The sequence below is a fragment of the Adiantum capillus-veneris genome, chromosome 30 (genome assembly GCF_014529385.1).
Source record: "Adiantum capillus-veneris isolate H3 chromosome 30, ASM1452938v2, whole genome shotgun sequence".
Lineage (NCBI taxonomy): Eukaryota > Viridiplantae > Streptophyta > Polypodiopsida > Polypodiales > Pteridaceae > Adiantum > Adiantum capillus-veneris.
In genome coordinates this window covers 61,839,642-61,983,820 of record NC_140960.1, presented here as the reverse complement: position 1 = coordinate 61,983,820, position 144,179 = coordinate 61,839,642, and the positions used below count along the sequence as shown (strand labels likewise).

General features: G+C 43.9%; 1 protein-coding gene across 1 annotated transcript; it reads left to right on the top strand.

Moving 5' to 3' along the window:
- Window positions 1-37,716: 37,716 nt before the first annotated feature.
- Window positions 37,717-131,702, top strand: SEC6. Its single transcript, XM_086506547.1, has 25 exons — window positions 37,717-37,941; window positions 38,057-38,095; window positions 49,852-49,940; window positions 121,261-121,351; window positions 122,648-122,737; window positions 122,846-122,925; window positions 123,019-123,111; window positions 123,851-123,877; window positions 124,319-124,423; window positions 124,517-124,664; window positions 124,770-124,814; window positions 124,894-124,949; window positions 125,920-126,028; window positions 128,371-128,511; window positions 128,592-128,771; window positions 128,886-128,966; window positions 129,036-129,122; window positions 129,730-129,774; window positions 129,865-129,943; window positions 130,018-130,087; window positions 130,211-130,298; window positions 130,593-130,682; window positions 130,779-130,895; window positions 131,073-131,135; window positions 131,226-131,702. The coding sequence occupies exons 1-25, from the start codon at window positions 37,819-37,821 to the stop codon at window positions 131,343-131,345; spliced, it is 2,256 nt and encodes a 751-aa protein (XP_086362673.1). The 5' UTR covers window positions 37,717-37,818; the 3' UTR covers window positions 131,346-131,702.
- The last annotated feature ends 12,477 nt before the right edge of the window (window positions 131,703-144,179 follow it).

Below are 144,179 nucleotides of genomic sequence, written 5' to 3'. Positions count from 1 at the left end.
ACATCTTCATATGTCCTAGGCTTCTTTAGCTCCACTCTCCAACGTATATTCTCCCAAAGACCAGCCAAGAACCTGTCCTTCTTCATCATGTCCGGCGGGGGTACCTGTGGTGCTAAGGCCTTGCACATTCACTCCCATGCCAATAAAAACTTACGTATGTACGCATCTACTGGCTCACCTTCCTTCTGCACCAAACCTTGTACTTCTTGCCACACTTTGTCAGGATCTTCTATCTTCACAAACTCCACTTCCAATCCATGCCTTAGATTGTCCCAACTCAATCTTACAGGTGGATCCGCTGCACGCAACTCCTCTTCAAATGCCTTGGACCAAACTCGTGCATCACTCTTCAAACAAATTTGGAGAAGGCGTAACATTTGCGTAGGGTCATGAATCTGGTTGCTAATGCAGGCAACCTCCATCTTTTCCAAAAATTCTTCCACATCTTCATCACTTCTTCCATGAAACTCCGGATAAGAGAAAGCCATGGCTACCCAAGTTTCAATGCTTTGAGAACCCCTTTGAACACACGTGCAAGAACCCAAAACTTTTGACTACCCAATCCCCAAAAACTTCAATGGAGCTCAACTTTAGATAAGGACAAACACATGCACATCAAATGAGTTTTCATAGTTGATCATCGGAATTACAACAGGCAAAGGACATTCCAAGATCTCTTGTAATCTTCTTGGCCCAAACATAAAGACTATGCGCTGCTGGAAAAAAATCTTCCTGGACACATGAACATTTATCTGGATTCTTTGAGTTAAATGAAATGGAGTGAATTGAGGGCCATTTTGATCATCCATTAAAGCCAACCATGAAGCTCCCAAGAAGGCACACCTGACTTAACCTCTGATTTTGCCAAAATTTCAGCAGCATAACAGCATAAATGGCTCAAAAGACCAAAAAACCAGCCATCATAACTTGGAAAAATTTTGGTAGAGTTTCCCCAGAAATAGAGCAGTAGGAACCCAAAATATAGACTGTATATGTATGCATAAACTGTCAACAATAGAACCCGAGCATCAAGTAGGACTCACTAGTACATAGCCTATGGCGAGGTCACAAAAAGGGTGCTCCAGCTACCTATATCACCGAAAGGATCTCAACATTTGAGAATCCCCCAGCTCAATAAAAACCTCACGCTATCGACCCTCACACGAAGGCTAATGCAAATCGCGTATAGTCAAGTCTCAGAAATGACTATCTTCCAGAACAAGTCTCAGAAATGGCTGGGACTGCCAAATACAACCAAGTATGGCTCCACAAATGCGTACAATGGCAGTTTCCACAAGTAACGTACAATCCAGCAGACAATGCGCTCAAACATGCGCCAAGTGATGCATACCCACAATAACTGCAAGTGACATCACTGCTAGTATATCACTGTACTCCAGCTACCTGTAGCTGTGTGAATCACCTGTACGTGTACCTGTCCCTGTAACCTGTAACCTGTAATCTGTAATCTGCAATCTGCAACCTGTAATCCCGAAGCTCGAAGTAGAAGGTACTCGAAGAAGATCCTCCGTGGGGGCGCCAAAAGAATGTGAGCGGGATGGAAACACACACAACGCCTCTATAATGACCCGACACACACTCTTGGGATGATACACACACACACTATGGGGCACCACTCGGCTTACACAACACACCTGGCCGAGACAGGGAACACACCTCTGGAGTGAGAGGAGAGACTATCCACTTGCCCACTCCACACAAACACACACACACACACACACACACCCAAAAAAATAAGCTCAAAAGAGGAGAATTTATGATGTTTAGATACAAATGATCTTGGGCCAACACCAATGGGGCAAACAGCTCACACAATATGGGTAAAATATGCCAGATACAATCACAAATTGGAGAAGAAGCTTCTATCATAGGAGAAACTTACACAGCAAAAACAGCAAAAAAGGGTGAGTAATTTGGCAAAATAGATAGCGCCATCGCATCCGGAACGGCCCAAAACCTCAGTCTACAATGTCAAAGTGCTCAAATCCGACCTCGGATGAGCAGTTTACGGCCAAAACAGGCTCCAAAATGAGCAAAAACACACCTGCGGCTGTTCCCACACTTAGCTTTTTTCAGTTCCCACACTTAGCTTTATTAGTTGGGCACCCTTGGCCTTTTAGATGACCTCAAACGGACCCCGAACATGCCGAAAACTAACCTCGCAGTGCATAGTTGTCACCTTTTTTGCATCATCCGCACACCTGGCACTCATTTCTTTTCAATAATGCGTCTCACAACCACGTGAAGTGGCCCCAAAAAGTGGTCCTAATGATGACCTTTCTGCATAACTCTCACAAGAAAACACCACTTTGTGTCCGTATTCATCCACGTGCAAATATTGACCCCGTTCGGCCTCTTGATGCCACTCGATGCCATCTGACGCACCTGCTTACCTCATGTCGTCGGCCCGCGGATAGCTTCCTCAAGAAGTTTTACGCGCTACCAACTCCTCCTTATTGTAGAAAAAACACAGTGGTACTGGTAATAGTGAAAATCGATGCACTATGTACACCGTGTCCTACCTGTACACATGTGGGCCCCACGTAACCACCTGGCTCTGAAAAATGGGCAATTCTTTATTTGATGCACCATGCATGTATATGTACATATGCGCAATTCCTTGCTCGAAAAAACTCCTAACAACGTATAAGACGTCACAACGAGAGGCCAACCTTGGAGTTACACATGCATTTCACGTTGAAACAGAGGATGATTGATTGGACTCTGACACACCTCTACGATACCCTATTGAGTTAAATAGCATCTATGGGAAAGTGCTATATAATGCCTTATTGGACACGGGTGCTAGTAATCTGTTGTCATATGGAGTGTGGTGTGAGTTAGGAAAGCCATCTCTATCTCAGGGTACCATCCAAGTCAAGTGTATCAACAAGAAAAAAACTACGGTTTTTGGAACCTGGCACACTTCTATCAATTATGACAATAGGGTTGTAGCTCAAGACTTTGTCATGCCTACTGAAAGTATGGAAGGCAATATAAACCTAAGATGCACGTGGATGATAGCGACCAAATGCACTATTGATTGGGAGACTGGGAGTGTCACAAGACAAAAACCAACTCTTAGTCCTGCCACTCAAGTGATAGTCCCTAAGATATCACCTCCTAAAGAAATAAAACCCAAAACATTGCATGTCCAAGAGGTTGAACCATTTGTACCTATAGACCACCTCGGGAGCTTCAACTTCTATAGCTGAAACAAAGCTTAGACACCCAAGACTCATCATAATATAACAAAGAAAACATAAAAATGGGTCCCTAAAGCTTCTTTAGCGACCATTTTTGATGCAAAAAAAATAGGAGCCTTGTAAGAGACGCCCTACTCGCTTCAAGAAATGTAAGAAGACATTGTGTTGGATACCTAAATGACTATTGGAAGCCCAAGGCTACTATGAAGGGAATGATCAAATCTGGGTGCCAAAACGAAGTATTCTTACATGTCACCTATAGACCCATGTGAGTCAAATCTTGTAACGATAAAGCCGATTGAAGATCGTGGGAAGGGAAAGATCACAAAACACTATACACCTGACCCGGAGCTAGTTTGGGTACCTAAGCAAGAACGACTTGTTGCACTTAGCTCAATTATAGAACAAACAAATGAAGCTTCTTACTCTTACAATTCATATACAAAAATATAAGCTTCGACACAACCTCCACCTACCATTATAAATATCCATACAAGCAAGAAAGAATTTGCACCTCCCATTGTAAGTTCACCACCTACAACAACATTGCAAGTAAAATCATGGGAGAGTACCTTACCACCCTTGCAACTAGATGAAATGCCTAGGGCAATCAAAAACTAACGGTCAAAGTCTTCACTCATAACAACTTGGAACAATTGGTTTCAAAAGGTGACAACATCATTCCAAAAGGTATGATCTAACCAAGGAAGGGGGGAGTGTTTATTGACATCCATCATTCACTTGCTCCCCTCTTAACCTTCCTCCCTAACCTCTAAATCTCCCAATCTTAGGGAATGTATATATATAGCCCCATACTCAAGAAAACAAAAAATAAAAATTAAAAGATCAAGAGCCACCAAAAAAAAATCTAGAAACCTACAAATTCTAGTACAGGACCCAAAATTCATACGCTAGAGTTATCCACTCCTACCTTGGGTGAGAGGTACCCTCTTTACTTTTCACAAGTTTTTGACATAGATACCCGATGGTTGCCTATGAATGGGATTTGGTAGATACGCTAGCGTGCGAGAAGAATTTTGAGGAATTAGAATGGATGATACGTCTCTTGATCACGACTAATCCCTACTTAGTAGAGAACGTCTCTTTGATTGCACAAGCTTACCCTTTTGACCAAAATGACTATAGAAGCCTACTGACATTTATAGTGAACATATGTGCCTCTAATGATGAGAAAGATTTACATGATTACACGAATTGTACGTATGGTCTCACGAATGATGACTTTATTTTTCTCAAAAATGACGAGGATAGGGGTTTAGACCTCGGGCTACCCACCCATCTATTCAATATCCTGTTCCCTTGACTCTCTAGGGGGGTGCAAATAATTACCTTAGGGTTCCTTATGTTGTTTGATTGTGTTCAATAAAGGTTGGTGCCTCTTTCCACTAATGTGCCTCCTAGAGGGTATTCCTTGTGTTTTCTAGTATGTATAGGAATACGTTGCAGTAATTGGGATTTTGAACTTCATGGAATCTTCATCTCGTTCACTCTTTGAATCAAGCGCGATCATCAATACGAACAGGTGTTTCTTGTCCATTAGCATTGCCTCTTGTTTTTTTTTTAATAGCATACATGTTGTCTGCTTTAATTGTGATTGGTAGCATAATATTCAGCACATCTGCCTAATATTTTACATTAGATTTAATATAATTTTCTATCATAGTCCCTTGTCTAGGTTTAAGAATCAAGCAGTCTGACTAAGCTAGTTTGACCCAGATAGACATTAGAGATATTCTCTTGATACCATGGAAAATGCCTTCCTAATTGTCAATGGTTACTTTAGGTTCTTAATCCAATTTAGAAAGCATTGTGTGCAATGTACTAGTGCTTTCTAGTGGACTTAATCCCTCTTGACCTTTAGTTTAACTATTATAAAGGGAGTTTACTATTGTGATGAGGGTAACATTGTCAATATGACCCCCAAAAAATTACAAAATTGAAAGGCAATGAAAACCAAACAAACAAAAGTGACAAGAATGTAAAATCTTAATTTGGTACTTCACTCCCATGTATTGCCTATGGTACTAGAGCCCTAGAGGTTCCTAGTGTGGGCACTTTGCCTTGAAAAGCAAAAAGCCCACATAAAAATTTTAATCAATGTGAAAAAACTTTGGGAGGTCAAACAAAGGAAATAATTCAAGCGATGACTTCATAAGCAATTCATTTTATTGTAGCTTAACTAAACGATCTTTTAGGTATAGCCTCTGGTCTCAGCTCTCAAACATGAAATGCTTTGTTCTCACGATTAAACAGCTTAATTGACCAAAGAGATTTGTGAAGCTTGCCCATGGTATTAATAGTTGACCTCTTATGCCTCTTGACTGTTAAATTAGCGACCCAGACTTGTTTATTTTTTTACCTTTACTATTGCTTATGCGTTTGATTATATTACAATCTAATGTTTACTGCTAACAAATTGTTTAATATTCTGTTCAATTTGTGTGCTTACTCACTGCATATGCTTTTTTGTACATGAGAATGCAATTACTGTGCCAATTTTTGTTGATTTTGCAATGTTTGAAGAAGGCTAAGGACATTCAATCTCATTTGCTCTTCCACCACGATGAACTGGCTTCATCTCAATAGCTTTCGAGGATGGAATCTACATCAGGAATGGGGGCATGTTAACCCTCATGGACACCCTATCACCTTTGATAGACGCCTATCATCTATTTGAGTCATGGACCGGGCTTGTCGGTGTGCAATGGAGCTTCTCGCATATGTATACCTACCCTGTCTCCCTCTCATATGATGATTCTCATTGCACGCCCTCCAAAATATGGTCACCTACCTATGTCAACATCACCCTCAGGTCCCCATCCATACATACCCCCACACACATACTGCCTTCTAGAAAATTAAGATGCCACATCTCTTTCAAAATTTTTGCACTCCCCTCTCAGCAGTATCAACATGGCGCACTGCTCGACTCAAGTAGAATATGCAAACGCAATCAACATTTGACCTTAATGTGTGTGTGTGTGTGTGTGTGGTTCGTGTGTGTGTGTGTGTGTGTGCACGTGCACACGCTTGAGAGAGAGAGAGAGAGAGAGAGAGAGAGAGAGAGAGAGAGAGACATCTTCGAAAGGCCAAAGTGATCTATAAGACCAAAAAGTTACAATGCGGTGGATCTGATACAAAGTTTGAGTAACAAAAAAAAACTATAGAATCCTAAGCTACTAGATGTGAGCTAAGTAGCTAGCTGGGCTTATGTAGGATATGAGTAGGGGATAGGGGGTGAGGTGAATGGGGGGCTAAGACAACATAGTGTGGATGTATCCTCAGAAAGTGATAAATCACAAGAGATCCAGCATTTTTCGCTCGCGAATCTCATCAATCTCCTCCATGGTCAGTAGTCTGATCGATCGTCAAGCATGTCAGGCCAAAGTGATCTGACTCCTCTGATGCAACCTCCATCTATGGTGTCTAGTTGATTCAGGTCGTGGTAGATGAGCCTAGTGATTTGGGATTGTGGAATAGTCAAAGAGGATGCACTCCAATGACTACTAGAAGGGGGGAAATTTGTCCATATTGGACCCATGTGCCTGAAACCATGATGTCATCTCCCCATACCAGCATGTTGTATGTCCTTGCATGGCTAATTGTCTGGAGGACTCAAGTGCTATGCAGACATATCTGTCCCTGGGAAGGTCCCATAGGTGGCGTATAAAGGAGACTGATCTAGTGAGCACCTCAATCACTAGTGGGGGGCATCTAGCTTTGCTTCAATAATGTCACGTGGTACTGAGGACTTGGCTCTAATAAGCCATGAGATCATGGAGACCAAAGGATTCTCCATGCCCCCCCTTCTATCAATGCCACCTGACCTCCCATGATGGTCCAATGAAGGTCCTCATATCTCAGGTCCATAGAGCAATGCAAAAGCCACCAAAGTTTCAAAGAGCCAAAGCTTCATCATAGGCTCCTCAAACTAAACGTGTGAAGACCTACTCTTCAATCTACCTAATGTGTGCAGTTGTGAGTTGGCAGCGTGCCATTGGTGCTGCATAGTGTCCACCAGAGCAAAAAGTAAACCGCTTACCTCTTCACCCACATCTTGCAAGTGACCGACATCACACAGTTTTGAACTATCGTCCATGGTGCATCTAGCGCATAAGTTTATAGTTGCGCTAGTTTGATTGGAAGGCACCCAAAATTGACCCGAAAATGAAACATTAGCCTTATCCGGCCACCCTCATGAGTAGCCCGCTTGTCTGCGCGCGCGCGAACGACCAGTGAGCTCATGGAAATGAGCTCAGAATGTCTACCATGGTGCAGCTGGCGCATAAGTTTATAGTTGTGCTAGTTTGATTGGCTGAGAAAAACCCTGAACAATTTACAAATATATCAATATGTAGAATGTCTGCTCCTCGTCTGACAAGCAAGGCACCCAAAAAAGAAACATTAACATATGCCGATCGCCCGTGTGAAAACCTACTCGACCGCACACGCCTGGACAACCAGTGAGCTCCACACACTATCGACCACCGGCTTCCTTCCCAAAATGTCATCACTTAGGATGCACTGATTACAAGGTACACCAAACATGGTTGTGTCAAGGACGCCTTGAAAGGCTTATGATTTGGTCGATATGTATGTCGAATATGGTGCCCTACCAAAAGCATGAATCATTCTTGAACTTAATCTTCTCATCCTTTACACAAACAACTCTCTTATGATATTATCAAAATCGGCATTGGCACCAAGCAGCATCAACCAACATTCTCAAGAGTAGCTTGCTTGTCCATGCACACACGGACGACCATTGAGCTCCACACATTGATGACCAAACATGGTTGTGGCAAGGACCCCTTTAAAGGCTTGGGATTTGGTCGATAGGTATGTCAAATGTGGTGCTTTACCAAAATCATGAACAATTCTTGAACTACATCCTCTCACCTCGTTGATTATAGAATATGCCGAACATGTCTCTAGAAAGGAAGCTCAAGGCTATCTTGACTGGATGCAATGGGAAGGCCTTTTTCTAAATTCTAAGGGAGTGCACTCAAAGGAGCAAAGACTCACTACACATGCTCAAAAGCAGCTTGATCATCCACGCGTGTGGATGATCAGTGAGCTCCACATCAGTGGGTTTCTCATAAAAGATGCATATGTAGGGAGTGCATTGTTGAGTGTGTATATCAAATAAAAGGTTCCTTCTTGGAATGTTAGCACTTGGAATGAGTTGATTGTAGGATATGCCAAACATGGCTTTGGCACAAAAGCTCTGGGCTCTTTCAACTAGATGCAAAGATGAGCTACAAAAGATAACTTGGAATGTGTGTTCAAAAGTAGCTTGATCATCCGCGTGCACGCAGATGACCAGCGAGCTAGTTACTTCAATAAGATGCATATATGGGGAGTACATTTTGAGTCAAATGTAATACCCTCATGAAATTGTTGTACCCTCATTTAGTCAAATTGTTGGATGCAGTACCCTCATGTAGTCAAATTGTTGAGTCATCACTTGGAATGTGTTGATTGAAGGGTATACCCAACATGTCTATGGAGAGGAAGCCCTTTGCTATTTTCACGGGATGTGAAAGGAGGGCTTGCACCTTGAAGGTTGCCTTATGCGGGATATTTTCTCAGCAATGCTTTGGTCGACATATATGCCAAATGTGATGTCCTACAAGAAGCATGAATAGTTCTTGATGGGCATCCTCTCCAAGTCATCATCTCATTGATTGTATTATATGCCCAACATGCTGGCAAGGAATCTCTTGATGGGCATCCTCTCCAAAATGTCATCTCATTTATTAAAGGATATGCTCAACATGGCTTTGGGAAAGAATCTATAGGATGTTTCAACTAGATGTAAAGGGAAGCCCTTTCTTCAAATGTTTTCACTTATGCTTGCACCTTGAGGATCTATGGCCTTATGAAAGACTTGCATATGGGTGAAAGACTTCACAATGAGATTGTTGATCAGGGTCCATTGAAGAAAGATGTCATGCTAGGTTATGCTTCGATCTCTGTGTACATGCCAAATGTAGTGCCCTTTCTTGGAGCACGTTTAAGCAAGATATGCCCAGCATGGCTGTGACAAGGAAGCTCTGGGCTATCTTATCCAGATGCAAAGAAAACTCCTTTCTCCAATTTCATTCACCTATGCTTTCATCATGAAGGCCATGTCCTTTTGACCTTACACACCTTTACATGAGTGAGAAAATCACATTGAGATTGCTAGTTAGTGGCCGTTGAAGAAATATTATGTTGTTCTTGGCAGTGATTTGTTTAATAAGTATAGTAAACATAGTGCCCTTATGAAAGCAAAAAAAATCTTGATGAGCTTTTTGTCTGAAATGCTATCTCTTGGAACATGTTGATTGCAAGATATGTTAAACATGGCTACACCATGCTTATTGGATGCAAAGGGAAGTATACAATCACCTACACTTGCTTCTTAAAGGAATGTGGTCTTATCGAGGGTCTTACACAAGAGGTTGACATGGATGAGAGAATTCATGATAGATTTGCTTTAGGGGCTATTAGAGAAAGATGTCATTCTTGGCAAGGCTTTGTTTGGTATGTATGCCAAGTGTAGTTACCAGGTTGGTGTTGTCTATTGCAACCAGTACATTGGTTGAAAGAGAACGACATACACAAAGAGTTCTGGGATATGATCAACATGGCTCAGGCAAGGAAGCCATTTCATGGGTGAATAATTCACTGTGAGATTGCTAGTCAAAGGCATTCAAGAAACATTTTGTGGTTGCTAATGTTTTGAGATATGTATGTCAAAAGTGGTGCCCTTATGAAAGCAAAAAATATTCTTGATGATATTTCTATGTGACATGTTGCCTCCTCTTGGAATGCATTGAGTGCAAGATACACCTAACATAGCTATGGCAAGAAGTAGTGGTTCCTTTTTACTAGATACGAAGTGAGGGATTGTTGAAAAACGTTGAATTGTTTTTGTTCGATGCAACAATAGGGCATCTCCCCAACTGTGATCATGCTAAGGGAGTAGGGAACCTCTCCACTTGCGAATGCTCACTTTCCTTAGCGTGCTCAACGCATGTAGTTACTAAGGTCTATTGAATGTGAGGCATATGATTTTTGATAGCATGAGGGAAAAATTTGACATTATATCAGACAAAAACATTTCACTTGCATGGTTGACCTTTTTGGGTGGGCAAGGAATTTTGACAAAGCTATGAGAGTATCAAGATGATGACATCATCTGAATATACGTCAATTTGGTCCGCTCTTCTAGATGATTGTCAAAAATGGAGAAATGTTGAGCTTGGATAATTGCCCTATTGAGCTCACAAAATAGAGCTAGAGAAATGTAACATTGCAGCATGTGTGTAACATTGAAGTTAAAACTGCAACAATGACTTGGAAAGTTGTTCTATTAAATTGAATGCTTCATGTTTTTTAAAAGAAGATTCTACAAGGTAGTACTACATAGGCTATTTTGTCATTTTGTGAAAAAATTCTGTCAGTGCCCTTTTTTGCATAACAAGTCCTTACGGTCTTCTATGGTTTTTGCTATATAGCACGTGTTCTTCTTGCTTTCCTTCTCCTCTTTTTGGGCAGTTTTCATGTCATGTGCATCATTTACCATGGCCGCCAACAATACAGATGTGTTCAAGATGTTTGTTGCTAAGGACAGATTAGATGGGGACAATTACCCTATGTGGGTTTATATAATGCAACATGTTCTTGTGTCAGGTCTTGCTGCAAGGATTATTGATGTTAGAGTTGTTTTGCCTACGGTAGAACAAGCTCGTTGGGATGTAAAGCATGTGCAGGCTCATGCGTTGATTCTGTTGTCTGTGAAAGCACCATTACTCCTCACATTCATTCAGCGAGATCTGCAAAACACGCTTGGGATATTGTAGTTGGTCTTTATGCAAGCGCAATGAGGCAAAAATTGCATTGCTGTGTAAAGAGTTGGAGTCGCAGATTATGCATGAGAACGATGATATGGACACTATCCTTGATGGTATCAAGGATATATTTGAGCAACTTGTTTCTGTAGGTGAAGTCATTTCAGACAGTTCCCTTATGCAGACTATTCTTGATGCATTGCCAGACTCTTTCAAGACTTTTGCTAGTACTTGGAGACTTATGACCCAAGGAAATCTTGAAGTTGTCAAGTTTGATGCATTGTGCACATTTATGTTGCAAGAGTCACTTTCCCAAAAAGATAGGACTAGACAATGTGCAGTTGAACAAGCTTTTATTGATGCTCAAAGAAAGGGTGGTAACAACAATGCAGCCACTTCTTATGGTTCTTTTGCGGGTGGAAAATTACCTGTTCCTAATGATTCTATTAGCAACAAATTGTCAGTAAATTCTGGTGATAAGGGCAAAAAGGAGACGCGTTTCCATTATTGTAAAGCTAATGATCACTTGATCAAGCATTGTCCTAAGTTGAAGGCCAAAGAGGCTAAGAAGAAAGAGCGTGGTTCCATTGCAAATGTTGGATCCACTACAAATGTAGCTATTTTTGAGTCTTCGATGAAAGAAGACTGTGATGCTAATGTTGATGCAGAATGGGCTTTTAGTGCAGAGTGCATCTATAATCATGTTGTCCATGATGCATGCATGTCAATTGCTGCAGATTCACATGTGTGGTATTTTGACAGTGGTGCTACAAAGCACATTACCTCACATCGTGATTTGTTCACCTTTCTTGAGTCTGTCCCTCACGAGAATTTAGTTACTTTTGCCAACAATGCCTTTTATCCGGTTCAGTGAGTTGGAAAGATTGTGCTTGCTGCTGCAAATGAAAATTCTTTCACACTTTATGTACCTAGGATCAAGAAGAATCTTTTGTCTGTATCTGCATTTGCTAGACTTAGTCTTGTAGTCAGATTTGTGGATGACAAATGTACAGTACATGATCTCAACTTCGGTGATAAAATTGTTGCTTCTGGAATTTTTATGCCGTGGGCTGTATAAGCTCACTTTGTATGACAAGTGTGGGCAAAATTTTGCAAATGCAGTTGTGGATTCAAGGGTTATTTCACATGCAAAACTTTGGCATGCACGTTTTGGTTATCTGACTTTTCCAGTTTGCTGTATTTGCAAAAAATTGATACGATTGTTTCTTTGCCACCTCTTGAAGCACCTGTCAAAGATGTTTGTGAAGGTTGTATTCTGGGTAAGATGCAACGTTTGAAGTTTCCAAAGGATGGTCCAGTTTAGAGACACATGCAGGTTGCAGCTTGTGCATAGTGATGTTTGTGGGCCAATGCAAACTCGGTCCTTGGGCGATTACCTTTACTTCGTGACTTTCATTGATGATTACTCCAAGCATGCATGGGTATTTTTGCTTAAAGCAAAGTCCGAAGTATTTATGTGCTTCAAACAATTCCTAGCTATGGCTAAAAATGTCTCAAAATGTACTATGGGCACCCTCCGTTCCGGTCGAGGGGGGGAGTATATGTCTCATGAATTTCATGCATTTCTGGCTAATTGTGGGTTAAAACACCAAGTACATTGCCTTATATGCCTCAGTAAAATGGTGTTGTTGAGAGGAAAAACATGTCATTTACGTAAATGGCACAATGTATGGTCAAAAGTCAAGCTTTGCCGCATTCGTTTTGGCTTGAGACCATCATGTGTGTTGTGCCACTTATGTACTAAACATGTGTCCTACAAAACCTTTGCAGTCTATTACTCCATATGAAGCATGGCATGATAGAAAGCCTTCTATTGAGCACATGCGTGTTTTTGGATGTTTGGCATATGCTTTGGTGCCACAAACACAACGCAAAAATTGGATGATAAGGCTGTCAAATGTATTTTTGTTGGTTATAGTGCTAAAAGCAAAGGTTATAGGTTGTATCATCCACAAACAAATCATATTCTGGTTTCTTAGGATGTTGTGTTTGTGGAAGATTTTGTTCAGCCCTTGCTCTCATGTACTAGAGACAGTAATATAAGCTCACAGGACATTTATGCCTCTTTTCAGTGGTGGAAGTACGAATGTAAATCCAATACCCTTTTCTGCCAAGTATCTCTTTGCTCTTCATTTCCCAATGACAACAATTTGAGTGCAGGAATCTCCACTTTGATTCGCAATAAAGCTTCCTTGCCAGAGACCAAGTGGTAAGGAGAAAACCCTGTGCTTGTTTTGATAGCAATTCTATAGGCCCATAATGCACAAGGCAACTCTGGATCCCAAGTTTTCCCATGTGTCTGGGTCATCTTTGTCAAGATTTTCACCACCTCTCCATTGAACCTCTCATTGAGACCATCACACTGGGGATAATAAGGAGAATTGTACATGTGTTGTATATTGAGCTTTTTGCATAGGAAATCAAACAGCTCTCCTCTAAATACCGGTCCTCTATCCAAAAGTAATTCTAGTGGCACACCAAATTTGCAGCATATATGCTTGTATACAAACTTTCCCATTTCCTTACTAGTAATCTGTTTGTTGACAGAGTTGGCTTCTGCCCAACGTGACAAATAATCCATTGCTATCAAAATGTAGCATTCCTTTTGCTAGTCATGGCTAAGGGTCCAATAGCATCAAGACCCCATTTTTCAAACACATCAAAAGCTAGAATTGTCTTTTGTAATTCGGGCTTCAAAATTCTCTTTCCCATTTTCTGGCAAGGCAAACAAGACTTGCACCAATGGTTAACATCCCGCTGAATACTTGGCCACACATAGCCCTCTTGTAAAATTTTATGCAATGTAATCTTCATGGCAAAATGGCCTCCACAAGATCCCTCATGATTTTCTTCCAAAATCTTGTAGATTTCCTCATTCCAGGGCACATGATGCAATACTAAATCACTTCCTAAAGCATATCATCAAGCATTTTGTACTTTCTAGCTTTTCTTATAAAGGCATACTTTTTTGAGGATGGTAGATCTTTAGATAAAACACCTGTCAATAGAAAATCCATCTCCTTTGATAACACTTCCCTCCCATGATGTACAGGGGGATTTGGCGTCAGCACAAACACACAAGTGATCATTTCTTAAGTAGCATCATGAGCTTCTTCATTTTGAGACCTTTCAATATGCTGCAAACTCCATGCTTCAAACTTTTTGAGTAACGATTTCACTTTAAAGCATAATTTTTTTAGTTTAGGATTCTTATTCTTCCACACTCCCAATACTTGCTTCACAACCAGCAAGGCATCTCCTTTGATTTGTAGGCTTCTAATTCCCAACGGTAAATAGATGTGCAAGCCCCCTTCAAGAGCCATGTACTCTACTTCATTGTTACTTTTTGCATCAAGTTTCAGCCCTTGTTTCCTTTTGTGCATCATAGATGACAATGCCTCCCGAAGCAGCATCATGACTTCTTTGATAAGAGCCATTAAAATATAACAGTGAAGCATCAGATATGGCAAGAGTCTCGACTTCCGTCTTTCGCACCACCTCTTCCTTAACCAAAACAGGAATGTCTTTATAAGTGAGTAAATTTGTCGGCGTAGCCCGAGTACTCTCTTCTACCAAAAGGGTGAATTGAAACTCCTGAAGTTCAATAACCCATTTCATCATTGTTTTTGATATATTTGAATTAATAAACAATTGAGGAAACAATGAATAGCTGATGAGAAAAGTGAATGACTTTTGCAACAAGTGATGTCTGAATCGTCTACAAGCATAAACCATAATGGTCATCACCAATTCAATTTCTGAGTAATCTCTTTCATGAGGAGTCTTCCCTCTACTAGCATAATGAACAGGCTTTATATACTGAGATTCCTTCCCCCTTAACATGGCTGCAATGGAATCATCTCCACTAACGGGTTAACATAAAATTCCTTTTCCTAGTCAGGAGCTTGCATAATGGGTAGTGTACTCAAAACTTCTTTGACTCTGTCAAAAACATCTTCACAATCACGTGTCCACTCCAATGGTTCGTTCTTAACCGCTTGCTACAATGGATATACTAACTGTGATGCCAAAGGTATGAATAGAGACATATATTTGACCTTCTGTATGAAAGTGGCCAACTATCTGGTATCTTTTGGAGATGACATCAACAACAAAGCTTCCACTTTCTCTGAATCTGCTTCAATCCCATTTTATAAAATTACATGCTCAAGAAGCTTCACCCTTGGTTGCGCCAAATGACACTTTCTTAAAATTCAACTGACCCGCGCATTCATCATACCTTGCAAAAGTCATTCCAAGCTTTTGAACATGCTCTTTCCTTGAATTGTATACACAAAAATCATCTATGAATCCTTTGACAAACTTCCCATGGAACAGGGTAAGGACCCAATCCACTTTTCTTTCAAAAGCTCCAGGTCCATTTATCAACCCAAAAGGAAGGCAGCAAAAACAAAAACAACCCCATGGAGTGATAAAAGTAGTCTTTTTCTGGTCTTCAAAAGCAAGGATAAGCTAGAAATATCCTGAATAACCATCATAGACACTGTATCTTTCAAAGCCTGTCACTACATCCGAAAGTTGATCAATAAAAGGCAAAGGATAAGGATCTTTCTTGGTCACTACATTTAATGGCTTATAATCAATGCAAACTCTCCAACGACCATCTTTTTTTGGAGTGACCACTACAGGGCTCACCCATTCATCATTATCAATAGGCTCAATGAACCCTACATCCAAAAGTTTATCCACTTATTCCTTTAAAGCATTCATTTGCTCCTTACCCATCCTTCTTAATTTCTGTCTTATTGGCTTTGCCCTTTCAACTAGTTCAATCTTCACTGGATCTCCAACAAAACCCCTTATTTCTTGATATGATGTGATGAAAAGATTTGGAAACATGTCTAACATTGTTAAGTACTCTCTTCTTTCTCCTTGTGTCAAATCAGTACTCAACATATTTTGAATCAACTCCTTCTTCACTAGCAACTCCTGTTTAGGTTGCATCAACTCCTCAAGTTGCTCTAAACGGCTTGAAGCATTTATGTCCCCTGATATTTGCAATACTTCACCAATTTCTCTCTTCTCCTCGTCTAGTAGCAAGAATTGCTAGGCTTATGTTAGGGAGGATGGAGGCGGCTGGAAGCCATGGCAAGAGACAAAGGTAGAGAAAGAGTCAACGAGAGAGACAACAAAGAGAATTGACACGGCACTTAGAAAAATTAAGCGCTCTTCTTTGCTATTAAAAAACTCTTTACATATATATGAATTTTGAGTGATATCGACCACTCTTTGAATCATGAAATCCCCACTTGCTTTGGCATGTATTAAGACGTGTTCCTATTGGGCTTGTGACTCAACAAACCCCCCCCCCCCCCCCCCCCCCCCAAGCCCAAACCACTGACAATGGACTCGAGACAGATCATGGCAGAGTTCAATCACCTGAACCTATGAATAGAAGTCCTCGCATTGACAATAACATGTGTGTGTGTGTGTGCATTCCCTCAAACAACTATCAATGTGAGACAAACAAGAACTCAGAACCAAACATAAAAGGGCGGTCTTACCGCTGATGTGTTGCAGTGTCTATAACCCATACATTTTATTGACGAATGACTAAACATAAAAGGAAACATAAAACATAATGAAAACTACACGACATCACTATCTACAAACACATCTTCATCACTTTCAACCATGTTGATCTGTCACTTATTCGTTCTAAAACATTAATCTAAAGGATGATTGTTCTTTCCACAGTTGATGCAAGGATTTTTGCTAAAACAATCCTTGGTTTGATGATTGTTGCGGCCACATATCACACACGATCTAGTGCTGGTAGTAGCCCTGGTTGAAGTTGCAGCCCTGGTTGAATTTGCAGTTGAATTGCAACCACGAGCTACATATGCAGTTGATACGGAATAACTAATACATGGTACTCGTTTCTCTTCTTCTTGCATTAACAATACCATCCAAAGAAGGTAGCGGATCCTTCTCCTTTAAAATAGTTACAATTTGACAAAATTTTGCAGGTAGGCTATTAAGAAAAACGGCTATAAAATCTTCATCTGGGACAGGAGCTTCAACATAAATCAACTGAGTGCAGATTCTTTTTAGTTTGTTAGCTAAAGCTGCAATATTCTCCTCATCACGCATAGAAAGAAAATACATCTCCATTTTAAGGCTCATTTTGAAGTGTTTGGCTTTAGGACAAAACACTTTCTCTAGTTCCATCCAAGCAGCTGGCAAATTGCATTTCATCTAGATAATGAATAAAATCCTCTTCGAGAGATGTCAGAATAATACCTAATTCTTGCTCGTCCTTGCGTTGTTGCTCGACAAAGAGTGCTCAGGTAACTGCAGCGGATGTGCCTACTTCGTCTGTTTTGATAGAGGCTTAACGATGCTCCAAAGGTTTTTCTACATCAGATAGCCTTTCACTTTAATTTGCCAGGTGTGGAAACCGGACCCATTAAACTTGTTGATTTTGGACACCATACTTGAATCTTAAAAATTTGATGAGATGGAGATTCTTGTTGAGAAATATACCTGCATGCGAAGCATAGGTTGGGTAACACTTCACCAGTCAGCACTGTTAGATTGTACCTTGAAAGACTCTATGTATAGGAATTTATTGTTGATGTACTTGCTTAGCACATGTAGTGCAAGGAGGACGTTTTCAACCTCTATCGCTGATAATCAAATTTGTATTTCCTGGCAGTGTAATGGTGCGTAAATGCTGGCCTTAGTGGATAATCAAACTATGTGTGAACCCTAGCTTCAGTAGGATATGTTTTAATAGGTAGATTTATTTTTATTTTTTTGAAAAATAATGAGTCTGCAAACAGTCGACGATAATTGCTAACCTTGGGCTCACCATGCAATCTTGCACAAGCAGTGTGTTGAGGAGCTACAAGAACTCATGCACTAGGTCACTACCTTCTTGCCCTCACGGATCACCACCACACCGTCAAAAGCGAAGCTTTAGCCGCCTTGTGGGCTCACAGAGTTGCCAGATTGTTATTAACGCCGTCGTCCACCTCCTTGGCTTTGATACCAGTGCTAGGCTTATGTTAGGAAAGATGGAGGTGGCTAGAAGCCATGGTGAGAGAGAAAGGCAGAGAAAGAGTCGATGAGAGAGAGAGAGAGAGAGCAAAGAGAATCGACACGACACTAGAAAAATGAAGCGCTCTGCTTTGGTATTAAATAACTCTTTACATATACATGACTTTTGAGTGATATCGACCACTCTTTGAATCATGCAATCTCCACTGGCTTCTGCATGTATTAAGAGGTGTTCCTATTGGGCTTGTGATGCAACATGGATGACACTTCACCCTCATCAACACTGGAACTAGAAGTAGTGCCACTTTTGGAATCTTCAAAACTGTCTTCATTGGTAACTTCGGATTCACCATTTTCACTCACATCTTCTAATGCCAAAGGTTCCTTGGTAGTCATATCAAACACCCTCTTTTCACCCTTCGTGCCATACACACAGATTGTGCCCTTGCTCCCCCAATCTTGCACAGCACCAGCAACTCTCAACCAAGGTCGTCCCAAAATGAGAGGAAAAGCTCGACTTGTCCATGCTTCGGCTCTTTCTCTAGATTCACTAATGACTTCCACTGCCTCTTAACTTTGGGCACCGTATTCATCAATTGTCCAAAAGTACAATCTACTTTCCTCCCAATCAGGTCTTCCTTTAAACCCAAAGGTATATCTGCTACTTCAAATCGTCCCTACGAGGTCTTCTCTTCCTCTTGAATTTCGCATCTTCACCCTCTTTCTCTTTCCCTTTCTTCTTACTGGGACCTCGAGAGGCATAGCCTTCCCTCTCTCTTTTGCCTATGGGCATCATATCTGCTTCTTTCCTTTCAACCTGCACAATACCCACATGACCACCAGAGGTTGAGGCTTGATTTTCCTGTTCAGTACCTTGATCTCCCCGTATATTCAATGCATAATCATTAGCCCTGTTAGGAATCTGCTAAAGAGTGGAAACGTATCACCTCCCATCCTTATTGGCTTTGGACAATAAGTGCTGATATGACCAAGCTCACCACAATTATAATAGGTAGGGATGAACCTCCTTTGTGGCTCAAAGACACCTTGTCCACGACCCACATTAGCATTAGGCTGAGCTTCACATGGCTGGGCCATTCCTCTACCAAGACCACCTCCAAGAACACTGAGCCGTAATTCTTGCATCATGGTCATCATGTCTTGCATATTTTGCTATAATTGTTCAGTGTTCACAACCCTTTGAGCAAGTTGGGCTCTAGTCTCTGCCGGATTTCCCTCATTTTGGCCACCATTACCTTGTACATGAACTGCTTTCCCATACTCATTGAGTCTTTGAGCTTTCCATTCTTTCTCCCTGGCAATAGTGACTTCTTCCTCGAAGGTAGTAGGCCTTTTCAGCTCAATGTTAAACTTTAGACTTTCCTTTAAGTTTGCCACAAAACATGGCTGGAGGGATTTCATTTCCCAAATCTCGGGGCCATTTATCCCATAAACGGGTGAACTGCATGACAAAATCATCAACACTTTGATTGACCTTCTGAGTGTACCCAAAATTTCATGCCAAACTTCATGAGGTACTTTGATGCTTTTGTATTGTGCCACAAAAGCCTGCTTCACACGATTGTATTCCAAAAACACCCGTAGAGTTTGTGCCTACACCGGCTCTTCATGATTTTGTAACCAAATTTTTGCCTCATCCTATAAATTATATTGCAGCAATCGCAACAATATAGCTTGATATAGTATATTTTGTAGTAAGCAATTGGCTTCCAATTTCTCAATAAAAGTCTGTGCATTCTTATTATGCAATCCATGAAACTATGGAAACTCGTCCGCCATGTTCGATTGCCACAAAAACACTTACATGTGATGTCAAAAGTTCAAGGGATGTCGATGGATCGCACCAATACCTAATCCACCTCACACTGGGTAACCCCACCCCCAGTGCTTGGCTTCAAAAAAACTCACGACCCTTCAAAGGCTACAATCCAATTACACGACCACCTCAAGTGTTGTCCACAATTTGCACATACATAGGTGGTTGTCCATAAGGACCCACATCCCCTTTACATTCTCTACCTGCAGAATAGACAAAATCTCACAAGAATTGGAGCATAGGAGCACTTGTTCCTTTGTGGGGGCACCAAAACAATGTTAGCATGCAAACGACAAGGAAAACAAGTGCCTCTATAGCCTTGCACGAGTCACACCATCGGAAGAAAGAACTATTGCACTACCAAAACCACCTGTGATAAGCACCTATAAATATTTTTGAAGAGCCCTTCAAGCATGAAACACACTTGGAACTAGGAGAAACTAAGGACATCATGATGTGGATTGTCTTGTGGAGATGTCCGTAGAGTATCTTCCTCCCCATGAAGCCCATGAGCCCCCATACCCAACACTTGAGAGAGCTCCTCTCACCTTTGATACACCCTTAATGGGCACCCCATCCTCCCCTTATACCTCCCACTTTCCCCTTCCCTCTTCTCGTGTGGGATAATCCCAGTGCCACATGGCACGTTCCTCCCACTCTTCCCCAAGTCCCTTCTTTCCCCACAGAAAATTTTCAGCTTGACCCCTTCACAGGACCAACTCCCCGTGAGAGCATAGTGCATTGCTCCGGCCACCAAATGCGACACCGTAAAGCATGGCTCGGAGCGCATTACCTCGGCTATCTCTAGACATTTAAAATCTTAGTATTTCTAATTTTAGATCATCAAGTTGACCCAGTTGCCTTTGTCGCATGTATCTGCAACCACTTTATAAGTCGAGACCGCCCACTTCGGATGCACATAACTCATGATGTACAAGTCCCATTCACAAGCTATAAAGCACGACAGAAAATGCTTATTGAAAATCATGTCTTGGGGACTTGAACAACCCAAAACATCAGCACCAAATCCCGGCAAAACCAAACCTTTGTATATGAATTTTTACATGGTCACTTCTAAGACTCAAAGCACTATGTACACATATATACATGAGGCTAGTTAGCAAGCTTTTTGGCATGATCTAAATGACTTTATGCTCAAAATATGCCTAACAACATGAGTGTCCACAAGTGCTTTTTGTTTCATGCTTGGCAGTTCATGTATATCATTGTTGAGCAAGAAGCAACCTACTGTGGCCACTTCTAGTTGTGAGGCTGAGTAGAGGGCAATCTTCACAGCTACGGTTGAGTGTGTATGGCTCAAACATCTTATGGATGATTTGGGTGTTGGACAGGACACTGCCAACACTATCTACACTGACAATCAGAGTGCATTGGCAATTGCAAGAAACCCAGTTTTTCATGCTCGCACAAAGCACATTGAGGTGCATTACCACTATGTCAGGGAGAGACTCTCAGCATGAGGGATCAGCTTGGCTTATGTGCCAACACAGGACAATCTTGCAGATCTTTTCACAAAGGCATTGTCTTGTGAGAAGTTTGAAGCTTTTCGCAAAGCTTTGGGCTTACACCTCTTCTTCTTCAAACTGTGTGTGTTTTCCTACAACCCTAATTCCAACATCCAAACTGGACCAAACTTTATGGACCCACTCCTCAAGGCATATGGGACATCATCCATTCATGGTTGGAAGAAAAGTGACCTATGTCAAGTGCCAGGAGAAAAACTGCCAAACTCAAAGGACCAAGTGCAAAAAGGACTCAAGAAGAACAAAATCATTTCAAATCAGGGCTAAGGGTTACTCACTAGGCCTATAAGACAAGTGTATATCATTAAAAGTTGAAAAAGCTGAATTTTTGCAAGTCAAGATAATCATCGCGCTTTTTATGTCATGATCCCAACTTGGCCCATTTTGGCATTTTCACCTCATTCACACTGTCCTCATGATGCATCCAGGCCCTAAATCCCATCACATGTTAAAAATCACTCACATCATGCTTATTTCATAAAAAAACTCACCAGAACCTCCAAAATCCAAAATCTACCTTAAGGGAACCACTTCCAAACCTAGAAAGTGTAAAAACACATTCAAAGTAGGGAAACACCTTGGACAACCTGCCCAAGCAAAAAAAGTGCAAGAACTGAGAAAATGGCCCTAGTCTTTGCTCTACCAATTGCTAACACATAATATTCAAAGGTTTTCCTCACTTGATCGCTTTGTGGGAAACTTCCATTGGATGGCCAGTCTAAATACTTATTGCACTTAATCTTGAATGGAACATGCAGCAAGGATTTGACTAGCTTTGCATACATAGAAATCTTGGTTCCTTTTACTAAAATATCCTAGTTCTGATAATGTAAACATACACTAAGGTATTGATTCTAAAATTGTCACTTGGCATGCCACTTAAGATTGGAATGCTTTGTTCTTTTTTAGAAATGTTGAATATGATTTTGATAGTACTTGTATAACTAGATCTAGAATTTGAATACTTGAGAAAATATGAAAGTATAGTAAATGTATATTGAATTTTGATGGTTTTAGAATGGGCTCTAATTTTTTAGCTCTAACATGGTCTACCTAGCTTGTACTTACATAATTGCTCTATTAAACCTTGCTTGTTTCCCCCATGTGTTGTGGGAAGCCCCGTTTTGATTGAAGTCTTTGCTTATGAACAATACAAAGTGAGGTAGTGCAAAAGATTTAGAGCTTTTGCACTAGCTCACTTTGTATTTTTCTCCTACATATGTTCAATTACCTTCAAAAGGATTGGATCCTTGTGGGTGTTTTATCCCACGGCTAGCCAAAAATGCATTAAATTCATGAGACATATACTCCCCCCCTTGATCGGAACGGAGGATGCCCATAGTACATTTCAAGACATTTTCAACCATAGCCAAAAAAAATTTGAAGCACATAAATACCTCGGACTTCGCTTGAAGCGGATATACCCATGCATGCATGGAGTAATCATCAGTCACGAAGTAAAGGTAATTCCCCAAGGATGAAGTTTTCATGGACCCACAAACATCACTATGCACAAGCTGCAACCTGTATGTGGCCCTAACTGAACCATCCTTTGGAAACTTAGAACACTGCATCTTACCCAGAATACAGCCTTCACAGACATGTTTGACAGGTACTTCAAGAGGCGGAAAAGAAGCAACCATATCAGATTTTTGCAAACGCGGTAAAGTGGAAAAGTTTAGCTGACCAAAATGTTCATGCCAAAGTTTTGCATCTGAAATAGCCTTTGAATCCACAACTGCATTTGCAAAATTATGCCCACACTTGTCATACAAAGTGAGCTTATACAGCCCACGGCATAAAATGCCATATGCAACAATTTCATCACCAAAATTGAGATCATATATTGTACATCTGTCATCCACAAATTTGACTACAAGACCAAGTCTAGCAAGTGCAGATACAGACAAAAAATTCTTCTTGATCCCAGGTGCATAAACTGCATCAACAAGTGTGAAAGAACTGCCATTTTTAGCAGGAAGCACAATCTTTCCAACTCCCTGAACCGGATAAGAGGCATTGTGGGCACAAGTAACTGAATTCCCATGAGGGATGGACTCAAGAGAGGTGAACAAATCACAATGTGAGGTAATGTGCGTTGTAGCACCACTATCAAAATACCACACATGTGAATTTGCAGCAACTGACATGCATGCATCATGGACAACAGGATTATAAGTACACTCTGCACTAAAAGCCCATTCTACATCACCATCAGCATCACAGTCTCCTTTCATAGAAGACTCAACAATAGCTGCATTTGTAGAGGATCCAACATTTACAGTGGAACCACCCTCTTTCTTCTTAGCCTCTTTGGCCTTCAACTTAGGACACTGCTTGATCAAGTGATCATTAGCTTTAAAATAATGGCAACGTGTCTTCTTTTTGCCCTTATCACTAGAATTTCCAAACGAGTTGTTGCCAGTAGAAGCATTAGGAACATGTAATTTTCCACTCGCAGAAGAACCATAAGAAGTGGCTGCATTGCTGTTACCACCTTTTCTTTGAGCAAAAATAAAGGCATGTTCAATTGCAAGATGTCTAGTCCTATTTTTTATAGAAAGCAACTCTTGCAAGAGCAATGTGCATAATGCATCAAACTGGACAATTTCAAGATTTCCTTAGGTCATAAATCTCCAAGTACTAGCAAAAGTCGTGTAAGAGTCTGGCAAGGCATCAAGAACAATCTACACAAGGGAACTGTCTAAAATGACTTCACCTGCAGAAATAAGTTGCTCAATGATATCCTTGACACCAGCAAGGAAAGTGTCCATATCATCTTCCTCATGTGTCCATATCATCTTCCTCATGCATAATCTTTGACTCCAGCGCTTTACATAGCAATGCAATTTTTGCCTCATTGCGCTTGCATAAAGACCAACTAGAATATCCCAAGCTTGTTTTGAAGATTTTTTTGAATGAATGTGAGGAGCAATGGTGCGCTTCACAGACAACGCAATCAACGCATGAGCTTGCTCATCCTTTACATCCCAAAGAGCTTGTTCTGCGTAGGCAAAACAACTCTAACAGCAGTAATCCTTGCAGCAAGACCTGCAACATCCTCAACATCGCATGTATCCTCAGAACCACGACGTACATCAATGCCCTGCACAATGTTCCAAACGCCCTTTGACACAAGAACATGTTGCATCATATAAGCCCACATAGGGTAATTGTCCCCATCCAATCTGTCCTCGACAGCAAACATCTTGAACACATCTGTGTTGTTGTTGGCCATGGCGAATGCCTGCACCTAATGTGAAACTGCTTGAAAAGAGGAGAAACAAAGCGAGAACAGAACGTTAGAATACTGTAAGTGACCTGTTATGCAAAAACGGCATTGACAAAAAAATTGCACAAAATGACGAAATAGCCTGTGCAATACTGCATGTAGTGGAAACGGAGGCCGAAATGAGCCCGAATCAAAAATCTGAGCAGATTGAGCTCTTCGAGTACACCCAAAATATTTGTTGACCTACGAAGGCTCACCAAAACTCACAAAAATCAAAGAAAGTGAGCAAGCATGTGTTGGGGCTGTTGGCGACTAAGCTCGGGAGGATGCAACCTGCTATGATACCAATTGTTGAAATTAGGGTTGCAGAAAAACACACACAGCTTGGAGAAGACGAAGGAAGCTCAAGGCACATAATAGAGAGTGTATTACTTAGTGTGCAATGGAAAGATAAGTTAGCCCTAGAGTGATGGGTGTATATACAACGCATGAGGGGGAAAAACCTCCTAGTGAGGGAAAAAATGCCCCAGCGGTCCTAAGTGTGTTCACACTCATCACTACCACATGTATATGGTAACAATGGTTTTGGGATTTTGGCTAAAAAATGATGCTTTGTGGAAGTTTGAGCCGATTTCTCGTGTTTGGGGCCTCGACTGAGCTTTCTATTTGATTCCAACTATGTACATTGGTTATGACGCCTATGGGGAAGCCTTCTGTGAAGTCATATTCTGATTCTAACTTTGGGCCGGATCTCAACTTATTATCTATAGACCCCCCTAGCCTCGAGTCAAATGGTTATATGACTCATTGGGAATGTTCTATTAGTGTCCCCCCTTCAGGTTTGGTATGATTTGGTCCACTGATCTAGTGGTTATGGTCATTTTTCACTTTGTGGTTTCCCATGAAGGTTTTGCTAACCTAGGGCTTTTCTGAGCTACCTCGACCCCAAAAACAAGTTCAAACATACTTGTTAGTAAGTTAGGAATGTATCCCTCATGTCTCATGTGAGAGTGTGCAGTGTAGAGGTCGATAGGAGTGGGCAAATGTACACACATAACAAGCTCTGCAAGCTCTCTCCAAGAAGATCAAAGTAAAAATGAGATTAGTTTTGGCCTACCTGAGCTATACATACTTGAGCTTCCCGACTCATTTTCTCTCAAACTCCCCGGTTAGTCCTAGTAAATGGTGTAGTACACTTTCCTTTCAAAACTTTCCTCATTTGGACTTCGGTTGCTCCTTTTCCAAGAATTTCACCAAATCAGGCATTATAGGCCCAATTCAGGCTTTTTGTCATTGTTGTCTGAATTGAACAAGATTTGACATGCTTGTCTATCTTCCCTTCCTCATCACTAGAGTATCTTTTGTTTCTCCATTTGAGCATGTTTACTATCTATTTTCTATTTTTGACCCTTTTTATTAAGAAATTAAAATAAAAATACGAGACTAATCCAAAAAATAGAAGTCCAATCCAAAAATTACCTTAACACACATAAACACTAGACTTGGCCATATTTTTGTGGCTTTCTCCATTTTGATCAATATTTTGGTCGAAAAACACGTTAAAAGAGTAAAAATTGCAACATTTTTTGCTTTTTTGATGATATTTACACGTACCTAGGGGTTATCATATTACATAGTTTCCTTCTCTTTACTTATAAGGGCATCTTTCGTTTTAGTTGTAAAAACTCACATATTAACATACAAACACTTCAAAACATTGCCCTTTACCTGGTTATTTCAACTATCTGGGTCCGATTCAGAATGCCTCCCCCTCCTTATTCGAGTCCTCCATGACAACAGGGTGTAGAGGTATGTTGTGCAAGAGGTGAGTCTTGAGCAAAGAGCCCAAGAGTTGTCGATGATGAAGTATTATGTTGGTTAACTCTCTTAAAGAGTAGATCTTGGAGCAATTGCACTCGTTCTTTGATAGTTTGTGGCAAACAATCATAAGTGGTCTTGGAATCATTCTGCAATGATATCAATGGTGTTGTTGGTGGCGACTGAAGCTTTGGTACCCACTTGTACATCACTTTGCTTGGTGTTACCTTGGGTTGCCATTTGTACACCACCTTGGGTTGGGGCTTGGCTTCAAGCTACTTCTTTGGTAGATTAGGCACCCAAATTTGCTTAGGATTGTTGGAGAGCTAAGCTTTTGGTACCCAAAATTGTTTGTTTCATTGCATGTTGGTATTATGAGGATGGATTTGGTGTCGAATAGTTGACATTGGTGCTGATCTGAACCTGTTTTTGGGTAGCTTAGGAGTTCTGAGAGCGACTTACCACTCTTCGCGGCTGCAAGCAAATTGCACTCTTAACTATCCTCCGTCGATTGTTAACTCCAAAGCCTTGTTGTGCCAATCCTGAACAGCTCTGTACATCCTCATCCATGGAACTCCTAGTACGATATCTTCGTTCATATGCTCATCAGGAATGTAGATAAACGTATGGGGGTAGAGAAAGCCGTGCACAAAGATATTGAGATTAATCAACCCCAATGTTGGAGTGAATTCCTTATGGCAACCCTTAACTTTAGCTCTGTAGTACTCCAATGATTGGGTTATCGCTCTTTTGTAGATTGAATAGTTGATTGCATTGAACCGAGCACCTATTTTTACGAGTTCTTTGACTTTGAATCCATCTTTCAAGGTGATTGTTATCCGCATGTCCAATCCATCCAGCCATTCATCATTGATTTCTACTCCATCTTATGTTAAAGATTGAGTAAAGTATTGATGGTGGATCTGAAGGGTATTGATTGGCAAAACTTCAGGGATTGGTCGCATTACGGCTTTTCTCTTCAAGATTCGAATGTGTGCTTCCTCTTGAGCCTCCTCAATCACTTGGTATTGTTTAAGCTTTCGTTCTTTAGCTGCATGCATTCTTTGCAAGAGATTATTAGTCAATGGTAAATGGTACTTTCTAAGGTGACACCCACTAATCCAATTTTTCATAATTTTTCCATCTAAGGTGGCTAGTTTAACTGCACCACATAGTGAAACGTTCTCGATTATGGAACGACCATGTCCCTTTTTCTTGAATTTGGGGATGTGTTGTTTAGACCAATTCAAAATCTCCTTGCTTGAATATTTTTTGTCAACAAATGTGAATCAAATAATTTTTTTGGTTTTTGTTTCCGGGCATATATATTTGCTATGGCGGCTAGTCTCTGCTCATCTAATTGTTTCAAGTCGAGTTGTTTTGAGAAATCATGTCCTTGCCACTCGTGTGCAACTGTGAGAGTTGGCAAAAAAAACTCCATTGGAAATATAGCATCAAGTCCATAGACCAAGTCAAAACAGAATGGCGTTCAGAGCTACTTTGAATGAAACTCTATAAGCCCATAAAGATGAATGAAGATTCATCTCCCAGTTAGTTCTTCCAGAGCTTACAATCTTAGTATGCACTGAGCTCAAGATCTTGTTCGTATGTTTTGATTGGCCATTTTCTTGAGGATGATAGGGTGTTGATTTGTTATGGATCACCATAAAGCTTGTTCAAAAAATGTTCTACAATCTTGCTGAGAAAGTGCGTTCCTAAATCACTCACAAGCTCAATAGGAAATCCATATCGTGCAAGTATACACTCACACAAGAATGCAGCAGTGGTTCAAGCATCGTTCTTCCTAGTGGGTGGCTTTTGCTTCTGTCCTTTTAGTCAAATAATTTGTGGCCGCAATAATGTGTTGAGCATGAGTCTTTGTATGCAAGTGGTTGTATTGAACCAACAAAGTCTATACTCCACTTAGCGAATGCGCCACCATAGGTCGTAATGGAATTTTGTTGATTCTAATTGGCATTTTTGTTCTTTGACAAGAGTCACATATTTGAACAAATTCTTTTGCATTAAAAAACAGAGTTGGTCACCAGATGCTAGCCATCAATATAGCTCTACCCATAGTTTCATGGGAGAAATGACCTCCTGCAAGACCGACATATGCTTGTTTCAAGATAGGAAGGTATTCATCCTCAATGGCACATAGTCTAAGAGTTGGTCTTTTCCTCGTCTATAAAGTTGATGAACGATCATTGCATAGTTGGTTGTTTTAGTCTCAATTGCTCTTTGTCTTTGTTTACTCAATTTCTTTGCATTGGGAACAATTGTTCACATGGGCATAAACATCTCTTTTCATGGTAGGCCAGTAAACTCCTAACTAGGTCAATCGTCTCAGAGTTTGGTCTACGGTCAAAAGGAGTACGTACTACTATGGTGTGAGCTTGTTGATTTAGGTAGTTTTCTTGCTCCTCTAGGCTTATGCATAGAAGGAGAATCCTATCTTTGTTTTTCTGATATAATCTTCTAGCCAACAATCGATACAAAGCTAATTGCTCTATTAACTATGGTGTGATTGGAAGTGGGATCTGTGAATCTACTTGAGTTATGGTCACTAAAGAGACGAGATCTTTTGACCATCTAGGAATCATTTCCATTGAGAACAAGTAAGCATCTGACAAATCATCATCCACTCCTTTTGGAGGTTCCCCCTAAGTGATCCTTAACAAGTGACCCGCTTGTTGGTGCGTGGTGCCCTTCTTGACTACCACTGTAAAATCAAACTCTAGTAGGATGATAAATCCTATTACTATTCTACCTGTACTGCATGGCTTGTTAACCAAATAGAGTAAGGGCTGGTGGTCCACAAAGAAGACAAACTTATTAGCCACCAATAAGTAATGTCAAAACCACAAAGAAGACAAACTTATTAGCCACCAATAAGTAATGTCAAAATTTCTTAACCACATACACCATTCCAAGGACTTCCCTTTCAGTCATGGTGTAATTATTTTATGCTATGTTGAGTTGCCTACAAGCATATGAAATAGGAAAATCCATTTTTCCCACTCCTGGTTGAGCTAATATGCAATCAATGGCAAAATTTGAAGCATCCACATGCATATGAAAAACTTTGTTCCAGTGTGGGGTCTTCAATATCGGTGTTGTTGTTGACAAGGCTTGTTTAAGCTTTTGAAAGGAAGCCTCACACTCTTTAGTCCATTCAAAGTGAGTAATAAGGCCAATGGGTTTTGCAATGATGACATACATGTAGATAAATCTATGATAATAGCCACAATGCCCCATGAATGCTTGAACTTCCTTGACACTAGTTGGTCTAGGCATCTCAACAATTACTACCACTTTCTCCATATCTATAGCAATACCATTTTTTGAGACAATATGTCTCAGAATTTTACCATGTCTAACCATGAATACACATTTCTTAGGATTTAAGCAAATCCTATATAGACGACATTTCTCAAAGATACACTTTTGGTGTTCAATATGGCTTTCTCTTTTTGTTAAATGTACGCAAAGATCATCCATGTAAACCTCAAGGAAATTCCATGGATACTCCTTTATGCATGGCTCATTAGTCTCTGGAATGTTGTTGGTGCATTGGTTAGTCAAAAAGGCATGACCCTATATGCAAAAATTCCCCATTCGCTACAAAAGCCGTTTTATGTTGTGATCTTTTTGTATCCAGAAAATCCATCCAAGAAGCTGTAAGCTTCTTTTTCAGCTACTCGGTTTAAAACATGATCCGTAATAGGAAGAGGATAGTTATTTTGTATGGTAGTTGCATCCACCGTCTTGAGATTAACACGCACTTTGAGTTTTTCGTTCTTTTTTTGTACTACCACAATTGGCGATACCCAATCGGTGTGTTCAATTTCATAGATGAACTCAGTCTTCTTGAGTTTCTCGATCTTTTCCTTGATCTTCTTAGCAAATGTCTCATTGTAGGTGTAGGGTCTTGGTCCACTTGGTTTAGCATCATCTCTCATAGGGATAGTATGAGATTTCAAGATCTACTCCCTTGAGATCTTTGGTCTGCCTAAGCAAAGACATCCCTATACTCCTTCAAAGTTTTAATGAGGATTTCTTCCTCTTCCTAAGACAAATCTATAGCATGTACGTTGGCTTGGAGTCTTCTCTAGGCTATGCTAGTTCAATTTGTATGGCTTTTTTAGGACCCTCATAGGAATTTCCTGATTCCTTGGGTTGTCTCATTTGGTGCTCCACTATGATCAGTTGATCTTGCAAAGTGTACTTTTTTTTAATGTGAAGGAATACTGATTGCCCTTGGTTTATTGCTCTTAGATTCCATTTCAGTGGTCCATACCTCCTCTAAGGTCCATTTCAACTCCTTATACTTAGCTTTTTGTTCTGTTTTGGTCATTGGAGGTTCCTTTCTTTGGTTTCATCATGTCTGTGCGATTTCTGTTTGGTTTTGTTTCATTGATTCGTGTTTTTCCTTCTCTCCGAGATAGGATGTCCACCTATTATCTTGTCCTTGATGCAATCTCCATCATCAAGAATTGAGTTTTGCCTCCTATTTTCTATTCTGGCTATCTTCTTCTGAGTTTATTTTCTCATTTCTTATAATATCTCTACTGGCGTCTACGATGCTAATTTGAAAACTCAAAAAAAAAATCTCTCCCTCCCTTGAGAAGCAACTTGGCCCTAACATGTTCCTTTTCAAAGTTAGTTTCCTCAATTGTGTGTGTTTTCTCCCCTCTAACTTGCCAGTGACGTCATAACAGTGATCATAGAAAACTTGTTGTTCCTCAATCAGGTCTATGGATACCATCTGAACATGAATTATGTCATATCCCTCATCATCACAGAATTGTGTGGGTGTGTATTCGTTAATGCATACATCCATAGTGGCCAAAATCTGAGTCCACTCAAATGGTTCAAACAAATGTTCTGGAAAGGGTTTAGGTGCATACTCAACATCATTTACTTCTCGATCCAAGATACAATCTTCTCATCATAAACTACCACTCTTTGAATCTCCACACATCCAAATTGGCATGCCTTTGTGTAATTGTGACGGTAGTTTAGTATCCACTGAGGTCTTTGAATCCAATTCCTGGATTGATGGCCTCAAAACATCTTTATATGAATGGTCTTTCAACTTTACCCGTGTAATTGATCCAACTTGTTTCAAATAGAGATAATTGTTTTCCCAATCTTGGATCAAGTGTATTTGCCTCATGAAAGGTCGTCTCAAAATGATTTCATAGTTCACTTCTTTCCTGAAATTTACAATGGAAAAAGTGTGTTGGTAATCAATTCCACAAGATCTGACTGTCACCCTTTTTCAGTAATCCCATGGGTTTCTTAATATGCCCGTCTGCCAATTGTAGTTTCATTCGTGTTTGTCTAAGTGCCGGCTTTCCCCAGGCTTCCTAGATTGCTTTCGTTGCAATGGAAATAGTTGTCCCACTGTTTAGAACAACAATGATTGTCACGTCATTGTATTGTATTGGAAGGGTCACGTATCCTTTGTTTCCTTTATAGTAATCTCCTACATTGTTCATAGGCATGGATTTAACTATTTTTGCCTGCGATGCTTCCTTATGCAACTCTTTAAGGTTTTCTTTGGTCAATCCCATTATGCCCATTTTTTTGATGGTTCCTTGCAGATCCCTCCATAGATGTGGTCTTATCTTTAACAACTCACCCATTGTGATGGTACACTGGACATGACTTGACATGATTGACTACAAGTATTCCACAACCAAAGTTTTCTTTGGTCTATTTAGTTTTATGGTTTTACAGACTAGTGATTTTTCTTTGCTTTCTCCCAAGTATGAGGATAATGTTTGGAGTGTCCAAGCATTTGATAGGCTTGATTTCTCTGATCCCCAATCTCCATACTAAGATTGTTCATCTCCATGGGTGGTTGATCTAGCCAAACTTCCTTAGGTGGAGCCAACTTCAGAGTCAAGCTTCTATCATTCACTTCCGTAACTTGTTCCCACAGATGGTTTGACCAATCCTTCTCTACTAAGGGAATTTCATCTAGCCCTCCTCACTGTCTGGACCTATCATTTCAGGTTTTTCAGTTCTTGCTAAAGATTCCCTTGATTCTTTAGCGTCCTTCGTTCCAAAGTTTCTTATTTTGTTTCTTTTCTCATTGGTATCCCTATGATTTTTAGTTTTGGCTTTTGCATTTCTAGCATTAATTGCATGATTTTCACTAAGTTCTTATAAGCTTCAAGCTTTGCGGTTTCCATGTCGGGTGTTGGATAGTTTTTCCATTTTGATTTTAGTGTTTGAACTTCTTTTATTTCTGTTTGGAAAGCCTCCAAGGCTGTGTTGATTGGTTCGTATATTTTGTCTACCAACACGGATCCTCCCGATCTTGGTTTTGATTCCTTAAACTCTAATGACATTGACTGAGTCATTTCCTCAACCCTTTTTTGAACTTTCTCTTCAATTTTCCTTCGTTGTTTTTTTCTTCTAAGACCGTATCATTTGTATCCCTCTTTCGTGGAGTCTTTTGACGGCTTGCTAGGTGTGTCTGACCCGCCTGCACTATTTTGTCTGTTCTTCTTTGCTTGTGCCCTAGTAACTACCCGAATCAAAACAGTAGGTTCACCATCTGTGGAGCTACTTGGCATGACTTGAACCACATTTATTGCTGCTTTCCCTTTGTTAGCCGGATTTCTAGGATAGTCATTAGAAAAATGCCCACCTTTTCGACCACACTGCATGTAATAAGCCTCGATTGGTCTAGCGTTCTTATCTGACTTAGGAAAATCATTTTTCCAATGGTCATTTGAAATTTCATGTTCTTGGCTTAGGCATTTTCTTCACCATGGGTGGTATGGATCCTTGATTTTCCATAAAATAAATCGGTGCTGCATCTGGAGGTGCGTGATAAACTTATTATACCATGGTAGGAGGTGACTTAGTGTACCACTCGTCTTCTACTCCCATGGTTTTTGAACTTGCTTCATAATATGGCATGAGTGGTACTAGAGCCTGCTCATACACTTGCCTTCAAGAAGCATGTACTTAATGGGCACATCATTATTTCCTGATAGAGGGGGTTGCTGACCTTATACCGACTGTGGTCTCTCTATAGCCATAGGTGGTTTTTGTATTGGCCCCGTGTTAAGCGGATGCCTATACATAGGCTATCCATGTTGTCTCATCGGCATGTAATGGACATTTTCGTTATATTTAGGCTTGTAATAGCACTCATTTGTTTCATGGGCTGTCCATTTTGATTGTATGGGTGTCCCATAGGTTGCCCTTGTGGTGGACCCTATCCGAGTCCTCACATCGGCATCCTTTGCATGTTACTCATCATATCATTCATGCGTAAGCATGTCTTTGATAGCATTCATAGGAGCTGCCACAATTTGTCCTACATGTGCTGGTACAATTGACGTGCTCCACTTACTGTGTATACTTAACAACACTGTAGTAATCCCCCAAATCTATTCCATCCAAGCTGCACACTTCCCAAGTTGTATGTTTCTTGCTATACAGAATGGCATGCAACTCCTTGTTGAGTAACCCTTCTAGCAATCATGAGACAAGTCTCTCCTCCGTTGGAATTTCCTATTTGGAAATTTGTCAATGTATTGCCTCATTCGACTCATGCAATCTCTCATAGCTTCTCCTTGTTTTTGTTTAAATTTGTAGATTTGTTCTACAATGCTCTGTTTGATTCCCATTTTCAAACAAGGAGTGACAAATCTCATAGCCAACATCGGTAGATCAGTGATTGATCCAAGAGGTATGGTATGGAACCAAGTTAAGGCTTTACCTTCCAAAGTCATTCCAAACCCCTCAAATTGAGTATGGAAGTCGTTATGCGCTCAGTTCTCAGGACCTACATGAAGCTTGCTAAATGGTCATACGAATCCCCTGATCTGCTATATTTTTTGAACCATTTTTGAAAACCATATGGTTTGACTCTACAGTTGTGTTTTTCACTTGTCCTCCTGGTCAATGTTTCTGCCACTAAGCCTTCAAACCTGTTGCTTTGGTAGGTGTGACTCATGTGGACCTCTTCTTGTACTGGCGTCACCCATTCTCCTCTGATTAATGGTGGTTTTTGCATATCTACTCCAATTCCAATCATTGAGGTGGCTACTTCGGGCCATGCTTCCCCGTTGATCGGCCATACTGCCAAATGCTCTTTTGTTTGACCCCACATTCTGATCTATTTCACGTCTCATACCCATGATGATTTCTCGGATCGAGTATCTCTGGTACTTTGTCTGTTCAACCTCCTTTGGCGTCATCATAACAATGCTATTGTTATAACAATCCTTGAAGAGATGGATGGAAAGGTATGCTAAGACTTTATTCCTTATCTTGGAAATATATGTAATTTTTGAAGGTGTCAGCTGCCCTGGTTTAGCATGAGCTGTCCAAAATCAAATCTATAACATTGTTGTCCTTCCAATAGTAAACTCCAAGCCGTGGGTTGTTGGTAGGTATACAATTCAATGGTTTGGCATCTATCAGGTTGGAACCTTCTAATTCTAACACTGGAGGTCCCTCTTTAGTGGCCATGTTGGAATTAGTATATCGAATTCTAATCCCCATCGATCTACAGATGATCCCAATCTTCAAGTATTGCACTCCAATTTGGTCCATATAGAAGGTATCTTGCTTGTCAGCTCTAACCTCCTCTTCAAACTCAACAGTATGGTCATTTACCCTTACCGCATACTCCTTGTTGGGATCCAAATAGATCCGAGCTCCATGCTTGTTAGTCTTGTAGAAGGTCAAAATGTGCTTGAGCCTAAGAGAGGTTCCAATCCCCGATTGAGTCGAGAAGGCAGACATCTCAGAACTTGAGTCAGAGTAAGTGTCTGGTACTTCTTCCACTATAGTCTCTAAATGCGTCCCTTGGTTTACGCTCTCCTTTGTAGATACCTTACTCTCAAATTCTCTATTGTATCCCTGATTTGCAACAATATAGCCTGACCTTAGGTATATAAAGACTTCAGCTACTCAATAGAAACGAATACCTAGCCTTCAATACCAGTAATATCAACCCGTTTCTGATGTCGTAGATCCAATATGGAAATTTTCCAAGTTGATCTCGATCTCTCCTATGAAATCAAGAGTAAACAAGTTAATCTATTGATCAATAAGAATGTACAAGGATTCTTGGTGAAAACTTTGCTTCAATCCTGTCAAAACAACGACAAGGTCAATCTACAATTTCAATTATGGTAAACCCAATTTCAAATAGCAAACAATATCCAAATAACTCCAAACTTGCTAGGCTATTTGCTTGAGGTGTCTACCAGCTATCTAGACCAAAAAATGTCAAAATGGATCCCTCTAGCTATCAGGAGATAATAAGCGCTTATTATCTACTAAGTCAAAACTTGATAATTTTGGCGGCTTATTATCTATTGGGTCAAAATTTGACAATTTTACACTTTTGTTGGTCCACATTGGTCAAATATATCTCCAATAAATCCTAAATGAGGTTATTTCAGTTTTTGGTAAGTTTGGTCTAAATCCCCAATAGTTTCTGTTTGGCAGTTTCAATCACAAAACAAGGAAGTCAAATGATGTCCAAATTACTTGAAACTTCTTCCAAGTACTCTATTGCTACCCTAGACCGAATCCCTTTTGAAAAAACTTACAAAAGATTCATTTTTAGGGTAGGAGATATTAAGCGCGCTTATTATCTCCAGTGTCAAAATGAAGGAATTTTTCAACTTTTTTGGCTTGAACTAAATGTACTAATCAAGCCATAAATCAAGTTTCATGGAGTATAGTCTAATTTTGAAGTTTTTAGGCCAAATTATGTGTTCATAGTTCGTTTTCAAAGATTTTTGAGCCTATACAAGTCCAAATGCTACCAAACTTGAATCAGAGCCTCCTTACAATATGCTTATACCTGTGGAGTTGAGAAAAGGTCAAAATTTTACTTTTTTAACCTCCCAGTACTTCAACATTAGTGACCATGCCTTACAAACTTGATTCGCTCTCTCTCTCTCTGTGTGTGTGTGTGTGTGTGAAAAGTGCAGATGACTAGGTCATTCTTTGATCCTCATTTGTATCATTATCTTCATTCATGTGATTTTGTGCTGAAAAAAGGGAGACTTAATACTAATGTCATTCTTTTTTTTTGCAATCACTTGTGAAATTGTGAACATTTTCTTAAACCTAATGAAGGAAATAATTGAAGTCTTGATTCTAGCTACTACTTATAGAATTAGGTTGCCTGTGGGCATGTGTTATCATTGAAGTGCAATTTTTGTAAGGTTGTGTGAACAATTGATAAAGAGTTTCTTTAAATTGGATTTGAATTTAAGCTCAATCTAATCGAGGAACCAAACTTATTCCGACAAAAGTTAAGACTTTTTTGCCTTGCGAGTGGCAAAGGCCCCAACGTTAGTACGTGTTGTTTTAGGTTTGAAAATAAGGCCAAAATGAAATCTTAAATCGAGTAAAATCATCTAAAAAATGATGATGGAGAGGAGACGTCCTTCATAGTTTCCTTTTGACATAGTGAAAGGAAAAGTACTCTCTTAATTTATTGTGGTTAGCTATATTTGTATTATTCTCTTTCAAAATCAAAGAGAATTTTTTCAGCTCAACATGCTATCTTGAATTTCTAACCGTCTCAAGGCTAAATTGAGACATGCCACCCACAGTCTTTGAACTTCCTCTAGGCAATCTTAAGTTTTTTAACACTTCCTGATTGTTTGTAAGAGTACTAGCATTTTGTCACTTTGAACTCCCTAGTAGGGGGTACACAGCTGGGGAAAATCGAGAAAAAGATAGAATCTTGCATGATACCTTATTGGTAGCAAGAAAACGGGCATACTACGGATGTCTGGCGGCCAAGTAGTGCGGATGAGGTGACGCACATACAAAGTAGTGTAGAGGCAACTGCGGGCGAGGAGGTAGTGCAGAGGCAGGGCGACGAGAAGACGCTCAGGTCGAAATAGACATTACTTGTTTTTAAAAGGGGCAAGGTTAGATAACATCTTGTTCTGTTGTAGTGGTTACGGGAGCGCAATCGCAGTCAATCTTGTTGGTGTCAGGGCTCGAAACCGTTTCACTCTTTTGTAAGGATGGTGAACCACCCTTCAAAGGGAATCTTAGCGAATAATCGAATAATCTCAGCATCGTGCAGTATACTTTGTTTGTAAGAGTATTAACGTTTTGTAACTTTGAACTCCCTACTATTACCAATTTCTTCTGTCTTTTGGACTGTCGTGAAACAATGTCGTCTATAAGAGCTGAACTTGCTGAAGGCCGGCTAAAGGTGCATTGAGAGAGAGAGAGCGAGAGAGAGATGCAGGATCTAGGAGTGGAAGCGAGGGAGGCTGCAGTGCGGGAGGTAGCGAAGCTGTTGCCGCTGCCTAGCTCCTTGGCTTCCATCTCGGCCCTCAGAGCTGACTATGCGCAACGTCTCCAGGTTCGTTCTCTCTCTCTCTCTCTCTCTCTCTCTCTCTCTCTCTCTCTCTCTCTCTCTCGTGTGTGTGTGACATACGCCCCCATAGTTCTTAACGAAGCCCTTCTTCTATCTGCAGGCTAATGACGCTCAGCTCAGTACTAGCGTGATCACTCAGGTGAGCCCATTGACGCGTTCTTCAAGAATGTTTGGGTCGCTTTGTCAGACACATCAATGAGAGATTTCAGATGAATCATTCTCTTCCTCTGATGCCACATAGCTTAGAAGAAGAGCAGTTTGAATTGACGTCCATTCTCTTCATTTGGAGGCTTGTGGACTCAAAGAAGAGCATCATTAATCATTCCTGTTTCTTGTTTTGAGATTTTATGAAAGCTTTGAATTGTTGGATTTCATACCACTATATGGATCGTACTTGGGAGGGAAGGGGTGATCTAGCTATAAGTGTTCTTAGCAAATGGTCAATGCACAGCGTTTTTGAATTGCTAGAGTTGATTAGCGCACTCAATTGTTGAGCGTTCCGCCAATTTCTTATTCGTGATTGACCCAAAAATGAAAATTCAATCATAGGTATCGCACGGAGTTTCCCATTCCTTCTGCAAACCTGGACTCATAGGCTTCCCTCATTTCATTTCAAGTACCATCAATGTTGAAGGCATACCACAGCATTGAGACCAAACATTCTGGATTGATTGCTGGAAGTGGTTATCTTGTTTGCTAAACTAGAATAAAGATTTTGTTGCCATTGTCAAATAGAATACATCACAATGATCCTGTGGGGTTACCTATAGCACAGGCTTTCAAGAGGTATTTATAAAATCCCTCTACACACTCACTTCACCATGAATACAATGATCCCTTCTTCTTCATAAACCTTTAACCGTTTTTCAAAATTCCATTTTGTAACCCCTTTTGTACATGTAATTATGTAAGTCTTTGAAATTCAAAAACCCCATCCCGATGAACTGACGTGCTACACTTACATATTTTTAGGTGAATTAACACCCCCCCCCCCCCCCCCCCCCCAAGCAATGAGCCTCCCTAAGAACCTTCCAAAAGTTTCCATATATATCAGATAACCCACCTTTCTATTAGCCTTCTCTTTAGGAAAGTCTCGTACATATTCATCTACGTCTGTAAATCTCAAAACACAATGTTAATATATGGCATCCAAAGTTTCAGCTAGGCAATGGTGCAAGCAATAACTGCCAAATGCATTCCGCTTCTTTGAGACGCATGGTGGGTGAAACATTCTAGAACATACATAAAGATGACTTGGTTAACCTTATAGCTAGGGGTTGTCGCGAATTGAAACATTGTCTTCTGAAACATAGGTGTTTTATGTTGGTGATTGGGATAGAATGTTTGGTTTTATATTTTTCATAAGGAGGGATCTTCGATAGGAGACTTTTTGACGCGTCATTGTGGAATTGCTCTCAATTGAAAACTACACCAGTCATTGCCTCATGCTTTCAAGGTGCATATATAGGTCAATGAAATTGGAAAGATTCACACTTTTCGTTCCGTTTGTCTTCGATAGTTTGGAGCATCTCCATTTTTTACCTCATCCTGCAATCAAGGACTTTAATAAACATAATGCGCATATGGGAGATAATTGTGGTCACATTGTGGTCCATGTCTAGGACGTGATGACGAACAACCCTAAAGCTTGAAAGAGCAAACAACTTGTCTTGAATAACAAAAGATATAACTTGAGACCTTTCCAATAATACTTAGAGATGAGAGATAAGGGAGAGAGAGTGTAAATGGATAGGCTTGTGCGATAACAAGTCTTGGGAATGTTGGGAATAACAAGTCATTTCTTGGGAATTTTGTGTAGGTGTAGGAAGAGGACTTGTTTCTGTTTGTGCGTGGCCTTGTGAGGCTAGTGCCTTGTGCTTGGTCTTGGTCTTGGGCGATATCCTGAAGGCGTTTGATCAAATGAGTTTTTTTGCCATTATCAGAGGGCATCGTAGTTTTGAGGCAGGTGACTCTTCATATTGTTAGAATAGCTAGCAAAAGATGTTAGAGAGAGAGAGAAAGAAAGAAAGAAAGCTTTATTAACGTCTTCGAAAGGCCGAACTCGACCTATGAGACAATATGATATACATGTGTTGATGCTCTAGGCATCAGAAAATAAGAAAAGGGTACAAACTGAAATGAGCCTATACTATGCAAAAGGGTGTGGTAGGGTAGTGCATGTGGTGTACAATGTATAGTGTGGGTCCTCGTGTCGAGGTGTGCTCACGCATCATCAGGCTCAACTAGGGGCTGCAAGGTGATACCACCATGAGATGATAGGGAGGGTATCTAAAAACAAGCAACATATGTAGGGTAGAGAATGTGGTACATCGGTGGTGGCTTGCTCAGGTATCCCTGGAATGCTGGATCTCCTGGTGCTGGTACATGACTCTGCTCTAGATACCGATGGTGTAAGGTTAGTATCCTCGAGATCTCCCTCTGGTGACACCCATGTGTCGTGTATCCTGGGAGCCTCGGTCTCCGACGTGCCCTCTGAGACTCTGCCTGCAGAAGGGTAAGCCCTCTACTTTGTGTAGGTAGTGTGGGGGGGTCTGGCCCTGCTCGTTGGAAAAACTGTGTGATGGTAGTCTGTGTCCTGCTATCTTGACTCTGGCGTGGCTGTAACAACTGCTCTCGAACCTCTAAAGCCACAACCAGGAACTGGCCAAACCTCCTCTGCTCTCGACCTATCATATGCTGCTGTAATGAGTCTCCAATGCCATATCTCTCTCTCAGCTCTGTATATGCTGGGCATCTCATGACAAAATGCTCCTCACTCTCCACCTCCGTCTGGCAAATCCGGCATGTACGCTCCTCTCGTGGTATGCCTCTGGCTCTGCCACTCTCAATCTCTAGCTGATGTGATGACACTCGTAGCTGGCCAATGTTGACCCGAAGTCGGTGTGGCATGTACTCTTGCATGTATAATGGAATCTCAATGAATCCCTGCTCTGAGAACCTCAGAAAATGCTCATAGTAATATAGCATTTTAGGAGGTAGGGTGTCTGTGACTCTGTGGGCCTGCGCCATGTCCTCTGAATATATGTATGCCATATCTCCTGTCTGATGACCCTATTCCGCTCAGAGCGTGAGAGGGTATAGGTCGGGGCCTGGGTGTCATACTGGAGTGGTGGTAGTCTATCGATATCAAAACCGTGCTAAGCTAGCCAATCTCTTGTCTGGGCATACCATGAGCTAGTGTCCCTTGCCTGTGCCATCTCTCTAGATGCAATGAAGGCTCTATGAGAGATCCTATCTGGATCCATATCTTTGAATCTGCGAAGAAGGCAAACAGTCTGAAAGAGTGCCTCTACCAACATCAGTGGTGCAGCCAGCTCAGCTCTAATAATGTCGTGTGGAACTGATGGCTTGCTGCGAATCATCTTGGAGATCATAATAATCTGTGGCCTCTCTATCTTTGTCCATACTGAGTCTGCCAGTTCCGGTCCCCAAATGGCCGAGGCATACATGAGTGCAGGTGTGACCAGTGTGTCAAAGAGCCACCCCTTCGTCCGGGGCTCCTGGAAGTGGGCCTGGTGGCACTGTCTCTCCATCAGAGCTAGTGATGCGTATCCTCTGGTAAGTCTATCTCTGGCTGCCTATGTCATGGAGAAGGTCCCTGATGCTGCGGTGAATGTAACCCCCAGATATACATATGAGCCTGTCACCTCTATATCCCCTCCAACTACTGTAAATCTACTCTGTCGGCGAATCTGAGCCGATGTATGAAATATGAGAACCTTGGTCTTGCCAAGGTTCACCGTGAGTCCTCTCTGTGAGCAGAAATCATCCAGGGCCTGCAAATGTAGTTGTAGTCCCTCTGCCGTCTCTGACATCAGGACAATATCATCTGCATATAAGAGTATGTGTACAGTAGTCCTTGCAATATCCACACCCTCTCCACCCCTGTGCAAGATGAAGTCTTCAATCTCGTCAATGTATAGACCAAAGAGTGTAGGTGATAGGGGGCAACCTTGTTTCACACCAATGGTGCTCACAAGGGTGTCAGATAATCCACCCGGGCATCTCACTCTGCCAGATACATGCTCATACAATGCATAGATCTCTCCTCTCCAATCCCAAGCGCAGCCAGACATCGGAAAAGTCTCTCTCTAGGTACTGTGTCAAATGCTTTGCGGAAGTCAACGAAGCAGCAATATAATCTCCTCTTCCTCACCCGTGTCTGGTCGATCAGACAACGAAGAGAGAGAGAGAGAGAGAGAGAGAGAGAGAGAGAGAGAGAGAGAGAGAGAGAGAGAGAGAGAGAGAGAGAGAGAGAGAGAACAGACACAAATGCAAGATGTGAGAGGGGGCGATCAGCCCCCCATGACTACCATCAACCACAAGACCTGTCAGTACATTAGATGTTGGAAGTGGGTGCCCCGCTGGTGTCAAACTGCTGACGTCATAGTTACCTAGAACGGGAACGGGAGGGTTCGGAACGGGGAGGAGGAGGGGGGCCCGGAACGATCGGCTAAAGTAAGGCGTGAACTACCTCCATTCAGCTTAGTCCCAAATAAACTCCTAAACAACCCAAAAACTGCCCCCAAATCTGCCTTCAAACCTGCCCTCAAATTGCACCAAATATGTTCCCCAAACAACCCAAATCTGTCCCGCAAAAGTCAACTTTTTTGTCCCCAAATGTCTACTTTCCGCCTCATATTCTGGAACACCGTTCCGGTTACACTGCGTTCCGGAACGGCTTCCATTCCCGACTCCGTTTTGGGAATGAGACTTGTCCAGAATGTCGTTTCGAAACGTTTAGGCTGTGTTTTGCCCATTCCCAGTTACATTGGCTGACGTGTCAAAGCCCCGAAGAATGGAGCCAACTTGCAGGTCCTAGCCGAGGGGTCTAAATCCTAAGAAGAACAAGTAACAGAAGAAAGAAAACTTATGGGGACCCCGTCCGATGGGGCTCCATTGACATAAAGGAATTAAAATAAAGCAGGACCCACCCACACACACGCGCAGCTGATGATGTGGCAGCAGTACTGACGCTTTGGAAATCACGTTGGCAATGCTGACGTGGCAGACTGTACAGATTTCCTCGTTTTGCGTTGACATGCTGACGCGGCAGGCTGTACGGATTTTCGTAAATTACGTTGGCACTTTTGGGCGTTGCTTTTGGACCAGATGCTTTTGAGTTTGAAGGCTTTTCATGTAAAACCGCTTTTGGGGCCTAGGGCCTTTAAATATGAGGCCATGGGCTCATTCTCTGGCATGCTTCCTGGAGAAGGTGTAGAGTCTGTAGTACCGGCTTGTACTTTGATGATGCAATATAAAGAAATACCGAAAGGGGCGTCAAGGTTTGCGGCCAATACTCTCTGGGGTGGAATTCCGCCACTCCGTGTCACGTGTTGTCTCGCTCTCTCTCAGTGCAATTGTTATTGAAGTGCTAAAAGTTTGTTCAGTCTGTTCTTTTCTATTGGCACGTGGTGCCTGTCTTGTGACAGTGGTATCAGAGCATCAGGCGTGTGCTTTTTTGAAAGCATACCTGTCCTACCAAAGAGCAGACAGAGCAAACCGGCACTTCCAAAAGTCTGATGATGCAATATAAAGAAATACCGAAAGGGGCGTCAAGGTTTGGGGCCAATACTCTCTGGGGTGGAATTCCGCCACTCCGTGTCACGTGTCGTCTCTCTCTCTCTCTCTCTCTCTCTCTGTTCGATTGTTATTGAGGTGCTAAAAGTCTGTTCAGTCTATTCTTTTCTATTGGCACGGCTTTTCTTAAAGCATACCGGTCCTACCAAAGAGCAGACAGAGCAAACCGGCACTTTCAAAAGTCTGATGATGCAATATAAAGAAATACCGAAAGGGGCGTCAAGGTTTGGGGCCAATACTCTCTCGGGTGGAATTCCGCCACTTCGTGTCGTGTGTCGTCTCTCTCTCTCTCTCAGTTCAATTGTTATTGAAGTGCTAAAAGTCTGTTCAGTCTGTTCTTTTCTACTGGCACGTGGTGCCTGTCTTGTGACAGTGGTATCAGAGCATCAGGCGTGTGCTTTTTTGAAAGCATACCGGTCCTACCAAAGAGCAGATAGAGCAAACCGGCACTTCCAAAAGTCTACTGGAATTTTATTTGAAGTATCTTCAGGTCCCGACCCCGGACTTATTAGCCACTCCCACCCTTCATACATCGCGCATCGGGCGTGCTCCCGTCTTCACCGCTCATGTCTTACAGGGCATAAGCCAAAAAGATCACTTGCAAAGAAGGATCCAAGATTTGTTTCGAGTCATTGTTTTTCTCAAAAGCAGTGCCATGCACATGTTGATGTCTATAGCTACCAAGGCACACACTCCAAGGACTTGGCAAGCTTTCAAGAAATTTTTTTGCCCGAAGTTATATGGTTTCTGACATCTTCCTTCGGAGTGCAACTTCTGGCCGAGCGGGGTATTCTGAAATGCTTGCCATGGAAACCCTAGCAGATTATAACTTGAAGTTTCTTGACATCTCTCAGTAGGTGTCTCTTTTCGAGCTAAAAACCTTGAGGTCTAGTGTGATTGCTATGTCTTGGGACTACCATCGCCGTAGTCGTTTTCTCGATTTTATAACCAAAGATATCATTGAGGACAACAATTTAAAATAAGAGGGGGTGTTACGTCCCCAGACATCAGGATGGGCGCTTGCAATATGTCGGCCAGTGTGAGCTGACCTTGCGTGTGAACGTCCCCTTAATTTAAGGGTGGTTAAGAAGTCCTATAAATAGGAATGAGGTCTCATTTGTGAGACATCTTGTGTGATCACCACACTTGGACTCTAGACCCTTGGCAGCTCCACCTACTCACCCTGTTGGCTTGGTGGTATGGGAGACCAGTCCTTGCGGTAGGAGGCTAGCCCGTTAGCTGTAGGCTCTTAGGCTCGAGGGTGAGACCGTATTGGCTCTATGGCTGGGAGGTGAGTCTGATGTCCACTCTCTATGCTCGTCTTTGTGCGAGTATAGCTTGTGTCATGTCATGTGCAGGATGGATGTGGTGAGGTACTAACAACCACCATCTCGTACTCCTCAGGAAACTTCGTAAGTACCAACCAGTCAATGCATTGTCCATAGTTTGATTTGATCATGGATGATATCACCAAGAGGTGTATAATTTTTGTTGCCTTCTCTAAATATGTACTACATATTCTTATTTATTTTCTTTTTACTTGTTTTCCTCGGAACCCTTGAAAAGGTGCAAGTGGACATTGCATGGCGAGTGTGAAACGGCTTCGGCCGAATTGGTTTCTCACATTGGGAATCTAGGTCTGTCAGTCTAGGACTGGTCGGGCCAGTTAGCACTGAATTCTCATGAGTATGGAAGCCTGTGTGCGCCATAAGGAAATCTTGGCCACTCGGCAAGTCACTTAAAACTTTATAAGTTGGTGGGAACTAGGAAATTCAACCAAAGGGGCAAACTGGACACTTGGCATTAGCAGAGCCACTTGCAAGGCACCTCAGCAAGGGGGGTGCCCAAATTAGAGAGAAGGCTGATTTTTGATTTTTGTGACCTACAGTGTGTGTGAGTAGTGGGTGTAGGCGATCACAGCTTTAATGGAAAGCTTGCCTTCTCCTCTGTATCATGTAGCGCGATGATTTGCTCTTGTGCATCTCTCCCCCCCTTTTGCACATATGGTAATGCCCCACTAGTTGGGCTATTTATATGATTATGTACAGTTTTATGCGCGTTTGCCAAGGCAAGAGCCTTCTGAATAGGAACCGGATTAGCTAATTGTTTGGAGAGTTTTCTTGCGTGAGAACTCGTCCAAATTACAAGAGAACTGTCCCATTGCATGCAGGAGCCCTGGCGACACGCGCAAACGTGTTTGCTCCGCTAAAAACGATCCAAAACAGAGAATTACAGCCTGCTGTGTTTTTCTGCAGGTTTAGGGTTTCGCACCTAAACTGCAAGGAAACGCCAGGGAGCCTCGGGAAAACTTTGGGATGCGTGTACTCGGTTTTTGTCACAAAATGATGACGTGGCAACACTGCCTGGACACGCACACAACAGATGTGCTGACGTGATAGATTGTACAAAAGCAGTGCCACGTGGCAGCAGTACGGACCCCCGCAAAACGCGTTGGCAGGCTGACGTGGCAATGTACAGAATTCCGCTTTTTGCGCTAGCTGACGACGTGTCAGCCTGTACGGATTTTCAAAATTTACACTGATGCTTTTTTGGCAGTTTTTGAGGACCAATTGCTTTTGGGGCAGTTTGCTTTTGAGTTTAATTGCTTTTGGGGCTCTGCTTTTGGCATCCCTTGTAAGAATAAAAGAAGTCCAAGGGCCTCACTTTTCATAGCATATGGCCTCAAAGTCTGAGAGTAGAGGACCCCTTCGGGAGTTGCACTTTGCTCAAACATTAATGTAAAAGAAATACCGAAAGGGGCGCCAGTCTTTGGGGCCAATCTCTCTGGGCACGGAACTACACCGGGCGTGTGTTAACCAAATTGAATTGTGATTTTAAAGTTGTGAAGTATTTTAAGTGATTCTCTCGTGTGTCGTGTCAGATTCCCGTCTTGGAGGTGACCAAGAGTGTGACAGTTTTGGGCACCCTACAGTGGAAAAACAGAAAATTACAGCACGCTGAAATTCTGTCACAGTTCGCTAGAAAGCTTCTAAATTGTGAGGGAATCCGTCCTAGATAGGCACTTTTGGCTTACAGAGGTTTTGGCGTCGTCATGCTACCGAAATTGGGTCAGAAACCTGCAATTTCAGCTCGTGCCAGGTTTGGACAGCTTTGCGAGACTTTGATCTAAGTGATTGGATTGTTTATTTTCAATTGAATAAAAAAATACCGAAAGGGGCACCAGTCTTTGGGGCCTACAAGGCGTCGGTCTCGTGTGCATAGTGACATTCTAGCCACTGGACGCATCTGTGTGCTCTTTTCTTTCAAGTGCTCTGTGTAAAGTTAATAGGTAATTGAATTAGTACTGCCCTCTACGGTGTACAGGCAGGTTATAGATGACCTTTGTCTTCATAAAAATTGAATGCATGGAAGTCCAGGCATGGAAAGTAACTATGCAAGAAGGGTGACCGCTCGCATTGTAGAGTCGCGATCAAACATATGTCTGAGCTTTGACGACATTTCACCAGCAGTTTGCATAGCATGTACGTGGAAGAGATGTCCTTGTGAGTGCCTGAACAATGGTTGACATCGCCTTCACATTACTCGCATCTTAATCAACACATGATTGAATAAACTTGTCATCTTGAAGTCTAGACTCGAGTCCACTTGTAATGGTCCGAGCTCACGGGTCTTGTGCTGTCGACTATATCCCACAAGCTTTTGCGTAGAGACCACAGGTGTCACAAGACGGGCACCACGTGCCAGAAAAGAACAGATTGAACAAGCTTTTTAGCACTTCAATAACAACTGAATTGAGAGAGAGAGACAACACGCAACACGGAGTGGCGGAATTCCACCCTAGAGAGTATTGGCCCCAAACCTTGGCGCCCCTTTTTGGTATTTCTTTATATTGCATCAACACAGTACAAGCGGATACTCCAGACTCTGCACCTTCTCTAAGAAGCATGCCAGAGAATGAGCCCATGGCCTCATATTTAAAGGCCCTAGGCCCCAAAAGCAGTTTTACATGAAAAGCCTTCAAACTTAAAAGCATCTGATCCAAAAGCAATGCCCAAAAGCTACCAGCGTAAATCACGGAAATCCGTACAACTTCCACGTCAGTAGTCAAGGCAAAACGCGGAAATCCGTACGGTATGCCACGTCATCATGTCAGCGCAAAATCAAGGTTTTTCGTACAATTGCCACGTAATCAGATTCTACGTTGTGTGAGGGTCCAGCTTTATTTTAATTCCTTTAGGTCACTTGGGCCCCATCGGATGGGGTCCCATAAGTTGGTAGGACTTCTTCTGCTGCTGTTGCTTGTTCTTAGGGTTTAGGCCCCTCGGCCGTGATCTGCAAGTTGGCTCCATTCTTCAAGGCTTGACACGTCAGCAGTTTGTGACACAGGTGCATGATGTCACAAACTGCTGACGTGGCAAACCTTGAAGATTTGACCAACTTACTGAAGCCGGCCGAGGGGCTTAAAACCTAGAGGCAGAAGAAGAGAACCCAACTTGCAAAAGATAACCGAGGGGCCTAAAACCCCAAACTTAAATCCTAACCCTAAACAACTTCCAGATCTCGGCTGAGGGGCCTAAACCCTAAGTAAAGCAGGACTCCATCAAAATTGCATAGGGAAGATGGCGTCGTAGCTTGTATGGATCAACCGGTGAATTCGGAGACAGAGGATGACATGGCAGCGCTTTACGGACAGGCACATGAGTGTGAGCTTTTGGACCAGATGCTTTTGGATATCTTGCTTTTCATACCAGATGCTTTTGGAGAGGCCAAGGGCCTTTAAATATGTATACTAGGCTGCCTTTCTAGCATCCTGCCTTGCAGAGGAGCATAGCAGAGTCCAAGAAGAAGTAACCTTGCTAGAGCAATATAAAGAAATACCAAAAGGGGCGCCAGAGTTTGGGGCCAATGCCGTGTGGGATTGGAGCTCCATCATTCCGTGTCTCGTGTGGATTCTCTCTCTCTCTCTCTCTCTCTCTCTCTCTCTCTCTCTCTCTCTCTTTGTGTTCAATTGTTATGAGGTGCTAATAGTCTCTGTCCTTTAAAATTGGCACGTGGTGCCGTCCCGTTACACATGATCAATGTCCACTGAGCATAGTTGTCTCCAGTTCGTTTATTGTTGATGTTCGAACACGGGGAAACCATCGTGGGCTTGGGTCTAGAGAATGCCGGCAGAGCATGACTGCATGAGACATAGTTATTTCAAAAAGTATCTGGATCAACTCTACTTAGCAGTAGCATGGTGTCTTATTAAACGTTAGCCACCACTTGAAAAACTTCTGATAGTGTTAATTTTTTGCTGATGAGTCACCTGCATTATTAGAACGCTGTGTAACACAGTAGACAGCTGAATAGACCCTCTTTTCTCTTCTCCTTCATGCTCCCCCACATTTGTGGAGCATGAAACTCTGATACCATGTCAAAGTTGATGATGCGGAAAGAAAGAGGGAGAATGCACGAGAGAGTGAGAGAGAGAGAGTTTGCTCAAAGCAACCCAACCGGCAATGAATATATAATTATTACAACGGCAGCAGAGTGCTTCTTGTTTACCTTTTTGGGGGGACTTCAAGACCCCTCACATCAATTGCCTGACGAGGCTCATATCAAATAAGTAAATTAAATACATAAAATGACAACATAATCAAATAGGATCGCAGTGGGCATTCACTTGAGATGCATAATTTATTTAACAAATAATAGATTGCTAAATAAAGAGGTAGATAGAGAGATCAGAGAGGGAGCTTGAGCCTTGACCCTTGAGAGGTGCTTGAAGCGCAATGAGACAATGTGAGGTTTACTGAGTGTTAATTTGGTGTACAATCTTCCAATGGACAGAATTATGGGCTTCAGCTGCCGCCCTCTTCTAGGAATGTTCCTCAAGTCAAGTAGTTTTGTTGAGAGTTGTATTGGCGACATGGTCAGGCTGATAGTTGATTGTAATAGGATATAGAAAGGAATGTAAAGCCTCAGCTTTGAAGTTGGGAGGGAGTCCCTTTCTTAACTACGGCGATTGGCTGTATGAGTCCCCTTCTTGACTCTTCCTTCTCTTAGTGCACTATCTGGCTAGTGTGTGAGTGGGTTGAGCTAGGGTTGAGATTCTTCCCAATCGCTGTATGAGTCCCCTTTTAGGAGTTTCCTTCTCTTAATGCATTATCTGGCTAGTGTGTGAGTGGGTTGAGCTAGGGTTGAGATTCTTCCATCATTAAACATCAATCTCTATTGAGCTGATTTGTTTTAACTAATTGAACTTTTGGAATAGAAAATTCAAGTTTATTGCAAATTAATTACGGAGAGTGGGCACGCTTTAAGACGTCTTGATGTTGTAATGTTTATTAGGTTGAACAGGCCCGATCTGGTATTGATTCCCTGAATTCCTCTCAAGTAACTATCACACAATTGCGTGACAACTTTGCTCTCATTGACAAGTAAGTATGTTTGTGCATTTGTTAACTTGCTTGATTCATTTTAGAGTGTCCTAATGTTTTTAAAAAAGTGGGTTTGGATCAATAGAGTGGGATGATAGAGATAATTATCTTTCATGAAGGGCATAGTTGGGCTTTAGCAGGAAATCCTGGAATTGTGCTAGGTTTAAATGATTGCTTGTGTGATGGGGTGTGTGTGACGTGTTAGCTTGCATGCTTTTCTATTCAATTTTCCTCTCTACGCTTGCTCTGTCTTGGTTTTGTTTTCTATTTAGCTCCCATATTTGTGCGGGTTGCAGTTGTGGTTTTGTTAGGTGGTATTAGGAGAGACAGTTTGGTCACTTCGGCCATGCTGTACGGAGTGGAGATATGGGGCCCCTCAGTTGATCATCATAGCAGAGCTGGCAATACTGATGGATGGAGATGTATGGAGAGGCCCTTGGTGTCTATGATTTCTCGGATGATTAGGGCCAAGGCCTCAATACCACATGACATTGTTAGGGCGGAGCTCACTGCTCCTTCATTGGTAGTGGAGGCACGCACTCAATCAGTTTCATTTATGTATAGCTCTTGGGCTCTCTCCCTAGAGACAGATATGCTCGATTAGCACTAGAGTCTTCGTGACAATTGGCATTGCAGGGAGATAGATCATGTTGGTATGCAGAGATAGCATCTTGGTTTCAGTTACATGGCTTTAGTATGGATCGGCTACCCCCATTTCAGTACTCTTTGGATGCACCTCCATCTCCCTCACTAGGGCAAAGATTACCAGGCTCATTAGATAGGGCTTGATTCAGCTGGATATGAAGAGGACATGGATAGAGCCCACACATGAGTTGGGTACGAAGATGGCTTTCTATAGAAAGCATCTTCTCCAGCGTACGGAGGATGGTTTTGTGATCAGACCAGGATACATGGGTACTCATCTATCCCACGGGATACGCTCATCCTCACATCAGCTAGAGATCGAGACAAGCAGATATAGAGGAGTACCCGTTGAGTCTAGGATTTGTTAGGTGTGTCAGATAGAGCCAGAGACAGAGCTACATTACATATGTCACTGCCTAGTATACTATGAGATACGAGGCCACTTTCACTGTCTATTCAGAGAGGGTTTTGGACCACTTTCAAGAGTCATGAGATACCAGGATAAGAAATGTCTCGGATTATACTTACTTTAGATTCGCAGACACAGAGAGGATCTCTTGAAGAGGGGTACAATGAGAGAGAACCAACGACAACGGCAGATTACAAATTTCTTTCAGTCACAAACAGAGGAGTTCGAGCAGCCCCCACAACATAGCAGCACCAGAGGCATACTTCTTGATTGGGCGATAGAGTTGGGGCGGTACCCTAACCACCCCCCCCCCTTTTTTGTATCCCTCTTTGTATTAGCTTTCACCCCACCTGTCACGTGCACATCTAACCCTATGTGTACGTGGACAAGCTACTTCATGACATGGGTTCAATTCAGTTCAGTTAGCCTATCTTAGGAAGTGATCTGGCACTTTTGTGAGTCTGTTCGTAGACCGTGCATGTCCAGACACTTAGATTAAATGCATATCCTCTGGTTGCACACAACATGATCATCAGATTACAGTCAGAACCCATCAGGAGCATTTTTACAGTGCATGGACCTATTTTCCCTATTTTAGCCAATTTTCACTTATTATTTTTAAGTGACTTTTGTTGGGAACTAGGTAGGGCAATTTTGATAAGCAAGTACATAAGAAACCTAGCGCTAGCACTTTCTGGCAGAAGTGGCAGCAGGAACCAAGGTTCAATAGACATCTTCTCAGCAAGACTCCCCCCTCGACAGTCAACACATCGTTTTCAGCCAAAGACCAGCCTAGCGTTTTTGCCAAGGACAGCCTAGCCTTTTTGCATTGGAGTAGCCTGGCGACAGTAGAACAGCAGATCAGCCCTAGCGTTAGCAGAACAACACAGATTCAGCCCTAGCGTTAGCGTTTTTGGTTTGCAGATCAGCCTCGGCATTTTGCAGATTCATCGCGACAGAATTGGTATATGCATTAGCGTTTTGCATTTTCAGCATCAAGACACCGCAGTAGAAGTCCTGAACCTCGCAGATCTCACCTTCCCGCAGTCGATCCTCGCCGCACGGTCAGATCAGCGAGCGTTTGCAGTTTCAGCCCGGAAAACACAGATTTCAGCATCTGCGTTTCAGCGTGTCGTCATCACCTCATCGTCATCGTCGTCGTCACCGACATAGAGTCAAAATTCAGCAGATAAAGATTTGCAAATTTCAACCATTAGCGTTTTCAGATTTCAGCCCGTCTCGTCGTCATCCTCATCGTCGTCGACATCGTCGGCAAGTCCAAAGCATTGTAGAGTTTTGTGCAATCAATAGTAGACCGCTCTCGCCATAGAGAGTGGGGCCTTCGGAGGAGGGTTTGACAACATTCTAGTGTTGTATTCTTCTCTCTCTATCTCTCAATCTGAGTACCTTCATTCACAGTGTCATTCACTTTGTTTGTGATCATTTGCACTCTCTCCCTAAAGGAACAGAAGGCTCTCCCTTCGTAAGTAAAAGGAACCTTGAGCACAGTTCGGAGCACTCATCTTGAGCAAAGTTCAACATTCACTTCGGCTGCACCTAAGCATCTTACATTGGTATCAGAGCTTTGGCAGTGTTCTGTATCACTCAAGGAAAGAACCACATATTTTTTTTTTGCTTGTTGCGGTTGCACGTAACCCAAGTTCTTGGGCATGTCGATTTCTCTTCGTGTTTTTGAAGAGTGACAGGAAACCCAAGAAAGAAGGGCTTGTCCAACCTCCCCTTGTTTCTCTTTTCACTCATTGAGAGCGGACCGTGCACTTAGCGGCCGGTCAATCAACGTGAGGTGGGAAAAAGCAACCTTGGTGTGAGCGCAAGGCCGCGAAGGGGTGCGCCCGTGGGAAAGAAGAGCTCGGGTGAAGAGAAGATCCTTCTCTAACACAGATTGCAAGCGAAAGAAGAACCTCAAGCACCTCAAGAACCTCAAGACCCTCAAGAACCCAAGAACCTAGAACCACAAGAACCCAAGTTCCTCGTGAACTTAAGAACCCACGACTTCAGTGTATGGTCATTACCCGAAGCAGAATGGATATTTCGCATGGAGGTGATGAGCATGGCAATGGCGAAGAAGAATTTTCCGCACCAAGAGTTCAAACTGTTCTGAACTTACGAAGGTATATAATTTTCCCCACCAGGAAGTTTTTCTGGCCCTCCCCCTCCCCATCTACGCCAAGGATTGTACCAAATCCTATGGAGGCTTTGGTCAAATCGATGATGGACATGATGCTACAACAAGAAGCGCGACGCCAAGAAAGACAGGACTCCATGGAACGGGACCGTAGGCATCCTTTGGATCGCGAGCGTGAGCAAGCGCGCTTGGCGGCCGAGGAATGAAAAATAAAGAAAAGCAGAACGACAGGCAGCTATTGAGCGTGAGCGTGAGCAAGTGCACTTGGCGGCCGAAGCAAGAAAAGAGGTGGCCGAAGAAAGACATGTAGCTATTGAGCGTGAGTGTGAGCAAGCGCGCTTGGCGGTCGAAGCAAGAAAGGAGGCCGTTGAAGAAAGACGAGCGGCCTTGGAGGCCGAGCGTGAGATACAGAGAGACCTACATATGCAAGAGTTGGTCTGGTAGGGTCTCACCTCGACGTCCGAGCCGGCCAAAGATGTTGGTAGTTCATCAAGTGGCACAAGCCAAGATTCCGACTCCAACAACCCCATCATAGAGAAGATCACGTTCAGTAAGTATGATGGTAAGATGGATGTTACGATTATTCATTCTTGGTTGCATCAATTTAATGCTTATTTTGCGACAACTAAGAAGACAGGAAATAGCAAGGTTTTGACGGCAGCTATGTACCTTGCCCATGACGCCATTAATTGGTACCACACATGGCAAGAAGCACAGTTGACCGCGCACCTAGAGGAAGCCGAGGAAGGCTCGTCCCTTTCCTTTAATTGGGCTGAATTCCAAGACAAGCTCAAGGTGCGGTTTATGCCACCATAGTACCTAGCACGGTTGAAAAGACGATTGACGCAGTCTCAAGCAAAATGGTATGCTAGTTATGTTTTTCTCTAACTGTGTTTTGCAGCTCGGCACCCAATTACGCAAATTGGATGATGAGCGCAAGGAGGCTTTCATTTTCGAGTTGGACGACTATATGAGGTTTGATGTCGAAGTCCTCAACCCAATCGATCTCAACAAGGCGGTAGCAATTGCTCTTGCACAGGAGATGAAGCACAACAAGGGAAAGCCTAAGGAAAACAAGACTTCCACAAGTACCTCTCAGACTTCTCAGAACCCTGAGAACGGTAAGAACGGTAACTCTTCTAACCAATCTTCCAATAGTTTCTCAGAAAAGAACTCTCGAAATGAACCTAAGGGTAAAGCTAACACAATTGCTAAACCTAAGCTCACTCCAGATGAAAAGGTAGAACAAGGAATTCTAGGAGGATGCATCACGTCGGAAGAGCAAAGCATTTATTCTAAGACAGTTCGTTGTTTTCATTGTCACATCAAGGGTCACATAAAAAGAACATGTCCTGAGCTTGAATCTAGGGACTCTAAAGAACCCACATAACCCACTTCCTCTGTCAATGCAATAAATGAGAACACGAGTGTGACCCAAGTTTCTCATGATCCTCTCATTGACGAGTCTCTCATTAAGTGTTATGGTCATGTGAAGGGTCAGCGTTTTGTCATATTGTTTGACCCAGGCAGTATGCATGATTTGATTAGTGACTCTCTTGTCGAAAGAGCCCGCTTCACTGTTTAACAAGCGTCCTTCCGCAAAAAATTTGTAGTCTCTCCTCTTTCAGGATGTGATATGCTTTTGGGGATTCGATGGTTTCATGAGCATAACCCTCTCATTGATTGGGCGGAAAATACTTTCACTTTCAATGCCAAAAGTGACTCTCCAATTGTTATTCGTGGAGAGCAAGTTGTTCATTCTTCATCTCTCATTTCTAATGTGCAGGCGAAGATTGAAAAGAATCAGGAGACGGAAACTCTCTCAGTCTCTTCTTTTCCAAAGCATGACATACATGATTTGCATGATAATGATAAGCATGATCAAGATGTGATTATTCACGAGCATGATGATTTGCAGGAAGAAGCTGTGATTGTTCACAAGGATGATGGTTTAGTTGATACTTTTTCTAGTCAAACTAACCTCATTGCAGATTCGATCGATCACGAAGAACTGATCTTGGCTCTCGACTCGAGGTCCAAAGAACCCCCACAGGAAGTATTATGAATACGAATGATTAGTCAGCACGCATTGTTCGAGTGTTTCATTCATGATGCTTTCCTTTATTTTAGTCACTGGCCTTATGAGATCCCTTTTCATAGGCATGACATATTGCACGATGAACACGATTCACTCATAAATGAGCATGAATGTCTGCGGATTAGACATAAAAAGATGAAATGTTTGCATTCAAGGAATTCACATTCCATGTCTCTTCCTTGGCATGACACAGTATCCGAACGAGCACAAGAAGGGTTGAGCATCAAGCATCGGCATTTCCATTGTGATTGATTTAGATTAGAAAGACAAGTTTCAACCCCATTGTTTGCGTGTGTTTGATGAACGGTTTGGCACTCCGTCACTTTCATCTTCATTGCATGCACAATTTTTTCGAAAGAATAGTCTTTTTCCAGTCACTTTATATGGAATGGGTATGTTCATGTTTTTGTGTTGGAAGTGGTTTCAGGAATTTTCATCCTCGGAGATTCTTGAAGAAGGTAGATACATGACTATAGACGAAGTTGAAGTAGTGAAGGAGCCACAAATGACTTTGTGTCGCTTTCGGCGCAGCCCAAAGAAGCAAGCGTTGGAGACCTTTATGAAGTTCAAGTATCGCACGACCCACACATTAGAGTGGGCCGGCGAAGAGTCCTTTCCTGGATTCCAGAAGCTTTTGGCGATCTCCCCCGACGCCATACAGTTTGGTACCAGTACCTCACTTTGAAAAGGAGGGGATGTCACGTGCACATCTAACCCTATGTATACATGGACAAGCTACTTCATGACATGGGTTCAGTTCAGTTCAGTTAGCTTAGCTTAGGAAGTGATCTGGCACTTTTGTGAGTGTGTTCGTAGACCGTGCATGTTTAGATACTTAGATTAGAGGTATATCCTCTGGTTGCACACAACACAATCATCAGATTACAGCCAGAACCCATCAGGAGCATTTTTACAGTGCATAGATCTATTTTCCCTATTTTAGTCAATTTTCATGTGTTATTTTAAAGTGACTTTTGTTGGGAACTAGGTAGGGCAATTTGATAAGCAAGTACATAAGAAACCTATCGCTAGCACTTTCTAGTAGAAGAGGCAGCAGGAACCAAGGTTCAACAGGCACCTTCTCAGCAAGACCTCCCCCCCCCCCCCCCCCCCCCCCCCGTGCAGTCAACATAGCGTTTTCAGCCAAAGACCAGCCTAGCGTTTTTGCCAAGGACAGCCAACGTTTTTGCATTGCAACAGCGTGGCGACAGTAGAACAACAGATTAGCCCTAGCGTTAGCAGAACAACACAGATTCAGCCCTAGCGTTTTTGGTTTGCAGATCAGCCTCGGCATTTTGCAGATTCATCCCGATAGAACCGGCATATACATTAACGTTTTGCATTTTCAGCATCAAGACACCGTAGTAGAAGTCCCGACCGTCGTAGATTTCACCTTCCCGCAACAGATCCTTGCCACACAGTCAGATCAGCGAACGTTTGCAGTTTCAGCCCGGAGAACGCAGATTTCAGCATCTGCGTTTTCAGCGTGTCGTCGTCACCTCGTCGTCGTCACCGACATAGAGTCAGAATTCAATAGATAAAGATTTGCAGATTTCAACCATTAGCGTTTTCAGATTTCAGCCCGTCTTGTCGTCGACATCGTCGTCAAGTCCAAAGCATTGTAGAGTTTTATGCAATCAATAGTAGACCATAGAGAGTGGGGTCTTCGGAGGAGGGTTTGACAACATTCTGGTGTCGTATTCTTCTCTCTCTCTCTCTCAGTCTCAGTACCTTCATTCACAGTGTCATTCACTTTGTTTGTGATCATTTGCACTGTCTCCCTAAATGAACGGAAGGCTCTCCCTTCCGTAAGTGAAAGGAACCTTGAGCACAGTTCGGAGCACTCATCTTGAGCAAAGCTCAACATTCACTTCCGTTGCACCTCACACCACCCCTACCCACTATTTTCTTTTCAGTTCTTTGTACTTTTTGTACCCAGACATGGTATTAGATTCACCACTTGTAACCTTTTGGTCTCATAGGTCATTTTGGCCTTTTGAAGACGTTAATATTACGTTTCATTTCATTTCATCTCTCTCTCTCTCTCTCTCTCTCTCTCTCTCTTTGTGTGTGCTTTGTGTCTGCACGTAACCTTACGCCACCCCTACCCATGATTTTCTTTTCAGTTCTTTGTACTTTTTGTACCCAGACTTGGTATTAGATTCACCACTTGTAACCTTTTGGTCTCATAGGTCATTTTGGCCTTTTGAAGACGTTAATATTACATTTCATTTCACTTCATTTCATCTCTCTCTCTCTCTCTCTCTCTCTCTCTCTCTCTCTCTCTGCTTTGTGTTTGCATGTAACCTTCTGCAAACAGCAGGCCCACACATCAGATCTTGCGCGTAAAACCTTTTGTAAGTGGTAGGCCACACAGAAGAGCTTGCGACATTAGTACATCTTTTGTTCTCTCTCATCGGTTTCAACACACAGCTCTTCTCGTAAAGGTCCGAGTACGCCTGAGTTTGCCCACGCCCAACGTTTTCTAGAAGCAGAGGGCTTGCTTGAAGGATAGCCCTTGCTTGAACTTGAAGTAGATCCCCTGCTTACAACACAACCTACTCTCTCTCTCTCTCTGTGTTTTTTTTAGCAGAGAGAGGGACTTGTCTGGCGCCTACGAGCTCATAACTTGCAATCCGTTGATACAGGTTGTTGCTTTGGTTGCTCCTATGGTACTCGGTGACTATTTGAAGGTGTAAAGCAGCCCTTCAACATTGGTACATTTTGGTTGCCTGCATTTTGTCCAGCAGCAACGATACTACCCAATTTTGGCCGGCTGCCCTTAGTTGAAAAAATGTATAAGTCGGATTGTATGCATAGTGTAGCGGAAGTGCGAGAGTGAGCAGTAGAAAGAGTGTGAGCCACACGCTGTTGGAGTATAAAGCCCAATGTGGTCGCCCAGGTAAGTGGGCGGGCCGCCAGGTATGTACACATATTCTTTTGTAAAAACCTAATAAGAACTCACTATGCTCTACACATTACAGTAGAGCGAGTTCACCATATCGTCGTGCTCTTCTTCTCGCACTCTCTCTCGCGTCGCACTTCCGCTCGTACTCCTTCAACTGGTATCAGAGCTCAGATCGAGGCTCGGGGCAGCACTGCAGGAGGCTAGAGTCACCAACTCAGATTGGAGTGAAATTCGACAGGCGAAGACACGGCCCCAAATCTCGTGGGCGAGCCCGAAAGGCTCGGTGTTGTCAGAATTGTCGCAGTCTTTGCTTTATTGCCGTTGAGGCATTGTCGCAGTCTATGCTTACAGGACAGTGACAGGACAGCCAGAGACAGTACAGGTGTAGGACAGGTTTACCCACAGCTTACAGTGTCAGAGAGATAGTGTTTTTGAGCTGTTTTTTGGTCTGTTTTTTAGTACACCAGAGCCATTTTACAAAGGAGACTCTGCCGAAATTTATGCAGAATCTGAAGCTTTCTTGGTTCATTTGACAGGTTGATATTGGTTCAGAGGTCAGTTTACAGGGGAAACTCTACTGAATTTTTCCTAGGAAAGTAAACTACTGTGAAGCGTAGCTATGGCTGGATCAGAGGACACTGCTCTTTACAATATCAAGAAGCTGGATGGAACCAATTTCCCATTGTGGAAGCAGCAGATTTGGCACGTGTTGGTACAAAAGAAGCAGATAAAACCTATAAAGCTCAAGGGGATAAAACCAGAAGATATGGACGAAGATGAATGGAGCGAAATGGATGAATTGACACTTTCTACCATTATGTTGACTTTGGCAGAAAGCGTTTACTTCAATGTAGCCGACGAGATGTCGGCTTATCAAGCATGGTTAAAGCTGAGTGATCTTTATGAGAAGCAGAGTGTTGCTTCACAGGTATACTGGCTTAAGAAGCTTCTTGACTTGAAGATGAAAGAAGGGACACCTATGTCCAATCATCTGAATGAATTCAACACAATCTATAGTCAGTTGTCAGCTCAAGGTGTCAAGTTTGATGAACCTGTTAGAGCTATGTTCCTGTTGATCACATTGCCGGAAAGTTGGGACACTTTTCGCACAGCTTTGAGTAATTCTGCACCTCCAGATGGTTTGAACATAGCAGGTGTAGAAGGAAGTCTGCTTACTGAAGAAACCAATAGAAAGACAATGGACAAAGGCAAAGGAACAGCCTTAGTTGTCAGGGGAAGGACCAAAGAAAAGTACAAAGGTGGAAAGAGAAATCAGTCTCGTAGCAAGTCCCGCAGTGCGAAAGGCAAGAGTGACATAGAATGCTACCATTGTGGCAAGAAGGGTCACATGAAAAGAGACTGCAGAGAATGGAAAGCAGAAAAAGGCAAAGAGAAAGCTGAAGACCGTGGTGAGAAGAACAAGTCCTCAGTGAAGATTCAAGAAATAAATATGACAAACACTGTTGCAGAGGATGACAGTCTAGTGTCAGGAGACATCTACTTCTTGAAGAATACAATGGACTCAGCTCTTCTTACAGCATCTGATGGAAATGCACTGAGTGACTGGATTATAGACTCAGGGGCATCACTTCATGTGTCTCCAAACAAGGAGTGGTTTACTTCTTATGTGACCACTAAAGATCATGTTCGGCTAGGCAATGGGCAGACATGTGAGATCTTAGGTGTTGGAGATGTTCAATTGAAGTTTCAGAATGGCTCTTCTTTCACGCTGAAGAATGTGAGACATGTTCCCGCAATTACAAAGAGCTTGATCAACACAGTTTTACTTGATGATGCTGGCTACGTCACCACTTTTGGACAGAACATGTGGAAGATATCCAAGGGTTCTATGACAGTAGCACATGGAGTAAAGTCTGGAGGACTTTACATGATTTATGTATCAAATGTCTCTAAAAATGTAATCAATGTAACCGAGCAGCCGAACGTTTCTTTGTGGCATTGCCGGTTAGGACATATGTCCAAGAAGGGAATGGAAATCTTGTCTCGTTCTGGTTATTTGCCTGGCTTTTCATTTAATGATTTTGAATTCTGTGAACATTGTCTGTATGGTAAGCAAACACAGCAGCCACATAAGCATAGAAGCAGTAGAAGAGATACACAATTGGCACTTGTTCATAGTGATTTGTGTGGACCTATGCCTAACCTATCTCTAGGGGGAGCTTCTTACTTTATGACATTTATAGATGATTACTCGAGGAAAGTATGGGTTTACTTTCTCAAGCACAAGGATGAAGCGTTTAGTGTTTTCAAAACGTTTGTGACACTTGTGGAGAATCAGAGTGGCAAGAAGCTTAAATGCTTACGCACTGACAATGGTGGAGAGTATGTTTCAAAGGCCTTTCAGGACTTTTGTGAGTCAAAAGGTATAAAACGTGAACTTACTGCTCCTTACAATCGTCCTCAAAATGGTGTTGCTGAGAGGATGAATAGGACCATACAAGAGAAGGTCAGAAGTATGTTGTCTAATGCACAGCTGCCAAATGGGTTTTGGGCTGAAGCTGTATCAACAGCTGTTCATCTTGTAAATAGATCTCCTAGCAAGGTTTTGCAGAAGGATTCAGTGCCAGAGATGGTATGGTCAGGCAAAATGCCCTCATACAAGCATCTCAGAGTCTTTGGCTGTGAGGCATATACTCACGTTCCAAAGGAATTTAGGAACAAACTTGAGCCAAAGAGTAGAAAGTGCATCTTTCTAGGCTATGGTAATTCTGGTGAGATGGGGTACAGACTTTGGGATCCCGAATCCAGAAAGGTTGTCCGCAGCAATGATGTTCACTTTAATGAATCCAAATATCATTCTAAACCAGAGAGGGTTGAGGAGATTAGAAGAGTTGTCTTCCAAGAAGATGGACCTGCACGTGCAAGACAAAATGTCAGGGCTCAAGAGAAGCAAGGACAGGATAGAGTGGAACCACAGGTTGTGGCTGAGCCTGAGCCACCTATTGTGCGTAGATCTGGACGTGTCACGCGACCTCCTGATAGGTTTGTTCCATCTATGAACTATGTCATGTTGACTGATTGCAAGGAGCCTTCATGTTATAAGGAAGCAGTGCAAATGAAGGACTCCGGGAATTGGCAATCGGCCATGCAGTCAGAGATGACAGCTCTGCATAAAAACAAGACATGGAAGCTAGTTAAATTACCACAGGGCAAAAAGGCTCTACCTTGTAAATGGGTTTACAGGTATAAGATCACCGCTCATGATAGTCAGCCAAAGTACAAAGCAAGGCTTGTTGCCAAGGGCTTTAAGCAAGAACAAGGCATTGACTTTGATGAAGTCTTCTCTCCGGTGGTCAAGATGACTACATTGAGATGCTTTCTTGCATTGGTTGCCATATTAGATTTGGTGTTGCACCAAATGGATGTCAAGACAACGTTCTTGCATGGTGATTTAGATGTGGAAATTTACATGCAGCAGCCAGAAGGGTTTGTTGAGAAAGGCAAGGAAGATTGGGTATGCCAGTTGTTAAAGAGTCTTTATGGCTTAAAACAATCACCGAGGGCATGGTACCATAAATTCCACAAGTTTATGCTTTCTCAAGGCTACAAACGTAGTGAGTTCGATCACTGTCTATATACAAAGAAGGCTAAGGATGGTAGTTGGCTGATCCTTATTTTGTATGTGGATGACATGTTGATTGCTGGCAAGCACTTGGAAGAAATTTCAGCTTTGAAGTCAAAGATGGCAAAATCGTTAGACATGAAAGACATGGGTGAGGCAAGTCATATACTTGGTATGCGCATTGAGAGAGACAGATCAAAGAAGTTGATTTGGTTATCTCAAACAGAGTATATTGACAAGGTTTTGCAACGTTTCAATATGGAGAAGGGAAAGGCACTGAGTGTTCCATTGCCACCATATGTGAAACTTAGCAAACAAGATTGTCCTGTGTCTGAGGAAGAAAAGGCTGAAATGGATAAGATTTCATATGTGTCTGCAGTGGGTAGTTTGATGTATGCAATGATTGCTACTCGCCCAGACATTGCATTTGTAGTGGGAGTAGTAAGTCGATACATGTCAAACCCAGGCAAGAAACATTGGGAGGCAGTGAAAGGAATATTGAGATACCTGAAAGCTACAAAGAGTATGCGTATATGCTATGGGAGTCAGGAGCTAAGTGTAAAGGGTTTTACAGACTCAGATTATGCAGGTGACTTAGACAACCGAAGGTCTACGTCAGGGTATGTCTTTACATTGGCTGGTGGAGCAGTATCATGGCGTTCTAGATTACAAGATTGTGTTACTCAGTCTACTACAGAGGCTGAATATGTTGCAGCATCAGAGGTATGCAAAGAATCAATTTGGCTTAATCGACTAGTAACAGATTTGGGAATCAAAGAAGAGATGCCTGTGTTATATTGTGATAGTCAAAGTGCTATACAATTGGCTCGCAATCCAGTTTATCACTCAAAGACAAAGCATGTGGATGTGAAGTATCATTTCATCAGGGAAATGCTCGAGGATAAGCAACTTCAGCTTGTCAAAGTTCACACCACAGAATATCCTGCTGATCTACTTACAAAAGGACTTCCCTTAGAGAGCTTTGCGCATTTTCGCAAGCAGTTAGGTGTAGGGTAGTACATCACTTCTCTACATCTCTTGTATATTAGCTTGTATAGTAGCTTCTCTGACACTTAAAGTACCACATTGGACTTTAAGTGGGAGGTTGTTGGAGTATAAAGCCCAATGTGGTTGCCCAGGTAAGTGGGGCTGCCAGGTATGTACACATATTCTTTTGTAAAAACCTAATAAGAACTCACTATGCTCTACACATTACAGTAGAGCGAGTTCACCATATCGTCGTGCTCTTCTTCTCGCACTCTCTCTCGCGTCGCACTTCCGCTCGTACTCCTTCACGCGCGTCGAAAGCGTTGGAGGGAGAGAGAAAACACAAGTGCTCTGCAAATGATGCTCTCAATACACAATCTAAATGACTACAAGACCCTAAGCATTCTATTTATAGAATCTTAGGTTGAGGTAGGGCAAAAATGTGTAGCTTGTGCAAAAAACATAAAAGCCCAAAAATGGCTAAAAATGTGTGCACTCAGCCAGGCTCAAAAAATGACCGTTCGGACACGTGCTAAAAGTGTCCGTCCATGCAATCTACATGATGTGCGATGGGTGGCCAACCCGAGACAATCACTAGCCGTACAAAATGGCGAAGCAATGGTGGTGTAACTCTAACTTCCCCTCTCAGCACTAGATGCTGAGACAACAAAGAGGAGTTGAAGGTGAGAAGCCAAAGTCCGTTGAGGTACAGCCTTCGTGAAGATGTCTGTTGCATTGTCCGTTGTAGGAACATACTCCAAATGAAGATCTCCAGCCAAAACCCGCTCCCGAACATAGTGGTACTGGACCTCAATGTGCTTTGTTCGAGCGTGGAAGATAGGGTTCTTGGCAATAGCAATGCAACTCTGATTGTCGCACAAAAGACAAGTCGTAGCAGTCTGGGGAAAACACAACTCTCCTAGTAATCTCCGTAGCCATATGGCCTCACAAGCAGCATAGCAAGCTGCTTTGTACTCCGCCTCTGTAGAAGATAGCGCAACAGTGGGTTGCCGCTTACTGATGAGCGCGGAGCGGTGTGTGCAAGTGATAGAGCACGAGGCGAAGTGCAAGGCTTGTGCAGAGAGAGGTGGCGATAGCCTGCAGGAGAGAGGACGCTACAGGTCGAAGAAGAAGAGGGAGAGAGAGCGCTACACGATATTGGAAGGGGAAGAATTAGTGAGTTAAAATGACTCACCTTCCCTTTATTAAAATGTATAATTTAAAGTTAGTAGCCAAGTTCAATGTGAACTTGGCCAAAGGTTAATAACCTTTAAAACTATTTGGGCCTTTAACCCAACAACCTCCCACTTAAAGGCATAAATGGCGCCTTTAAGCTACGTGACTCCCACCATCTGTATGCATAGCTGATGTTGTGCTTTTGATAAGCACTTAGTGAGAGCATCTGCTGGATTTTGTGATGTATGGACCTTAACCAATGTAATAAGGCCATCCTCAAGCACTTCTCGTATGAAGTGATACCGCACATCAATATGCTTTGTGCGTGCATGAAACATGGCATTCTTTGCCAGACATATGGCACTCTGGCTATCACAACCAAGCATAGGTGCCTTGGCAGGCAAACCAAACTCACTGCATAGACGTGACAACCAAATGGCTTCTTTGGATGCCTCAGTGGCTGAAATATATTCAGCCTTTGTTGTAGACAATGCAACAATCTTTTGCAATGTAGAACACCATGAAACAACACCTCCTGCAAGAGTAAACACGTAGCCACTTGTGGATTTCCGTGTATCCACATCACCAGCCATGTCAGAGTCACAAAATCCCTTCAACTCCGATGGTCCTTTACCATAGCAGAGGCATTTGTTTTTAGTCCCTTTCAAGTACCTCATAATGGACTTCACTGCATCCCAATGCAACCTGCCTGGATTAGCCATAAACTGGCTCACAACTCCCACTGCATGGGGTATGTCGGGCCTAGTAGCAATGCTTTTGCTTTCAAGTTTTGACTCTCTGTGAGAGAGAGAGAGCAATTGCTTTTGATTTGAAGCTTTTATGGCTCTACTTTTGGGCATCCCTTGTAACCTTTAAATTAGTGGTGAGGGCCTCACTTCTCAGAGCATCTGGACGTAGAGTCTGAGAGTGAAACCCTAGCCACTCTCTTGTACTTTGATTTGATTAATATAAAAAGAAATACCGAAAGGGGCGCCAGTCTTTGGGGCCAATATCTCTAGGCACGGAACTCCACCGGGCCAGTGTATGTCTATTGTGATCTGTGACTTGTTTTGAAGTGGTTATTTGGTGCTGTCGCGGTTGATTCTTGACTTGGAGTGTCCAAGTCTATTACAGTGGTATTAAAGCACGGTCAGTTTCTCTTCTACGGGAAATCCGATCCCCGAATTTTTTTTCCACGGCACCTATGGCTTCAGGCCATGATCAGTCGACTCCCTCTGCATCTGGAGATGCGGGCTGGGATCACAACGAAGATTCAGATAGAGAGTATGGCCCGCCTCGGCCTACTCAGGCGGAGCAAAGAGAGATGGAGCGTCGTCAATTGATTGGCGATGCAACAAAGATGATGCTCAATTTTGCCAAGGACCCGAAGATGGCAAAATATATGAACCAGACCTCTTTTGAAGAGGTACAGATGGAGTGGCAAAGAACCACAACACCACTCCTGAAACCCGCTCTCAAGAAACCTTCTGCCTCCAAGAAATATACGGAGAAGGAATTGGAGAACATGGTTGATGCACGGATTGCTCAGCTTTTTGACGTGCAAAAGAAAGCCAAAAAGCACGGCAAAAAGCAGAGGAAAAGCACTGACTTTCCAGGTTATTTGGATTGTCAGTCAACTTTTAACAAAGCAAAGAAACTGAAGAAGCGCGTCAAGTTTGAAGGCCTACCCAATTCTTCTTCTTCTTCTTCTAACAGTTCTTCCAGCTCTTCAGACTTGAGCGAGAAGACAGGAAAAGCAAAAAGCGAAGCAAGAAACAAAGCTTCGGAAAGGGCAAGAAAAAGGCAAAGAAGGCTACATCTCGCCGAGAGACTGACAGTTCTACTGAGGACTCGTCTACAGACAGCTCAGATTCCGATGACGGAAAGTTTTATGCGAACAAGAAGAATTTTTACAAAGCTAACCAGTATGACTTTCTCGAAGATAAAAGCAAGAAAGTCCAAGAGTTTAAGGAAGGTGGCCACTCGATCAAGTTTGATACTTTTTCAGGATACTCAGATGCTTCGAAGGCTTTGTCTTTTATACAGCAGTTTGACATCGCTTTCGCGGGAGGACGCTATTCAGAGCACTCCAAGATTCGGAGAGCTGCCTCTTACTTTAAGAGGAATGCTCGTACTTGGTGGTCCATGCTTCTTTTAAACAAGACTGCAGCTGAAATTTAAGAAGCTTTTTATTTCTTCTTGGTTGACGCAAGAATATGAATGAGATATACGAGCTGCTTGGAACTATCTTCGGATGACCAAGAAAGATACAATCGATGCTTACTGTGAAAGATTCTGGAGCTCTTTTCTACCCACCTCTTCATTCAAGAAGATCTTGTTCAGAGAACAGATTGAGCGGTTTACCTTGGGTCTACCTACAGAGATCCGAGATCACTGCTTGGAATAGAAGTCAGCTTCTATTTAGGAGTTGATGAGTCATGCGAAGCGGGGCTTTGCCATTCACTCTGGCAGTTTGACCTACCCCATAGATAAGGCCATGACACAACGAGCCGAACAGACTTCTGGGAATGAAAGTAGAAAGAAAAAGAGCAACCCAGAGAAAAAGGATGCACGACCCAAGCTACTCCTGAGGAGAGAGCTCGCTTCATCAGAGAGGGGAAGTGCTTTGGATGCGGGGTACATGGACATATCTCCACGAAGTGCCCTAAAAAGGCATAGAAAGAACAGAATGATAAGATGACGACAGGCCTAAGAGTTCGAGAGCAGCTGAGGAATGTGGCAGAAAAGGCAGATAGAAAAGCAGAACTGGTACCACATGGCGTGGGACGTGCACCGAATCTAATGAATGAAACTACAAACTTTGCGGCTTTTGGGGCAAAGTGAAGGATCAGGAAGCTCGTTTGAAGGAGCCAAGGCCAACTTCTTTTCACTTGGAATTGGCGGCTCGATTTGGAGTTACGCCTGACAGACTGACGCCACAGGCAGAGGTAGTTCGACTGGCATCCGAATGGGATGTTGCCATTACACCGAGCATTGGCAAACTTCGTTTGCAATGACAGGGGTGTTCAGGGCACGCGAGTGACGTTCTACTCAGGATCCCTTGGTACCACAAGAACTACGCCGTGGTTGACTATCGGGCTGAGAAAGCGACTTTGATAAATGAAGGGCTTAGAGATTGTACTTGATGAACTTCAGTTTCTTACTCATTCTTTGGGAGAGACCTGAACGCTGGATAAAGGTTGAATATGTTTTGACCTGATCAAAAGAACGCCAAGATTTTTCTCCACACTCATGCCGATTGCTTTTCAGAGGGCCTGAAGATCAAACCATTGATCTGATACCTGGAAGCACGCCATCGGCCACCTTACCGTGTGAGCCGAGTACAGAATGAAAAGATTATGAACCCAGTGAAAGACCTCTTGGAAAAGGGTCTTGTCCAGCCTAGTACTTCACCGTATTGCTCTCTAGTGTTGTTGGTTTTGAAGAAAGACGGATCTTGGAGAATGTGCATCGATTATAGCACTCTCAACGAAATCACCATCAAGAACAGATTTCCAATTCCTAGGATCGATGATATGCTCGACAGGTTACAGGGATCCTCGTGCTTTAGCGGGATTGACTTGAAGAGTGGATATCATCAGATCAGGATAGCGCCAAGAGATGTCTACAAGACAGCTTTTCGGACGACTTTTGGGTTATTTGAGTTTTTGGTGATGCCTTTTGGCTTAACCAATGCGCCTGCGACATTTAACCGGATGATGAACATGATTTTTTCGAGAGTACAGGCTATTTGTTGGCACTTTCTTTTTTTTTTTTTTCCAAGAAAAAGATCCTTCTATTAGTTAATGAAAACTGCCCATAGGGCTACATCCACCTCTGCAAGAGAGGGCTACAACAAGCATGATGGGGAGACACTCCCAATGAAAAAACAGCATATATACAATGGGGCTAAATCAAGAAATGGGAGGAGGGAAGAGCCACACAGGTGGACAGTAGTGCCATCTGAGCACCCCCTGGACCATGGTGTAGAAAGGCCCAGGGCGCCAGAGTCGAAGGAAAGCCTTGCGGCGCTCCCGCATGCGGTCGAAGCTGCCTTGTAGTCCCTCAAGCTGTCCTCTGAGAGTATGGATCAGCTCTAGCCAAAAGTCACGAATAGTCTCTGCTGGTGGCACAGGGCGAGCCTCAAAGATGCGGAAACAACGGGCCCGCCAGATGAATAAAAGAGCTAGGCCGCCGATGAGCTCCCAGCACTCCTCTCTCTCACTGCACCACTCCTGTGGAGTAAGGTCTGTAGCAAGCTGGAGTGCAGGTCGCCCCCCCTGTATCACTATCATCCTGCTGGTGGAAGACAGCTCAAACTGTAGTGCCGGGCCCGTGAGGGTGGACCAAGCCGCTGCCCCCCAAGTGTACTGTTGAGCCGTGGAGAGGGCAGGCATGAGCCGAAGAACTCGTAGCCACACCTGCTGGGCCGAAGGACAGTCCCAAAGACAGTGTCGCTGACTCTCCACCAACTGGTCACAGGCTGTATATGCGGCCGAGAGACCACTATGCACAAGCCAGCTCCCTACTGCTGTGGCTCTGTGTGCAACCAACCATTGGAACAAAGTGACGCGCCTCGGTTGTCTGGAGTCCCACAGCCTCTGCCAGAAAGCTGCCAAGAACTCAACTGTGAGACCCTCCTCCTGCCAATGACGTGCTGCAGCGGGGCGGGCCTCTCTCTACGCTGCAAGTATATGACGTCCAAGCCGAACAGTGTACTGAAAGAAAGGGACTCCTGGGCGGTCTGCAGAAGAGAAGGGGTCCCTCCATAGCCACTCACCAGGATCCCACTGTACTCGTGCCAGTGGACAACACTCCCAAGCCCATAGCCTCCAGTGTCCTGCCTCGAGAGCTGCTGGGTCAGGGTCTATGACGCAAGTCCTCCCACAGATGCCCACAACTCGGATCCTCTGGAAACAACACTCTGCTACCTGCGGGGCCTCTACTGTAACTTGCTGTAATCGTCCCCCACCCTGAAGCTCAAAGAACAGGGCTGGGACAGTCTCTGAACAAGCCCTGACTGAGATGAGAACCTCCAGTCGTGTGAAGGCTCCCATCCATCGGGGTGCTACACGCTCAAGAGGCGTGAGCCACTCAGCTGGAACTGACTCTTAGATGTCCTGATACATGCTCTGAACCCCTCTCATGCCCTATAGCTGGACACCCTGCACCTCCTCTGACAAACCTGTGAACTCTAGCCAGTCACCTAGAGAGCGCGCTGGACCTGCTGCCATGGGACCCCATGAAACATGAGGCCTACTCCCAACCAGGTGGCCTCTCTGAGTGCTAACCATGGGGTTCCAGACGAGGGGCTGTCGTAGGCGCTCCTCCGTGCATGTCGGTTGTCTCTGCTCTAGGCCACGCCGTAAGAGCTCCCAAGAGCGAAGCAAACTCACAGCGAATCGGTCGTCCAGTCTCCTGCTCAAACCGACTCGGCGCAACTCTGTAAAGATCCATCTGGTCGAAGGTTGCCAAGGGCCTCCTGACTGAGGCACCCTAGCACGAAGCCTCTGCAGCAAGAACTCTTTCCAGGGCTCCTCGCCTGGAAGAAGTCCTCTGACGACGAACTTCCCAAGAAGGGCTCTGCTGTGCTGTGCTGGATCAATGATCCCAAGCCCTCCCTGAGAACAAGGAAGTGTGATGACCGACCAAGCCACCTTGGCTCGGGCAACCTGAGTGTCGCGACCTGACCAAAGGAAGTTCCTGATCAGCCTCTCTACCTGGCTGATACAAGAACTCGAGAAGATCCAGCAAGAAGTGATGTACCACATAGTTGCCAACAACACCTGGTTGGCAACTACTACTCTACCAGCCAGCAAAAGTCGTGCTGAGCTCCAGTGGAACAGCTTTCTCCTGATGGACAGGAGAAGAGGAGCAATCTGCTGCTCGGGGGACAAATCCAAACCAACCTGACAACCCAAGTATCGAACTGCAGTCCCTAGGGGAATCCACTTGAAACCCTCTCCTGGCATCCACTCTGGCACAGGAGCACTGCCAACCGAGAAAGCCACTGTCTTTCTCCAGTTGATCAATGCGCCCGATGCACATCAGAAGGTCTCAAGAGCCTGCCCACACCTGTGTAAATTGGCCTCCTGGCCCTCTAAGTACAAGGCTGAGTCGTCGGCAAACTCAGCGTCCAGAAGCTCATCTCCCCGTATCGGGAGTGCTAAGCCCCTCAAACCAACCTGCTGTGACACCAAAAATCTGCACATCGCCTCCGCATAGAACAGAAACAGAAAGGGGGCAAGAGGACAACCCTGTCTAACCGATCGTGTGAGCATGAAGCGCTCACCTCTACCTCCTGCCAAAAGCACCTGACTGTGAGCCTGTGTCTGTACAAAGCCGACACCCCTCTGATCCAAGCATCTGAAAAGCCCATCCTGCGAAGCGTGCCCTCTAGAAAGTCCCAGTCAACTCTGTCGTATGCCTTCTCAAAATCGAGAAGAAGAATCACAAGGTTCTCCCCACGGAGACGTGCTAGGGCAGAAGCCTCCCAGAAAGTGAAGATGTTGTCAAGGATACTGCGTTCCTTGACAAAACCTGTCTGAGTCCCATGTATAAGGCTCTCCAAAAGTGGCTGAATCCTCAAACTCAGAGCCTTGGCAAGAATTTTGTAGGCTGAGTTGAGGATGGTGATGGGGCGCCATTGTCGAATCTCATCCAAGGAGCCACCCTCCTTTGGAATGAGGTAAATCAGACCCTCACTCATGCTATCCGGCATCACTCCTGTGTGCAGAATGTATTGAAAGGCACTACAAAGATCTGGGCCAAGCAAGTCCTAGTACTCCAAGAAGAAGCTGGGAGTCAGCCCATCCTCACCTGGACAACTACCACGAGGAAGGGCCCTAAGAGCCGTGTGCAGCTCCTCAAGCTAAAGAGGTATCTCCAGCCTCTGGCGCATCTCCTCAGTCACAAGACAAGGCATCTGCGCCCAAACCTGCTCCCTGCATGCATCCTGTCTCTCTGACTGGGGCTCAGCCGTCAGTAGCTCACGGTAAAAGTCAGTAGCAACTGCACGCATATCCTCAGGCTCACAAGCAATAGACCCATCGGGTCTCCTCAGCTGAGTGACCTTGGCATGCGAGTGCCGAGGTCCTACTGTCTCAAAAAGGCACCTGTCACTCTGTCACCTACCTGAGTCCACTGAGATGCCTGTCGGTGAAAGGCAAACTCATGGCGCCTCTCCTCTGTGCAAGCAAGCTCCTGTCGAGCTTGCTGTAACTGCTCCTCCAACCATGGACTGTCTGGATGCTGCTCCTGCATCCTCTGTAGTGAAGGAATGCCTCGTCTGAGACGCTGCTGCTCCTCTCTCGCTGCGGCCCGTCGAGCCAAAGACTCCTGGAGAAAAAAGTGGCTAAGCTGAGCTAGGCCTAAGGCCACTCTGTCTGCCGGTAGAGCCTGGCTGTCCATGCCCTCTGTCCGAAGAGCCTCTACCCTCTCTCTGAGTGCTGTGTCCAATAAGACCCGCTCTGGGATGCGAAGCATCGTGCTCCCACTCCTCTGCCTGTCTGCCACTGTGAGGATCACTGGTGCATGGTCCGAGAAGGATGTCCCTGCCAGGATGCCCACTGATCCCCCCAAGTCACTGAAGTGGTCACTAGTGTAGAAGCGATCTATCCGTGATAGATTCACTCCTCCCACTCTGCGGTCTGATCTAGAGAAGGCAAGACTCTCTGGAGGCCTCACAAAGCCAGAATGCTGCCATGTATCTGAGACCCTCAAGGTCATACACAACCTCTCCCAAGCTGCTAACTCGACTCCATGCACAGTAGCATGGCTGCCTCCGATCCTGTCAGAAGGGTCCTCCAACATGTTGAAGTCCCCTCCTACACACCAATGGTCAACCTGTGGCAAAGACTCAACAATCTGTGACCAAAACTCTGCACGAGCACTCGCCACATTGGGTGCATAGATGTTCAGGAAGCCCACAAGGCCACCCTGAACCTGCAAAGTAATCCACTGAGCCCTGCCTGGCACAATAATCCCTCTGTCCACAATGGCCTGCTGCAATGAGTCCGCAATAGTCATACATACCCCACCCTGGATGCCTCCAGGTCCCAAAGCAGCTGACCAAAAGGTATCATAACGTCCACGCAAAATCTGACCATAGCGCCGGATGCGGCTCTCAGACAAATGGTGCTCCTGAAGCATAAGGAGATCAATCTCTCCTCCCACAAGGCAACACTGAAGCTCCTGCCGCAATCGGCCCCGCTGTCGCTGAAACTGGGGCCCACCTAATCCCTGCACGTTCCATGAGACGATCCTCATGGGGAGCGAGAGAGAATAGATGCTGCAGCAGCAGCAAGACGGGCTATCTTCGAGGCAGGCTTGGATGGGGAGTAATCCGCATCCGAGCGTCCTCTAGATAGGCGAGCCTGTAGTGAGTGCCTGGCCCAAGCCCAAGCAGAGCGAGTCGAGTGTAAAGCAACCTCCTCTGTCCAGGAGTCCTCATGTATGTATACATAGCAAGGCAAACACTGTGTATCAGCAAAAAAGTACACCACAATGTGCCTACATCTTGCTGAGTCTGGGGGTGTCACCGCAAACTTGGCCAGTGGCCACAAAGTCTGCAGCAAATCTGTAACTCCAAGTTCTCCCATGTGGTGAGAGAACTCGAGAACCTGTGTATGCAACCATCCCACCACTGAGTCGAGGGACTACTCTGTCTCGGTCCTACCGCAGAGAGGAAAGGAGAAACCAACTGCTGAGTCCAAGGCCTCTGTCCCCCTAGCGGCGAGGAACAGAGCGTGGACCCTGAAGCAGGCTGCCTCGTGGTCTGCTGCGGAATCGCCGAGAAAGCGAGTGAATCCGTAATCGAAGAAGTCCCAGCGGCGTCGGAGGTCAATGCTCGTCAGACCACGAGGGATAGCTGCAAGGGAAGATGTCTGAATCTGCAAAGGGGGCCGCAAGAAGGGCTGACCCTCTCTCGCTAGGCGACTCGTGGCAAAAGCGCTGCCAAGAGATGTCCTAGCTGCCGGCGAGGGACCAGTCTCCTGAGTCGACTGTGGTACTGAAGCAGGGGGGGGGGGGGGGGGGGCGGAGGAGAAGAGAAGCGGGGCGAGACGACAGAGACAGGGGGGCGAGGTGGGGAGTGGGCGGGAGCAAAGGGCGGGGGAGGGGATGAGGAGGAAGAGGGGAAATCTGAAGGTGGAGGGGCTGGCGAGGGTGAAACGGAAGAGAAGGCTGGCGTAGGAGGCTCCTCCTGCTCAAGAGGACCAAAGCGGTTCCCCGTGGGAACCCACTGCTGCTGAGTAGGCACCTGAGGGCCACTCTGAGTGCCAGGCTGACGCTGTGGCCCCTGGCGTCGACGGCCACGGGCCTGCTGCCACCCCTCCTCCGCTGGAGCCCCAGGCTCGGAGGGTGGCTCAGAATCTGTGCGCTGTGTCGCTGGCTGAGGCTGCGGCCAAGCCTTGGCAGGCTGGGGCTGGGCTGAGGTGCAGGTCGTGGTCTCCTCCGTGGACAGGCCTTCGCTAGGTGGCCCATCTGTCTGCAAATGAAGCACTGGTTCGGGAGACCCGAGTACTCCACACTCTGCCTAAACCAACCCCCACTCACTCGAGGCAAAAGGATGACCTTCGGGAGCGTGTGGGTATCTCTGACCAAAACTCGAACTGAAGGGATGCCGGCTGCCTTTGCAGCTATTGATGCTACCGTACGAGGTGTCTCCGGAACAGTCCCGATGGCGGAGCCAATCCTGGAGAGCAGTGGAAGGTACTCCCTCCGTAAACCCGGAAAGCAGACTGAGATGGGGATGTCTGCCTCCTCTACGAGCACATCCGAAGTCGGGTCAAAACCGTGTCGCCACTGTCGAAAGTGGGCGCGTGATGCTCGGATAGCCAGTGGACTCATAGCTATGACCTTGGAGGCCATCTCGGAGTCTCGAACTCGATTTGGTAGTACCCCCGTCCGAGGATCTGGACATCCAAAATCTTGCCCACCTCTGCGAGAAGGAGGGCCTGGAGAAGGTCACGCAGCTCTCCTCTGCTGGGTCGGGTGCCGAGAATCTTGCAGATGACCGAGGTCGCCTGCAGACGCTCTACCTCATCGGCTAGGCTCGCTTGCTCTGTCAGTGAGAGAGCAAGTCGAATGGTGGGCTCAGCGGTGTCGGGCGAGGGGGCTTCGGAGGAGTCCCTCTGAGGTGGAGCATGAGCCTCCGTTAGTGTCTGCTGCTCTGAAGGAGAAGGGCGGACGAGAAGGCCAACGCTTGAGAGCTCGTCAAGGAGAAACCAACTGAGAATCCACTGCCAGGCAATTCAAACGAGGCCTTCGGAGGGGGGGGGGGGGGGGGGGGGGGGGGGGGGCGGGGGGCTAAGGGGCTAAGGGGCTAGAGCGGCGAGGCAGCGGGCAGAGAACAAAAGGGGGGGCAGCGGGCGGGGCTGCACTCTGGCTGGGCTGCGCGCAGGCTGGGTGTAAGCTCAGCAGCGCGTGTAGACAGACAGCGCGCAACAGGGGCAGCGCTAGGGCGAGGGCAAGGGGGGGGCTATGGCGCGGGGGAGTAGGAGCAGGCGGGGGGGGGGAGGGGAACGCGCAGGAGCAGCAGCGAGCCGAGTATCCTGCCCCAAGACCTGCTTGTTGGCACTTTCTTTGACGATATCATTGTTTTCTCCAAGAATGAGGCAGAACACAGAGATCATCTGCTTCAAGTCTTTCAGGCATTACGAGATCACACGGTAGTGATTAATGCAAAGAAAAGTGAATTTTTCCTACCATAGATACACTTTTTGGGACACATTGTGTCAGCAACAGGAGTGCAAATGGACCCGGCCAAGATAGAGACTATCCGTGATTGGCCCGATTTGAGGAATGTCCATGAAGTTAAAAGCTTCTTGGGACTGTGTTCGTACTACAGGCGGTTCATACGAAAGTTTGCAGAGGTTGCTTCCCCTTTGCATACCTTGACATAGAACGGAGTACCTTTTTTCGTGGGGACCCACACAGGTGACTGCCTTTCGGACAGTGAAAGAGAAATTGACTACGGGACCTATTTTGACTTTGCCGGACTTGCAGAAGTCATTTGAAGTATATTGTGATGCTTGTGGTCGTAGTCTGGGTGCGGTCTTGAGAGCCGTTTGTTCTCTAAGCCGGAGATGACAACACAGATCTATGAGAGAGAGCTTTTGGCGGTTATTTATGCTCTTACTCAGTGGCGGCATTACCTACTTGGAGCGGATTTTTACTGTCTTTACAGACCATCAGAGTTTGCGCTACTTCTTGTCACAGAAGCAGCTTTCGAAAAAGTAGATGCGGTGGGCGAACATCTTGTCACAGTTCCACTTCCAGATTGTCCATGTGCAGGGACAGAAGAATGTGGTGGCAGATGCTTTGTCTCGGAAACCGTTGGTTCTGGCTATTTCCGCGATACATCATAGGAGCTTCGAAGATATGGTCGATCAGTATGCCACAGATACAGATTTTGCAGATATTTTCACACGGATACGGGATGGGGAGACAGTAGCGGGATACTCCCTTCGGGAAGGCTACTTGATGAGAAAGACTATGTTGTGCGTTACACAGCGGTTGAGGGATAAGGTTATGACTGAATGCCACTGTCCACCTATTACGGGTCACCGCGGCATTGCTACCACCATGAAAGGGGTAGAGAGATACTTCTTTTGGCCGAGACTCAAAAAGGACGTGGAAGAGTTGTGCGCAGTATGCCAGAAGGTCAAGTTTGACAGGCATAAGGCACAGGGATTGTTACACCCTTTTACCCATACCCACCCGCCCCCGGGGAAAATATTGAAATGGGATTTCATTTTTGATCTCCCGAGAACACAGAATAATCACGATGATTTTCCGATTACATGGCACGTCTGAGACAATTGTCTCCGACAGAGACCCCAGATTTATGAGTTTGTTTTGGAAGGCAATTTGGGAGAACATTGGCACGCGGTTGCAGTTCTCGTCATCGTTCCACTTGTAGACTGACGAGCAATTTGAGATTGCTAATTCAGTGATTTTAGGTTTATTGAAGTCTTGTATCTCGGATCAGAAGACTCAATGGGAAAAGAACTTACCTTTGGTGGAATTTGCCTACAATAACACGATACACTCTTCGACGGGGAAGACACCATGTGAGATTGTTGAAAGTGCTGCGAAGGTTCCATCCTTCCTGAGCACGAAAGATTAGATATTCGTGAGATTTGGATACGGCATTTGCCAAGGTTCGCGAGACTTTGCAGGAGTCTCAAGAACGACAGAAAAAGGCAGCGGATCGCCATCGTCGTGACTTGAAATTGAAGGAGGATGATTGGGTGCTCTTACGTTTTGAGAAGGCACGCCTACGAAAGAAAAAGGGAAAGGAGAGGCTTTTTCCAAAGCTTAGTATGCGATACTACGGACCTTTCCAGATCATTGACAAGATAAATGATGTCTCCTTCCGATTGAAACTGCGAGATACTTGGAGGATTCACAATGCATTGCATGTGAGTCTCTTGAAACCTATTAAGGGTGATGTGCCTTATGAGCAACCCGAAGTGGAAGAAAACGAGGATATCCTTGTTCCTGAACAGATTTTGGCACATAACGATACGAAGAAAGGTAAAGTCCGAAGGCGGTTCTTGGTTAAGTTCAAGAACTTTCTTGCATTTGATGCGAAGTGGATGGAGGAGGAGGACCTAGCAGATACTCCTCGGATTGTGAAACTTTACCTCGATGTTTTAGTTTAGCATAGTCTACTCCAAACAGAACCCAGAAATTCAGCTTGGCCGAAGATCTGGTGCAGTGGGATGCACAAGAGGGGAGTTACTCCGCTCCTTTGTCAACAGATGCCTTGATTTTGATACTAAAGTCACTGATGTCTCTTTGAGCTTAAGGGATACTGAGAGCTGACAGTATTCTGCTGGATGACTTTATGAAATGGAATTCTTGATTATGATACTGATTTGTTCTTGACTTCTTGTGAGTGCAGGAACTGATAGACGAAATGACTGCAGCATTTTGGTCTGATTGATCTCGAATAGACATGGTTGCAATAGGGGTTAGTCAATCGGACATCGTTGAGGTTTCGATTGGACCTAGATGTGATTGCTAGCTACATTGCCGATAAATCATGGTCTAAGATCCGAATGAATGTTGAATGTCATGTGATGTCCTGTGATGTGACTGTCGATTTTGTACATGTGCTAGATGTGTGTTCCTAGTACGTAGGTACTAACAGTTAGTGTTTGCTAAGACGGTTTATGGCTTTTGTCGGTTTTGCAGGCGTAATCGCGGTCGATTACAATGCTTTCAAGAGGGGGGCATGTCACAAAGTGATGACGTGGCTACGGACAGCAGAAACCCTAATTTTTGCCAGAAACCCTAAAATTCCTGCAAACCCTAATTTTTGCCAAAAACCCTAATTTCCGGAAATCGCAGAGGCTATTTAATTTAAAATTTTTTTTTTGTTGAAAATGATGAGTGACGCAAATTTTGCTTTTTCTCTACAATATGAGAAAGAGAGAGAATGCTTTTGCTTTCAAGTTTTGACTCTCTGTGAGAGAAAGAGAGCAATTGATTTTGATTTGAAGCTTTTGGGCATCCCTTGTAACCTTTAAATTAGTGGGTGAGGGCCTCACTTCTCAGAGCATCTAGACGCAGAGTCTGAGAGTGAAACCCTAGCCACTCTCTTGTACTTTGATTTGATTAATATAAAAAGAAATACCGAAAGGGGCGCCAGTCTTTGGAGCCAATATCTCTAGGCACGGAACTCCGCCGGGCCAGTGTACATCTATTGTGATCTGTGACTTGTTTTGAAGTGGTTATTTGGTGCTGTCGCGGTTGATTCTTGACTTGGAGTGTCCAAGTCTGTTACAGGCTCTCCCTCATCTGTCAACATAATGTAATGCAGAGAGGGATCATATTTGCTCACAGGCCGTCTTTGACGAGTAGACCGCGTCACTCAATGATCCACATTATCCGGCAATGGGTTTACATCAGGTGGCATGATAAAATCATCAACAATGGGTTGCTGTATATCATTTTCAGCATTGTTTCGTGGCTGCAAATGCCCTTCAGGAGCCTCAATTTGCTGCCCAACATCATCTGGCTCAAACACCACTGGATCATCTACATTTTCAGCCATATGTGGTGTATCCCGAGGGTCAAAAATAGGCCTAACAGGTGGCTGGTCATGCTGAAATTTGACCCTTTTATGGTCATGCTTCGAGGCACAATTGTTTTGAAGCAGCCTTGCCTCATTAAAAACAACATCTCGGCTGCGTACAACCCTTTTGAGCTGAGGTAACCAAATCCTGTAACCCATTTCGCCTTCTTCACCATATCCCATAAAGAGGTCTGTAATGGACTTGGCATCTAGTTTACTCCTCAACTCAGGTCTAACATGCACAAAAGCCTCGCAACCAAAAATGCGTACGTGATCATATGAAGCAGGCTTGCCAGACCAAACCTCTTCAGGGATGTCACCTTTCAAAGACATGTGAGGGGATCGATTGCATAAATGGACTGCAGTTTTCAAAGCTTCTCCCCAAAATCCATGAGAGAGATTAACTGTGGACAGCATGCATCTCACCCTCTCACAAAGTGTCCTATTGAATCTTTCAGCCACACCATTAGAAGAGGGGCTGTATGGCACAGTAAGCTCCCTCTTAATGCCCAAATTTTCACAAAATTTGTTAAATTCAACACTTGTGAGCTCCCCCCCATTGTCCATACGCAAGCATTTTAGCTTTCTACCTGTTTGGGTGGTCACAAATGCATGAAATTTCTTAAACGCAACAAAGGTTTCATCCTTAGATTTAAGCAAATAAACCCAAATTTTCCTAGAATGATCATCAACAAAGGAGAAAAAATAGCATGCACCTCCCATGGACTTAGTAGTCATGCTACCTACATCAGAATGTACAAGATCAAGCACACAAGATTTACGAGAGACACCGGAGTAATAAGAACGCTTTACTTGCTTGCCATATTGACATTCATTACAAAAGTCAAGCTTTGTGCCTTTAGCATCGAGCTTGTTCAAAGTACAAAGCTTAGAAAGACCCTTTTGGCTCATATGGCCAAGCCTCTTGTGCCACAACTCCATGTGAGAGTTAATTTCAGCCAATGCAATAAACTTGCCCAACACGGCCTTTCCATGCATGCAGTAAAGTGTCCCTTTCTTTGTGCCCTTTACAATTAGCCTTGAGCCTTTAGTCATTTTCCATGATCCTCTTTCAAACAAGATGCTATAACCATGTATATCCATCTGACCAATAGAAAGCAGACACTTTTTGATTCCCGGCACATATCTAACATCATGCAAGACAAGCTCATTTGTGCCATCTATGGAGAGATGCACAGTGCCAATACCCTCAATGGAACATGCATGATTGTTTCCAAGGTATACATGGCCACGCTTGCCTGCATCAAAAGTAGAGAAACACTCCTTGATAGGAGTCACATGAAATGAAGCACTGGAATCAACAATCCAAGTCTGGGATAATGCATCATTGACAGTCACCAAAGCATCAATAAGATGACTAGAATAAGATCACTCTTGGTGATCTGCATGTCCTGTGAATGAACATTAAGAGGCATCAATGTCATAAGCATCATTATCTGACAAAGTGGCACACAAGATGTCCTCTACATCTGATAGCTCCTCAATCACAACACTAGAGGCCACATTGGCCTTCTCTTTGTCCTTTGAGCTATCCCGTGCATCTGTCTTGACTTCCTTCTTCTCTTTCTTTTTGTCTCCGCCATTCTTTTTCCGTTCTAACTTGGCTTTGTAGTACTTGCAATCGGGTTTCTTGTGACCTTTCCTGCCACACTGATAGCAAGTCACATCACCCTTGCCTTTGCTGGCATTTCCCCTTTCCTTACTCTTACTTTTACTCCTTTGTGCATAGGCATTCTTCTTTTCTGTCCTGCCTCTAATCATGTTGGCAGAGCTGCCTCCCTCTCCACTTGCTTTCCTCTTGATTTCCTTATTCAAGATAGAACCCCTAACACCATCAAAGGTCAAATTGGGGTTATTGGACAATGAAACCACCAATGTTTCCCATGACTCCGGTAAGGTCATAAGCAAGAAGATAGCTTTCAGCTTATCATCAAAAGGGGGCAAGCCTGAATCCTGTAATTGCGACAAGGTACCTGCGAACAACGACAAGTGCTCTGCAGCGCTCTTGGACTCATCTAGTTGCATGCCAACAAGTTTTCGCATCAAATGCACTTGGTTGACAGGTGTTGTATTCTCATACATTCCCTTTAACTTCTCCCACACATCAAAAGCACTTGTGAGACCTTTCACATCAATGACTGTCTCATCGGTCATGGCCATTTTAATGTATGTAACTGCCTTCCTGTTCAGGCTAACCCATGCTTCATCCGTCATATTCTGTGGCTTTACCTGTTCAAGTGCTCCTTCACAATCTGTAAGAAATAGGATTCTCTGGATCCTGACTTTCCAAAGATCAAAACCTGTTCCATCGAACCTCCTAATCTCGAAGAGATTCTTCACATCCGAAGAAGATGAGGCCATAGTTGCATGAATAAGAGGGCTAATACGCTGAATTTTTGGGCAAAATGCACAAAAACCGGAGTATAGCCTCACAAAGGTGTGCACTACAGCTCCAAATGGTCACAGGAGCAATTTAGGGCAAAATAGGTCGATTTAAGCAAAAAAAACAATTTCTGAAATTTATGCGCAGGAAATTTCAGCGAGCAAATTTGTGCTCAAAAACAACAATTTTAGTTGATTTTAACCTCACAGAACATACATAAGGCTAATACATAGCCTTTAGAAGCATCTAAGAGCAAAAGCCCCAATTTGTAGCGTCAAATTGCATGAAATTGAGCCACAAATGGTCATACATAGCCAAAATTTGTCAAACGTGCGTAGATTGCATCAATTTGCACTTTCCCCAATGTAGTCGCATCATAAATACACTTGCGAAAACCTGCGTAAATATGAAATTTGCTGAAAACACTTATTTTGGGACCTGTTTTTCGGCAATTTCAATGTTTTTGGGTAGCGGGGACTTAGCAAAGATGTTCCCACACCTTAATACATCATTTGCAAAACCTGTATTTTTCTGTCATAACCTGTAATTTGCTGATTTTGACCTAATTTCAGCTTGTTTTAGGTCAATTTGACTTGCCGGGAGCTCTCTAGTGTCCGGGGACGAGTCCTTTGGCGATGAAATTGCAAAATCTCGCGACCTCCTTGGCTAAAAATCAGCGTTTGCAGGTTTGGGAGCAAACCCTAATTGGCCTCTGATACCAGTTGATGAGCGCGAAGCGGTGTGTGCTAGTGATAGAGCGCAAGGCGAAGTGCAGGGCTTGTGCAGAGAGAGGTGGCGATAGCCTGCAGGAGAGAGGGCACTACAGGTCGAAGAAGGAGAGGGAGAGAGAGCGCTATACGATATTGGAAGGGGAAGAATTAGTGAGTTAAAATAACTCACCTTCCCTTTATTAAAATGTATAGGACCAATTTAAAGTTAGTGGTCAAGTTCAATGTGAACTTAGCCAAAGGTTAATAACCTTTAAAACTATACACAAAGGGGGCCATTTGGGCCTTTAACCCAACACTTACTCTCCATGAAATGGGTCCCAAGCCGAGTGTGAAAAGTACTCCTGTAGTAGAGCGCCGAGTATCTGGATTTCTTGCCCAATCTGAATTACACCAACCAAGTAAGGTGCAACCCTTGGAGCGACCATAGAACACACCATGGTCCAAGGTGCCGCTGATGTACCGCAAAGTACGCTGGGCACACTGCCAATGTCGTTGACGAGGTCCGATGTTCAAGGAACTGAGGACAGAAACTGTGTAACAGATGTCTGGTCGGGAATAAGTCAGCTATAGGAGGCAGCCAACAACATTCCTGTACTGCTTCAAGTCAATCCGTGGGGAAGGATCGTGAAGCGATACGTTCTCTCCGGGCTCAAGAGGAGTGCCAATTCGTCTACAGCCTGTCATCTAGAATCTCTCTAGGATAGCATTCGCATACTTCCGCTGAGAAAAGAAGATGCAGTCTGCTGTCTGAAAAATCCGGAATCCGAGAAAATAGTGAAGAAGCCCAATATCAGTCATCTCGAAACGTGTCTCCTTAGCTTTCATGATCAACTTGATCCTGCTGGTCCAAGAACCTGTGAAATTGAGATCGTCCACATAGACAATCACTATTGCAACCAAAGAGCCATCAGAGACAACATAACAGTTGGAATCTAATGAGGTACGCCGTAACCCTAGCTTCACGAGAAACTGGTCAAGTGTGAGGTACCACTATCGTCCAGCTTGCTTCAGTCCATACAATGCTTTCCACAACTGATAGACCCAATCCTCCTTGCCTGGTATACGAAACCCAGGAGGTTGCTTCACAGAAACTTCTTTATCCAACTCTCCATTCAAAAACGCGCTTTTGACATCCATCTGGAAGATAGACCAATCAAAGTTGACTGCGAGAGCAAATACTTTGCGTATAGAGTCATGCGAGCGGTGGGTCAAAGTCCACGCCTGGTCGCTGTGTGAAACCTCGAGCAACAAGTCTCACCTTGTGTTTGTCGAGGGAACCATTGGCCTTGTACTTTGTCTTGAAAATCCATTTCATAGAAACCACCTTCCGCTTGTTGGGCCTGGGAACCAAAGTCCAGGTTTTATTCCGCTCGATAGCGTGCATCTCTGTCTGCATGGCATGCTTCCAACAATCATACTGGAGTGCTTCCTCCATCGAGGAAGGCTCAACTAGTGAAGTCTGAATCTGAGACATGAGGGCAAAGTTCACGAACTCTACGCCATCATAAACTTGCCTGTCCTTGAGGCGTGCAGAACGTCGAGGTTGTCCAGGGTCTGGCGAGTCTGGTAACTTCGTGACTCCAGAGGAAGAAACCATAGAGTAGAGCCAACCGGGAACACCAACCAGGAACGAACTTCTCCAGGTGGGACCGCCTCCACCGAAGCAGGAACATGGATAGGATCAGGTGTAGGAGGTGGACGAGGAGGAGGTAGGGAAGGTATAGGCTTGGATGCTGCCCCCTCTGCAGGTGTGCTGAAGAGCTCCATGAAAGTCACATCACAGCTAACTGTAGTGGTCTTGGCGTCAGGATCATAAAGCCGGTATCGGTCAGACTCTCGTGAATAGCCTAGGAAGATGAGCTTCTTTGCCTTGAAGTTTAACTTCTGTCACTTCTCCTTTGGCACATGGACAAATGCATGACATCCAAAAACTCGAAAGTGTGAGACCGAGGGCTTGCGCCCGTAGTAAGCCTGATAAGGAGTCATGTCCTGCAAAGCATGGGTAGAAGAACGGTTCTGGATGTAAACCGCTGTGTTGCACGCCTCTGCCAACTAAACTTGGGGCAAAGAAGCATGCGCAAGCATCGCATGAGCCATCTTCATGATAGTCCGATTCTTCCGCTCAACAACTCCGTTCTGGGAAGGAGTGTAAGGTACTTCGAGGTGAACTCACCCCCTCTGTCTGAGCGAATACATTTTGTTAGATTTTCTTCATCTCCAGATGCTTCGCACACTGTCTACTACAGGCTCCTCACCACTCAGGTGCACTGGCCCTTGGTTGTGGGTTGGCCACCCGTACACCTGCTAGACAGGGATCTCAGGCACACTTAGGGTTGTTCAGCACATTTCCCACTTTAGACCTGTTTTGGTCACATATTCCCCCATTTATATTGGAGGGTCATATGTTTAGGTCATTGGGCTATATTGAGGATTATTGCCTGACCAGCCCCTATTCTCCTATATATATGAGGGGGGGCACCCTCTTTCTCATTGTCTAGTATTGTCTCACACCATGTAGCCATCTGGAGTTATTAGGCTACCAGCCTTTCCACCATCTGTCTCCTGTCTCTTCTCTCTCTCTCTCTCTCTCTCTCTCTCTCGTGCCATTGTCTCTTTCTCTCTCTCACCTTCCACTGCACACTCTGACATGGTATCAGAGCACAAGGGTGCTAGATGTGCCATCACCATCGGCAAGGAGGCCATTGTGAGGAGTTTCATCGCGAAGAAGTGCTTTTCTGATTGCCAGCGTTTTTTGATCTCAGCCCTAGCATTTCGTGAATTGAGGCCTCTTTTGCTCTCCTCTCCATCGCCAACCTCCTCCCCTCCACCAGCGCCTTCTTCTACACCCCTCTACTACCTAGCATTCTTGGCTGGCCTGCGTTTTTCTGCCCATGCAGCCAGCGTTTTTGCTTTGCCAGCAGAGGAGTTCTTTTACACCTGCGTTTTCAGTTTTTGTGCTGCCCATTGGAGTCCTCTTCCGGCCGGAGTTTTCCCTCCACGGCCACGCAAGATTTTCTTCCATTGCTACCTGCATCGACACCGACTCATAGACCTTCCACATGCAGATTCAGGACTGTTTTCCCTGATTTTCAGCCGGGAGTTTGTGCTCCACCTGTCCTCGTGCCCCAACCTTCAGCACGTGGTGTCCCCCGACACTCTGAGGATGGCTCAATGCTCTGTTTACAACAGCATTCCTTGCTGCGTTTTCCGGAATGGACAGCAGCTTCCCCTTTGCCTCGTCAGGTTCCCTTCAGTTACCCTTCCTGATTCACAGGTCTTTACGCCCTACCCGCACCGGTGTGGCGCTTACACGGCATGTTTTCAGATTGCATTTCAGCTTTGCTCCTTCTCTGACATTGAGACGTGGACTCAGATAGAGGTTCTGGCACAACGGACGGAGCTCCCACGACATTGCAGATCTTCCCTCTTAGAGGTTCTCTTGCTCTCAGGTAGATGCAGGGGATTGGATTGGTACAGGTACTTATGTGGACGTGGCTTGTATTTGCCACTGCTGCTTCTCCCTCAGTAACCCTCCCTCCCTTTCTCTCGATTGTTGTCTCTCTATTTGGGATTTGCCCTATCCACCTCCTTCATTGGTTCTCTAAACGATAGACCCGTGCCTCTTGGCACGTCAGACACTTCTTTTGGACATGTTCTACTAGATGTGAGTATCCTTTGGCATTTGGATGCCTACAGGGTCTCTTTCGGCACACTGCTCCATGGTGGCTCTTTTGCCTTTCCTCTACTTGGTAGAGCCTCTTCCTTGCTTCTGCTTGGTTTTGTTGCTCCTCCACTTGTAGTTTGGATGTACCTATGCACTACTTACATGGTGAAGACCTCATGGATGTTCCTTGCTTTGCTGGTCTATTCCGAGGCTATGACTTCTACATCACCGGTCATTCTTCCCGATGCATCCTCTCAACCATCCTTAACCTCACCACATTCCATAAGTTTCCTAGGGGGGGAGTGCTCCTATGTTGCGTGTCTTCACGACTTGCACTTGCAGACTCTCTCTTGGATTTTTTGTCCAGACCCCGGTGGTGGATGTGCTCCCACATGTTGACTTTCCCTAGGATATCCTCCGACTCTTTTGTCCGATATTGTGTGTCTGCCATGGAACGAAAGATCATGTTGCAGCTTATATATACCCTTGAGACGGCTCCTCTCCCGGAAGATTGCAGATACTGCGGTTCCTACATGGACGGATTGCTTATTTTGTCATCTTGTCTACTATGGTGGATGATGCCTTCCTTATTGAGCCTCTTCTTCCTGCTCTTCCTCCCTCTTCTGCTCGAGCTTCTTTGACTTGGATATGCTACCGGTTTCCTACCTCGGCAATTTTCCTCTCCTCTTGGTCAGAGAGCTCCTCTTCAAGGGGCGTCCCCGTCTTGTCTCATACTGCTACACTGGAATCCTCCATCCCAGTGGTGATCATCACCGATGGGCTACTCGACGCTCATCTTAGGTTACTTCCTCATATAAATCCTCTTTAGCGACTTATTTCGTAGCTTGCCTCTCCATCAGCTTCCTCATGCGACTTGATCGGAGTTTCTTCACCCTTGGTCATCATCACATTGGTGCTAATTCTTTCCATCTTTTGTGGTGCGTATGCCCTATCAACTACCTCATTTGTGCTAATTTTTTCGATTTCATGCTTCTTTTAGTGCTAGGCTTCATTATGGCTGAGTCTGCCCTTGATCTCCGGAGTCATGAAAGAAACTCAGTACGCTGAACTTTGTGTTGATGTATGCTCATGTGTGTGTTGTGTTGGGGAGCATATGTTAGTACCTAGTTCTACACCCACTATTGGGCACTGACGACGTTAGTGGGGATGTCATGGTATTTAGTCAATACTATGCATGATGGAGCTGATGGTTATATCGTCTTGTGGGTGACTACCATGGCTCTATACCTTGCACTTTCCTTCAAGGGTGAATCTGGGCTTATCCTGGATTCATCTAGGTATATCATCACATTGGTGCTGTACGGATTGTCGTATTGTTTGGCTGGCGCTCCTCATCCTTTTCTCCGGGATTTACATCTTCTCCAGATTTACCAGGCGTGTTGCATTCTCCTCGACAGCTTCTCCGCATCTGTTGTTGAGAGGGGGTGTTAGATTTTCTTCATCTCCAGATGCTTCGCACACTGTCTATAGGCTCCTCACCACTCACGTGCATTGGCCCTTGGTTGTGGGTTGGCCACCCGTACACCTGTTGGACAGGGATCTCAGGCACGCTTAGGGTTGTTCAACACATTTCCCACTTTAGACCTGTTTTGATCACATATTTCCCCATTTATATTGGAGAGTCATATTTTTAGGTCATTGGGCTGTATTAAGGATTATTGCCCGACCAGCCCCTATTCTCCTATATAGAGGAGGGGGGGCACCCTCTTTCTCATTGTCTTGTATTGTCTCACACCCTGTAGCCATCTGGAGTTATTGGGCTACCAACCTTTCCACCATCTGTCTCCTGTCTCTCTTCTCTCTCTCTCTCTCTCTCTCTCTCTCTCTCTCTCTCTCTCTCTCTCTCTCTCTCTCTCTCTCTCTCGCGCGCGCGCGCACGCGCCATTCTCTTTCTCTCTCTCACCTTCTGCCATAGTGACGGTCTGCCCGTGAGTCTCCCTAAGAGAGCTAAATCATGACTGTTGGGGAGTCATGTGAGTGGTGGCTCCACTGTCAACAACCCAAGTACCTGACTGTGATGTAGCAAGGGCATGGTCCGTCGTCGCAACAAGAGCGGTCCCCGTTGTCTCGTGAGAGGCTACAATTGCAGTCGAGGCTGTCTGTTTCTCCCTTTTGGCCTCGTCTCGCCTTCTTTCTGCATTCTGATTCTCTGTGCCCTTTCTTGTGGCAATGGTAACATTCGATGTCCTTGTTCTTCTTCTTCTTCTTCTTACCTTTACCTTTCTTGTCCCTTTTTGAGCTATCAAAGCTCCTTCTACATCAACAGCACCTCTGGCTCGGAATGCGGAGTGCCCCTCAATCTGTCTAAGGGAAGGGAGAATCTCGTCCCAAGTGGGAAAAGAGGTACGTCCAGATGTGAGCAAACTTTGAAAATAGGGATTAAAGCGTGGGGGATGCTTGAATAGTAAGAGGCTAGCCATGCGTGCCGAGGTGATGTCGCCTCTATCAGAGACAAGGTCGTCTCAGAGTTCCCGCATGCGGCGGGTCAACCCATCGAGTGAGTTGAAATCCTTGAACTGGAGGTTGTACAACTCCCGTTCAAGTGTGATCTGTCTGGCAAACGAGGTCTCCTCAAACTGATGAAGAATTTGTCTCCGCAATGGATGTGCATGCTCCTCTTGAAAACTTCCTTCGTGATGCGGTCCAAGAGGTTCATCATAAGAAAGGTGAAGGCTCGTATGTCCTGATCCACCCACTCGTCGATCTGGGCCTGAGTGGCTGTGGGAAGGGAATGTTGAGTAGCCGAATGGGTGAAATCATTCAACCATTCCCAGAGTCGATGGTAGGCAATAATTGTGCGGACTCGTGTCCTTCACACAGAATAGTTGTGTAAATCCAACTTCTTCTCGTCAACAAACTGGGTGAGGGCATAATTGTTGGATGTAGCGTTGGTAGATGCCGACGTAGTCGCAGAAGTGGAAGTGGCCGTAGTCCCAGAAGACGTAGTGGCCCCCTTTTGGGACTATTGTTGTTGTCCCTTCTGCTTTGGAGTCAACATGTCGCGTGCTCAGAGAGAAGTCCCAAAGGTAGATCGATAAGATCGCAAGTCGTTTATAAAGGTACCGTTCCCAAGGCTGTAGCAGTCCAAGATAACCGCACAGAAAACCACCGGATGGTGTCTTGATGAGCAAGGGATGGTTCAACAGCGCAAGAGGTAAAAGTTCAGCGTGATGTCCGCCCTTAAAAAAACACTGCAAAGGGTGCTGAAAACGCTGCTGTAATAGAGTTTTCAGCGTGCCTGTACGCCACCGGTCGGTGTGGGAGCGTCGCAGAGTGTCAGAGGAGAGGGTTCTCCACTTTTCTGCTGTCGAGGGGCTGAAAACAGAGAAAAAACAGCAAGTAGTAAGTACCGAAAATGGTGCCAATTGGGTGTAGATACCTGTCCAAGGTGTAGATCTGCAAGTTCAAGGCAATGTAGAAGACTCTTGGGTGTTCCTTGGCCGCTCTTGTAGGTACACAAGATCAGCGTTTTGTGAAAAAACCGCCACAAATCACCAAAAACGCCAGCAGAACATGGAAAAACGGAGGTCTGTCCAAAAACGCTAGGTGTTGCAAAATGCTAGGCTGAAATTGGAGTTTTTTGCAAGTGAAGGAGCCAAAATTGCAAGCGCTAGCCTCAGGAGGAGAGATCGATCAAGATTCTCCGTTGGCGACTGATACCATGTGAGAGTGAGCAGCGGAAAGAGTGTGAGCCACGCGCGTCGAAAACGCTGGAGAGAGAGAGAGAGAGAGAGAGAGAGAGAGAGAGAGAGAGAGAGAGAGAGAGAGAGAGAGAGAGAGAGAGAGAGAGAGAGAGAGAGAGAGAGAGAGAGAAAACACAAATGCTTTGCAAATGATGCTCTCAATACACAATCTGAATGACTACAAGACCCTAAGCATTCTATTTATAGAATCTTAGGTTGAGGTAGGGCAAAAATGTGTAACTGGTGCAAAAAACATAAAAGCCCAAAAATGGCTAAAAATGTGTGCACTCAGCCAGGCTCAAAAAATGACCGGCCGGACTCGTGCTAAGAGTGTCTGCCCATGCAATCTACATGATGTGCTCTCAATACACAATCTGAATGACTACAAGACCCTAAGCATTCTATTTATAGAATCTTAGGTTGAGGTAGGGCAAAAATGTGTAACTGGTGCAAAAAACTTAAAAGCCCAAAAATGGCTAAAAATGTGTGCACTCAGCCAGGCTCAGAAAATGACCGGCCGGACTCGTGCTAAGAGTGTCCGCCCATGCGATCTACATGATGTGCGATGGGTGGCCAACCCGGGACAATCACTAGCCGTACAAAATGGCGAAGCAATAGTGGTGTAACTCTAACATGAAGGGGGAAAATTTCAGGAATGTATGCATAGTGTGGTGGTTCAGAGAAGGAACGGATGTAACAAACTTGGACACTCCAAGTCAAGATTCTACCTCAACACAGCAGAGATTCACTTCAAAACAGTTCACAGTTTACAATTAATTCGACACGGGCTGGCGGAGTTCTGTGCCTAGAGATATTGGCCCCAAAGACTGGCGCCCCTTTCGGTATTTCTTTTTGTATTAAATCTGTGCTCAAAGTACAAGAGAGTGGGAGGGGTCTCACTCTCAGACTCTGCGTCGAGATACTCTAAGAAGTGGGAGCCCTGTCCATCTATCTATTGATTACAAGGGATGCCAAAAGCAGAGCCCCAAAAGTTGCCAAAATTAAAAGCATTAAAATAAAGCAAGTTTCCCCCAAAAGCTTCTTAGCCATTGCGTAGGATGTTCAACTGCTTTTTCCCAGCGCAAAAAGTGGAATTCCGTACGCTCAGCCACGTCAGCAGGCTGTCGCAATTCACGCCGCAAATCACGGGGATCCGTACACTGCCACGTCAACAATTCAGCGTGTTTTCCGGGCTGTTTTCCCTGCTGTCCTGCTTTGGAAGCGTGTTGCCACGTCACCAGTTTGTGGCATACCCCCCTCTTGAAAGCATTGTAAACGCCCTTGATTATGCCTGCAAAACAGACAGAAGCCATAAACTGTCTTAGCAGACATTGACTGTTAGTACCGATGCACTAGGAACACATATCTAGCACATGTACCAATCGACAGTCGCATCACAGGACATCACTTGACATCACATGACAAATCACATTCAAAATTCATTCAGATCTCAGACCATGATTAATCGGCAACGTATTTAGCAATCGCATCTAGATCCACTCGGGACCTCGTAGATGCCTGATTAACTAATCCTTATTGCAATCACGTCTATCGAGATCTTTCAGACCGAAATGCTGCAGTCATTTCGTCTATCAGTTCTTGCACTTAAACAAGTCAACTACAAATCAATATCATATTTTCGGGAATTCTAGTTCATAAAGTCATATAGCATATATACTGTCAGCCCACAGTATCCCTGAAACTCAATAGAGACATCAGTGACTTTAGTATAAAAAATCGGGGCAATCTGTTGACAAAGGAGTGGAGCGACTCCCCTCTTGTGCATACTCACTACACCAAATTCTGCCCAGCTGAGTTCGGGGTTCAATTTTGGAATAGACTATGCTAAACCAAATGCTTCAAGGTAAAGGTTCATAATCTGAGGAGTATCTGCCAGGTCCTCTTGCTCCATCCACTTCGTATCCAATGCGGGATAGTTCTTGAATTTAACCAAGAACCGCCTTACCTTTCTATCTTTATGTGCCAAAATCTGTTCTGGAACGAGTATCTCCTCGTTTTCCTCCACTTCGGGTCGCCCATCTGGCTCCCATCATCGGGCACATCGCCTTTAAAAGGCTTCAAAAGACTCACATGAAAAGCATTGTGAATCCTCCAAGTATCGGGCAGCTTCAGTCGAAAGGAGACATCATTTATCTTTTCGGATTTGGAAAGCTCCATAGTATCTCATGCTAAGCTTTGGAAAAAGCCGCTCCTTTCCCTTTTTCTTTCTCAGGCATGCCTTCTGACGTAAGAGCACCCAATCGTTCTGCTTTAATTTCAAATCACGACGATGGCGATCTGCTGCCTTTTTCTGTCTTTCGTGAGATTTCTCCAAAGCCTTTCTGACCAAGTCGAAGTCCCTTGTGAACTAGTCAGCTTCAAAAGAAAATCTTATCTTTCGTGCTAAGGAAGGGTGGAACCTTCGTAGCAAATTCAATAATCTCAAATGACACCTTCCCCATCAAAGAGTTGATCGTGTTATTGTAGGCATATTTCATGGAAGGTAAAAACCTTTTCTCATGTAGTCTTCTGATCCAACGAAGAAGACTTCAACAAATCCAGTACGACTGAATTTGCAATCTCAGATTGCCCATCTGTATGAAGGGTGAAAAGATGACGAGAACTGCAACCGCGTGCCAATGTTTTCCCAAATAGCCTTCCAAAACAAACTCGTAAATCGGGGATCTCTGTCGGAGACAATTGTCTCAAGCATGCCATGTAATATGAAAATCTGGGCCACAAACAGTCTCACTAAGTGATCCGGCTTCACTGTTTTCTTCAATGAAATGAGCTTGCTTGCTAAATCTGTCAATACGAGTCCAGATACCATTGTGCCCACTCTGTGTTCTCGAGAGATAAAAAATGAAATCCATTGCAATACTTTCCCAAGGGCTGGGTAAAGGTTGTAACAATCCCTGTGCTTTATGCCTGTCAAACTTGACCTACTGGCATACCAAGCAACTGCGTACAAAATCGTTTACGTCCTTCTTGCAGTCTCGGGCAAAGTCAAAACTAGTCCTGTAGTCAATTTCTCTTTCAATGTTTGAAAGGCAATCACCTCTGTGGGTCCCCACGAGAAAGGGACTCCTTTTTGTGTCATAATATGCAAAGGGGAAGCAACCTGTGCAAACTTTCTAATGAACCGCCGGTAGTACGAACATAAGCCCAAGAAGCTTCCAACTTCATGGACATTCTTTAAATCGGGCCAATTACGGATAGTCTCTATCTTGGCCGGTTTCATCTGCACTAATTGCTACAAATGCATCCTCAAGCGGCTCTATTAAGTGCCAGAGCCCTTCAATGTGAGCAATATGAAATTTAAATTGCAAAAGAAAAATTTTCCACCTCGTTTGTTTGTCTTTTGGTTGGGGTTTACTAAGAGTGATTTTGACATATTTTTTGGTGATGAGGTTGAAGTTTTAACACTCTTGGTCTATAAAGCTATAGAGGTGTTCCACTCTTTTTTTTGCCCAACAACGGCTAACGCATGAGGGATCTTGCCTTAGATTTGCCTTTGAATTTTTCCAGTTTGAAGTAGTCACCATTAGCCAACTGCATGGCTGCCGCTAACTCTACCCAATCAATCCAAAAACAAATTGAATTTTTACTTTTCTTTGCATTAATCACCAACTTGTGATCTCGTAATACCTGAAAGACCTGTGGCAGATGTTCTCTATGTTTTGCCTCATCCTTGGAGAAGACAATAATGTCATCAAAGAAAGTGTCCACAAAAGATTTGTACTCTTTGAAAATCCTGTCCATCATTCGATTAAAGGTCGTTGGAGCATTGGTAAGCCCAAAAGGCATCACCAAAAACTCGAATAAACCGAAGGTCGTTCGAAAAGCTGTCTTGTAGACATCTCCCTGCGCGATTCGGATCTGATGATATCCGCTCTTCAAATTAATCCTGTTGAAACAAGAGGATCTCTGTAGTCGGTGTAGAATATCATCGATCCTGGGAATTGGAAATTTGTTCTTGATGGTGATTTTGTTGAGAGCTCTATAGTCAATGCACATTCTCCAAGATCCGTCTTTCTTCAAAACCACCAACATCGGAGAGCAGTAAGGTGAAGCACTCGGTTGGATAAGACCCTTTTCCATGAGGTCTTTCACTTGGTTCATAATCTCTTCGTTCTGGGCTCGGCTCACACGATAAGGTGGCCGGTTCGGTGGTGTGCTTCCAGGTATCAGATCAATGGTATGATCCTTAGGACGAGCTGGCAACTCGCCTAGCAGGCCCTTTGAAAAGCAATCGGCATGAGTGTGGAGAAAATCCTAGCGTTCTTTATCAAGGTCAAAACATACTCGACCTTCAATCATCATTAAGTTCTCTCTAGAAGATTAAGGAAAGAAGCTAAATTTCATCAAGTACAATCTCTGTGCCCTTCATTTGTCAAAGTCGCTTTTTCAATCCGATAGTCAACCATGGCATTGTTCTTTTGGTACCAAGGGATTTCGAGGAGGACGTCACAAGCTCCCTAGGGCATTACGTAAAAGTCCTCGTGCGCTAAACACCCCTGTCATTGCAAACGAAGTTTGCCAATGATCGGTGTAATGGCATCATCCCGTCCGGGTGTCGCTAGAACTACCTCTGCCTGTGGCCTCAGCCCGTCGGGCGTAATTCCAAATCGAGCCGCCAATTCAAGTGAAAAGAAGTTGGCCTTGGCTCCTCCATCAAAGAAAATGAGGGCTTCTTGTTCTTTCACTTTGCCCTAGGTGCGGCAAAGTTTTGTACTTTCGTTCATCTGATTTGGTTCGGGCCCCACGCAATGTGGTACCAGTTCTATCTTCATCTGCCTTTTCTGCCACATTCCTCTGCTGCTCTAGAACTCTCTGTTTTATCTTCAGTCTGTTCTTGCTGTGCCTTTTTGATGCACTTTGCGGAGATGTGCCCATATTCCCCGCATCCAGAAAACTTCCCCTCTTTGAGATAGATAACCCTTTCTCTAAGAGTTTGTCAGGGACGTGTATCTTTCTTTTCTTTGTTTTGGGAACTCTTTCTCTTTCTACTTTCATTGTGAGAGGTGTGTTAGGTTCTCTGAGTCAAGATCTCATCAGTGGGGTAAGTCAAATTTCCCGAGTGTATGGCAAACCCCGTTTCTCATGACCCATCAATTCTTGAGTAGAATTCGACTTTTGTTTCAAGCAGTAGTCTCGGCTAGGAAGTCCGCAGCAAAACCACTCAATCTGTTTCTTAAACAAGACCTTCGTAAATGAAGAAGCTGGTAGAAAAGAGTTCCAAGATCTCTCGCAATAAGCGTCCAAAGAATCTCCCTTGGTCATCCGAAGATGATTCCAAGCGGTTCGTATATCTCGTTCGTACTCCCGAGTCAGCCAAGTAACTGGAGCTTCCTTCCTCAGAAGAAGAGTGGACCACCATGTTCGAGCATCTCGGAACCCAGAAAAGGATTCAAATTTAATCGAGTGTCCATCTTCCTTAAATTCTTTTGTTGTCTTGCTCTTGTCTTCGAGGAAGTCATATTGGTTGGCTCTGTAGAAGTGCTTCTTTTCAAGAGTGCTTGTCCATGTCTTTCTGCGAATACAGGTTCCGCTTTTCCTCACTTGTCTGTCTTTTCCGCTTTCTTCCCTACGTGAGAGGAGAAGCAATGGCCACATGCCATCTCAAGTAAATCTTATCAATCGGGTAATTCTTCAGGTGTTTCGCCAACCTCGAGTCCTTGGAGTATTGAATCAATCTATTCGCACATATGCCAATCTGTAGTTGACGCTTGTGCTTCTTTCTGGCAAACTTGTCCGGAGAAAAAATTTGCCCCAAATCTTCATTCTTTTCTTCAGTTCCCGCACCGATTTTCAACTTTTCTTTGCCTTCCCACTGAGAGGTGTCATCTCCTTCAGATTCTTCACGAGAACCCACGTGTAATCTGGGATTCTTAATGGCTTTATGCCCTGTAAGACAAAGCGATGAAGATGGGAGTGCGCTCGATGCGCGATGTATGAAGGGTGGGAATGGCTAATAAGTCCAGGGTCGGGGTATGCAAATTCTTTTCCAAAAGCTGTGTGCGCTGCAAAAAGAATCGGATCCTCTGTAGAAGAAGAATCTTTCTGTGCTCTGATACCACTGTAACAAACTTGGACACTCCAAGTCAAGATTCTACCGCGACACAACAGAGATTCACTTCAAAACAGTTCACAGTTTACAATTGATTCGACACGGCCCGACGGAGTTCCGTGCCTAGAGATATTGGCCCCAAAGACTGGCGCCCCTTTCGGTATTTCTTTTTGTATTAAATCTATGCTCAAAGTACAAGAGATTGGGAGGGGTCTCACTCTCAGACTCTGCGTCCAAAAGATGCTCTGAGAAGTGGGAGCCCTGCCCATCTATTTATTGATTACAAGGGATGCCAAAAGCAAAGCCCCAAAAGCTGCCAAAATCAAAAGCATTAAAGTAAAGCAAGTTTCCCCCAAAAGCTTCTCAGCCATTGCGTAGGATGTTCAACTGTTTTTTCCCAGCGCAAAAAGTGGAATTCCGTACGCTCAGCCACGTCAGCAGCAGGCTGTCGCAATTCATGCCGCAAATCACTGGGGCCCGTACATTGCCACGTCAGTAATTCAGCGTGTTTTTCGGGTTGTTTTCCTTGCTGCCTGCTCTAGGAGTGTGTTGCCGCGTCACCAATTTGTGACAACAGAGATATTTTTGAGAGAGGAAAACTGTATGCGTAGTGTGGCTCAGAGAAATTGGTGAGAAAGCAATGTGGTTTATCACATCAAATGAAGGGAAACTCGTAGACATGAAGAAGCAAAACGACAAGGACGACCCCCATCCAAAAATGCAAGAGACTATTAACAAAATCAATCGCAACCTCCTAGGCACGATAAAGACACTCGAAGAGGGTGTGACGGTCCATGATGAGGAGTTTGCGTGACTCGAGAACGAGCTCAAAGAGGTGCGCTCAACATGTACTCTTGAAGAGGGAGAACTTCAACCTTCAGTAATGGAAGAGCTCAACACCATAAAAGAACAAGTACAAGCCATCAAAGAAGGGGAAGAGCAAAACAAAGAAATGATGTCCTCTTGGGTGGATGTAATTACAAAAACTCAATAGAAAGCAGATGAGCCGAGGAATTGATTGAGGTTGCAAAAAAAGGCAGAAGCAAAGAATCAACCCCCACACCCACTATCATTAACTTGACACTAGCAGATGAGCAAAGGAGGCGTACGGATGCCTTACATGTGAGGATTTCTGGCCTCAAAGACCAAGATAATGTTAAGAGGTAAACGAATTCATGTTTATGACGGGTGTTACTGAGTCGACGCATACGAGGGCTTGGAAAGTGGGTAACAAGAAAAGTGAAAGCAAGGGGGAAATGTCAAAGGCAAGAGCACTTATCCTTCGTTTCCATGAATGGGAAGCGAAGGACTTTTTGAAGAAAAGACCCACTCTTAAGAAGACGTGTATTTTTCTTGGAGACAAGCTCACACTCTCGCAGAATGGCCATATGAAGGAGGTAATGCAAGACATTAGAGCGGCCAAGGAAAAGGAGAAGATCGCTTTTCACAGAGATGGGAGCGTGGTGATATTGAGTGATGCTGCATATGATGTTGTGAGAGCTATGGGACCACATTAAGGATAGCAAGCTCGAATGGTAATGGGTCACTTCATCTTGATGTAGGGGCATTTGAGGACAACTTTACTTCTGCTAAGAGACACATTAGGCACCGGGACAGCTTCTGCCACATGTGATTGGTTACAGATGGGAGACAACATACAGAACAGGAATTAGATGTGAGCACATAGGCTGAGGGTCCGGGGGGGGGTAGCAGTTTTGTTTAGGGAGGAACTACAACCACTCTTACACATTGTTCGCAGAGACAAGTACGCTAGATACATGTGGATGAGATTGAGGGCAGAGATGGGTAGATACTTAAATATCGTTGTATGCTATTTTTCTCCTAGCACTTCAGTTTTTGTGACATCTAGAGGGGAGTCCCCTTACTCGGTTTTAGATGATGACAAATGGGAATTCTTCAGGAAAGGGGATATCATCCTTTTGGGGGACTTCAATGCCAGGATGAGCCACTCCTAGACAATATTCTATGACACTGCAAACAAAATGTCGAGAGTACAAAGTCTGGGGGCTTCTTTGCTTCTTTGTAGTCTGGAAAGAGAGAGAGAGAGAGAGAGAGAGAGAGAGAGAGAGAGAGAGAGAGAGAGAGAGAGAGAGAGAGAGAGAGAGAGAGAGAGAGAGAGACCCTCACTTTACATATTTAAAGGCCTTGGTCTTCTAAAAGCAACTGCTATGAAAAGCTGCTGGCCTCAAAAGCAACTGAGCCAAAATCTGGCGCTAGTTGGCTGCCAGCGTAACGTGGGCTGGTCGTACAGTGTTGCCACATCAACATGTTCTCCGTGATTTCCGGTTAGTTGCCACCTAAGCATATCTAGGCAATTTTTAACAATGCTTCTTGAGGGTCGGTCATAATCTGCAAGTCGGTAGGGGTTCTTTGAATTTTAGGCCTCTCTGTCAAGTTTTGAAGTTCCGAGTCAGCAACTTGTGACATACCCCTCTCTTGAAAGAAGAGTGATTGTCCACGATTAGACATGCAAAACAAAAGTAGATTCTTTAGTTCCACAATTTGAGGGTCCGATCCGAGGGTCATCCAATCATCTCATTCTATATCGGAGCTCTTGATACTCCGGTGTAGCATAGTTAGCCGTCACAGTGCACACCTTGACTACGTTGTCTTTGTGTTGATCTTTAAAGGGGTGTCTCGATGCACTAAGTGTAATCACTTCTGGCGAGTGATCGGATGGAAACAATGAATACAGAGATAACTGCAAACTACACACTTGGCAACACTCCAAAACACTTTAAGAAAAGAGAGAGAAGATGACACGGTGCGGTGGAGTTCCGAACCAAGACGTGTTGGCCCCAAAGATTGGCGCCCCTTTTTGTATTTCTTCATTATTGATTTGCAAGAGTACAACTCCCGTTGGGTCTAGATCTTCCAGCTCTGCATCCAAATGCTCTCTAAAGAGTGGCCCATGGGGCACTTATAAACTTACAAAGGGTGCCAAAAGCAGAGTCCCAAAAGCATTAAGCCCAAAATCACTTAATCTTAGAAGCTTCTGCACTCAAAAGCTAGCGCTGAAAATTGTCAAAAGCTACGAGCGTAAAGTGTGGAAGTCCGTACAGGAGTGCCACATGTCATGCTTGGCGGCAATCGCAGAAAAAGCCATACAACTGCTATGTCATCAGCCAATGGAATTTGCGGGTGTCCGTACAAGTGCTGCCACTTCACTGATTTGTCACATACCCCTTTCTTAAAGAAGACTAAGCGTCCTCGATTACACCTACAAAACAACTATAAAACTGAGACTCTCTCAGTGCCATATGTGGAAATCCGTACGTTTTGCCACATCAGCAGACAACCCAATCTGTGGCGTCCGTACAACTGCCACGTCAGTAGGCTTCTACGCAAATTTTTATGCTCTTTGTGTCCCTTGGGCGCCTCGTCACTTGGCCATAAGTTGGGACAACTTTATGAGGAGTTTCCTTCTTATGGTCATGCCATGTAAGTAGTTTGTGACATACCCCCCTCTTGAAAGAATTGTAATCGCCCTCGATTACACTTGCAAAATAGAGAGAGGCCATAAACCATTTCAGCAGACACTGACTCTAAGTACTGATGCACTAGACACGACATATCTAGCACTTGTACAAAGACAACAGTCACATTACTGCAACTGACATGACAGGACATCACATGCCAAATCAATCATAGAAAAATTCATTCCAAATCTCAAACCATGATTGCCAGCAACGTATTTAGTAACCGCATCTAGATCCATCGCGGACCTCACTAATGCCGGATTAACTAATCCTTATTGCGATCATGTTTATAGAGATTTATGAGACCGAAATGCTGCAATCATTTCGTCGTTCAGTTCCTGCACTCAAACAAGTCTCATGAGAGAGTACAAATTATTCATTCAATTTTGGGAATTCCGTTTTATAAAGTCATACAGCAGAATATTGTCAGCCCACCAGTATCCCTGAAACCCAAAGGGGACATCATTGACTCTATTCAATCGAGGTAATCTGTGACAAAGGAGCGGAATGACTCCCCTCTTGTGCAATCCCTCTGCACCAGATTCAACCTTGCTGATCAGCGGGATCTATCGGAGTAGACGTAGCTAAACCGAATGCTTCAAGGAAAAGTTTCAAAATCTGAGGAGTATCTGCTAGGTCCTCCTCCTCCATCCACTGATAGTTCTTGAATTTTACTAAGAACTGCCGAATCACTTTACCTTGCATCTTTCTTTCGTTGTGTGCCAAAATCTGTTCAGGAACGAGTATCTCCTCGCTCTTTTCCACTTCGGGTTGCTCATCAGGCTCCCCATCAACTGATACCTCACCTTTAAAAGGTTTCAAGAGACTCACATGAAATGCATTGTGAATCTTCCAAGTATCGGGCAACTTGAGTTGAAAGGAGACATCATTTATCTTTTCTTTAATCTGGAAGGGCCATAATACCTCATGCTAAGCTTTGGAAAAAGCCGTTCCTTTCCCTTTCATTTCCTTAGGCGTGCTTTCTCAAAACGTAAGAGCACCCAATCGTCTTCCTTTAGTTTCAAGTCTCATCGATGTCGATCGGCTGCCTTCTTATGTCGTTCTTGAGACTTCTCTAAAGCTTCACGGACCTTGGCAAAAGCAGTGTCCAAGTCCCTCGTGTACTGGTCAGTTGCAAAAATCTTGTCTTTAGTGCTTAAAAGGGTGGAACCTTCTGAGCACCTTCAACTATCTCAAATGGCGTCTTCCCCATCGAAGAGTGAAACATGTTATTGTAGGCAAATTCCACCAAAGGGATTTTTTTTTCCCATTGAGTCTTCTGATCAGAGATGTAAGACGTCAATAAATCAAGAACAACTGAATTTGCGGTCTCAGATTGCCCATCTGTCTGCGGGTGGAATTATGACGAGAACTGCAACTGTCACAAGACGAGCACCACGTGCCAATAGAAAAGAGCAGACTGAACAACTTTAAGCACTTCAAATAACAACTGAAGTGAGAGAGAGAGAGAGAGAGAGAGAGAGAGAGAGAGAGAGAGAGAGAGAGAGAGAGAGAGAGAGAGAGAGAGAGAGAGAGAGAGAGAGAGAGACGACACATGACACAGGGTGGCGGACTTCCACCCCCAGAGAGTATTGGCTCCAAACCTTGGTGCCCCTTTCGGTGTTTCTTTATATTGCATCAACACAATACAAGCCACTTTGCACCTTCTCCAGGAAGCATGCCAGAGAATGAGCCCTAACCTCGTATTTAAAGGCCCTTGGCCTGAAAAGCACTTACAGTGAAAAGCCTTCAAATCTCAAAAGCTTCTGGTCCAAAAGCAATGCCAAAAAGCTGCCAGCGTAATTTACAACAATCGTACAGTCCTGCCACGTCAGCGCCGCCATCGTGAAAAGTGGAAACCCGTACAGTTATGCCACGTCAGCAGTCAGCGGAATTTTCGGAAATCTCCGTACAGCTGCCACGCAAAACTGTCAGTGTGTGTGTGGGTCCTGCTTTATTTTAATCCTTTATGTCACTTGAGGCCCCATCGGACGGGGTTCCCATAAGTTGGTAGGACTTCTTCTTCTGTTACTTGTTCTTCTTAGGGTTTAAGCCCCTTGGCCAACATCTGCAAGTTGGCTCCCTTCTTCAGGGCTTTGACACGTCAGCAGTTTGTGACAGCAACTACAGCAATTGCGTGCTAATGTTCTCCCAAATAGCGCTCCAAAACAAACTCGTGAATTGGGGATCTTTGTCGGAGACTATTGTCTCAGGCATGCCATGTAATCGAAATATCTGTGCAATGAACAATCTCGCTAAATGGGCTTGACTGTTTTCTTCATTAAAATGAAGTGAGCTTGCTTGCTAAATCTATCAATGAAAGTCCCCAAATGCCATCGTGCCCACTTTGTGTGTTCGGGAGATCAAAGATGAAATCCATTGCAATACTTTCCCAAGGGGGCGTGGGAATGGGTAAAGGATGTAGTAATCCTTGTGCCTTATGCCTGTCAAACTTGACCTTCTGGCATACTAAACAATTGTGAACAAAGTCGTCCACATCCTTCTTGAGTCTCGGTCAAAAGAAATAATGCTCCACCCCCTTCAAGGTGGTGTTGATGCCGTGGTGACAAGTAAATGGTGGACAATGGCACTCTGTCAAAACCTTTCTCTCAACGGTTGTGTAACACACTACATTGTTTCTTCATCAAGTAGCCATCCCGTATGGAATATCCAGGCACTATCTCCCCATTCTGTATCTGAGTAAAAACATTGGTAAAATCCGGATCGATGGCGTACTGGTCAACCATATCCATGAAGCTTCTATGATGGATTACGGAAATAGCCAAGACGAGGGGCTTCTGAGACAATGCATCTGCCACTAAGTTTTCTGTCCCTGAACATGGACAATCTTGAAGTGAAACTGTGACAAGATGTTAGCCCACCGCATCTGCTTTTTTGAAAGCTGCTTCTGTGACAAGAAGTAGCGTAAACTTTGATGATCAGTAAAGACCGTGAAATCGGCTCCGAGTAGATAATGTTGCCACTGAGTAAGTGCATGGATCACTGTCAATAGCTCTTTCTCATAAATCTGTGCTACCGATTCTGGCCTTGAAAACATTTTGCTTTCATAAGCAATCACATGGCCTTCTTGCATCAAGACTGCTCCCAGACTACGACCACAAGTATCACAATATACTTCGAATGGATTTTGCAAGTCTGACAAAGCCAACATTGGTCCAGTAGTCAATTTTTCCTCGAGTGTCTGAAAGGCAGTCACCTGTGTCGGTCCCCACGAGAAAGGGACTCCTTTTTGAGTCAATAAGTGCAAAGGCGAAGCTACCTCTGCAGACTTCCGAATGAACTGCCGGTAGTAAGAACACAAGCCCAAAAAGCTTCTAACTTCATGAACATTCTTCAAGTCTGGCCAATCGCGGATAATCTCAATTTTGGCCGGGTCCATCTGTACTCCTGCTGCATAGACGATGTGTCCCACGAAGTTTATCTCCGACAAGAAAAACTCGCTCTTTTTGGCATTGATAGCCAATCTGTGATCACGCAATGCTTGAAAGACCTGTAGCAGATGGTGTCAATGCTCTGCTTCATCCTTGGAGAAAACTATATATCATCAAAGAAAGTGGCCACAAAAGATCAATGCTCTCGGAAAATCCTATCCAGCATTCAGTTGAAAGTTGCTGGAGCATTGGTAAGTCCAAAAGGCATCACCAAAAATTCGTATAAACCAAAGCTTGTCCGAAAGGCCGTGTTGTAGACATCTCCCGGAGCGATTCCGATATGATGATATCCGCTTTTCAAATCAATCTTGCTAAAACAAGAGAATCCCTGAAGTCTGTCAAGTATATCATCGATCCTTGGAATTGAAAATCTGTTCTTGATGGTGATTTTATTGAGAGCTCTATAGTCAATGCACATTCTCCAAGATCTGTCTTTCTTTAGTACCAATAAGACCGGAGAACAGTAGGGTGAAGTACTAGGCTGGATGAGATCCTTTGCAAGGTCTTTCACTTGGTTCATGATTTCTTCATTCTTGGCTCGGCTAACACAGTAAGGTGGCCGGTTCGGTGGTGTGGTTCCAGGAATTAGATCAATAGTATGGTCCTCAGGACGAGACGGGGGTAACTCGCCTGACAAGCCTTCTGAGAAACAGTCAGCATGTGTGTGAAGAAATTCTTGTCGTTCTTTGTCCAAATCGGACATGTTCGTTCATTGTTCATCATTCAATTCTTTCAAATAGATTGAGGTAAACAAAGAGACTAGATTTCAAATTTTGAAATGGCCGAAGCCGATACAATAGGGACGGACTCGCCTTTCAATTTTACATCAAGTACAATTTTCCTGCCCTTCTCATTTGTCAAGGTCGCTTTCTTAGCCCGATAGTCGACCACGGCGTTGTTCTTATGGTACTAAGGGATTCCTAGAAGGACGTCACACCCTTCCAAAGGCATGATGTAAAAGTCTTCGTGCCCAAATACCCCTGATAATGCAAACGAAATTTGCAAATGACAGGAGTAATGGCTACATCCCATCCAGGCGTTGCTAGAACTGCCTTCGCCCGTGGCCCCATCCTGTCGGGCGTAATCTTGAGCCGCACCGCCAATTCAGGTGAAATGAAGTTGGCCTTGGCTCCTCATAAAGATAAGGGCTTCCTGATCTTTCACTTTGCCCCATGCGCGGCAAAATTCTGTACATCCATCTGGTTTGGGTCGGTTTCCATGCAATCCGGTACGAGTCCTCCTTTCATCTTGCCTTTTCTGCCACGTTCCTCCGCTGCTCTAGAACTCTCTGGCCTGTCTTCAGTCTATCCTCGTTGTGCCTTTTTGGAGCACTTTGTGGAGATGTGCCCTTGTTCCCCGCAACCAAAACACTTTCCCTCTTTGAGATAGTCAGCTCTCTCTTTTGTAGTCAATCGGGGTCGTGCATCCTTCTTTTTGTGGGGATTCCTTTTCTTTCTATTTTCATTGGTCGAGGTCTGTCTGGTCTTCTGAGTCAAGACTTCATCAGTGGGGTAGGTCTAATTCCCCAAATGTATCGAGAATCCCCGTTTCGCATGTCCCATTAGTTGTTGTATAGACTCAGACTTTTGTTCAAGGCAATAATCTCAGATCTCTGTAGGGAGTCGTCAACAAAACCGCTCAATTTGTTCTTTAAAAGTGACCCTTAAAGGAAGAGGTTGGTAGAAAAGAATCCCAAAACCTCTTGCAATATGCGTCCAAAGTGTCACCGTGGGTCATCCGAAGATGGTTCCAAGTGGTTCTCACATCTCGTTTGTACTCCAGTCAACCAAGAAGAAATAAAGAGCCGTTCGAACCAAGGCCGCAGAGGCTCTGGACAATCTAGCATCCGCTGCTTTCTTAAGAGTAAACTTCGGTCTTGTAAATACCACACCAAGGTATGTGTATGCATCTGTGTACTCTACTGTATCCTGGCCATATGCAAATGTAGGTGCCGATCTCCTAACCCACTGCGGTGTGGTGTTAAACACCATAACTTTGGTTTTACCCAAATTTACCGACAGTCCGCTGTCCTCCGCGAATTAATGTAATGCATCTAATTGCCTCTGCATTCCATCTGGTGATTCTGCTATCAATACAATATCATCTGCATACAACAACAAAGGGATCCATGACCCGCAAGTTGAGCACCTCTGTCACCCTCTCTATCAATGTAATCTAATACCTCATCTATATACATACCAAATAAAGTAGGGGACAATGGGCATCCCTGCTTAACTCCAACGGTGGAATGAACAATGTCGGAATCCCCTTCTGGAGTACGTACATAACCAGTTACTGACCCGTATAAGGCATGATCCCCCAGATAATCTCTTTGGGGACCCCTAACTCTTGCATTCTACGCATCAATCTGGCCCTTGGTACTGTATCAAAAGCTTTCCGAAAATCCACAAAGCAACAATACATCCTTCTCCCACTTGCTCTTCCTTCCTCAATAATGGCTCTGAGCGTAAGAATATGATCTAAAGTGGAATAACCCCTCTTGAATCCAGCTTGTCCTGTTGCCCTTACGCCCTCATTCTCTGCCCATCTACTCAATTTTTGTTCCAGAATGGATGTGTACAATCGGGTCAATGTGTGACCCACCATAATGGTACGGTAGTTTCCGGGTATCTTAGGATCCCCTGACTTGAAAATAGGTACGATAGTAGATAATTTCCAAGATTCAGGTAATCCTTCACACATGACCCGATTAAACAGACGAGCAAGGACTTCTGAAACTAGATCCCTTGCATGGATCAGATGTTCTGCTACTAAACCCTCATGATCATATGCTCTTCTTGTCTTCATCTTATCAATGGCTTTTTCCACCATTTCCGTAGTAAAGAAAGTACTAGTAGCAGGGCATGGCTCTAGCGGATCTGGTAATGGATGCTGTCCGGATACCGTATATAATGATGTTACATATTGACCCCAAATCTCAGGAGAAGTAATTGTCGGAGGCGATGAGTGCTCGTGAAATAAACGCCAGCCCTCATGTGAGTCCTGACTCAAGAAGAGCTGATATAAATCCTCCAGTTTGGCTAAAAGTGCCCTTTTCTTGCGACGTACTATACGCCGAAGACCAATCCGAGACTGCTTATATGTGATGATCCCAAGTGTAAGCTCTTTCTGGACCTGGGTTCTCATCTCTCTGCATTCCTCGTCGTACCAATTGTTTTGAGGCATGTTCCCAGATCCTCTCTTCTGATCAGGCAGAGTATGTGGGTATGCCTCTTGTGCTGCTCCATGTAGTATCTCTGTTAGCTGAGAAGTAATCTCCTCTACAGTATATACTGGCTCGGCTGCCCACATCCTATTATAGATCTTTTCCACATAGACTGAATCAGTCTCTGGCGTGAAAGTATATCTTGTGTGTGTCTTCTTCCTTTGTACTTGAGAGGCATTGTATTGGAAGGAGATTGATAAGGTCAAGAGAGCATGATCCACTGCAATCCCAACCGGTCTGGGTCCCACCTTAAAGTCCTCGATACTAGAAATAAAGCTTGGTGAAGTCATGACATAATCCATTGTACTGGCCCCATGCCTGTGCGGGAAGCATGTGAATCCCCCAGATAAAGGGAAATTCTCTAGACCATTAAGTATGGCCAAACCATGTGTAGTTGCCATTTCCATGAGATGTCTCCCATATTCAGTGTTCTTTATCCTGTGAGTTTCTAGTAAGTCCCTCCTGTGATAAATCCACTTCTCTGAGCATTTCCTCAGAAGTATCATAGAATATTGCTTGAGAGTTGGCCGTTCTGGCATTAAAGTCTCCTAAGAGAATGATGACTCCATCTCTAGAGAACTCCCATATGTCATTATTCAATATGGAGAAAGGGGACTGTCCTTTAGGTAAGGAGTAGACTGATGTACTTGGAGGGAAGTAGCATATAGCGATATATAGAAATCTACCTGTCTCGGCTCTCATTCTCACCCACATATACCTTGCTTGTTCATCTTTCTTGATAATCTGTAGTAGTGGTTTCAGCTCCTCTTTAAATAAGACTACTACTCCTCCTGAACCTCGGCTACCTCGCAGAGATCTCTTGTCTGGTCGACCAACTGTTTCCCATAAATACCCCTTCCCATATATATATATATATATATATATAGAGAGAGAGAGAGAGAGAGAGAGAGAGAGAGAGAGAGAGAGAGAGAGAGAGAGAGAGAGAGAGAGAGAGAGAGAGAGAGAGAGAGAGAGAGAGAGAGAGAGAGAGAGAGAGAGAGAGAGAGAGAGAGAGAGAGAGAGAGATGAAATGAAATGAAATGTTATATTAACGTCTTCGAAAGGCCATAATGACCTATGAGACCAGAAAGTTACAAGGTGGTGGATCTGATACAAAGTCAAAGTAACAAAATAACCTAACAACAATACAAAACAAAGATATATACTATGGGATCTTAGATTGGTCAATGCGATCTAAGCAAAAAACTAAGCAAAAATGGGCAGCTTTTTGGGATAGTTGAAGCACAAAAGATCTAGCATCGGTCGTTGGCGAATCTCATCAATTTCCTCCATGGTTTGTAGTCTGACTGGGCGTTGTGCATGCCTGGCCAGCGTGCTCCGAATCTTTTGTTGTAGCCTCCGTCGATGCTGTGTAGTCTTTCGCAGTCGTGGGCGCCTGGATTTCCCCAGTTCAATCGCTCGATCGATCAGTGTGCCTTTGGTGTGAGACGAGGGGGAGCTCTGTTGTGGGAGTGGCTCTTGCGGCTGTCCCGTGTCTGCTCTGAAGAAGTCTGTGATCCGTCTTTGAGACTGGCTAGCCTCGCCATTCAGCAGGCTCTCTCTGTGTCTGTGCAGCTCGAGCAAGAACAAACCCAAGCATCTCTGATCATCGTATCCCATTATTCTTGAGAGTGGTCCAAAACCCTCTCTGAACAAGCAATGGAAGCGGCCTCGTATCTCGTAGTAGACGGGGCAGCGGCATGTATAATGCAGCTCTATCTCAGGTTCCAGGTCACACAAGGGGCATGTCCTGGCCTCTGCCGGTACTCCGCTGTATCTCCCAGTTTCAATCCGCAGCTGGTGAGACGATGTGCGTAATTGGTCAATAGCACATCGTATCCCATGAGACAAGTGGGTATCCATGTATCTTGGTCTCGTCACAAAACCATCTTCCGTGAGCTGGAGAAGGTGGTCTCTGTAGAAAGCCATCTTCATGCCCAATTCTTGTGCTGGTTGTATCCATGTCCTCTTGGTGTCTAGCTGGGTCAGGTCTTGGCGGATGAGCTTGGTGATCTCCGACTTTGTAAGCTTGAGAGATGGTGCATCCAATGAGTACTGGAATGGTGGCCGCGTGTCTATGCTAAACCTATGCGCCTGAAACCATGATGTCATCTCCCCATACCAGCATGTTGTATCTCCTTGTATGGCTAACTGTCGAGAGGACTCAAGTGCTATGCGAGCATATCCGTCTCTGGGAAGTTCCCATGTGCGGTTTATGAAGGAGACTGATTTGGTGAGCGCCTCCACCTGAAACAAGCCTGTTCAATCCAAAAAGGGCGGTAGACTTTACTTCAAACCTTGATTTAGCTTTCACCCATTATTAGTCGTCTATTATACCTGCGCTATAGTGACACAAGAGAGGGGAATGGGATATAGATGCTAGAATGCACCTGTATGAGAAGACCGACACCAAATTGGCCCCTAACTTAGGCGCCCCTTTCGGTATTTCTTTATTGTTCAAAAGAGGGAATAAACGCTGTGGTTCTTTCCAAGCTGCCCCGCACAACCTTGGCTGAATTTTGACTGTTCTGGCTTGATTTCGGCAGCATAACTGTACTAGACCCTTCACGGTCAATATTCCCACGCATTAAATGACTTTCCCGATGCATACGGGCACTTTGCAAAACCTGGCGAGAATCTGCAGCACGCTGAATTCTCTGTTTTCAGCCCTGAAAATGCGCCAGATCGCCTGTACAGCGGTCCCCTTGCGTCCCCGAACCTCCTGGGGGTAATAGGGTCCGTTTAGGGCCAAAACCCTAAACCTGCAAAAATACACAGCAGGCTGTAATTTACTGTTTCGGGCTCCGTTTCGCGTGCCGGTCGCATCCTTAGCAAGTCCTCAAGCTCCCGCACCTGTAGGGCTACTTGCCCTTTGAATCGGACGAGATTTCTGGCGTGAAACCTCTCCGAATTCACCTGTACCTGCGGGGGGATTAGCCGCTAGCTACTCCAGTACCTGTGCAACAGGCTCTTGCCTCGACAATCGCGCATGAACCCACACAACTGTACATTGGTCAAATGAAGAGCCCACTAGAGGGGCATAACATACTGCCAAAGGGGAGAGAGAGGGCAGTGCGTAGCGTGTAGGGCATCACTCCTGGCACCGCACTGTGCATAAGAGGGAAAGCAAGCACTCCATAGCTCTTAACCTGTGACAAAAGCTGAAAACTAAGCCCTCCTTCTCTAAATTCAGCGCCACTTCTTGTTGCATGAGGAAAGTGCACCAAACTGTGCCACTTGGCACATTTACAAGCATTTTCCCGTTTCGGGGTTGCCGCCTAAAAATCTCCCAACCGGTTGCCCAGTTGACTTCACGGCAGAGTAAGAAAATGTTCCCCTTGTCATTCCAGAGGTAATGACGCAAACACATTTTCAGGTCCCAAAATAGCAGTTCCCTAAATTTTAGGAGATACTGCCATTGTATCTTACTAGGTCATCCGACCCTCTTTGTACACTGCGGCCACATCCAGAACTGAAATGTAGCCTCTGTAGCAAAGGATTCCACTTTGGCTAGTCAATGACCCCACTTTGGCTAACCATAGTCCTTGTCCAACCTTAGTGCTCTCTTGCCCTCAGGCTTGGACTCCCTCTGGAGAGTTCCACACTAGCTATGCAATGCAGGGCAGTTAGATTTCCCGAGGGGTGTTTCCAAAAAGTGAAAGTAAATAGATAATAAGAAAGAAATCAACAAAAAGGATAGATAGTAGTCACACTAGTGACACCACCACCAGTGGGGGGGCCGCTAGCTCTGCTCGGATAATGGCCCGTGGTACTGATGCCTTGGCTCTAATGAGCCGCGAGATCATAGAGACGAGAGGTTTCTCCATGTTCCCCCATCCGTCTATGCGACCCGGCCTCCCGTGGTGATCCAGTGAAGGTCCCCATATCTAAGCCCCATAGAGCAATGCTGAAGCCACCAAGGTGTCAGAGAGCCAGAGCTTCGTCCGGGGCTCCTGAAACTGAACCTGCGAACACATCCTCTCCAATCTACCCAATGCTGCGTGGGCTCTAGTCAGTCTGGTCTCTATTGCTCTTTTGAGTGAGAATGTGGGTGAAACCGGCCTGTTCAATCCAAAAAGGGCGGTAGACTTTACTTTAAACCTTGATTTAGCTTTCACCCATTATTAGTCGTCTATTTTACCTGTACTTTCAAGACACATCAAAGGGGAGAGGGATACAGGCTGCTAGATTGCACCTGTATGAGTAGACGGACACCAGATTGGCCCCTAACTTAGGCGCCCCTTTCGGTATTTCTTTATTATTCAAAAGAGGGAATAAACGCTGTGGTTCCTACAAGCTGCCCCGCACAAACTCGGCTGAATTTCCACTGTTCCAGCCCGATTTCGGCAGCATAACTGTACTAGAACCCTTCACGGTCAGTATTCCCACGCATTGACTGACTTTCCCGACGCATACGGGCACTTTGCAAAACCTGGCGAGAATCTGCAGCACGCTGAATTCTCTGTTTTCAGCCCTGAAAATGCGCCAGATCGCCTGTACAGCGGTCCCCTTGCGTCCCCGAACCTCCTGGGGGTATTAGGGTCCGTTTAGGGCCAAAACCCTAAACCTGCAAAAATACACAGCAGGCTGTAATTCACTGTTTCGGGCTCCGTTTCGCGTGCCGGTCGCATCCCTAGCAAGTCCTCGAGCTCCCGCACCTGTAGGGCTACTTGCCCTTTGAATCGGACGAGATTTCTGGCGTGAAACCTCTCCGAATTCACCTGTACCTGCGGGGGGATTAGCCGCTAGCTAATCCAGTACCTGTGCAAGAGGCTCTTGCCTCGGCAATCGCGCATGAACCCACACAACTGTACATTGGTCAAATGAAGAGCCCACTAGAGGGGCATAACATACTGCCAAAGGGGAGAGAGAGGGCAGTGCGTAGCGTGCAGGGCATCACTCCTGGCACCGCACTGTGCATAAGAGGGAAAGCAAGCACTCCATAGCTCTTAACCTGTGACAAAATCTGAAAATCAGCCTTCTCTCTCATTTTAGGCGCCCCCTCTCAAGCCAGGAGTAGCAGAATGCTCACAGAGTGCCACATGGCACATTTTCCGACTTTGGGCATTCCCGGCTAAAAATATCTCAAATGGTGCATCAGTTGACTTTGCAGCAGAGCAAGAAAATGTTCGCCTTGTCATTCCGGAGGTAATGATGCCAACACATTTTCAGGTCCCAAAATAGCAGTTCCCTAAATTTTAGGAGATGCTGCCATTGTATCTTTCTAGGTCATCCGACCCTCTTTGTACACTGCGGCCACATCCAGAACTGAAGTGTAGCCTCTGTAGCAAAGGATTCCACTTTGGCTAGTCAATGACCCCACTTGGCTAACCATAGTCCTTGTCCAACCTTAGTGCTCTCTTGCCCTCAGGCCTGGACTCCCTCTGGACAATTCCACACTAGCTATGCAATGCAGGGCAGTTAGATTTCCCGAGGGGTTGCCAAAAAGTGAAAGTAAATAGATAATAAGAAAGAAATCAACAAAAAGGATAGATAGTAGTCACACGTTGGTGACATACCCCCCTCTTGAAATCTCAAACGTCCTCGTTTGCATCTATGTCGTACATGCTTATTGTCAACACTGATGTATTCAACACCTGTCGACACATATACGACACATACATGCTCATTGTCAACCCTGGTGTATTCAACACCTCGTCGACTCATGTATTGCCTGCGTGTGAACCCTGTCCCAATGACATAGTGGTAGCTTCGCACTCTGCCATTGCTTTGAGTCACTAACTTTCCAATGACAAAATGATAGCTGCACATTTTGCCACTGTCTTATCGTACACGTTGGATCCCGTAACACTTTCGAGCATACCCAAACCGACAGTTTAAGAATGCAGTTACACATGTACTCTTCAATAGAAGCAATCACTGTATCCTTGACAAACTGACAAGAAATACTCACTTCTATAGCACTAACCAAACTTTTGGACATTCCATAAGAGCAATTGCCAAACTGACAATCTGTACAGCTCTAACATTGATGTAACAGGTATTTGATTTGAGCTCACTTTAAATACCATGTACATCATTTGTTTCAGAAGCCATTGTCACACTGACAATCCATTTAGCTTTGAAACTGAAGGGGTCAAGGTAGGTTGCAAATCGAAGGCTTCCAGGTAAAGTGATAACACAGTTGGTGACTCTGCAAGTTCACCTTCTTCCATCCACTTAGCATCCATTGGTGGATAGTTTCTGAACTTTACCAAGTAACGCCTAGCAACCTTGCCTTTCACTTTCCTTTCTTTGTGTGCCAAAATCTGTTCAGGGACCAAGATCTCGTCAAGTTCCTCGACTTCCGGCTGATCTTCAGCTGGTATATCTTCTGGCACATCACCCACATAGGGTCTGAGAAGACTCACATGAAACGCATTGTGAATCTTCCAACTGTCAGGCAATTTCAGCCTATATGCAACATCACTGATTATGTCGCATACTTGAAAAGGCCCATAGTAACGCATGCTGAGCTTTGGAAACAGTCTTTCCTTGCCCTTCATCTTCTTTAACCTTGCCTTTTCAAAGCGTAAAAGCACCCAATCACCAAGTGAATATACCACTTCACGACGGTGATGATCAGCTGCTTTCTTTTGCTTTGCCTGAGTCCTTTCTAAGGCCACTTTGACCTTCTTGTACATTTCATCCATGTCTTGAACATACTTATCTGCTTCAAATATCTTGTCCTTTGTATGCAGTATGGGAGGAACTTTCTTGCCACCTTCAACTATCTCAAAAGGTGCCTTGCCAGTTGATGAATGCACTGTATTATTGTATGCATACTCCACCAATGGCAAATACTGCTCCCACTTTCCTTTATGCTCTGACACATAGCACTTCAGCAGATCTAGGACAGTAGAATTTGCCTCTTCTGACTGTCCATCTGTTTGAGGATGAAATGACGAAGAGAATTTGAGCGTGGTACCCATATTCTCAAACAAGCCTTTCCAGAACAAACTAGTCATGCGTGGATCACGGTCGCTAATAATCGACTGTGGCATGCCATGATACTTGAAAATATTGCTCATAAACAAGCGTGCCATCTGATCTGGCTTTATCTTCTTCCTGACAGGAATAAAATGAGCCTGTTTGCTGAATCTGCAAATAATGGTCCAAATACCATCGTTTCCTGTCTGCGTTTTCGGAAGATCAAAGATAAAATCTATAGCAATACTTTCCCATGGTTTATCTGGAATAGGTAGTGGTTGCAATAACCCTGGTGCCTTTTGCCTGTCAAACTTGACCTTTTGGCATATTAGGCATTCTCGCACAAAGGCATCCACATCCCTTCTCAATGTAGGCCAATAGAAGAATGTCTCAACCGCTTTAACTGTAGCATCGATACCACGATGCCCTGCATACGGTGGGACATGATTCTCTTCCATAACTTTGCGTCGCAATGGCTTTGTGACACACAATCTGCCATGCATCATCATGAACCCGTCTTTAAGAAGATAGTGTTCATGACGTTGTCCATCCATTAGTTGCTCGAAGACCCTTGCAAAATCTTTATCATTTGCATACTGTTCTCTCATATCATCAAGTTCATGATGATAAGGAATCGACACAGCTGAAATTTGTGGCTTCCTTGACAAGGCATCAGCCACAACGTTCTTCTTGCCTTCCACATGCACAATCTGAAAATGGAACATGGACAAGATATTTGCCCATCGCATATGCTTTTCAGATAACTTTGTCTGTGTCAAGAAGTATCGCAAGGTCTGATGGTCCGTTTGGACAACGAAATCTGCACCTAGCAGGTAGTGTTTCCAACTTAAGAGCGCATGAATCACAGCCAGTAACTCTTTCTCATAGACCTGCATGGTCATCTCTGGCCCTTGCAAAATTCTGCTCTCATAGGCTACTACCCTGCCATCTTGCATTAGCACAGCACCAATGCTACTACCGCAGGCATCACACTGGACCACAAATGACTTCCTAAGATCTGGCAACACAATGACTGGATCTGAAGTCATCTTTTCCTTTAAGAGATTAAAAGCTGAAATCTCTTTCTGTGTCCATCTAAAGGTGACTGCCTTCTTTTGAAGAGCATGTAAAGGTGAAGCAATCTCAGCGAAATTTCGGATAAACCTTCTGTAATAGGAGCATAGTCCCAAGAAGCTTCGGACATCATGCACCGTCTTCAAATTTGGCCATGACTTGATCGCTTCAACTTTTGCAGGATCCATTCTGACACCGTCCTTTGAGACAATGTGTCCCAGAAAGTGAATCTCTTCCAGAAAAAACTCACTTTTCTTTGCATTGATGAGCAACCTATGACTGCGTAGCTCTTTGAACACAATGGCCAAGTGATGCCTATGCTCCTCTTCATTCTTTGAGTAGACTATCATGTCATCAAAGAATGTACCAACAAACTGCTGGTGTGGACGGAAAATTCTGTCCATCATCCTATTAAACGTAGCAGGAGCATTTGTAAGACCAAAGGGCATCACTAAAAATTCGTAAAGGCCAAACGTTGTTCTAAAAGCAGTCTTGTGCACATCCTCTGATCTAATGCGGATCTGATGATACCCACTCTTTAGATCTATCCTGCTAAACATAGCTGCTCCTTCTAATTTGTCCATAATATCATCAATTCTAGGTATAGGGAACCTATTCTTGATGGTATTCTTGTTCAGTGCACGGTAGTCGATGCACATACGCCATGAGCCATCCTTTTTTTGCACCAACAATACTGGAGAACAAAATGGAGATGAACTGGGCTGAATCAGCCCTTTTTCTAACAGCTCCTGTACTTGGCCCATTATCTCTTTCTGCTGAGCCGCACTAACCCTGTACGGAGGCTTATTTGGTGGGCTACAGCCTGGCACCAAATCTATCGCATGGTCCTCGGGTCTCTCTGGCGGTAATTGAGACGGTAATGAATCGGAAAAACAGTCACTATACTGTTGTAAAAACATTGACCTTTCTTTATCTAGCATAGATAAATTTGATTCATCACAATCTGACACTTCACGTGCAAAAACCAAGTACGCAGAAAGATGCTTTTTCATTACAGAAGTAATAGCAGAAGCTGATACAGTAGGAATAGACTCCCCTTTAAGCTTTACATCCAGAATGTGAGTCTTTCCCCTGCTCTGTACAGTGATCTTTTTGTTGTAGGCATCCATGATTCCCTGTACACGAAACAACCAAGGAATACCTAACAACACATCACATCCGTCCAGTGGCATGATGTAAAATTCTTCAGCATCTACATAGGACTGGATATGTAGACGCAACTTTCCAATGATGGGTGTCACAGCCTCTGTATGGCCAGGACATGCCAAACCTGCCTCTGCTGTATACCCCATCTCTTCAGGTCTGATTCCCAACTTTGAAGCCAATTCTGGGGAAATAAAGTTGGCTTTGGCACCTGGATCAAAGAAGATGAGCACTGTTTGATCCCTAACCTTTCCCCATGCTCTGCAAAGCTCACTTGCATCTGAATTTGGCTTGTCGCCCACCATATCTGGCACTAGACCAGCCATGGGCTTCTTTCCCTTCCTGTCCTCCTTGTCTTCAGAATCAGCTGGCCTTTTCTTTGTAGGACAGTTGTAAGCAATGTGGCCAGGCTGCTCACATATAAAGCATTTGTTCTCTGTCCTCAGGACCTTCTTTTGCTCTTCTGACTTGCGAGGAAAACGTCTTTTCCATTTCTTTGCTGGTCCTTTTTCTGATTCAGCCGTAGCTTTGTCTTTCCCTGCGTTGGCTGACTCCTGAGTCCCTTTAGGAGCCTCATTGGGAACGTGCTTCTTGGCTGAATTTTTCTTGCCTGATCCTGCCTTGACGCCAGTGTTAAATTCACAATCTTCTCCCTTGAGCAAACCATTGCCAGTGTTTGCTACCTCGATGAGCTGCGTCAAAGTAGTGACTTTGGTCTTTGTGCAGTATTTTCTCAATCCTTTGGGTAGGCCACAACAGTATTTTTCTATCTGTTCTGTCAATGGCACAAACCTATAGGAAGTTACTGGAAGTAGAGCTTTCCAAAACTTCCGATTGTAATCATCCAGATTTCTGCAAGTGGCAGCATTAAGCTGGTGCCATTCTGTCATGACATCTGCTTCGAAATCATCAGATAACCATGCTGCTGCAAAAATCTGCTTGAAGTAAATCCATGTGGACGGAGCTTGCCCTTGAAGCAATAAAGTTGTCCACCATTGTCCCGCATTCCCTGTCAAGAAAGTGGCTGCCTTGCGGACCTTTGAAGCCTCTGTAAAATTTCCCCCTGCATAGGCCTTGTCAAACTGCTGGAGGAATGAAAGAGCCTTCTTCCTGTCATCAAACCCTGTAAAGGTCGTGAATGATACACCTTTGCCACCTTCTTTGTACGGAGTTGGCCTCTCCAGCGGCGTTAAATTGTCATATGGAAGTGACTGAAACATGGGAACACTATTAGGGTTCATCTGTGTTCCTTGGCCGCTATTAACTTGACCTGGAAATGCCATATTTGGCTGCTGATTTGTAATTCCAGCCATACCAAAATTTGCTTGTGGCATCCCAAATTGTCCCCGAGTGCTTTGAAACCCTGGTTGCATACCCATGACACTGTACATGGGGTTAGGCATCATCGTTTGAGCACCCGCAAACACTGTTCCTGGCGTATAAAACTGATTTCCAGGTGCATGACCAGCCATGCTCTGAAATACCGATCCACCTCCAAAATAGCCAGGGTGTACTGAAGGTGGTGGGAAGACCTGTTGCATAGCCTGTAGGTTGCTTCCCTGCCCATTAGAACCAGCTATAGGCTGCTGAAAGGTGGCGGGCTGAATTGGTACAGCTTGAAAAACTGGCATCTCAGCCACCTGTTCTTGCACCTTAGGCATACGTTGTGGAGACTGCATGTTCTCCGTCAAGTGTACAGGTGTTTCCATCGACTGTGCGGTATGAATCACCTGTGCTCGAGCCTTAACAGGCTTTTGAATATGATCCAGTGACCCAACTTGCTGAGACGGAACAGGAGGTTGCAGAAAGGCTAAAAACCTCGGATTTTGCATTACTTGTGTAAACATAGCCACAGCAGTAACCAACTGGGTCCTGAATATATCATCATCAGTCTGTGGTGGTCTTGAGGACTCACCCACTTCATGTGTCTGTTGACCCTGTGAAGAGGAAACCTCTTCAGTCACATCATCTGGTCTGTCAGCCATAATTGCAATTCCCTGTGTCTGGTCTATGATCCCCTGTGTCTTCAAGCCCAAAAACTGACCAAGGCTCACTTCTATGGGAAAAAGTGATCAAATCCCGGCAATGGAACCATGAAACCGGCCTGTTCAATCCAAAAAGGGCGGTAGACTTTACTTTAAACCTTGATTTAGCTTTCACCCATTATTAGTCGTCTATTTTACCTGTACTTTCAAGACACATCAAAGGGGAGAGGGATACAGGCTGCTAGATTGCACCTGTATGAGTAGACGGACACCAGATTGGCCCCTAACTTAGGCGCCCCTTTCGGTATTTCTTTATTATTCAAAAGAGGGAATAAACGCTGTGGTTCCTACAAGCTGCCCCGCACAAACTCGGCTGAATTTCCACTGTTCCAGCCCGATTTCGGCAGCATAACTGTACTAGAACCCTTCACGGTCAGTATTCCCACGCATTGACTGACTTTCCCGACGCATACGGGCACTTTGCAAAACCTGGCGAGAATCTGCAGCACGCTGAATTCTCTGTTTTCAGCCCTGAAAATGCGCCAGATCGCCTGTACAGCGGTCCCCTTGCGTCCCCGAACCTCCTGGGGGTATTAGGGTCCGTTTAGGGCCAAAACCCTAAACCTGCAAAAATACACAGCAGGCTGTAATTCACTGTTTCGGGCTCCGTTTCGCGTGCCGGTCGCATCCCTAGCAAGTCCTCGAGCTCCCGCACCTGTAGGGCTACTTGCCCTTTGAATCGGACGAGATTTCTGGCGTGAAACCTCTCCGAATTCACCTGTACCTGTGGGGGGATTAGCCGCTAGCTAATCCAGTACCTGTGCAAGACGCTCTTGCCTCGGCAATCGCGCATGAACCCACACAACTGTACATTGGTCAAATGAAGAGCCCACTAGAGGGGCATAACATACTGCCAAAGGGGAGAGAGAGGGCAGTGCGTAGCGTGCAGGGCATCACTCCTGGCACCGCACTGTGCATAAGAGGGAAAGCAAGCACTCCATAGCTCTTAACCTGTGACAAAATCTGAAAATCAGCCTCCTCTCTCATTTTAGGCGCCCCCTCTCAAGCCAGGAGTAGCAGAATGCTCACAGAGTGCCACATGGCACATTTTCCGACTTTGGGCATTCCCGGCTAAAAATATCTCAAATGGTGCATCAGTTGACTTTGCAGCAGAGCAAGAAAATGTTCGCCTTGTCATTCCGGAGGTAATGATGCCAACACATTTTCAGGTCCCAAAATAGCAGTTTCCTAAATTTTAGGAGATGCTGCCATTGTATCTTTCTAGGTCATCCGACCCTCTTTGTACACTGCGGCCACATCCAGAACTGAAGTGTAGCCTCTGTAGCAAAGGATTCCACTTTGGCTAGTCAATGACCCCACTTGGCTAACCATAGTCCTTGTCCAACCTTAGTGCTCTCTTGCCCTCAGGCCTGGACTCCCTCTGGACAATTCCACACTAGCTATGCAATGCAGGGCAGTTAGATTTCCCGAGGGGTTGCCAAAAAGTGAAAGTAAATAGATAATAAGAAAGAAATCAACAAAAAGGATAGATAGTAGTCACACGTTGGTGACAGTGGGTCCGCTAAAAACCACTCCAAGGTAAGTGTAATTGTCTGTGTACTCCACAGTCTCCTGGCCGTATGTGAATGTAGGTGCTGACCTCCTGATCCATTGTGGGGTGGTATTAAACACCATAACCTTGGTTTTACCAAGGTTGACAGACAAACCACTTTCGTGGGCAAATGTATGCAAAGCATCCAATTGACGTTGCATTCCCTCTGGGGATTCGGAGATCAACACAATATCGTCAGCATATAACAAAAGTGGAATCCATGTCCCTACCAGCTCTGCACCTTTATCCCCATCGCTGTCAATGTAGTCAGAAACCTCATCCACATACATACCGAAAAGAGTAGGAGAGAGCGGGCAGCCCTGCTTCACCCCAATAGTTGAGTGAACCGGTGTAGAAAGTCCCTCCGAGGTGCGTATATGCCCTACTACTGATCTGTACAATGCCATGATCCCCCAAATGAGCTGTGTGGGTACTCCCATTTCCTGTAATCTGCGCATCAATCTAGCTCTGGGTACTGTGTCAAAAGCTTTGCGGAAGTCCACAAAGCTACAATAGATCCGTCTCCCATGAGATCCGCCTTCCTCGATGATGGCCCTGAGTGTCAAGATATGGTCAAGAGTACAGAAGCCTCTCTTGAACCCTGCCTGCCCAGTTGCACGCATTCCTTCCTTCTTTGCCCATCTACTCAGCTGTTGCTCAAGAATGAACGCATACAACCGTGCCAGTGTGTGCCCAATCATAATAGTGCGATAATTTCCAGGCTCCATGGGGTCTCCTGACTTGAAGATAGGTACGATCGTAGATAGGCTCCAAGTGTCCGGTAGGCCCTCACACATGGCACGGTTAAACATAACTGCTAGAAGTTTTGCTAGTAGGTCTTTGGCATGCATGAAATGCTCAGCGACTAAACCATCATGATCATATGCTCTCCCAGTCCTCGTCCTGTCAATAGCTTTCTTCACCATCTCAGCGGTGAAAAAAGCACATGTGTGGGGGCATGGGTCGGGGGGGCTGGGGAGGGGCGACTGTCCAGGTACTGTGTACAAAGATGATGCGTACTGACCCCAGGTCTCTGTGGAGGAAATAGCAGGGGGGGGGGGGGATTGCTCATGAAAGAGCCGCCACGCTCACGCGAGTCCTGACTCAAGAATAGCTGATATAGGTCCTGTTCGACTCGAGCCAAAAAAGCCCTCTTCTTCTGCCGCACCAGGCGTCGGAAGTCAATCTGTGACCGTGTGTGAGTGACGTCTCCCAAAAGCACCTCCCTCTGAAGTCTGGCTCTAGTCTGGCGGCACTCCTCATCGTACCAGCTGTTCTGAGGCATGCTCCCTGATCGGCGGCTCTGCTCAGGTTGGGTGTGTGGGTATGCCTCTGCTGCTGCCTCATGTAATGTCTGTGTCAGTATATTAGTTAGCTCCTCGAGAGGTCGCCCCGGGTCCTCATTGCATAGGCGTCTGTAGATCCCGTCCATGTATACAGAATCCGTCTCCCGTGTGAATGTGTAGCGAGTAGGGGCTGCTACCCGTGGCCTGTGTGCTACATTGAACTGGAAAGAGATGGTCATCGACACCAGAGCATGATCTACTGCTACCCCGACCGGTCTGGGCCCAACTGTGAGATCCTGGATACTAGAGATGAGATTCGGCTGTGCCATGACATAGTCCACTGTGCTGGCTCCATGCATGTGTGGGAAGCAGGTAAAACCTCCCGCAGCAGGAAATCTCTGTAGGCCGTTAAGGATGGCCAATCCATGTGCAGTGCCCATGTCTATCAAGTGTCGCCCATACTCAGTATATTCCACATCGTGTGATTTTATGGACAGGCCCGTCTCCACAGCATCTAGCTCTCTTAGCATCTCCTCTGAAGTATCATAAAACACTGCTTGGTGATGGGCAGTCCTAGCATTGAAGTCTCCTAGGATGATAATGTCACCATCCCTAGAGAACTCCCATATGTCATCATCCAGAATAGAGAAAGGGGACTGTCCTTTGGGTGATGCATAAACTAATGTACTCGGGGGAAAGTAGCAAATAGCTAGGTAGAGATATCTGCCCGTCTCTGCTTTCAATCTCACCCACATGTACTTAGCCTACTCATCCCTGCGGGCTATATGTATCTGTGGCTGCAGATCCTCTCTAAATAACACTACCACTCCCCCCGAGCCCCGCCCTTTGTGTTGTGAGCGTGTCTCCTGTCTGTAAGCTGTCTCCCACCTGTATCCACTGATGTGAGGCATGGATTGCCCAGGGGCCTGGTGTGTCTCAGAGTAAAAGATGATGTCTCTTCCAGTAAAGCTATCCTCAAAAGCACCTACATCAAGACGCATAGATCCGTTGCAGTTCCAGGCAGCCACTTTGAGTGTGGTCCCATAAGTCTCGCACCGTTATGTGGAGCGTCGCTCTAGTATTACCACTTTTCCGTCTCGGTAAAAGGCAATCTTGCCTTTTCCCCTTGCCGCTCTAATCTCCGGCATTACTTCCTGCATATGAGCGATTTGCGAGAGGGTGAGATCATCCCCGAGAAAGATGCTAGTCTCTTTAAGAGTTGGCCGTTTCTTCAAGAAGGACTTCTTCGCTTCCATGGAGGGAAAACGGAGGATGAGTGCTCTTTCTTTTGAGGTTTCTCCACTGCTTCCATTTTTCTTTATGTTGCCCACTCTCCATGCCCTTGTGTGCGTCGGCTCATGAACCCCCATCAAGGCTGTGAGTTCTTTTGCTTCTTCGTCCACATTGCCTTTGTCCTTAAGGCCGCAAATTCTCACATGTAAAGCGCGCACCCGTCTCCTTTGCTCCTCCTCTAGTGTCTGATTAATGATAGTGGGTGTGGACGTGTGCGTTATCTCCTTGCCTTTTCCTTTCTTGGCCACCTTGATCCATTTCTCGGCTTCATCCGCCTTTTGTTGAGTTTTGGTAAGAACATCCACCCAAGAAGTCGTCATTTCTTTGTGTTGCTCTTCTCCCTCTTTGATGGCCCGTACTTGCTCCTTGATTGTGTTGATTTCTTCGATTACTGAGGGTTGCAGTTCGCCCTCTTCCAGTGTGTTTCTTGATCGTGCTTCGGCGAGGTCTTTCTTGAGCGACGCAATCTCTTGCTCTTGAGTCGTCACTCGGTCTTCCAGCGTACTTATCTTGCTGTCTTGGATGAACATGCGTCCTTCGAGCATGTTTATTGTGCCCCAGAGATTGCGGTTCATCTTGGTAATGATCTCCGTCATTTCCTCTTTGCATTTTTGAATGGCATTCTCTAGGGGGTCGGCTTTATCGTTCAGCTTCCTCATGCTTGATTGCCGTCCGCCAAGGAGTCACTAAGCGCGTACGTGTGCACCCACCCTAGCAGCGGGCGCGGTAGTTGGGCGAGTGGGGGAGCGTGGGGCTGTATGGCAAGGGAGGGGGAGCGATAGAGTGCAGACGAGAGATAGAGAGAGGGGGGGGGGGGGGGGGTATCAAAAAGAAATAAAATGAAATGAAATGAAATGATATATTAGAGTACAGATGATCTCTAGCCAGCAGCCTGCTTCATAAGTGACATTAGGCAAGTTTCCCAATGTGCAACTGACTAGTAGCTTGTTGTTGGGCAGGGAGTTTTGGTTGCCCAATGTGCAATAACCGGAGGTGCCTCTTAACAAGAAGATTATTGTGTTATTGGTGGCTTTGTTGTTTGTGGGCCTGAATGCTTTGAGCTTTCATACTTAAATTCTGCTCTGTTGTTGACAATATGGTGCTTATAGTTGGCAGATCTGTTAAGTGCTTACTGAGATTGACTGTTGAGGTATTAGTCATGGGAATGTTTTATCTTTCTCTTTCAGGCTGTGTCAGGAATGCCAATCCTTGATTGATCACCATGATCTGATTAAGTTGCTGAGTAATGCAAGGAATAATCTGAATACCACCCTAAAGGTTTGATGCTTTTCTGTCCGATACAGTCTCATAAGAAATTTGAATAGCGAAAAAGCAAGAGAGGTAACTGCTTATGCTTGCTTGTTTTGCATTTTGGAGTTTTTAGGCCAAGGCCTGTATGAAAGGGGTGTGCTGTAACTTAGGGTTAATGTTTGGCTGTAAGGTATTTGGTATGTTTTTACACGCACACAAATTATGGTGGTAACAAGATAAAACTTGCACAACTGCTAGAGTGGTAGCTGGTTTTGGAAGGACAATGCCTTTCTCCTGAACAAGTACATGTAGCCATGCTCAGTGCCAAACAAGAATGATCATTTTTACAGGTCTTGTACAGCTCCAAGTTTTAGGTGGTGTAAGAATTGGATATGCTTGGGCTGAGGAAGAACTCTGGCAAAAACCTGATACTGCTGTCTGGCCAGGGTTTGCAAAAAAAAAATCCCATCCCGAGGGGGTTGGACTGCTATAATTAATACAAATGGAATAGCACAGCTTATATTCTCCACTACCATGCCATCGTAACCATTTCAAGGATAAAGCAATCAATCTGAAAATGTCCAACTAATCTGACACTGCATGCTCTTAAGGTCTTGGCTAGTCAATGTATTAACTCATCGTGAGTACTCATAACCATCTTTCCTCATTTGACAAATTTACTAGCCCATGATTGGTCACTGAACTCAAAATGTGGTTCCATTTTCTACTATAAGTTAGTAAATCTGATCTGATTACATTTTCACTGATTAAGGGGGTTTAGACTAAACCCTGAATAAGACAGTCAACCAGAATCATTTTTCTTACATATTTCATTTCAATTTGTAAAAGTTCATCTTTTATTTATCAAACATTTGGTATTATTTTTGGACTTGCTTGTAAGCCCCTAATATATAATGTTCCAACTTCCAATCATCATTTTGCTTCATTTCTGCAGCATCCAAGGCGCCTGGTTTGTCAAATTATGATACCCTCAAGTTGCCTGTGCTCTCCATCTTCAACACTCATGTGTAGTTTGTTCTTGTCGTTGCTTTTCGTGTTACTTGTTGAGCATGAGGGTATTGTGCGCTTCTTAACTTTCTCCTAATCATTAGGTTTGTTTTGATGTTTGATACAATGATGCTTATGTGTGGTCTGTTTTCATATGAAAATTTGAATATCTTGATTTTGGTATTCATGAGACCTGACAACCATGCTGAAGTGTGCCTCTCATCTTCGTGCTCCCTTCTCTGTGCTATTAGAACGTTAGTGCTGCTGAGATTTCATGAAAAATTGCAGGTTTAACTGGGGTTGACTGCTTTTCAGGATGTGGAAGGAATGATGTCAATTTCAGTGGAGGCTGCAGAAGCAAGGGAATCTTTAAGTGATGAGCGCCAGCTTGTTAATACGTTCGAGGAAAGTTGTGCTCCACTGCTTCATCTGTTGAATCTGCACTGGCCTTTGAACCTTGGAGATAGATTCCATAATTGTTTATGCTAAGGTTGTTTCAAATGTTAAATGCAGAAATTGACTGCTTTAGAGGGCAAAAGACGATTTGCCTTAGCTACAGCCTCCTCCCATAAAGAAGAAGCCAGCAGATTAAGGTGGAACATTATTTCTGTGGATGGTTATTTGATAGCGTTATTATTTTGGACAAGGGCTCCTTGTTGATTGTTTGTATGATATTTTCTTAACAGTGAATACTTTGAAGATGTAAATAAAACAAGAGAGAAGTTCGAGCTTATACTCTGGGATCACATCAGGAATTTCTTCCAATTGTCAAAGGAAAGGTAATCTCATGTTTTGGGGAGCGTAGTTGCACGATGAAGATAAAAATCGCTATATATCTTCATGACGGTGGTCAAAATATCAGGAATATGTTTGAGTAGCATTAAGATCTATATCTTCAATTGTCTGCTCTAACTGAATGTCAAAAGTGCCATCTTGGGAAGTGGTTCTGGCTGTTTAGGTGTGCTATCTTACCCTCCTATGGATGCTACCATCTTCTTCTCTTGGGTTTGTTATTGGGCTTTGAGGTCTGTTTGAAGCTTTAGGAATGACGTTTTGTTCCTCCAACCTCCAAGAGATCATTTTGTCTCTTTGAAAGATGGTACACTTCTCGTACACTTCTCTTTCACCATTCAGGAATCTCTTAGCAAACCCTAGAGTTGTTTCTTGACTGTTTTTAGGTGCTCACTGCCTCGACCCTTTTCTTCATTGTCTGAGTGCAGGATTCTACTTTGTACTTTATCTTCTTTATGGGTTTTCCCTCATCCTGAGGTTTCCCACCAGTAATTTAATGATTACAAATAAAGAGGAGTTGTGAGTGTGTGTGTGTGCGCACGTGTGTGCACGCATGCACATATGGACGCTTGTTTGTGGCCGAGTATGTCAGAAGGCTGTAACTGGCTTATTTGTGTTGTGCCCTTTGAAGTTAATGATTTGTGTTTGTAAGTTTTTACCCAGGAATGTACACATTGTAAAGATTTAACAACCTTTTTGATTCTTTTCTGGGATTTGTTTTTGCAGTCCCCAAACACTTGTTCGAGCATTAAGGTTAGTTCAAAGCATGCTTTATACACCCCCCCCCCCCCGGTTTCTTAAGATTCACACACACTCACACACTCGTATTTTAGGAAAAATACCACACAACCATCAATGGGTCTTTTTGTTTCCTGTTTCTCCTTTTTAAGGATACACACAGGCTGATTTGAGTTTCTTGATAGCAACCGTGCAATACGAATTGAGAATGTTCGTGAGTTTCTTGATTGCATAGTCCTACATGTTGCAATTATTATTTTTGCTCATGAAAGCATCTTGTATTGATGTCAAAAGTCTAGCTCGTTCTGATTGCTTTTCACAGGAGTCTTATCATCTCACAACACTTTTCATATAGCTTAGCTTTCTAGGCTTCCTTGCAACTGTGTGTCTGTGTTTAGGAATTAAAAATCCTCTTTTGCAGTTTACCAGTTAGGAAAGTTATTTACTTGCTTGTAGAGTAGTGGAGATGCAAGAAATTTTTGACCAGCTGCAGGAAGAGGAAGCAGCCGATTTTGAAGGAACCTCTGTTTCAAATATGGTAATTGCAAAAGGCAATAGAAGGTATGTAATTTGCTACCAAGTATGCTTAAAGAAATGTTGCAAATGTGAGCATTCGTATTGCAGTGTAATCTAGTAGGTATTGTGCAACTTCAGGGCCTCCACACCATTAGGAAAAGGAATGGTGTCATCGAAGCCTCCTGAGGATGAGAGCAAAGAGAAGAAAGGAAGGTGTTACAAGGACAAATGTTATGAAACAATTGCAAGGGCAGTAGAGAGGCGTTTTGACTCTTTGCTTTCTAGTGTAAGAATACGCTACGATGCTTCAATTCTTCCTAGTTGCGTTGATCAAAGGCTTTTAGTCGAGCAGTTAAAGTATCTGAAGGTTTCTTTTTCTTGTGTCATTCAGCTCGAGGAAGAAGACCTGAGGGTCTCATTAGAAGAAGCCAGTGCTGTAAGTTTCTCTTATCTACCAAATTTGAGGGGGATTTGTTTCATAACATGCGATTTTAAAAGTTCTCTATGGTGAACAGATTGCTGGAGATTTACCAGAAATATATGACAATGTAGCTCCTTGCTTCCCCCCAAGGTGAGGCTCAAATATTTCTGTTCTTGTGGCTGTTTTTGTTCATAAAAACCAAGTTTTCCGCAGGTCAGCTTTTGCTTGGATGCTTTCTGAGGAAAGGGCTTGTTAAACATTCATCATGTTCACCACCATGTTAAACGTACCTTTGGCCAGAAACAGTCACAATTGGCCTAATTTTTGCTCTACGATGCCAGTATTATACCTTTTGCAGAAGTTTGCAGTTCTTTCTGGTTTTTCTTTTCTTTCACCGTTATAGCTTGGATTGCACTTAGAGCTTGAGGCAGCTTGGACATGGCTTTTGCACGACTTTCTCCTTTTACGATTCAGACAACAGTCATTTTCAAAAAGGTTTCCTAGGGAGTTGTATTTTCTCATTTTTTATGCCAGCAAAAAGTGTCTTGATTTACAAGTGAGTGTCTTGTTTTAATAGTTCTTTTCTGAAATCTCTATGCAATATTTTCATTGGAACTTATAGAAAAGAATATTCACCTATCCACATAAAAGCAGAAGATGGTGGTTTATGTTCAACCGGCACACGTTAATTTTCATGGGGTTTTTTGTGTGTCTCCCCATTTTAGGGTGTGTTGGGCTGTTCATGGTATTGATGAGAAATTGCTTGAAATTTCTGGCTGTTACTGTCTGGAACAGATCGCTATGAGTATGAGGTTAAGGGCACTTACGAAGATTATGCCCACAAAACAAGGTTATGATAATATTCTAGACTGTTCAATTTTTGAAAATATCTCCTTTTTTGAAACTTAAGCAGTCACCCAACAAATGACATGGAGTTGTAAGTTTTGCAATGTCTTAGTGGGCCTGAACATAAAAGGGCCCTACTCCCCTATTTTGAAACTTGAACCCAGTACCCACACAAAAATATAGAGGTTCTTTTGTTTCGCTTTCTTTGTTAGCCTGGACAGTAAAAGCTTTGGTATGCCTGATTGACATGGAATTCCCATTCAAAATTTTGCAGGTATGCAATATTTGTGCTCATGGTACAACTTTATACAGAGCGTTTTGTCCAGATGCTGAGGAAGCTTGGAGACAGAGCCAATGATCTTACTAATCCTGAAATTTTAAGGGTCTGTTTTTACTCTAAACATGTGTGTTTCCTGTGTTTCGAAAATGTGAAGGCAGTTATGATTGCTTTATTTTTAATATTCCTTATCAGGATTCGGGAATTCCGAATTCTCTTCTTTGTTAGACTATATTTGCTTCTTTGCTAGACTATATTTGCATGCAGTTTTCCTCAGTTTAACGCAAACAAACTTTAGAAATGGCTTGCTCTCATGTTGTTTGTGGTTTTCACTTCACATACCACTTGCTCAAGCCATCAATAAGAACAAGGGCAAGCCTTGTGCAAAGTGACAAACAAAATTTGCAAGTGCACAAGCCGTTTTTTAGGTCTGTTTGTGTTTTTTTCTCATGAAAACGCAAACAGACTCAAGAAGGGTCTCCTCTTACCATTTTTACTTACTGCTTTGCATATGGCTTGTTCAAATAATCAATAGGGAAGTGGGCAAGCCGTGTGCGAAGTGGCAAGCATAAACGAGAAAAGGGCAAGCCGTTTCTAAAGGTCTGATTGTGTTTTTTCTCATGGAAACACAAATGGACTTCAAAAACAACATACCCTCTTGCCATTTGTGTTTATCACTTTGCATAGGGCTTGCCCAAGAGCATTGACTCTTTGTCATGTTCTCATATACACTTGCTTTCTTGTTCAAGCTTTGTTTATGAAAGGATGACCTCCTTCCTTTTTTTTTTTCCGAGAAAAAGATCCTTCCATTAGTTACTAAAACTGTCCATAGGGCTTCAACCACCTCTACTAGAGAGGGCTACATCAAGACAAGGGGAGACTCGCCCAGTGAGAAAACAAAATATGTACAATGGGGCCTAATCACAAGATGGGAGGAGGGAAAAGCCACACAGGTGGACGGTAGTGCCATCTGGGTGCACCCTGGACCATGGTGAAGAAGGGCCCAGGACTTCAGAGTCGTAGGAAAGCCTCTTTGTGCTCTTGCATGTGGTCGGAGCTGCCCTGAAGTCTCTCGAACTCGCCCCTGAGAGTATGGACCAACTCCAGCCAAAAGTCGCGCACAGTCTTCGCCGGTGGGACAGGGTGAGCCTTTTAGATGCGAAAACAACGATCAGGCCACATACGAGCTCCAACACACCTCTCTCTCATTGTTCCACTCTTGGGGGTTAATCTATGTAGCAGGCTGAAGTGTAGGTCGACCCTCCTGGATCACTATCATCCTACTGGTGGATGATAGCTCAAACTGTAGTGCTGGGCCCGTGAGGGTGGACCAGGCAGCAACAGCCCAAGTGTATTGTCGCACTGTGGAAAGAGCTAGCATCAGCCGAAGAACCCGAAGCTAAACCTGCTGTGCCATGGGGCAGTCCCACAGACAGTGACATTGACTCTCCAAAGGATGGTCGCAAGCTGCACAGGCTGCCGAAAGGCCACTATGTACCAATCCGCTCCCACTGCTGTAGCTTTGTGTGCAGCTAGCCACCGAAGCAAAGTGCCTCGGCTGTCTGGAGTCCCACAACCGCGCCCAAAAGCCTGACAAGAACTCAGCTGTGAGACCCTCCTCCTGCGAATGAAGTGCTGCAACAGGACGAGCCTCTCTCCGTGCTGCGAGTATGTGATGCGCCAGTCGAACAGTGTACCGAAAGAAAGGGATCCCAGGTGGAGAACGGGTCTCTTCAAAACCACTCTCCAAGGACCCATTGCACTCGTGATAGAGGGCAGCTCTTCCAAGCCCAAAGCCTCCAGTGGCTTGTCTCAAGATCTGCTGGGTCAGTATCTGTGACACAAGTCCTCGCATAGATGCCCACTACTCATATCCTCTGAAAACAGCACTCTGCAACCTGTGGAGCCTCTACTGAGACTTTGTGTAGTCGACCCTTGCCCTGGATCTCGAAGAACATGGAGGGTACGGACTCTGACCTCCTCCTTCCAATTCTGTGACCTTTATTTTCCTATTTGCAGGACGGTGTGCATTGAGCTTTTTGTGCATGTTGTGTTTCTCATGACTGTGACTTGTCCTTGCCTTACCAGTAGAGTGCTTTAGCTGCAAATTTTTGTTGAACTTTTGTTTAGAAAGGCTGTGGTTGACTTGTTTCCACTTATTTGTTTTTGTACTTATTGATTGTTTGCACTTTCTACTCTTCGAACCAAATTGCTTGCCTTCTATCAGTTTTGCATTGCTTTCTTTTGGTTGTTGAAACAATGTATATCTTCGCTTCTTCTAATGCAACTTTTTCCAATTGTTGCATTGTTGGTGTTTCTTGCTCCTTGTTGTGTACACCTTAATCATGTGATTGTAATAGTTACTGGATTTCGAAGACTGGTGTGTAACCACTTAGGACAATTGATCAATGAAATTATCTGTCAATGACCTGGTGTTCTATATTTCAGGTGACTAGCTGGGTAGTGCAATACCAAGAGCAGCTTATAGGCCTTGGAGTTGATCAATCACTAGCTCAACTCTGTGCTGAAAGTGGAGCCATGGATCCTCTGATGAATGTGTATGTTGATCGTATGCAGAATACCATGCAGGTTAGAATATTGTACTTCAAGGGTGGAGAACGAATTCTAAGATGCCTATCGATGTTTCATGCTGGAATGCTGTTTACTAGGTATGGTCGAAAAACATCTTAGAAGCTGATAAGAGCGAGCCAGTAAAGAAGGCAGAGGATGGGAAATGTTACACCATGGCTGCAGTTGATTTGTTTAGAATTTTGGGTGAGCAAGTGCAAGTTGTGCAGGATAGTAGTACTGATGTGATGTTGTATCGCATTGCCCTTGCAGTCATTCAGGTAACCAGATTTCTTACTGTGAGAGATGAATATAATTGATTGGCTTAGTCAGCTTTTTTATAAGTCTAAAGTATCAATGTATCAGATCCTGACCAAAGCAGGGGTGTCTTCCAGGTTATGAGTGACTTTCAGGTAGCCCAGAGGAGGCGTATAGAGAACCTGCACGATCTTGATCTTGAGTTGCTGTGTGCCATGGTGGGTCTTCTTCTTAGAGTCTCGCGGAGTACTGTCTTTAGGTGCTCAATTTTGTCTTTTATTTTGTAGGTGAATAACAATTGGCGCTGCTATGAGCTGTCAACAGAGCTGAGCAATACCATAATGCAGGCTCTGACACCATATTACGAGGAGCAGGTTCAATGCGCCATATATTGCATCTGAATTTTGTATTTTGTTCATTGAGGATCTGTTTGAGAGTATTTGTTGTGTCATGTCTTTCTCACAGTGGAAGTGATGCATCATATAGAATGTCACTGGGAATGTTCTTGTTTTTGCTTATTTAAAACTGGCATAACTGCTCTGAGAGCCATCGTTGTGTCGCACAATTATGCTGTGCTGCATTATGTCAAATGTCACTGGAATGTTCTTTGATATTTTTTTGCAAGTTTTGCACAACTGCATCAATGTCTATCAAGGTTGTCTGTGTGTGTTTTTTCTCTTTTGAAGAGATAGAGTGCCCCTGGACCCCCCCCTTCCCCCCACCCACCCAAAACCCATATACCATGTATCTTGTATCCCATGAATCACCCCGTCCGCTACTTCAGGACGACATTTTGTTACTCTGTACTTTTGTCCTTTCTTGATACGCCCAGATGTATATTTGATTTGTCTCATAGGCTGACTTGACGGAAAAAGATCTTTCTTTCTTTCTTTTTTCTAGCTATTCACTTCTGTTAAGAGCTGGCACCATTTTAATCGTCTCATTTCTCAGCTCACTTGTCGGCTGATGCTGTTTTGACAGGTCAATTTTGAGGATACCTGTAAAGGATTTCTAGAAGTTGCGAAGGTTGTATATGGACCTATGTATAACCGTGCCCATATAAAGGTAGAATCTTACACAACCTGACTCAATAAACTTAATCCTCTCATTCTTCAGGACGGAGTGCAGCAAATAGTGAAAATGATATTTGAGGATCCAGGTGTGAAAGATTTGATTCTCAAACTGTATCAAAAAGGTGGGTATGCAGTCCATTTTTCTTTTTCTGGACTTCAATGTTCTTTGTTTGATAACATCGTTCTACCATTTCAGATTGGCATGCCGGGCTTGTGACAGAGTATTTAGTGGCAACTTATGGTGACTATTTTGGTGACGTAAGAATGTAGGTTTATCTTCTCGAAAATTTGGGTTAAATTTTATTGCTTGGTTCAAGGCTTGAAAGAATCATATCATGATTGCTAGCAGTATAAAAAATTTATATGACATGCGGCTGTCTGCTTTGCAGTTTTTTGGAGGAGAGATCGTTCCGAAAGTTTGTGGAGCTATGCCTCGAGGATACAGTTGTTGTCTATGTAGACCATCTTTTAACTCAGGTAGATTATGTTATGATTCTGTTTTGGGAGTTTCTCAGTGCGATGACATTGAAATTAGTGCCTGAAAAAAATTTAGGTTTAGTGTAATCCCGCCTATAAGTTTACCTTTAAATTTTTAAATATAGCTGAGAGAACCTACAAAATTGGTGTAAAAACCTTTGAATATAGTCAATTTACCTCTAAAATTTCTCATATGTAGGTTTGCCAAGTTTTCGGAAGAAGTTTTTCTTCAAGCATTGCTTTAAATATTTCACAACTTCATACTTAAGCATGTTACTTTCTGTCATGGACCAGCGAACTTTCATCAGGGAAGAGTTTATAGCGCGGATGCAAGTGGATGAAGAGGTTCTCTCAGAATTTTTCAGGGACTATTCAAATCCGGTGGTGGGTGTCATCATTTAGCAATATAGCAATAAATTCATATCGATCATTTATGTTTTTGTAAGGTTTCTGAAGTGGGTTACTTCGTTTTTCTGGCAGAAAGTGGAAAAAAGGGTTCAGCCTCTCTCCGACCTAAGATATTTGGCGTCGGCCGAGAGTTTAGATGCATTCACATTGGCATACACCACTCTATTGCAAAACCAGCCTGACTGTCCTGTAAGTCCTCATTTATGGAAAACTTTTGATTTACTTGAGTTTTACAATAGATGCATTGTGTGTGTGTGTGTGTGTGTGTGTTTAGAAAGAGTGAGAGTGTATGTTTAAAGAAAAAGAAAAGAAAAAGAGGGTGATATGTGGCTAACGAGCTAAAGACTGCATGATCCAAATGTGCAGCCCGAAGTAGTCGAAAAAATCTTGCAGATTCGCGAGAACATTCCTAAAAATGATGCTCGTGAGGTACAAGGCTGTCTAGTTTTGTGAATCTGCTCAAGATAAAGCTCACCATCTACAATGAGAATTCACTCCTGCTTCTCTGTTGCTATGCAGGTGGTTCAAGAATGCCGAGAAATCTATGGTAAGAGTCTGGTGAATGGAGACCTCCCAAAACCAGGGCTTGTTTTCAGCAGGCTGACATGTTTGCCCAAAGCTACCTTGCGAAGACGTTAGAAAATTGTAGGTATATGCAGCAATTTTGGAACCGCAAGGTGGCAATCTCTTTTTGAGAGATATTATTCCCATTTCCACATGCCTTTGATTTAGTTTTAGCACAAAGGAGGAGCACCTTTGCCATATTTTGTAGTATTTTTTTTTAACAACATTTTTTCATAAACAAAAGGTCATTTGATTATCATAAATAAGTTACCAAAAATTCTCAGAATTGTTTGGCAAGGTCCAACATAAGAGTACCCAAGAAAAATACCTGAATCATATATTCTTCTTGCTGGAATTCTTGAGCTTTGAAAAACCTCACCATATAATTGTACTTTTCTTTCTCCTTCTCAGAAAGATCATTTCATTGTGGAATGTACTTGCACACTTATTTACCGCTTTTTTTGTATTGTTGTAATTCTTCTACTCAAAGAGAGTTGTTGAGATAACTATTTATATTTTCAAAGAATAGTTGTTGCATGTGCTCGCTTTATATATTATCAAGTACCATCTTTTGGTTCATGGTTGTGCACGAACACACTTGGGAGTTGTTGGGGTGCCTTTTTTTGCTTAGAGTTCTTTGTTCTTGGACCCTGGAATAGTTGTCATATAAAGTCTTTTTGCCAGCTTATGACAGATGGATCCACAGGATCCATCCAGTCGGATCTGGCTCATTTGCTTTGGTTCTGGCTTCGAAAAGAATTTCAACCATTTTTCATTTCCATGAAGTGGGGTACAAAGCTGGCTTTGCTACTAAGTTCTTTTCCAGGGGTTTGTGATGCTCCAACAGATAGTTATAGTAGCTCGATAGTGTATTTGATGAGCAAGCTGAATTGTGATTTCCATTGTGTCATTATGTCTCTGAAGTTGATGAGATCCTTCTTGAGCTTTGAGACTCTAGTATTCTGTTCAGAGTGATTTCCAAGTCACCCATTGGGCCTTACTCTGTTTGTATCAGTCCTTTGTTCGATCCACAATATGGATGTACCTCATTCGATCAGCAGGTTCATTATAAACTGAGTATAGGGTTGAACTTTGACAGTTCGTTTTCTTTCATTGGGAGTGCATGCATTAAGATTGGTGAATCTGACATTGCCTCAAATGTGGTTCAGTACTATTTGGTTTTGCTTGCTACATCATCTTCCTACTAGATCAAGTAGACTGTTTAGTGCTTGTTTTTGTTCCTTGATGGTCATTCTAGTGCGTTGCCCTGGACTGTTGGATGCATTGTTTTGGACTCAGCAGGGTGCTTGTTTGGCTTGACCCCCTGTCTCACGGGAAGTGAGAGCATCCGTGGGTCATCATTGTCGTCATCATCATCCTTCTTTGACGATGAATCCCCCTCTTGTGTCTCCTTCCTTGTGTGACAATTTGAGTCCACTATGACGACTCATGTGAGACACTTGAGATGTTGGCATTGAGGTCAAACATGGCACATTAGATGATGTTGCTTTAGAAACATGAGTTAGCAATGCAAATGTATGCGAGATGCAGATCTGGCTTTGACACATGTTAGAGAGGCAATTACAGTGGTGGTATATGCCAGTGACCATGATGTCATGCTTACCTTGAGTATACCTTTGGTAGATATGTCTATGGATAGCACACTTTCTCCACAATGATCACTAGATGGTGATGCTACTTTCCACTTCACACCTTGTCGTGAGTGGTTACATAGTTTTTCTAGTGGGAGGCTTGGTTGTGTGCAACTTGCTGATGGTTTAGTGTGTGGCGACATAGACGGTGTAAGAGATGTATGCTTGTCATTTAGCAACAATGCATCATACACACTTTTTCATGTGCGATATGTTCCTCAACTGAGACACAGTTTGATCTCAATGAGATAGTCCTTGTCATCCTCATCCTCTTTATCTACATCTTGGTTTGTTCTGAAGTGTTGGAGGAGTGCCTGGTTGGCCAAGGCGTTGGTGAACGTCGAGCTCTTGTCCTCCAGATCTTTGATAGTTGCCACTAGGTTCTATAGTTCCTCTAGGTTGAGGGTAAGATTGCCCTCATAGTCAGTGGTTTCAACTAGTGACCGGTATATATACTTGTCCATTATGGACTGCTTCAAAACAATGTGTACTTTCTTAAGACTCTCATTAGATGCCCGCTTTTGATGCAGCAATGACTTCTGCTCTGCAAGTTCGTTGGTGAGTTTCTATTTTTCAGCATTTAAATTGGAACTAAGGAGCTTGAGTTGTTCAGTTTGTTGTTGCATTGTTTTAGTATGTTGCTTCCTTTCATATATGGTATAGCAAAACTAGGTCTCCTTATCTGAATTCTTGTACTTTCATTTTATTATCATGTTAGTGTTTTCTTCGTCGCTACACTACCTTCTATTCTAGCATTGCTCTTTGTTTGATTTCATGTAGCTTGAGTAACTCATTTAGTCTCTTTTTTAGAGTTGAGTTATAATCTATATCATGTTCTATTGCTAATCTGAGTTTGGGAACAACGAATCCCATTGGTACAACAACTTCCGTTTCATACACCATTTTGAAAGGTGTCATTTCAGTTTTGATCTTATGCGTTGTTTTATATTTCGAGAGTGTTGTCTGAAGTTTCTCATCCTAGTTGTGAGGCTCTTTTTGCATGATCTTAGTCAAAATAGTCTTTATAGTTTTGTTGCTACTCTATTTGTTAGAGTGATGTTTGAAGTTTCTTATCCTAGTTGTGAGGTTTCTGCTATAGGAGTTTAGTCAAAACAATCTTGATGGTCTTGTTATTACTCTTAGCCTGTCTATTGCATCTGGGATATTAAGATGTGGACTTCCTATGTTGAATAGAAAATATACAAGGGAGGATCTAAATTGTTTCATTTATGAAATGAGTTTCTTGATGTGAAACTACCTCTATCATGCAGCCATATCGACATATGATATGTTCATACAAGAACCAAGCTGTGGATTTAGTTGTGTTGTTGGAAATTGTCTTAGCTTCCTCTTGTATGTTGACACAGTATGTAGCCATGACTATATACTTGTTTTTCTTCGGTGTGACTTTCTTGAAGGGTCCCATGACATCCAGACTCCACTTCTTGAATATTTTCAAGGGTTGAATTGTGGTTAGAGGTGTCATATTTACTACATTGGGTATGCCCATTTACTAATATAATGTCTTGCAAAATGTTGTAACATCTGTTATACTCTGTCACCATAATCCAACTTGCAAAATCTTCTTATAAGTAATGTTGGTAGAAAAATGTATGTCAGAACTATTAGTGTGTGCCTCAGTGATTACTTGCATCCTTGCTTGCATAGGTACACATCTTCTCTACACTCCATGAATGCCTTGTATGTATAAGATCCAACTATGATGGTAAATTTAAGACTTCTTATTAGACCGAGACTTACTTTGGGTCTCGTTTCTCATGTGTCGTCTTAAATAATAAAGCATCTATTCGTTCATCGCTCAAGGATCTCAATGAAATGTCTTTCGTGCTTTTGAATAGTAAATTTGCACCATTGAGTTTTGCCAGGCTTATGAAAGATCTTCAAATCAAATTCCAGAAGAAACATCATCCATCTGATTAGCCTTCTTTGGATGACTATTTTATTAATCAATCAAAGTCTCATGATCGACATAGAAATGAAACAGCTTTCCCAACAATAATTTCTTAATTTCGTAGCACTAAATACCATTTTCACTGCTTCTCTTTTTGTGGTTGAATGTAACTACTTTGACTTGCTATCTCTACGATTGGCAAAGTATATTGGATAATCACTTTTTCCATCGGGTTGGACAAAATAGCTTCCATTGCCATACCAAAGGTGTCTATATAAACATGAAAAATGACCTCCCAGCTTGATTGGCAAAGAATCGGTTTCATGCTAATGGCTTCCTTCATAGACTCAAAACTGGCAAGTTCACATTGTGGAGTCTAAATAAACTTAACTCCTTGGGTTAATTTATATAATGGAATGGTCTTCGTTGCGAACATATGAATAAACCTTCGATAGAAATCAATGTATCTCAAAAATGAACTCAAGTTGGATACATTCGTCGGTGCTCTAGCCTGCTGAACACTTCGGAATTTGTTTTCAACCATCTCAATGCCATTTTTGGACAAATCTTCTTCTCTCTTCATCTTTTGGATTCAGACAAATCTTCTTCTCTCCATCTTTTGGATACCATTTTTTAAAATAGGAGACGTATGTCATAAAGAGAAGCTTGTGAAATCATCCACAAAAATTATCAAAAACTTATGCAAGAACTCACTCAAGATCTCCATCACGCATGGTGAAAGGTTGATGGAGCACTATACGTAGATCAAATGACATAACCATATGTGAGGATTGATGGTGGGTTCATTGAGCTCATGGAGGCTTGAAGTTGTAGGCAGACATACTTACACTGTTGGCTGTGGGGAGAGAGAGAGAGAGAGAGAGAGAGAGAGAGAGAGAGAGAGAGAGATACACTTTTCGTGGAATTGGGAGAGCGATTCAAGCAATAATCAATATACAAAATGTATAATAATATCTTTAGCATAGGATATATACATAAAAGACTTTACTTAGAAGGTTGACCGGCTAAGCCTTCGACTTGCATAAAGACATACAAATATAATATCTAGGATACTAAAAGCTTATCTTCCGCATAAGCCTTTACAAGTAGGAGAGGTTTCTCACCAAAGACTCAAACTAAGCTAAGAATGTGTCCACCCAACAATCCTCTCCTTGGGCATGGCCTATATTGAAGTAAAGTAGATCGAGACTCAATGCCACACGGGTTAGTAGTCACACAGACTATAGTCACATAGACTAGAAGTAGGTCTCATCTGACATGGTGTCACAGAGACTAAATATTCCTCCCCTTAAACAAATAAGGCGGAAGACCATCCAACTCGTAGTAGCACCTCCCCTTGCTCCTAGTATTTTTCTCTATCTACTATGGTTTGTTGATGCCGTTGCCGTAGCTTGTCTAGGCTTTGTCAGTGATAGCTTCATCTTGAAATTTCTTCTTGAAAAAGATATTTGGCATACATAACAATGTCTGAATGATATCAGCAAAAACCAAGAAGGTCTTACCTCAAATCAGAATTGAGGCAATGTCTAATCCTCTTCTCGTGAGCATACACAAAATATTATATCCATCGACGATAGATAATACAAACATTTCCTTCTGATTTTGTGCATGAATGTCACCTCTATACATTGATGTAAAGAAAATGGGTGTGTACAAAGTCTCCATAGCATAACATTACATTGTTACAACTTGTAGCATTCCTTTTTATTTACTAATTTATTTATTTATTTTATTTTTTTGCTTGCTTGGTGAAGCAACTCTCCCTTGAGTGTCGAGAAGAGGGATTCGAACTTTATGACCTTTTGAGTTTGAAGAATAAGCCTGATAAGGAATCTTGGGAGCTGTCTCGGTGTTGCAGGGCGGGACTGTCCGCTTGGACAGTGTAAGAGTTCTTGAAGCTTTCAATTCAAGCGTGTGGGAAAGCCCCCTTGGGGTGACAGTGCCTAAAAGTAACAGTGCGGTGGGAACAAGGCTTTATTTTTAATATGTGAAAAGTGAAGGCTATGAAACAAACCAAAAAAAAAAGCTTGTGAAATTCTAACGACTGACAAAAAGTGTCCAATGGCATGGTGATGAAGCTCTAAGGTTGGGTTCAGACGGGCCAACGGAGACTCGAAGGAAGGTGCGTGATTTCTACCTGGCAGGTATCCATTGGGTTAAAAAATTCTAACATCTCTCCAGCCCCGCCACCTCTTGGGCGAGTCCCCCCCCCCCCCCCCCCCCCCCTTCGTAAGATACACATTGCTGGGCTACTTTTCAATGCAAAATGCGGAGAGAACAACTTGAATATTGCATGATAGAGCTTCAACCAATGGTGCACCTGCTAGGATACAAATTGTTGGCTCTCTGCAGCCCGACCATTGTTTACATGAGCTCAGCTGCTGCTGCTCTATGTGAACACCGATGATGGAGGCAGAAAAAAATCCCAGTTTGCCATCGGGTTTGTGTGAACCGACCCTTACTGCTTTTGCGTGAATCGAAGGTGTAGACCGGGTCGTTCTACTCTTGTAATTACACCCACAAGGCTCAATTGTCAATACCAGCCGCCAAAATCAAAGATAGCAAAAGCCTTATGTCGAAAGAATGTGTGTGCATGTGTGAATTCACCGCTATGTGTGTGTGTGTGTGTGTGTGTGTGTGTGTGTGTGTGTGTGTGTGTGTGTGTGTGTTTGTGTGTGTGTGTTGACAATTGCCAAATTGCCAATTTTGTAGGGTTACATTAAATCTTTATGTGTGCGAGTTACCGACGCCTGCTTGCTGCTTGAAAAATCAATTGCAGATGTGATTGTTGCCATAGAGGAAGTTGACCTTGGTGGAGTGGGGGATTTCTCAGCAAGCGACAAAGTCCTGCATCATGGAATGGTTCCTCCCCTGTTGTCGAGCTCGTCGCAGATGGTGGCCAAGATTGGCTAGGAGGAGCTATTGAAGATTGGCATCGTAAATTAATTACTTCTTTAATACTGAGAGAAATGGACACCCGTATTTTGCAATGTGTTCGTCTACACTTGCTCGACTTATTCTCTCACCATCGCTTTCAGAGGCCGATGATATTGAGGCACTTATACACGTACAAAGTGCTATGATTAACGGTTCTTGCATCAACTGCGCTAATAGCCAAGGGGTCTTTAAAAGTGATGATTTGGTTTGTGCGTTGTTGGCAGTCAATAGTCGATGCAGATTATTAATTAGTGCTGATGTGTGGTGTGATCCACTGATTGTGCCAGCCACATGTCGGGTTTTACTACTCCTTAGTAAAATATTGGGGGAGTAGATTTTGAGATGGCCAATTGCGATTGGTGATGCCCAAAAGTTCACCCAAAATCTATTCTGCAAGGTTACCGCTTCAGAAAATGGACTCCGGTATCCACTGTGTAAGCAACACTTATACTTGCATCAACGGAAGTAGATTAATCACTTGAAATACCCAAGGCTGTTCCAAACTCGCTTATGAGAAATTGTGATTTATGATCCATAGCTAACTCCACACACACTATTCAATTCAAGATCTACGCAAATCGAAGGACTGATTAAGTAGGATTGTGTGCACACTCTAAGGAAGAAAATGATAAAACATTCAATTAGTAAGCTTACTGGGAGAGAAATTGCAAAACCACAATTGCACCTCAACGGTGGGTCTGATACCACCTGTGAGGATAGATGTTAGGTGCATTGGGCTCATGGAGGCTTGAAGTTGTAGCGAGTCATAGTTACACAATTGGAGAGAGAGAGAGAGAGAGAGAGAGAGAGCGAGAGAGCGATACACACTTGCAATACTCAATATACAAAGCGTACAATAATATCTTTAGCATAGGGTATGTACATCAAAGCCTTTACTTATATGGCTGACTCGGCCTTTGACTTACATAAAGGCATAAAGATAAAAATCTTTATCTTCCATATAACCCTTTACAATTAGGAGATGTTTCTCATGAAAGACTCGGACTAAGCTTAAGACATGCCCACCCAACACCAGATATATGAAAACTATCCATTCATTAATGAATGTCATTTTTGTTTGATATTGGTTCTATTTTCAATTGATAATGCCCAATGTACGCATCCATTAAAATGTAAAGTTCATGTCCAACTATCTCATCCAACATCATGGTTGGGAAGGGTAATGGAAATGGGTCTTTAATTGTGTATGGAAATGGGTCTTTAATTGTGAGAGCATTTAATTTTTTGTAGTCCACGCACACCCTGAGTTTTCCATTCTTCTTTGGAACTACTACAATGGAAATAACCAGTCAATGCTTGCTACTTCCATAATGAGCCCCGTCTTTAGTAGGTTATCAATTTTATCATTAACCATCTTTGCATAATTGAGGTTCATCATGCAACTCTAGAGCCGTACTTTGTATCTCGTTTTAATGGTATCCGATGTTAGTGTACCTCTGAGTCGACACCTTTCAGATCCCATTAGGAGAACTTTGGACTCACTTTTGGGCCTTGTAAGAAGTTCCACATCATCTTAGAGAGAGAAAATGAAAATGTTAGATAGTATATTTTAGGTGATGCTATTTTGCACCAACAAACAGCCAAAATGAAATTCATTGTTAGTTAGTCGTCGTCTTCTTTTCTTGTCCTTTGTTCTCTTGTCAAGAATCTAAATAACCGTATGACTAATGATTTGAAACACCAATTTACAAGCGTTCCCTCCAAAAACATAAAGCTACAGGAACTCTATCAACTCTAAACATGGGACTTCAATGATTTCAAACACGACCTTCCAAGCCTTTGCTGCCAAATCTTGAGATATTTTGTTAGTTATACAAATGAACAACACTTCTTTTCTTGATGAAAACATAATTTGAACTTGCAATCCTCGGCCTCTTCATCTTCAACACTTACTCAAAGAAAGAACACACATCATCTTCGCGTTGATGTATGCAAGAGTACGCACCATTACAAAAAAACGTAAGAAGGAGTCTTTCTTATCCCAACGGGAGAAAGAACTTAGAAGGACAAATAAGGAACATCATTTGGATTTGAGGACCAATGGGTCTATTTGCCCAAAGGACCCTACAACAAATGTGCCACCTTCCTTTGCTAATATCACTAACCTTTTACATTTCACAGGCGATGGCAAGGATGGGCTACTGAGATATACTGAACATTTGGAAATGCGAGGATTGAATACGGAAAAGCAAATGAACCTCCTAGCAATGGAGAACATGCAGCTGAAGAAAGTTGATGAAGCATGCACTCTGAAGATTTCATCAAATAGAGAGACAATCCATAGCCTTGAGAAGAAGATTACAAGTTTGCGTGTGAAAGACATCGTGCTTGTGAGTCGAAAAAGAAAATGAGATCTATGTAACATAGAGAATACGAAGATTAGTAGTGGCATCCAAAAAAACGAATACGAGCTTTATTATAACTCGAAGTTTGGTTCTACTTTTGTATCATATATATATGTGTTACACTTTCTTTTATGACTGATCATGACACATGGTGCTTTCTTTGTAGGACTTTGCTACATCCAAATTCTAACGGAGTAGATTCCATGCATTACAGTCGTCTAGTTCCAAAACATGCAATTGAAGAGATGTAACTCAGAAGAAATTTGGTAAATTGAAAGGGAGTCTCCTTAGCTCCTTCATGAAGAAGAATGAGCTGGAGCCAATGGAAGTGCAAGCAATACTTGATGAGAGTGGCATCTCGTAGATGGGATACATGGCTCTCTTCAAAAGCATTAGCTAAAAAGTCTCAAAATAAATTACACAGAGAATCATTTATTCCAAAGTCATCACATGTAAAGACTGCACATCGACACGTAAACAATGAGGTGTTTGAAAAACTTGGATCACCATTCCATATTGAAGAAACATTCATAGGCAAGGGGGGAAGAGAGGTACAATATAACGAGCATAACAACCTCTTTGTTGATCTTGAAGCATTGCAAAGGTATGTACTTCACTTCTTTGATATGGGTCGAGAAGAGTGCAATGGGGTTCTCAGGTTTTCTTTGAAGCTCGATGAGTGCGAGGTCCTGAAGAACAGGACGCTAGAGAGAGTCACCATTACCCTCATGAACAAAGCTTTGGATCCATCAATAACCAAAGAGAACCCACGATATTTCAGCGTGCAGTCCAAATATAATATTCTGATGCTAGGTTCATTTGAGGTACACTTGGTTATATCTATAATAACAGAAATATTGCATGTATGGTTCTTGGCTTTATCCTCCTTTTTTTACATTCAGGTCGATAAAGAATATTTTAAAATCCTCCATTGGGTTTTTTGTCAAACCCAGATTCCTTATATCATTAGTGAACAATTAAACGGAGGTGAGATTTCAGTGGAAGGATTTGGTAACTACAAAGTCAAATGGCACATGGTAGGTGACTTAAACACTCTTAAGTGCATGTACAACGTAAGACACAATGCATCTGTGGCAAATACATGTTTATACTGCATGGCCTTTGCACAATCTCTTGAGAGTGTGTAATGGAGTAGAGCTCTTAACAGACATCTTCAAGATAAATCTTTTCGACCAATGCTTTATATTCCTCTGTGTATAGTTCACGTTTATACACTCCATGCACTTTATAGAATAATTGAAAAGGTGGTTTATTTGTACATATGCTTTTCATGGACCTTAAAACTAGCGAGTGAGTAAAAAAGAGTCATCAAAGCATTAGAGGAAGTGCTCTCAGACATTGGTTTACATGGAGGCAATGTCAAAATTGAAGAGGACCCTAAGATGTCTCAAGGTACCAAGGAAAGCGTCGATAGGCAGCGTGAAGGCCAGAAGGTTTCTTGGGTTTAGCCTCAAATGTTCCCTTGATTCTCTGGGGGGGGGCGGGGGGGCGGGGGGGGGGGGGGGGAGGGGGTGCAAATAGTTAGATTAGGGTTCCTTATGTTGTTTGATTGTGTTCAATAAGGGTTGGTGCCTCTTCCCACTGATGTGCCTCCTAGAGGTATTCTTTGTGTTTCTTAGTGTGTACAAGAACGTGTTGTTGTTGTTAGGATTTGGACCTTCATGGAATCTTTCTCTCCTTCACTCTTCAAATCAAGCGCGATCATCAACACAAATAGGTGTTTCTTGACCATTAGCATTGCCCCTTGTCTTTGTTTTTGCCACCATGTTTGTTTGCTTTGAATGTGATTGGTAGCACAATATTCCGCACATTTTCTTAGATTGAACATTAGATTCTATATATAATTTTTTGTCATAATCCCTTGTCTAGGTTTCAAAATCAAGCAGTCTGACTAAGCTAGTTTGCCCAAGTTAGGAGTTAGAGATCTTCTCTTAATACCATGGGGAATGCCTTCGTAATAATCAGTGGTTACTTTAGGTTCTTAATCTGATTTAGGTAGCATTGTGTGCAATGTACTAGGGCTTTCTAGTGGGCTAAGTCGTTATTAACCTTTAGCTTAAGTATTATAAAGGGAGTTTACTAGTGTGATGAGCTTGGGGAGGGTAACAGTGTTATATGACCCCCCAAAGTTACAAAATTAAAATGCTGAAAACGAACAAACAGGAAAATCAAAAGTGCCACAATGTAAAATCTTAAGCTGGAAGAGAAATCCCAGCTTGATTTGGTACTTCACTCACGTGTATTGCCTATGGTACTAGAGCCCTAGATTTCCCAGTGTGGGCGCTTTTCCTTGAAAAGCAAAAAACCCAAGGCATACAAAATAAGCAGACACATCAAAATAAGCACACACATCAAAATTGAATCAATGAGAAAAAACTTTGGGGGGTCAAAAGAAAAGAAATAAGTCAGGCGATGATTTCATGAACAATTCCTTTTATCGTAGCTTAACTACAAGGTCTTCTAGGTATAGCCTCTAGTCAGCCCTCGGATAAGAAATACTTGGCTCTTGCAATTAAATAGCTTAATTGACCAGAGAAAATTGAGAAGCTTGCCCATGGTATTAATAGTTGACCTCTAGTGCCTTTCGATCATTAAATTAGCGACCGCAGACATTTAGTTTTTGACCTTACAATTGTTTATGCATTTGATTATATTACAGTTTAATGTTTATTGTTGACAAATTGTTTAATATTTTGTTACCAATCAATTTGTCTGGCTACAACTGCATATGCTTTTTAATTTATATGAGAATGCAGTTACTGTGCCAATTTTGGTTGATTTTGCAGTGATTGAAGAAGGCTAAGGACATTCAATCTGAGATGCTCTTCCACCTTGATGAACGGGCTTCATCTCAATAGCTTCAGAGGATGGAATCTACATCAGGAAGGGGGGCGTGTTAACCCTCACGAACATCCTATCACATTCAACGGACGCATATTATTTATTTGATTGAGTCATAGACTAGGCTTGTCGATCCAATAGGTGTGTAGGTGATCACTAATGAGAGACGAATCACTCATCTTATTTTTACAGTAGCTTTGCAACAACCAGCCACTGTGGACGCCCATGTGTGAATGGTCCAAACTCTTATAAAAGGTCCATTTGACCTAAAGATCCTCATTCTTGGAGGTGTAAGCTAAGAAGTGATCTTCCTCCATCTTTGTCTCCTTCTCCTTCGTGTGCTCACAGGTGTGTGTGTGTGTGTGTGTGTGTGTGTGTGTGTGTGAATGAGTGTATTCTTGAGAGAGAGAGAGAGAGAGAGAGAGAGAGAGAGAGTGAGAGTGATCGAGCATTTGCGGTGGCATTGACGACGGCGAGGCGATTGAGTGCGGCATTGAAGGCGGCTCCTTCTTCTTCATAGTAAAGGATCCTTCATGATGAAAGCATTGAGCAGTGAGTGACACACACCTATCCCTTTGAGCTTGCTAAGCTCTTCTAGTTGTGTGTTTGCAACCTTTTGAGGCTCGCACATAGTGCACAGGCAAGTTCCCAGCTTCGACACGTTGACATGCAGCTCCGCTCTCATGCTAAGAAAGATGCCAAAAAAATGCACATCTCGCTTATTTGAAGCTTATCTTATTAATGATCAGTATTAAGGGCTTGGTAACAAGCTATTTTTACGGCTAATGTATGCCAGATGCGGCTTTAAAGGGCCAACAAATGCCTTGATGATGCTAAAAAGGAGTATGCTTAAAGTGAGCACATATGGGAAATTATGATATAACTATAGGGCTTGAAGTGCTCTACTGGCCTGTCTTTACGGCTCGTCGATTGGAGCTACGATAAAAAAGTTATGGCAGTTTGAAGTTTGAGTTAATTGCAGATCCGTGGGCAACTGTAGCTGAGGGGACAAAAATGAAATGAATGCATGGGTATGAAGTGCTCACTTTGTGGAGTGCGTCCGTCTTTTCAGATCAGTGATCGGATTTACAGTTGCCAAGATATTGGTCATTAAAGATTCACCGCGAGCCGGTTCCGTATCAGTTCGATCCACTCGATC

What these genes read in the sequence shown, in the direction of transcription:
- SEC6 (XM_086506547.1), top strand. Translation starts at nt 37,819, where the DNA reads ATGCAGGATCTAGGAGTGGAAGCGAGGGAGGCTGCAGTGCGGGAGGTA. An exon ending in CTAATCCTGAAATTTTAAGG is followed by an intron (nt 126,029 to 128,370) that starts GTCTGTTTTTAC and finishes TCTATATTTCAG; the next exon opens with GTGACTAGCTGGGTAGTGCA. An exon ending in TTGCCCTTGCAGTCATTCAG is followed by an intron (nt 128,772 to 128,885) that starts GTAACCAGATTT and finishes GGTGTCTTCCAG; the next exon opens with GTTATGAGTGACTTTCAGGT.